We start from the raw sequence: 144179 nt of genomic DNA, 5'->3' as shown, positions 1-144179 counted from the left end.
GACCGAGGAAGATATACAGATGGTGAATAAGCATGTGAGAAGATGCTTCACATCATATGTCATGGGAGAATTGCAAAATCAAACAATGAGATACCACTATATACCTATTAAAATGGCAAAAATCCAAGACACTGACAACAACAAAAGCTGGCGAGGATGTGGAGAAACAGAACTCATGCATTGCTCATGAGAACACAATATGGTACAGCCACTCGAGAAGACAGTTTGGCACTTTCTTATAAGATTAAACATACTCTTATCACACGTTCCAACAAAAGACTCCAAAATACACTCCTTAGTATTTACGTAGAGGGCTTGAAAACTTACGTCCACACAAAAACCTGCACACGGATGTTTACAGGAGTTTTATTCATGACTGTAAAACTTGGAAGCCATCAAGATGTCCTTTGGTAGATGAGTGGTTAAATAAAGTAGCACATCCAGACAATAGAATATTGTTCAATGCTACCAAAAAAAAAAAAAAAAAAAACCTGGAGCCAAGTTATAAAAGACCAAGAGGAAACTCAAGTGCATATCACTAAGTAAAAGAAGCCAATCCGAAAAGGCTACATATGGTATGATTCCAACCATATCACATTCTGGAAAAAGCAATTCTGTGGAGACAGTGAAAAGATCAGGGGTGGCCAGGGGTTAGAAGGAGGAAGGAATGAATAGAGTGAGCACAGATGACTTTTAGGGCTGTGAAACTACTCAGTCAATTCACTGAAATGATGTGTATAAGACATTATACATTAATGGGTCTCTGTCAAGACCCATAGAACTGTGCAACAGAGAACTCTTGTGCAAACTGTGGTTGTACTGGGTAATCATGTAACAGTATTGGTTCCTTAATTATAACAAATGCACCACCTTAATGAAGATGTTAATAATAGAGGAAACTAAGAGGAGAGCGGTGGAGGTTCTATGGGATCTCTGTATTATCTGCTCAATTTTTCCTTGAATCTAAAACACTTCTAGAGGCTCCTGGGTGGCTAAGTTGGTTAAGCCTCCAACTCTTGGTCTTGGCGCAGGTCATGATCTCAGAGTCATGAGACTGAGCCCTGTGTTGGGCTCCACGATCAGCCCGTAGTCTGCTTGTCCCTCTCCCCACCCCCACCCTGCAGCACCCTCTCTCACACACACACACACACTCTCTTCCTAGAATAAATAAATTAATTAAATCCTTTAAAAAATTGAAAAACATAAATAAACAGTTCTGAAATATAAAGTCTACCAATAAAAAATATAGTTTTGCTTTAAAGTATCCTTCTGTCATGAATCTGCTGCTGTGAGCCTGCTGCCAGGGCTCTGAGCCCTTCTTTAAGAGCAGTGAAGGTTACTCCTTCTAACTTCTGAGGTTTTGTCCCAGGAGTAGGGGAGTCAGATTATCTCTATCCAAGGAGTGGTGGACAGCAGCTTTCCCTTGGGGAGATATTCCCTATCCCACCCCATGTGGCCTTGGCGGGACGACCATCCTCGGTGTCTTCTCATCCATGACCCCAGAGAGGCCAACCACTTGCCCTTCAAGAAACTAAAGAGTTCACAGGGGAAAGGGGTGGGAGTGAGTCATTCTAAGGAAGGCGCTACAGAGAGAATTATCTGTTGTTCCAGCTACCCTAGTTCTTCCCAAGATCTGACTATTGAGTTCTATGAAAAGGATATCCAATATCTTTACCAGAAAAGTCTTTTTTGTCTTGAGTCAGCCAGAGATGGTTGGGGCGATTGCAACCAGAACCTTAGCCCATACATTTGGGAAAAAGATGCTAAAACCCCAGCCTCGTTTGTGCCATAAGGAAGCCGCATACCACCAAAGCTTAAGGAGTGCCTACTATGTGCCAGGCTCTGAGCTGGGCACGAGGGCGAGACGTGAACAGGGTATGCTGTACTTCAGGGGCGCCAAGTGATAGAATATATGGTGTGTGGGCTTGGGACAGACCTGGGTCTGCCCTTACTTCCTGTGGGCCCTTCTTTAAGTCACTTAACCCCCGTGTGGCTTAGTTTCATCACCTAACAGGAACAAAATATACCTGCCTTTCATGCCTTTTGCCAACACTTAAAATTATATGTAGCCCCTACCTTTTTGCTTGACACAGAGCAGTTCTTAAATAGATGATAGCATAAGATGGATAACAAGTTTTTATTCTTTTTTTTTTAAGTTTATTTATTTAAGTAATCTGCATGCCCAATGTGGAGCTCAAACTTACGACCCTGGAATCAAGAGTCACATGGTACATGCTATACTAACTGAGCCAGCCAGGCACCCCCAATTTCTTATTCTGAAAAAAACTTTTTTTTTTTAATTTATTTGACAGACAGAGATCACAAGTAAACAGAGAGGCAGGCAGTGGTGGGGGGAAGCTGGCTCCCTGCCAAGCAGAGATCCCGATGTGGGGTTCGATCTCAGGACCCTGAGGTCATGACCTGAGCTAAAGGCAGAGGCTTTAACCCACTAACCCAATAAGTGCCCTTATTTTGAAAAAATTTTTTATAAACAATATCAAGCATACACAAAAGTGCAAATAGATAGACAGACATGTATATATACACACAAACTCTGGTGGCCGTCTGTTTTTGTATGACTCATAAGCTAATGGTTTTACATTTTTAAATGGTTGAAAAAAATCTCAAGAATATTATTTTATGATGTGTGAAAATTATATATAACTCAAATTTGAGTCCATAAATAGTTTTATTGGAACATGGCCAACGTGGCCACACTCCTTCCTTACCTATCACCTACCACCACTTTCACACAACAGCAGGAGAGTTGCGTAGTTGTAACAAGACCTACACAGCCTGCAAAACTGTTACTCTCTGGCCCCCCAAAACTGGAAAACTTTGCCAACCCCTGGCTCAAGAAAGGGAAATGTGGTCATCCTTGATCGCCTCTCCCTCCGTCCTTCCTTCCCCATGAAGAGGTCATCCTGATCCTCAATGTTATCCCATTACCTTGCTTTCCTATTCAACTTTCGGGTCTTCATTGCTTGGTCTGTCTGGTTTTGACATATCGATGAAAGAACTCATGGTGCCTCTTCTCTGTAGACTGTGGCTTTCCTTTTTTTTTTTTTTTTTTTTTTTTTTCACTCAACAATGTGTTTTCGAGACGCATCCATATTGACCTGCATAGCCGCAACACATTAATTTCATGTCACTGCTGAATAGCATTCTGGGATACGCATATACCACAACTTACGTATTTATCCATTCCCATGTTCATGGTCATTTAAATTGTTTCTAAATCTGTGTTGTGAACATTCTTCTGCATGGCTTCTGGAGCACAGGTCCAAGAATTTCTCAGGATCCCCGTACGAGGGAAATCGCTGCATGTATACACCCTCAAACGTCATGCCGACTTGCTTTCTGAAGTGACTGTACTAATCTGTACTCCCATCCATATATCGAAGTCCCCATTGTACCCAACACTGAGCATGGTCAGACTTTTAAATTTTTGCTAATTTGATTGATGTAAACAGCATCTCACCATGGTTTTAATTTCCATCTGACTGCTGTGAAAGTTAAACAGCTGTTTATATATCTCCTGGTCATTCATACTTCTCTGGGTCCCTGTCTGTGTCCTTTACCTATTTTTCTGTTAGATAATGACTTTTTCCCCTCTCTCTCTTCTTAGGCACCCTGTGTACATCCTGGATGCTAACCTTTTGTCAGTTACACATGTGTAAATACTTTCTCCCAATGTGCAACCCATCTTTTTGATCTCTTTATGAAATCCTTTGTTGAACCTAAGTTCTTAATTTCAGTGGGGTAAAACATTCTCATCTTTGGCAGTATGACATGATTTTTAAATAAAAACTCCTGGTGCATCCTTCTTAATTGGTAAATCATTTCTTTTCCTGCAGCCTACCTATCACCAAGGCTAAGCCATGAGGCAGGGAGTTCCAGGGAAGAAAAGAGCAAGTCCCACTTAGGGTGGGGAAGGAAAGCAGAAGGACATGACACAGAGAGAGTTTCCCTAGACAGAAGAATGAGGACTCTGAAACACTGCCAGGAGGGGTGATGGTGATGGAGAGAAATTTGGAGAGAAGGAGGTAAGGAGAAGTCTTAAGTCTTTCAGACTCGGACCTTACATTGGCCATAAGAATATAACATGGAGGGGCACCTGGGTGGCTCCGTGGGTTAAAGCCTCTGCCTTCGGCTCAGGTCATGATCCCAGGGTCCTGGGATCGAGCCCCGCATCGGGCTCTCTGCTCGGCAGGGAGCCTGCTTCCTCCTCTCTCTCTGCCTGCCTTTCTGCCTACTTGTGATCTCTGTCTGTCAAATAAGTAAATAAAATCTTAAAAAAAAAAAAAAAGAATATAACATGGAATAGCAGGGAAGCTCAAAATGAGGCCTGTGCTACTTCTTCAGAACTATATGGGAAAACCATTTCCCAGGGTGTCCCACCGTCAAGGTGGGGCAGAGAGAGTCCTGAGCCTCCCCTTGTCCCCTTGTGGCATGGAAGGAATTTACATGATCCATTGTGCTCTTCCATGGGTGACACAGAAGCCGGCTGATCACTGATCGCTCACAGGACTGCTACAGTCCTGGCCTGGCTGTTGTCAAAGTGACACAGAGCAGAGACCACAGAATAACACTCCAGGCAAGTCCTGGATGGAGAACGTGGAAGAGAAAGCAGAGTGTCTGCGGAACCAGCAAGGGCCAGTGTGGTGCTCAGTTAGCAAAAAGAAGGCCCACGGTTCCTGATCAGGCTGAGATAGTCCCCCACTTGTGCGGTGCCAGGCGGCCAGCACAGATGCAGAGAACAGCGTCGGACCCTCATGTGAGCTAGCCGTTCCTCCCCCATCGCCACCAGACCATACAATCCTGTGCTGTACCTGACCCAACTTTGGCCATGGAAGAGAGGAAAGCTTTGAAAGGAGACAGACCAAGCCAGCTGGACACAGTTTGAAAAGTTATGTTTTATCCCCAAGTTTAAGTAACTCCTCCCAGGTGCACACAGCCAGCGGCAGGGTGTGGCCTTGGGACTGACCTGGGAGTGGTTGGAGGAAACAACAGAAATCTACTTGCTTCTTTTCCGCACATTGAGAGATACAATGTACAATTCTACTCTGCTTTAGTTGTTACTATTATGGTTTCCATTCTATATGGGGAAGCCAGACAGCAAAAAAAGAACATAATGCAATCTAAATACAGTAATAAAGCTGTGTGCCTTATGCAAGAGGGGGATATTAGCTACATATATTAGTTTTCTATCATTGTGTGACAATGTTACCACAAACAAAGCAGTTTAAACTAATACACATTATCCCACAGTTTCTGTGGGTCAGGAGTCAGGATATGGCTTAGTTGAATCCTCTGTAAGGCTTCCATCAATGTACTGGCCGAAGAGGGGCACTTATCTGGCTCAGATGATAAAGCATGCGACTCTTGATCTCGGGGTTGTGAGTTCAAGCCCCACAGTGGGTGTAGACTTTATTAGAAATAAAGAAAAGAAAAAGGAATTGGCCAGGGCTGACTCTTCATCCAAAGGCTCAACTGGGAAAGGATCTACTTCTAACTTACATGGTTTTTGGCAACATTCAGTTCCTTCTTGAGTGTTGGACTGAGGACCTCGATGTCTTTCTGGCTATCAGCCAGAGGCCGTCTTCAGTACTTTGCCACATCTACTTCCCCAACATGGCTGCTTGCTTCCTCAAAGCCAACAAGGGAGAAAGTCCCTCAACAAGACAGGCATCCCAATCTTATGTAACATGATCAGGAAGTGACATCCCAACACCTTTGCCATATTTTATTGGTTCAGAAAGTCTCAGGCCCTTCCCACGCCCCAGGGGAGGGAATTACAGAAGGGTATGAATATGAGGAGACAGGATCAGGGGAGCTACCTTAGCGTCTGTCTACCATACTACACTGGCAGATGGGTGAGAGACAGCAGGCTGTATGTCACCTCTCAGAGGACACATAGCCGGAGTTGGCTTCTGAAGAAGGTTAAGGGCCCCCAAATTGTTTAGCAACTCCAGAACCTAGCAAAGTGCCTAGCACACCACAGGAGGCATTAGTAAATGTCAATGAATATTCCATCAGGAGAGAAGTCTGGTCACCCCAGTAAGGAAGAAGATCAGTGCTCTACATAGGACAAACACAAGGAGAAGAATCATCAACACTCCTGTCACAGCAATAAGTAACATTAAAGCCCTTCCAATGGTATTAACACAGGGGAGGCCACCACATTAATGTCTCAGCAAGCCTCACTGGGAAAGTGCAATGAATGTCAAGGGCACTAAAAGGATAGGAGATGATCTAATGCAGGAAGCTCCCTCAAATACTATATTTATACAAATGATAAATAGGTTGCAAGAAAGGAGAAACCAACTAATGTTGATGACTAGGGAAATAAATAATATTAGGACTTAACACTGCAGTCGCATCTTTCATCTGGGATCTGAAAATGCTTTAAGAATAATTAAATTTGGATGCTGCATAAAAGTAGATCCATTTTTTAAACAAAAATATGGATTTTTGTGCCCTTTAACAGAAGTAACACATAGTGCTCTCAGATACTGAAGGGTGACCTGGATGCTAATTTATTTTGAAGAAGGTTACAAAATCTAATTACTTCCAGGTTCTAAATTCACAGTTAGCTGAGTCTAAGGAAATGCAGGGTGCGGCCACATTTCCTTCTGCATATCCAAAAAGAAACAGCAGTTTGAGCCCAGGTTGGGGTGGGGGATGGAGGGAGCGGTGGGCATTATAGGTGTTTTGAAGCGATGCACGTGGAAGCCTGCCTTGTTTGACAGGAGGCGACCTGCTGGTGGAGAGGAGAGTGGATGCAGGCAGAGAAAGACTTCAGCAAAGATACGTAGAAGTAGTAGTTTCAGATTACCAAGGGGCAAACCCAGGTGGTCTGTGACTCTCCATCCAAGAAACAGAATTTGGAAGAACCCCAGTGTGACAACAACTTACTGCAGCATGACTGAGGGACAATAAAAGCAGGTGGATATTCTCATAAATACAGGAACCTTGATTTTTTTAAAAAAAAAAAGTGCAGTAGTTCGGTTGTTTGGTGATGTCTAAAGTCTTCAGGCATTCAGCAAGGTTGACTGTTTCTGTTTTCCATCAAATGGTTTATGAGGCTTCCGCAGGGATTCCAAGCACATGAAATGGGTATGGAACCACAGGTCTGGGGAGCAGCTGAGTTAGCATTATGTGGAACAGCTCGGTTTCTTTGCAAATGCCAGTCATTGAAGGGTGTCTGTCAGTAGGCAGGCAGTAGCAGTGAGCTCCTGAAAAATCACCCTTTCCACCTGCAGATGACGCTAACAATACTTGCAAAGCATCCAATATGTGTCAAACCCTTTCTTGGTTCTGAAGTATTATGATCAGAGTGCTTCTGCTCTTAAAAAGCACGCTTACCATTTCACTTCCATGTCCAAGGCTCGTCATCCACTCTCGGTTGTGTCGGAGCGAGCACCTGCTCCTGGTGGACGGTCTCACTTGCTTCAGGATCTTGCCATCTCACCACCCGATGTGAAATGTAGTTCTTTGGGGCCATGTTGAATCCTCTCAAAACCTGGGGTGTCTGCGGGAAGCCCTAGTCTCCCAGGGAAGCTGACACCTGCTGGGAGGCCGCAGCGGTTCAGACAGGAAGCTCCATCCTCGAAACCCGGGTCTCCTTTGCTCCTTTCCATTTCCTACTTTGCCTTCAGGACTGTCCCTCAGTTTGCCATTTAGGCAGAAGGACATAGAGACAGCTTCCAGTCTCCAGTATGGAGACGACAGCACAGGACCATCATGCGAACAAGGCGTGTGAAAGCATAAAGCACCCTGACCATCACTCCATCTGGACAGGACCACGCCGCCTCTGTAGAAGGGCCCGTGCCCTTGTGAACCTGAGTGATAACCGCCCTCGTATATAAGGAGGATAGACACCATTTATTCATCAGTATCTGCTAGAAGAGATAACTGTCGAATGAATGAACTAAAATAACCCAAAGAAATTACTACTGAAGGTTACACAGGGAGAGGATTATGCATGGGGGCAGAGACTGAGTGAAGTTTCAATCAAGGCCCATGTTTGTCAGGACAGAGTCCTGGCTGGGCGGCTGACGCTCAAGGACAGGGGCCTGAAGCTTCAGAAGCTGCTACTGTTCTGCCCTCTGCCGCAGGGCCATGCCTGTCTCCAAAGTATCCAAGTTTTATTTGCTCTACGAGAGCCGCCTGCCATGGACACCCTCCTCAGACATCTCACTCACGAGTAGTCCCCTTGTTCTGAATGCTTTCAACGTTTTACCCAGACACTCACCCCTGTGTCCATTCCATTTAGCAGTGCATGTACGTGTCATGTCCCCTTTCCAATTATCAGTCCCTCACGGCTTCTAGCCCTGGACCTAACACAGAGTGGGTGCTCTGTAAGAACCTTGGAATAAAAGAATTTCTGTGTAATACTTATTAAAATACAAAGGCCTTCCACCCCCACCAACTTCAGATCTAACTACTGAAGTGCTGCCTTTGTGCTCTAGAGAGCTGCCACATGGCTTCATGCTTTTGGATATAATCAATGTTCTTCCTGGAGACCAGAAAGACCTATAAACTTCCACCCCATTTCAGTTTTTAAAAATGGGGTCAAGACTACACTGTCTGGAAATAGATGGGCCTGGATCTGTCATTAGTATCAGGCTTTGTAATCATCTTAAGCCTCTTTCAAGTGTGCCTCTTTGATATGCACTGTCTGATAAGCTCTCCAAGGGCAGGAACTGTGTCTGTTCCCTCAAGGAGATTGCTGCACGCATACCCTACCCCCCAGTAAGGGTCCCACAGTGGGTGAATGTTATCAATGGACAAAATACAGCATTTTAACGTAGTTCCATATGAAGCACTGTCTTCCTAGGAAACCCTTGAAACTTCAGCTGCTGGTTTAGGTCCACAGACTCAAGACACACCTTCACCTGCTTCCTCAGCCCATCTGAGTCATAGGGTTCATTTCCTCTGGCCCTGAGTCAGTGGTTTCAATCACTTTTTTTTTTTTCCAGGAAGAAAAAGATACATATATAAATATCTGGACTGAAATTGGTTTGCAAGGAAGACATCCTGCTTGTTTAAAAAAAAAAAAAAAAGCCCTAGGAAAAAAAAATGCCCTAATAGATGGCCTTCTCCATCGAGATAAGCTCTCCATTCTCATGAGCTCTTGCTCACTCCTTCCTCTACAAGAATCCATTTACTCTGGTTCATTTACAGAAGGTTACTGTGGTTTTTCCAGGAAACTACTGCCCGACAAGAGAGGCAAATTTTCTTGGGTACAAAATTAAGGACCATTTGTACAGAACAGACATGAGTAACAGAATACTAGCCCTATTAATATCCTTATGTTACCTGGGCCCTCCCAACAACAGTTAAGTGTTGCCAAACTAGTTTTACTTTGTGTTGGCAGAGCAGACACCGTACTATATAGTTCCTTTCGTCTTGCCAGTGAGGCTGGCGCTCCTGCCAAAATTGACTGTAAAGGAAATGGGCAAGAGACAATAAGCCCATTCAAGGGCATTGGCCATGTCGCCCAGTGGGGATATTTCAACGTTCAAATTGATACAAACTTGGAAACCATCCTATTTCCAGGGGAGGGATTTATTTTTCAAATCTTCCAAATGTTATGTGTACCAACATATTTCTGACATCTGTTCCCAACAAGATATAAGACCAGAAAAATCAGAGAGGGAGGCATCTCCCTGTCAAAAGCGCATAAACACACAGTGTCATTGATTGGCTTCCTTCCGTAGTTGTTTAATCTACCGGGCTGAAGCACTTACATGAGCTCATGTTACTGCTGTGCTCTCCTCCCACTGACCCCATACATCTTGTTCATGGCAACGTGTCTTTATGAGTGAATAAAAAAGTGGAATTTCGAGCAGCAAACCTCACGCCCTCCAAAAACCCAAACCCGGGGCACCTGGGTGGCTCAGTGGGTTAAAGCCTCTGCCTTCAGCTCAGGTCATGATCCCAGGGTCCTGGGATCGAGTCCCGCATCGGGCTCTCTGCTCAGCAGGGAGTCTGCTTCCTCCTCTCTCTCTGCCTGCCTCTCTGCCTGCTTGTGATCTCTCTGTCAAATAAATAAATAAATAAAATTAAAAAAAAAAAAAAAACCAAACCCCAAAATCCTTAAAAGAACCACCTATAAAAAGCAAAATCTGTTTGTTAACACAAAGGTCAATATTAGCCTGGGTTTGAAAAAAAAAAGTCCTACTTGGAGGGAAAGAAGGAAGACGCGGGTATTTCTGGTTTCAAGAGGCGGGAGTATTTCAGGCTCAGTCCTCGGAAGGTACTGGTCCACCCTTCGGATTCCAGAGAGAGTGGAAGAGCCCCCTGCTGGCTGAAAGAGGAAGCGCCCCGGAGGGGCCCCGTGGCAGTCATTGTGAGCTGTGGCGTTTCCCTCTGTTCTTTGATTCTCCTGGCCAATATTTGTGGAGGCTTGCTGTGTGCCCTCACTGTTCTAGGCGCTTTTCTAGGCTCTGGAGGTAGCGCGTGAAAGAAGTCAGCCAAGGCCTCTGCCCTCTTGGAGCCCTTATGTTGTGGAAGGGGAGAGAGATACAAGGAAATGTGTAAAAGAATGTCGAATAGGGATCAATATGACCCGAAGACCCGTGACTCACGACAGAGCAGGGGAAGGAGTAGAGGAGGACGGGAGGCAGACGCTGCTGTAGACGGAAGACTGAACGTTGGAACGGAATGAAGGGGGGCGGCCGATCTGTGGGATCCCTGGCGGAGGGCACAGCAGGGGAGAGGGCTTTGCGTGGGGGGGGGGGGGCTGTGCACCTGCTGTCAGCACGGCAGCCAGAAAGCCAGGCGGCTGGTATGAGGGAGGCAGAGGGGATCAGGAGACGAGGCCAGGGTTAGGAGCCCAACGATACAGAGCCTGGCAATGGCAGGAACTTGGGATTCTGTAGGAATCCCCTGGAGAGTTTTGAACAGACAATTATGTAAATCTACTTTCCATTGTTAATAAGTCATTCTGGGGCCCCTGGGTGGCTCAGTGGGTTAAGCTACTGCCATCGTCTGGGGTCATGATCCCAGGGTCCTGGGTTCAAGCCCCACATCGGGCTCCCTGCTCAGCTGGAAGCCTGCTTCTCCTCTCTCTCCTGCTCCCCCTGCTTGTACTTCCAGGCTCTCTCTCTCTCTGTCAAATAAACAAATAAATAAACAAACTCTTAAATAAATAAATAAATGGTCATTCTGTGTGTGACAGGTCATTCTGTGTGGGAAATGACACCCATCAGGAGGCTGTTGACATGGTTTTCAAACAATGTAATCAATGGAGTTTACCAAATTCCTGCCTTTTGTGAAAAGGTTTGAAGATTAAGATAGGATCTCTGCCCTCAGAGAGCTATCAGTCAGCTTGGGGAGATAAGATAGACACACCTTGAATTAAACTTCTGAAAGACAGGAGGCAGTGAGTAACTGCTAAGTCGGGCAGGCAAGGATGATGCTGACAGAAGATGACAACGACGATGAAGGTGACATCGCCAGCAGCCAAGCCTCAGCTTAAGGCAATTTGGCTTAATGGTTAAGAGCACAAGCTCTAGACTCCAGGCACTTTATAAATACTACATAGACAGAAGAAATGTCTCCAAAGTCACACCGTTACTATCTTTACTACTGCAGTAGTCCAGTTGTGACGTGATAGTCATGGAAATGGAATAAAAATATTTCTGACAGATGAACTTAGAAGATTTGGTGACAAGAGGATGGTAAATGGGCTGTAGGAAGGGGTTCAAAATGAATGTGAGCTCTCAAAGCATAGGGATTAGGAAAACAGTAAAACAGGGAGGAGAAGAGAAGTCAGGAAGGGAAACTGGTTTGAGAGACAAGGCAGTTTTGACCCGGGGTGTGCTGAGTTTGAAGCAGACAGGTTAGGGATGCCAGACTTGAGCTCAGAAGAGAGATCAGAGCATCCACCTGGATTTGGAATCCCTGCTGGCAGGACCATCCTCAAAGTCATGGAGGTGACTGAGGTCATTGAGAGAGAAGTGGCTGAAGGAAGCTCTGAGGCTGGCTCTCAGGAGATGCGACCGGAATTATGGATCAGCAAAGAGGCCAATGAAAGAGGGAAGAATTAGAAGGTTGGGAAGAGAAGCAAATTATTGACAGGGATGGAGAAGCAGCTGTGAAAGGCTACTAAGAGATACAGGATGACCACGGATGCCTTTGAATGAGGTATTAGTGAAGTCATGGAAGTTCGAAACGCACAGGTTATCTTGAAGACCTCTGCTACCTGTCAGTCATGGATGCCGAGCTGTGCTACTCACATTTCCCCCTCTGGGCCCAAGGGCTTATTCCCCAAGGAGCACTGCAGGCTGACCACTCTCTGTTGACTCCGCTGAGGAAAGCCACTTTGTCCAAGGTCATGGGGAGTTTACATCAGGCTAACTGGTTGCCATGGGGGTCTCAAGATCTCATCTCACAATTTGACTTCCCAGGGAGCATGATAGCCGTGCTATCTTATGGAAGTCAATAGAAATAAAAATGATAATATCAGGGAAAAGTTTGACATAAAGAGATCAATACATAAATAGTATTTAACACATGAATAAGAATAGTCTCTTCTAAGGAGAAAATCTGAAGTGGAAAGGAGTTAAATCAGAGGAAAGTTCATTGAAAGGGGCTTTTCTCCAGAACCCCAAACCCATCAGACTTGCAAAAATGAAACGGTGCCATTTGCCTTTGGTGAGAATAGAGCGCTGGGTTTCATAACCCGATTGATGGTGCTGTCACCCTACAACCTCACAATCTCTTTTAATCTCCGCACTCTTGTCACTTTGCTGCCATCTGGGAAGAGGATTAATTTCATTTGTCCCCAAGGAGATTAATGTCTCCTATTGGATTCCAACACTCAGAGGGACACCACTCTCTAACCCATCAGCACTAATCTGGCTTCAGCAGCTGCTCTGAGACTCCCCTGCCCGCCATCCACCATCAGGAACACCGTCTCCAGGTCACCGGCATTCTCTTCACAGCTGAAGGCATGGACATGGACAGGGCACCAAAGTCCCTTCTGCTGCTCCCCAAGAAGGAAGAACTTTTGGGGATACTGGGACACCATCAGTGTGATCTCTTTAAAATACTGGGTGGTCTTACTAGAGCTGAGAGATCTCTCTGTAAACCCCGTGGGCCTTCCATAAGCTAACTGTGTGTGTTTGGAGGGGTACAGGCAAGGGCTATCTTCTTATGTAAGAGAATGTTCCATTGTACAACCAGGTCCACTCTCCCACCTCTCAGATGCTAGGAATGGCAGGAAACACATCTCCTTGCTCACACGGTACCCCCCAAGAACCCAGTGAAGTGCCTAAGCACATAGTAGGTGTTGATTTTAGAGTGAATGAAAAATGGTACAACATGGATGACTAACAAAGTAAAGAAAACAATTGGCAAAAATAGATCATAAAGATGGCTAAAGACAGTTTGACTCCATGTAATTCCTGACTAATTGGATTCCCCTTCCTGTAACCTCAGCATAGATCAGGGCCTACCTGTACCTCAGTGATTCAGGTGCCCATGCAGATACTTAATAAAAGCCCCTTGGACTAAGTTAAATTACAATAAAATCTTACTGATGGGTACTAACTGCCCAGGCTCTTCTAAAAGGGCATACTCAGACACGTCAGTACCTCAGAAGAGGATTTGTTCAGCACAGAGGCTAAGAGAGTCACAGGAAAAGAGAAGAGGACATTCTCTAATAATGAAAAGAAAAAAAAATCCAAAGGGGTAAATTTTAAGAAAAATCATCAGTGTTCCACATTCATGGAACCATTCATTTTAAAGCTTTAAGTGTTGATCTGAGGGAGCTCCATGAAATTTGCTGTCTCAATGAATCATCACGACGTAAAAATAACACATTAGAGGTTCTCAACTGTCCTAGGACCTTAAATGCATTGTCATTTCATCTCCTTGATAACCCTATGTGTTAGGTTTATGACTACTGCCATTTCCATTTTTCAGATGCAGAAGCTGAGGTCTAGAGAAGTTAAACGACTTGCCCAAGGTGACACAACTAGTAAGTGGTGCCACATCTTTAGAAAGAATGCTCTTGGACAACAACTGTATGACACATTGAGGCTCTAGGAAGAGTATTTCTAACATCATGGGCACTTAAAACAAAAGAAAAGAGAAAATAGACTGAGTCTAAGGGCAGTGGTTTTTGTCTGTTTTTTGTTCACAGCTAAACCCCAAGAGCCTGGAATAGTACCCGGCACATTATGGGCATTTGAAAATATTTGTTGAACTTGTGGTTGAACCAAAACGAGATATGCAGCATCTCCTACACAGGTACCATAGAACTTTATGGTACAATTAAGATAACCTGAAGGGCATGGTTTCTTGAAGGAATCCAAATTGCTAAGTCTCACTTCCCATTTGCTTTGTATTTTTATTTGAATCATTCTGTGAGATGGTCAAGTCGGTTTTGTAATGGTTAAGGAATGTCTCCAAAGTCACACAACTTGCTAGAGGAAGAAATAAAGAGGACTAGAACAGAGGTCTTCTTGAATGGCCTAGCAATGGTGCAGGTATAGGAGATGCTTTCTTAACACCAGGAACCCAAGTTCAAGAGTTGCTTTGTTAGTTAATCACTCAATGACTTTTTACTTGTATACTGAGGCAGGATTATCTCCTGGTTAAGAGGCACGGGCTGATGGTCTGACTTAGGCACACTTCTTAATGCCTCTGAGCCCTAGTTTCCTCATGCGGAGAGCATGAATACTGTAGTACTTACCTCTGTCAGTCAGACTCCACTCAGGACAAAAGCATCACTCAGAGACAGGGCACTTAATATGGAGAACTGGTTACCTGAGTGATGAAAGGGCTGAGAAGCCAAGTAAAGTATTGAAGAATCCAGAGGCCATCTGCACCAGGAAGCCACCACCACATCTAGATGGTGTCAGGACAGGTGTTGACACCTGCCCAGAAGCCAAGGCCACCACCTGCAGCAGAGCAAGAAAGGAGAAATACTCAGGGCACCTGGGTGGCTCAGTCAGTTCAGCATCTGCCTTCAGCTCAGGTCATGATCCTGGGGTCCTGGGATCAAGTCCCACGTCCGGCTCCCTGCTCAGTGGGGAGTCTGCTGCTCCTTTTCCCCCAGCCCCTCCTCCCCCCGCTCATGCTCTTTCTCAAATAAGTAAATAAGACCTTTTAAAAAAATAAATAAATAAGAAAAGAGAAATACCCTCACCTTTTCCGCCTTTCTGCCCACCAGCCTATACCATTGCCTCTTCTTGGTTAAACCTAACTAAAAGCCGAGGAACCCGGGAAACAGGGTACTGAGCAGAGCAGGGGAAGGACAGAAACAGATCTGGGAGCACACAGGCAAGCAACCAGCTCAGGACCTCATGAAGCTGCTGTGAGATTAAATGAGATACACATAATGGGTGTAGCATGGTGCCTGGTATGTAATAGTGCTTAATGAAAGGTATAGTTGTTATGACATTTAATAGGCATGGGTGATGAAAAAGACAAGACTCTGCTATCCATAGCAAGCAGTCTGGACCTCGTAGCCCATTTTTCGGCTATGATGCCATCTGTTGGCCTCTGGACTGAAATCTTCTAGTGGGCGTCACCCCGCCATATTGGTTCAGGTGACCAACTTGAGAGCACAAATATCTCATATCAGGCATCAGTGATTACAGAGAACAGACCAATATTGGCCTAAAAGTGTTTTCCTCTCCTAGAATAAAAGAGGTCATTAACAATGCAAAATATTTTTCTGTGAGACACAAAATGTTGTGTCATGAAAGCAGGCATCAGCTCAATCAAGCTCCCTGATAAGACAGTGACTTGCGATGCATGGTTTACACAGCTGACCACATGTCTGATTTAAAAGGACTTGATGCGCTCCTGTCACAGAGATGGCTTTACCCTTGGAAGTTCATTTTGAGAAAGAGCTTTCTCAAATGAAACACATGCACCACACTGCTGGCAGGAGCCCTTGGGTGAGGGGTTTCAGCACCCTGGTAGTGAGCAGAACCCACAGATGCTGCTCTTTGGAGGCCAGGAAATCCCGTCTTAACATCTGTCCCTCTTTATCCCAAGCCTCTGAGTTACAGATTATTAGTGCTATAGCTTGAAAAACACACTAGTGGGTTTCACCAAGATGCAGAAACCACTCCGAAAGCAGAAATGCCAAGAACTGCTGCTATTCATGGTCGGTAGAAAGATAAGATAGAGACAGAGATAGCAACTTGACTGTGGCCTTGGGGCCTGGCCACACCGGGGCAACATTAGATACTCCCTGCATTCTCGTCCTGTCTCCATCAACTCGGGGAAAATGGGCTGTGGGGGAGATTTATACTCTACTTTTGAAGTAATAATGCTACCTTAAATAACAGGCATTCTGGAACATTCTAATTAGGTGAGAAGGCACCAGAAGGTATAATCTGTATCTTCCAATGGATGACCAAATGAAGTCACTGAGAGCTTTCCACTCATCTCTAAAGAACATGAATGAAAACAATATTTTACACAGAGAAAAAAAAAAGAGGGGTAAAGATGGGGTGAGTTTCCAAAACTTATGGGTAAAATTGAATTGGATTAATAACCTCTTTCCTATACAAAATGAATCAGCTTGACAACCTAGTGACTCTGAAGTCACCCTAGGCTTAAGACAATGGAATGGGCGATTCTCCATGCTCATCCAAAACCTTTCAACATGGAGAGTTCCTGGACACGACAAATTTCATTCTGATATTGTTTCCTGGTTCTGTCTTTTGGGTCCCAGTATAAATGATATCATTGGTCCCATTAGTTTGACATGAAGTACTGCCAACTCGTAATTACAAATGCCTCCCCACCCCCACCCCCACCCAGCATTCTGTTACATGAAGCTGTCAGTGAGTCTCATCTCCAAATTGTAATGGCACTATTCACTTTATTTAGGCCTGGGTGATACAGGATGGATGCCCTTCTAGAAAAGCATGTGCATTTAAGATGGCAGAGCAAGAATGATTTATATAGGGAATAACTCCTTAGTCTGTCAAAGACCTGGCAGAATCTTTCTGGGAAAACTAATTGCAGCCAGTGCCTTCCACCACTGAAGATGAACTGTCGGCATCTCTCCCGCTATCATAAGATGCAATCTGCCAGCCATAAGAAGAGAGGAAACCAGATTCCTCATTCTCAACATCTGCACAGGTCTGATGACGCTAAGTTTCTCCGGACTCAGTTCCTGAGATTTGAACGTCCCCTTGACAAACATACGGCATCTTCCTTTGATCATTACAAAATCGCACAACCTTTGTGGGCCATTTAAGATGCATACAAAAATAATTGTTATCCTACAGCCCTGCTGACCTAGTTGCTCTGAATGTCAGGTCTGCGATGCCCCTGTGCTCTCATAAAGGGTAGAGACGCAGGCTGCTCATTTGACGAGGAAAGGCAAGGAATGAGTCTGTCCTGAACTTCGGGGTCCAGAGAATTTTCCTGTTCACTGAATGTTCTTTCTACTCTCCCTCTCGTGGTTCCTTCTCCCCGGACCCCTCTCCCTGTCCACCCTTCAGTGGGTCTGAGAAGCACATTGGACACTCTGCTCCTTCACAACAGTGGGCAGGAGGTAAGGAAGGGAGCCTGGTGTCGGCCAGTCCCCTTACAAGACACGGAGCCACCCGAACCTCCCTGGGTGCTCCCTGGGAGAGGCTCGAATTCAATCCCGTCTGATCAGCTAGACCGGTAGTTATCAACAGGGGTGACTTTCCACCAGGGGACATTTGGCAATGTCTGGAGACATGTTTGGTTGCCCCAAGTCGGGAGCAGGGGTGCACTCCTGGCATCTAGCAGGGAGAGAGGAACAGCACTTTTCAACATCCAGCTCTGCCCGGGACAGGCCCCCTTGACGAAGACTTGTCTGAACCAAAACATCACGAGTGCCAAGGTTGAGAAATCCTGATCTCTATGTTATTCAAGGCGTGTAAATCAGAGGATTTAGGCAAGCCATTCCCTCTTCCAGTTGGCACAAAGCCCCACACGGAAGCTACGCCCCGTGCCGGAACCCTGCTGAGGCCCCACAGTGGCCTGATTCAGCAGATCACACTTTCATAATGTAATGCAATTCTTCCTCATTTTTTTTAATGTTATTTGGGCCCTTTAATATAATTTGGCAAGCTATTATAGTTGTTACAGCTGCTAGTTTTGCCCTCAATACTGATTTCACTTATGACCTCAGCCAGAATAAGATTTAAAGTTTGAGATGATGTAAGTGAATAAGGATTATTAGATTTATTCGTATGGCAATTTAAATAAGAAACTGCCTGGCTTAGAATAAGTGGTAAATGAAAAATGCTAGTGATTTATAGACCTGTCCATTTTAAAGATTTATATGATGTGTGGGATGATTAAGTAAGAGACAGGCCTGATTATATGAAATATGTAATTTTTGTAAATGCAATATTGGAAGCAAGCTGCTAAACAGTGCTGGATGGCATCTCTCGGCAAAGCAATTTTTATTCCATGATTATTGTAAACCGGTATGCAGAGTCATGTGCGAATTACACACGGAGTCCTTGCTCTAATTCTTTATAGTCAGATGAGAGTGTGCTCAGAGAAAATGCATCGAGCTTCAGCATTGAAACATCAGTCCCATTGGTACCCAAAAGACAGGGCAAGCTGCTGATTTCGGCCCTGAGTCAGTGACCGCCTGCCTGAATAATTCTCTTTCGTAAATGACTCGGCCATTCTGTTCAGGTCACAGCCACCGACTTACGAAATGGACATTATCCATTTGTCACATTTTAGTGACACACTTTGGGGAAAATACTCCTGACTCTGAAGTTAACAGTGAGTCAGAAAGAGAAATTCAAGAAACTGTGATGGACTTTCCTTTCCCCACTGTGAATCCTTCTCTCTTCAAGGTAGCACCTGGAGCCTGAAAACTCCCAAGTACTTGGAAGTGATTCACTCAGCTCTCAGGAGGCCTCCCCCTCCGGCGGCGGCAAGCCTCAGAATCCCCCAGGGAGAGCTGAGGCCCAAGGCCTCCCTGAGATTTCCTACAGAGCTCCAAAGCCAGCCAGAGGATTGCCATGGAGGAAGGAGCCACAGTTGGATTCTTCTCTCTCACAAGCGAGCAAGCGGGGAAGATGTAAGAGAAATTATTAATATTTAAATTACTTAGACAGCTGGGCGCCTGGGTGGCTCCGTGGGTTAAGCCACTGCCTTCGGCTCGGGTCATGATCTCGGGGTCCTGGGATCGAGTCCCGCGTCGGGCTCTCTGCTCAGCAGGGAGCCTGTTTCCTCCTCTCTCTCTCTGCCTGCCTCTCTGCCTATTTGTGATCTCTCTGTCAAATAAATAAATAAAATCTTTAAAATTAATTAATTAATTAATTAGACAGCTGTTCAATACAAACAAAAAACAAACAAAAAACACCTATCCTCAGAGAACAGAGAGATGTGGGTGGTGGTCATATTTCTCCCACAAATTGAGTGTAAGACCTTGGATAAATTGTCCAGGACCATAAGCTCAGGGCTGTAGTTGGTACGAGGTGCTGAAGGGATCCTTGAAAGGAAAGCCCTGTATAAAGCGAGGGGCAACATCCAAATGCAAATAAAGAGGCTCAGAAGAGAAACAGAGGCCAAAACGAAAACAGGAAACACCTTTGTTCAATAAACATCCGTGAAGGCCCTTAGAGTAACCAAGAAGGGCAACTCAGGAGACCTTGGGGGAGCTCAGGGCTGAGCTGGGGATTATCTCGATGCAGCAGTGTTTAGACAACAGATTAAGTGCTGAGGGTCAGAATCGCACAGACACGGGGCTGGAGGCTGGTTTAGCAAAGTAGGAAACTTCACTGAAGAAATAACATGGAGACTTTCAGCTCCTGCAGAATGTGGAGGAATTAGACAAACAGAGAAAGGAGAGTCCTAGTCTGTCCCCATGTTTGTCCAGACTGGCCCTGAGATCACTGTCAGAAGGTGAAGGAAACCACCCACATGTGTTTGGGTTGGTATCAGGAACCAGGAACACACATACACTACTACACTTTGTAGAGGACAGGGACACAGGGTTCTGCAGATCTAGAAACTTGCAGAGCTGGCTGGGACCAGAAACTCTTCCTGAGATTCTAACTTTATCTTGAAATTTGATATCCTTTGTGAAATATGTGGAATTTCCAGGGCACTATAGCAATTATGCCCACATCATTCTTCCTCTGGTCAAACATCATTCTTTTCAACTTTTAATGGGGCCATGGATTTTTAATCACTAATTTAAGTTCTCCAGTACAGTGATTTTAATAAGATAAATATTTTTCTTTCATTTAACAGTAAATGGTTTTGTCCAGAGTCCTGATAAACTGATTATTACTTCTGAAAGGCTCATGTTGCCCATACTGACTAAATGTGATGGCACAAAGAAAGAATAGTATTTATATGGAATGATTTTTAAACATTCAAAATATATATCTAATCTTTTAGCTCTGGATTTCTTTTAATAACCTTGAAATTGATACTTACCTGGCAGGGGAGATACTGTGATCATGAAGGTGTTTTTCCCAGGGCGAGGCTTATCCACTGCACTCCAAATGCGCTAACCCCTCCAATTTTCCCAAATATGGGAAACTCGACTGCATAATTTGTGGTAGTGGGGGACTGCATTCGCGCTTAAAAATAAAAAATAAAAAATAACCTTGAAATCATATGCTCAGCTTTTCCAAGATAGAAGAAAAGAACAACAAAAGGAAACTGATCTGTCGAGTTACAGCTAGCCTCACTCAGAAAAGAGAAATATTTTTAGTTGCTAACTAGACACATTGCCACAGAACAAAAAGTATAGGTCAAGAAAGAGAAGAGCAGATTAAATAATAAGATGCATTTATTTGCTGGAATTTTATCACCACACTTTTTTAAAAGACTACTTATCCAACAGAAGTAGGTTATATTTATTTCCTAATTACTACATTAACAGATCCCTGAACATTTTCCTGATCAGTTTTATGAATTGATTAATAAGGCAATCATAGTTTGGGATAGCTTTTATATGCCACTTGATATTGATGTCATCTATTAAAAAAAAAAAAAAGCCAACTGAACACCTGATATCCAGTAAAGGCATGTTCAAAAATTGCAGTCTTAGAAAAATAATGGAATGACCATGACCTCAAGTACCTCGAGCCAAATAGCAACTGTCAACTCCTGAAAGCAGTATTTGACCTCAGAGCCAGGTGACAGAAACCAACCTGAAACAGCCATTTTCTCAAATTCAGTTAAAGATAATAAACCATGTTGGGAGAAATCATCCACCGGAGTAAGGAAGCCTCTTGTAATCAATGACCTAGAAACAGGCACCATGATTTGGGTGAAAAGGATCAGTTGCTAAGGGACTCTGGGAATTTGTTGCTTTAGATTGAATGCATGCTAGATTTTGGCAGAGTTTTTGGCTTTGATGATTGTTACTGTTTTGCTTTCTTCTGATTCATTTTTAGCTCTTCTCAAGGAGTATTTCAACATCCATGAAAGTAGAGAGGACAGTATAGTAATATCCCCATCTCGACCCATCTTGGCACTCCAGAACTACCACCTCAGGCCACTCTTGTTTCATATATACTTGGGCATCATCATTTCACCCATGAATTTTAAGTGAATATTTAAGTGCATATTTCTAAACCATTTAAGTACACACTGCTAAAAATAAACTTTAAAAAAAAGTACGATCCCAAACCATCACCACCACTAAATAATTAGCAATAATTCTTTAATCTCATCCAGCGTCCACACAGTGTTCATTTTTCCTAGTTGTCTCCTCAGTGCTTTTTTTTAGTTTTCCCAAATCATCCAAATAAGGTCCACGTGTTACAGTTGACTGTCACAGCTTTCGAGTCTTTTTTCAGTCTATTGGTGCCCCTCCTCCACTTTAATTTTCCTGGCCATTCAGTTATTGAAGACAGAGAGTCATTTGTCCTAGAATTTCCCACATTCTGGGTTTTGCCCTCTGTGTCCTATTATTTTCTGAGAGGTGATGGTTAGATGGAGCCCTGATTAGATTCAGGTTTGATTTTTTTTGACAAGACTACTTTATTAGAGGTGTCATGTGCTTCCATGAGAAGCGTTATGGTGCCTGGTTGTCTCTTTCTGGGATGTTGGTGGCCACTGTTGATCGATGGTCTCTGTTAATATAGGCTGTTTAGAGAAAATCATTGAACCACAACCCTGAGGAGGTTCTGTTTGAAGAAAAAAAAAAAATGATTACAAAGAATTTTACTCTGCTAGAGACTGTGTTCTGCCGCACACAGGCCTCATGTAATCACTCTAACGCCTCTATGAAGTGGTGCTATGGGAGAATTTGAACTTCCAGTCAGTCTTCCTCCAAAGCCCACTGTCTTAGCTACCACAGAAACAAAGCACCTTGAGAGGGCGAGGTGAAACTGTAGCCAAAAGATTTATTCTTTTACAGTAGACCAAAGTACCAAGTAGCCATTTATTAACTGGCAAACGCAATCATTGAAAGGGTCTATCCTCCAGTGGGGGATGTGACTGTAGTCGGCGCCATCTTGGAACAGGCAGGGAAAGAGGCACAGGAGGTTCAGGACAGCCTGCACCAGATAGGCCCAAGAATGTCACTAAAATGACTAGAATCTATGAAGTGCTCTTTCAAGCCGACTCCGCCCTCTGCACAAATCAGCTTAGAGTTATGTTACCCACTCTCCATGTGCAAGGGTTGCCAAAATTAGAGTCATTTCATTAATCTCCCATGCCAGGGAGAGGTGGCTATATATCACTCCAGGTTACACTGACAGCAAGACAATAACATTACATTTCCACAGTGCATCAATTAGCATTTCCCTCAATTCATTTGCCATCAGAGTCTCTACAAAAATACCTTACAGCTAAAATAGGTCTCTCTGTCTTTTAGACTTCAGCCAGACTCATTTCAAGATAAACATTTTATTTTTTGGTATAAAGGAAGAAAAGTATGGAGACTTCACTTCAAATGGCATCTCTAAGCAAATAAAAAGATTAATATGTTTTTTTTCAAATGCTTGTCTCATCCCCACCAGGGAATGGTGCCTTATGATTAGAAGCGGGAAGAGGAGGAGACCGGGTAAGAGGAAGGAAAGGAAAAGAAGAAAGGAAGGACTCAAACCTATGGTATTTAGGATGCTAGCTTTTATTAGAATATTTACGGAATTTAAATAAGTGTCAAAAACAAAACGAGGTAACCTGATACAGATGCTTTGTCATATAAATGTATCTTTAAAAACAAATGACCAAACAAACTCAAAATTCCTTCTTCTTCACATATCTTCCTCTCTCACAACTCACTTCTAATCACTTTGTTTAGGATCCTAATTCAATATTCTGCATAATTTATAAGCTCTGAAGGGGTCACCCCAACTTCCTCAACAGTGTTTATTAACAAGCAATAGTATCATGGTAGAGATTTCTAGAAACTTTTCTCTGAAATAGTATTCCTTCCCAGTTCTTTTTAAAGAGAAATTTAAAGACAGTCATGTACAATAGGAAAAGAAGAATCATTTATAGTAGAGGAAGATATTATTAAAAATAATGAGATCTCAAAGAATGCATTATAAAATAAAAACCAGAGGCAGGAGAGAGTCAAGGGATTTGTGCTATCATCATTTCACTATTGCTACAACCTCCAAGAAGTCTTTGCAGACTTGCAAAGATATGCAGATCCACATATCTGGTTCTTTCAACTCACTAGGTTTTGAAGTGTTTCTGTAACAATTTATTAAATGTTAGTCCTTGCATACAGTTTTGCTGCTCTGTTATCCAGCTTTTTTGTCTTTGCCCCATGGACCATTTCATGTCACAAGACAATGAACATAAATTTTGATAACACCAAACATCTCTTATACTGTGCTCTGAAGAAACCACTCAGGGAGTGAGTAAAGGTCTCACAAACGATGCAACAGACAGGAAAACAAAGCCGGGCTGCTTCAGACCAGGACCCGCAGAGCCCCGCTGCAGACAAAGGAGAACAGCGACTCCCGGGGCTCCGCGAGCCTCGCGCATGCGCCCTGTTAGCGAGATCAGGTGGCACCGGGTAAGGGGGTGGAAAGAGCGGGGACCCGCTGCAGTCAGCAGTCCTGAGCAAAAATGCTGCTCTGCAAGTCACTAGCTCTGTGGGTCGGGGCAAGTAGCACAGTCTCTCTTAGCCTCAGTTTCCTCATCTGCAAAATGAAGAAAATACCACCTTCCAGATCTCCACCTTGGAGATGACATGCACAGCTTCTTAGTATGTGGTAGATGCTCAATAAATGGTATTCATTATCATATACCGTTATAGCTCTGATCGTCATCCCACATGTGTAAGGGACATCACCATAGCAACATTGCTGTCCTTAGACTGATTATGTAGAAGACTAAATTGAAACAAATTTAAATAATGCCTACCCCTCTTTCAGACATTCTTTTGGAATTCTGGCTGTCTGGAAGTGATTCGTGTGAGTGGGCTGCCTGCTCACGTGCTTCCTCTTGCCTGCCTGCTCACTGCTCCCTTCCTCTGTTCAGACAAGAAGAGAAATTCCAATTTGTGGGTGTAGCAAGAATACAGTCTTGAAAAAGCTCTATGGAATGAATGGAGCCACCATTTTTCAGCAGCAAAAAGTCTATCTATAGACCTCCAAACTCAGAATCCAAAACGTCATTATTAGCCTTAACATTCTGAATTAATCAATCCATCCTAAATCCACACCTCTGAGACAGACATAAAAAGCTGAATATACTTCCTACTCACTATCTGCTTCAGAATGTTGTTGAAATATTGATAAGCTTTGAATACAGTATATTAATATAAAGATATTATAGGCCACATTTGAAAGCCAAACTTGATCCTGGAGGTAAAAGGGATCAAAGATAGATATTTACTCTACACATTTTCTTTCTGAAGCTACGTGGGAATACCAATAACATCCAGGCCAGCTATTCATTTTACTGGTTTTTTCCCTTCCCATAAAAGAAGATTTCTGGGATTATGAAGACTACATACCAACTGACCTACTCTGAGAATAACAAAACAACAACAAAAAGCACCAAAGGAAATAAAAATCAACAGTTCATTCCACTGTTTTCCCAGTTCCAAACACATACACACACCACATATATGCACATCTACACCTGGCTGAGAAGAAAAAAAAAATAGCCTTTTAACAAAAAAAGGGCATTTGCTTGGGAAAGTCTAAGTCTGTGAGAATAATGGTGAGGCATTTCTTCCTATCTTACTATTCCTTAAACATGGTCTTGCTGAATATTTCCCTTCCCCAGTTGAAATTACCACAGGAATACTATAGAAAAAGCTCTGTCCAGTCATAGGGTCTAGGCTGGATCCATCATAAAATGTATTTTCCCACCTTCCCAGGAAGACTTATGACAAAAACCTATATTTATTCTTGGGAGGTAGACAAGGGGCTAAAAGAAATGCAGACAGATCCGGTAGGCTCAGAAACATATTTGTAGGTGACATAAGATTGAATGTCAATAACTGATATTTGGGATGGGAGAGAAGTATGAACAATCCCAAGAAAGCTCAGGAAACACAAGACAGCCAGGCGAGCCTGCTTCCCTTCGAGAAGACTGGCGTTCTGCTTCTCTGCCCTGTCCCAGGGCTTCAGACAACCTCCCCCACATACAGTACTTGGAAATGGCCAGATGGAACTAAACGGACCACGAAGCTGATGCAACATCTTCCCATGGGCTGTCTGGCCACAGAGGGGGCCGTCAGGGGTGGTTGTCACCGCAGAGGAAATCTGACTAAGGAACCAAGGAAGAAAGGCAAGCCTCCTGCATCTGGCCGTCAGCAATTCAATCGTATCAGTCAGTCAGAACTGTGAGTTCTGAACCAACTCGGCCACGTCAGCCTGTTTGGTGAAGAGTCTTTGAAGCTTTTCGCAGGATGTCCTCAGTGGCCCTTCCCTATCCACATCCAAACTTATCCAGTGGTCTAGGAAGCCCTAGGACTCTCTGGCCAGGGCCGGCCTCACCTATGGCTCTGTCTAGGTGTGATTTTAAGGGTAATAAGAATCTCTTTCTTGAAACATCCTTTTTCCCATCCCCAATGCCCCTCACCCATCATCCCAGGCTGAATGCTTCAGAGAGGCCAATCTTTGAACCGCCCTGTCCAGAAAGAAACTTTCTTTAAAATGCAAATGCATTTAGGCCAATTTTTAGAAAGCAATTTAGCTGGTGTCGGGTCCCTGAGGAAATGGAAGGCAGAGGAAAGGGAGGCAAGAAAACTGCTGGGGCAGGCAGTCTATGCGGGGGTCCCCTGGGTCTCTGAGCACCCCAGGAGAGCAAGGAGGCTCTGGGTGTTGAGAGAGTGGCCTCGGGTGACAAGTGACAAAATGCACTGTGAGCATGAGAATTAAGGCAGACAGGGAGGCCACATTTCTCCCCATCTCTTCATTTGGGCCCTGGCTGAAGTCCTTAAGGATCTAGAATAGGTTAGGCAAGCCTGTTATAGACATTTTTCATTCTCCCACAATGGGTCTTGTTTTCAATGATCTAAAATAAGAGATGGTCAACTAGGGTCCTCAGGCTAAATCGGGTCCACCACCTATTCTGTACCTATGAGCTATGAATGGTTTTGACATTTTGTAATGGTGAGGGATAAAGTCAAAAGAATGACATATGAAGGGGCACCTGGGTGGCTCAGTGGGTTACAGCTTCTGCCTTCGGCTCAGGTCATGATCTCAGGGTCCTGGGATGGAGCCCCGCATCAGGCTCTCTGCTCAGCAGAGAGCCTGCTTCCTCCTCTCTCTCTCTCTGCCTGCCTCTCCGCCTACTTGTGATCTCTGTCTGTCAAATAAATAAATAAAATCTTTTTTAAAAAGTGGTATATGAAGAATGAAGAAGGAATAACATATAAAAATTGTATAAAATTCAAATTTTACTCCTCATCAGTAAAGTTTCATTGAAACACAGACACACTCATTTGTTTACATATTAACTCTGACTGCTTTCCACTCTCAAAGCCTCAAATATTTATTACATGGTCCATCATAGGAAAGGTTTTTGGATCCCTGATCTAGAAGGTGGTTAAGAGCAGGTGGCCAGTGGTCGGGGTAGATGCCCTGGGCCTTATTAACTTCTCAGGCTAGTCCCTTAATTTCCCTATCTTTAAAATGGGGACAAATCCTTGTAAACTAAGGGTAAGAACTAAACTAAGTGCCCAGCCTAGGGTCTGGCGCATTGTAAGCACTCAATAAACGATGAGCCATTATCGTGTTTTAATGTGATGAAGTACTAGCACGTAATATCAGTCTTCTACACCTCCCTGTCCTCCATTCAAGTTAAAATGCATCTTGTGCTTGAATGAAATGTCCTTGAACAAGGCTCTGGAGTGTAACCCGCTTCAATATGGCCACCACCACCAAAAGTTTTCAGGAAAAAACTTGCACAGCAGGAGTTGACAGTCATCTTGCACCAACTTCTAACCCCTTGAAATTCGACCTTTTATCTATGTCCCATGACTTCAGGTAAAGCAACTAAATCAGCTTATAACCGTCTTAACAACAACAACAACAGAAAGTTCATTAAGGCAGAGAGGTGATCTGACTCACAAACACCTCTGACAAGGTTAGGCGGACTTAGCAACAAGAGCTGAAATGAATCACTGCTTGGAGAGCTCTCTCAGCAGGGTGAAAGCAACCAGTTGAAAGTCAGGTACCTTGGAGTAGAAGCTCTTTGCTTTAATTCAAGAATTTCCAGTTTTTTAAAATGCTCATTAGTCATCTGAGGCGTGTGTGAGGGATTAAGTTAGAGAACAAACATTGGAAGGAACAAAGCTCGGAGTAGCCTGAGGGTAAAAAGGGAATGGAAGAATTCTTGAAGACGTGAAATGAAGGGTGTCGGGAGCTACTGTAGGCACTGACCTTCTAGAAACCACTGAGCACCACGACAGAGGTGGCGAAGGCCGGCCATGGCCACGATTTGCCTTGGTTCTAGCCTTTGATCTAATAGAAGAGGACAAGGGACAGATGCTAAATACTTGGGCCAGGCCGGGAATGCTAATAGCTACCGTTCTGTGAACTCTCACAATACAAGTGCGAGGCCGTCTGCTGGGTATTTCGTAGGCATTATCGTATTTAATCCGCCCAGTCCAGTCAGGTGGGCTTTCCTGGCTCCGTTTTACAGATGAGAAAACTGAGGATTCAGAAAAGCAAACAACTTTCTAAAACTTACACCGCTAGTGAACGGCAGAACTGGAATCTTTTGAATTTTTAAACGTGTGGACTTAGACGTCTATACACGCACGTGTAACTAAATTCAAAAGGCGTATAGTGAAAAATAAGCAAGTAAGTCTCCTTTCTTCTCTCCCTTCATAGAGGAAGCTGCTAGTGCTATTTCTTTTGGATTCACTCAAAAAATTTCGTGCCATTAACAAACGTGTGCGCATGTTCATTTACTCACAAGTGAAGCAGAGTAAGTGCACTGCCCTGTAGCTTGTTTCTCCCCGCCTTCAACCCTTAGTAATATTCTTTTTTCGAGAACTTTCTATGTTGGTATATGTAAAGCTGGGACTCGAACGGGACTACCCAGCCCCCAAATCTGCGCCGATGAGCACTTTGCCACATTGCCTCCGTGTACCAGTGAGGAGGGACCCAGAAGGCACGAGTGCCAACCTTAGAGTCTGGCTCGTAGGGGGAACTCCGCATTGAGCACTTGCTATTTCTAGGACACGGCAGTTAATCCAAAGAACAGCAAGACCTAGTTTTTCCCTCTCTTCATTTGGATTTAAGCTGCATATGCTTACCATCAATCATGCAAGCAGGGAGTTCCCCAGCACAGACAGAAGGTGCCAGAAGGTTTCAGGAGGAGAAATCGTGGGAGGTGAAAACCATTCAGAAAGGAAGAGAGAAAGCTCAGAAGGGAAGGGAAATGGCATGAGGAAAGGGGAGGCTGGTGGCTGGGTGGCAGGTGTGAAGAGCTCATGAGGAAGGTGTAGCCTGGTCAGACGAAGCAGCTTGTCAGCCATGGTGTGATCCCACGCGGCTGGTTGTGGTATATATTGCAAGTACTTTGCTATTAACAGGGGAAAGAGTGTCTCAACTTTGTGTCCACTTGCAAATACGAAAGTGGCTCCCAGCTATAGTGAATTTCAGAAGGTAGGCCCTGCCCTGTCTCCAGGACAGGTGGCGGGGAGGGGCAGATTATTTGAGAAGCTGTTCCACTTCTGTTCCCAAGACTTGTCACCAGATATTCTGAAGATGTGTTGAGAGGGAGCAGCATATTGTAAAAATAATTCCACATCTAAACCCCAGAATCCTATGTGAATGTTTCCCTCCCTTGCTAGCGGCGTGATGGGCTTTCTTGAATGCAAGTAAGAAACTGCATCATCTGGGCTCTGTAGAGCGTGTAAGGAGACTGTGGACTCGGAACTCATTTCAAAATGATGAAGGGTAGAACTGTAGCTTCTATCCAATTCTGGATGGAGACTCTAGACTGCCTAGATTTTGTACCTGTAGACTATCTTTTCAATGAAACTAAGTAGAAGATATCAAAAGGCATATGGATAGTTTTGTTTGTTCACTGGTCCTATTTATACGTGTGTGTGTGTGTGTGTGTGTGTGTGTGTGTGTGTGTACGGACTCAGCATAAAATGGATTTCTTACATTAAGTCATGGTTCAAAATTGTGAAATCCATATTCTTCTCTAGAATACACTACCTCCTGCAATGCAGCAACCTATTCCTAAGGAATCCAGGCGACTGGACCATGCCTAGGTGAGCAGATCTCATACCCCAAGGAACTTGAACCTCATTAGGAAAGCCACACATTACAAAGACTGAGAACAGAAGGGAAGACCCCATTGGTGATATAACCCACTGCGGGAGTGTGTGGAAACACCATGCTTCAGGACTGAGTCACAGGGAGCTGGCATCTAACAAGTCGGCATTGGTAATTGGGGCTATCCAACGAGCCAGAGCCGAATGGCATCGGTTTGGCCCTTTCAGTGAAGCTCCGGCTCTGAACCAATGGAGAACAGTGTTTGTCTAGCCCGTGTGCATTGATGTGAATGGGACACGTAGGCCAGGCTCCACACACAACTTTAGTGTGCAGGGGAATTACATGGGTGCTTGTCAAACATCCAGGTTCCCAAGCCCTACCTCCAGAAATTGTGACTCAGAAGGGGGTAGAGTTCACAGCCCACGAACATGTGGAAAACACTGGAAGAGCAAAGCATTCCATTTCCATGATGACACTTAGGTCAGTTTCTATCTATTGGCAAGCAGAATTGAGCAAGTGTACGGAGCTGGGGGGTATGAAGCACTGATAGTTTTTGAAAAATAGATCTTAGAGGGGCACCTGGGTGGCTCAGTCTTTAAGCATCTGCCTTCGGCTCAGGTCATGATCCCAGAGTCCTGGGATGGAGCCCTGTATCGGGCTCCATGCTCAGCGGGAAGCCTGCTTCTCCCTCTCTCACTCCCCCTGCTTGTGTTTCTTTTCTCGCTGTGCTCTCTCTGTCAAATAAATACAATCTTAAAAAAAAAAAAAATAGATCTTAGGGCCTTGTGCTTAGGAGTACCTTAGCGAACTGTGTGTAGAAGTGTGTGCATGTGCACTTATGTAATTTAATTCAGGAAGGGCAGAAAATAGGGGACTAGGAAGAGGAAGATCACAAATGAGTGAGGGTATGGGCTTCCTTCTTTCTCATATAACATTTGGGGGACAAGATCCAATCTCCTCCATCTGTCAATTTAAAAAGGGTAATGATATGAATGAGGTTGAGGAGTTCCTTGAGGCTTGGAGGCCTTTCTAAAGAGTAGCAGGTAGAATAACTCACAGTCCCAGAACGAGCCCCTGGAGCATCAGATCAGGACCAGGAGATGATATTGTTCACATGTAGGTCTGATGTGAACAAGAGAAGAGACAGAGGACACATACCTGACCAGTGTACAATTTAAACTATAGTTGGTTCTTTTGACAGGTAATGAATAGAGAAACAAACTTTAGAGTTATTATCCAGTAGAGGAACTAAAGGTTATTTGCTCAGAGCCATTATGGTTGAGCCAAGATAGGCATTCAAAGCTTCCTTGATGAATATATTTATACATATATATATATATATATATATATATATATATGCACACACATATATATTTAATTTATATTTAAATTTATATATATTTAGGGCGCCTGGGTGGCTCAGTGGGTTAAGCTGCTGCCTTTGGCTCAGGTCATGACCTCAGGGTCCTGGGATAGAGTCCCACATCGGGCTCTCTGCTCAGCCGGGAGCCTGCTTCCTCCTCTCTCTCTCTCTCTCTGCCTGCCTCTCTGCCTACTTGTGATCTCTCTCTGTCAAATAAATAAATAAAATATTTTTAAAAAATTATATATATTTAAATTTAATATATCTGCTTATTCTGGATGTGAATGGCTGGCTGGCCACATAGGTGAGGCCAGAATTGACAGTATAGGGTGTACCTGGTTGGCACTCAGCAAATATTTGTCAAATGAGTTAACGTCTTATTTACGAGATACACGATGTCGGGTCAGATGGCTATGAAACGCTTGAGCCTAGCCTGGTAGCTTCTCTGTGACTCCTGGGCGATGATCAAACGAGCTGTTATCGATCTCTTACTTATATGCCCAGAACGATAATAATAGCTAACACTTCTTGAACACTTTCTAGGTGCTAAGCGTTTGCTTTGTATCTATTGACTGACCTCATCTTTATCACTATCCTCTGGGGCAGGAGCTGCTACGATCAGCATTTTACAGAACGGGAAGCTGAAGGCTAGAAAGGTGGATTAACACAGACCCTCACTCTACAGAACATATAAGAAAAATGTGAGAACAAGTAAATTGTAACGAATGGTTGCTGGATGGGATTCACCCATGCAATAGGAACTTAGAATCGTTGGGGCAATAGGAGTTAGCCCTATAAGGAAAACAATTATAGCCCATAGAACTGGAGAAAAGTTCATGGAGGTAGTACGTTAGCTGCATCTTAAATTCCAGGCAAAGGACGCTTGGCTGGCTTAGTCCACTAAGTGTCTGCTTTTGGCTCAGGTCATGATCTCAGGGTCCTGGGATCAAGGCCCACATCAGGGTCCCTGCTCAGCAGGAAGCTTACTTCTCCCTCTCCCACTCCCCCTGCTTGTGTACCCTCTCTTACCTTCTCTCTCTCTCTGTCAAATAAATAAATAAAATCTAAATAAATAAATGCATAAATAAATAAAATAATCCAGGAAGTAGGGAGAGAGAGGCATAAGGAATCAAGGAGACAGGGTAAACCAGGGTCCAGAGCCCAGAATGGAGAGGGTATGCTCAGAGGGCCTTCCTGCCTGGAATGGAGACTGTATGTCACGGATTAGTAAGAAGTCAGTTTGGATAATATGGAATGAGATTATAAAGGACTTAGACCCAGGCAAAGGGGTTGGCTGCTTACGTATGAAGCTTTTCCCTATTCTTTGGTAGAAAATAGCCCCAAAAGAACTAACCATAAAGGACATTAGCTTAGCAACAGTCTGTGAGAAGAACGAGATCAGGTAGCTGCTTAAAGGTCCAGAGACCAACATGGCGGTGGCTGTGCTAAGCCAGGTCTGAAGACAATAGACAGGAAGAAGAAAAGAACCAGCTGTGAGACCCTATTATTAAAAAATAAGCAATCATCGTGAGTCCTCCTGTAGGCCTGGCCTTGGGCTATGAGCCTCTGAGCTCATCTTGATGCATTATCACAGCAATCCTAAGAGTGGTATTATTGTCTCCATTCAAAAGAAGAGAAAACTGAGGTCCTGACTCCAGAGCCCGTGGTCTTAGTGACAAGAACAGGCTCCAGCAACAAACCAGGTGTCTCAGCTTCTTATCCAGAATGGCTCCTGTGAATGGTTTCTAAGCCCCTTGAAGGCAGGGAGGCAGTTGGAGGTGATGAATTCTGTTCAGGGTTGGTTGAGTCTGAGGTGACCTTGTGTTTGTTCAGGGAGAAGAAAGTACTAGATGAAGAACAGAGCTAATCTCTAAGCTTAGAGGCTCCGGGCCAGCTTAAAGGTAGTGACTATGGCTATGAGGGTCCTAAGAGCCTTTCTCAACTGTGCCTGAACTTTGCACCCCCAAATCTCATTTAATCCATGTAACAATTCTAGAAGGGGGTAATGCTTCTGTAAGTTAAGTCATTGAGAGTCAAGAAATGAGTCAGTAGACATTGATTAGACCCTAGTCAAACACTTCCCATTCCAGAAGCTGCACAGTACGTACGTTCTGTCAGCTGGATGAGGAATGAGTGACCCCGTTCTCACAAATCTCTGCTCTTGGGCCCTTCCACTGCAGACTTTGGGCCAAAAGGAGTCAGACAGAAACATCCTTTTTCTGAAAGCATTCTGGCCTCCCAAGCCAGGTATACTCAAGAGAAAGTCTCACCAAAGCAATACAACTCAGTAAACTGTAAGTTTAATTTCCTTTTACTAAAGTCTTATTCCATGATTAACCAACAGCTCTTTTAGAAAGGAGATAGTATAAATTGTAAAAAAGTTGTCTGTCTTGCAAACATTCCCCCTTCAGGAGCCTTTGGGGCATCTGGGAAAGTCAGTCTGCCAATTCACCAGCAGATGTCTCTGTTTTTCCTAAATGAATAACACTCTCTCTGTTCTCAGTCACTACGTTTCAGATCCAATTAAAGAAAACCTTTCTCAACTTGTCCCCTGAGATCCCAAAACACATTTGTCTAAAAATCAAAGAATTCCCTTCCAACTTAATTTTTAAATGGAGAAATATAATGAGATCGTTTCTGTATCTCCTAAAAAAAACTTCAGCTTTCAAGTTTCATGTAGCCATTTCTAATAAATCTTTTTTTTTCTTTTTTTTCAAGATGTTATTTGTCCCTTTGATGGGAAGGTGGGGGGAGGTGGAGGGTGTGGAAAGCACAAGCAGAGGGAGCAGCAGGCAGAAGGAGAGGAAGAAGCAGGCTCCCTGAGGAGCAGAGAGCCTGACTATGACCTGAGCTGAAGGCACACAATTAACCAACTGAGCCACCCAACTGCGCCCCTCTAGTAAATCTCATAAAACCAAGCTTATCCTAAAGCATATGCTACCCTCAGCTTTAACCTTCACTGTAGATCCTATTCATTGACAAGTTTTGCTGCAATTGGCAGAAGTAACTTGGGAAAGTAGACACATCTCAAGGATAAAATTTTATTTTATTTGTATTATTGGTGCGGGGGAGGGGGGCGCAGAGGGAGAAGGAGAGAGAATCTTAAACAGGCTCCATGCCATCGCAGAGCCAGACATGGTGCTCAATCTCACAACCCCGAGATCATGACCTGAGCGGAAATCAGGAGTCAGGTGCTTAACTGACTGAGCCACCCACAGCTTTTCAAGGATAAAATTTTAAAATCTGCGTGCTTGAAGTAAAAGTTTCTGAGTGGATACCTTTTGTTAAAAATTAAAGCAGCCCATCTTGAGTAGACATAGAACACCTGGTTTGGAAGTCCTTATAATAGACAAGATGCTGAAAAAGAATTTAACCATATGGTGGAAGTAATTTCTCATATAAAATATTCGCACATGGGGCACCTGGGTGGCTCAGGGGGTTAAGCCTCTACCTTCAGCTCAGGTCATGATCTCTGGGTCCTGGGATCGAGCCCCGCATTGGGCTCTCTTCTCAGCGGGAAGCCTGCTTCCTCTTCTCTCTGCCTGCCTCTCTCCCTACTTGTGATCTCTGTCAAATAAATAAAATCTTAAAAAAAAAAAAAAAGACATTCGCACAGTATGGGGCATATGGGTGGCACAGTTGGTTAAGTCTCCAACTCAGGATTGTAAGTTCAAGCCCCATGTTGGGTATAGGGATTACTTAAGAATAAAATCATTTTTTAAAAAGTACTATTATTTTCTTCCTGCTACGTCTTTTCCTCTCAAGACATCTGATTTTATAATTGCATGAAAAATATAATTAGTATTTGTTGAGTTTTTTTCCCCTGAACAAATGGGGGCTCCATCTTCAATATGCCCACATAGGCCTTGAGAAGTGGCTTTCCCCGTGTCAAAGCAGGTCAGTCCTGCTGGAACACTTTTTAGTAAGCACGACCCTCATAAGGCAGGAAAACCTTCTCACCCAGAACTTCTGAAGGCCAAGTACCAAAAACACAAAGCATTGACTTGACCCTGGCAAACTGTTAGTGTCAAGATTTAGATTCAGGTTTCTATGGTGACACCTTCTTACATCCCAACCACTGAGCCAAACTAGTGGATTCCCATTTGATCACTTAACAACACACATCTACATAAAAAGGAGCACGGTAAGAATAGACTTGACCTTGCGGCACCTGGGTGGCTCAGTGGGTTAAAGCCTTTGTCTTCGGCTCAGGTCATGATCCCAGGGTCCTGGGATCAAGCCCCACATCGGGCTCTCTGCTCAGCAGGGAGCCTGCTTCCCCCTCTCTCTGCTGCCTCTGCCTACTTGTGATCTCTGTCTGTCAAATAAATAAAATCTTTAAAAAAAAAAAAAAAAAGAATAGACTTGACCTTTATAGAAGTAAGGCCTCAAGAAGGTCCAGTAACTATTCAGAAGATTTCAGAGTTCCCCATAAAATTTGAATTCAGTTAAACAACTCAGCTTATACTGAAAAACACATTTTAAAATGAAAGGCCTATGTTTTTCCAGCAGAATCTTGGCCTGAGCCTTTCATTACTTACCTATCCTATGAGTGGAAGAGAATGTCATCCTTTGACGTGGCATTGATCCAACGAGTCTATGCTAAGCATGTCTAGATTTCACTTTTTCACTGTGTATCACTGTCTTACGTATTCAAGAGATAGGCCGCATACCCCCATTCTGCTTTAGACTGTGCTAACGCGTGACCAGAATTTACTGCCATGTTGGAAGACAAGGACAGCTGTGCTTTAGATATTTCCTTGTGCTGGAAATCACAATGAGGATGTGTCAATCAGCTGGTATTATCCCACCAATGGCAAATCACTGTCACTTACCCTTTTCTATTTTTAGCTCTTAAGTGACCGGTGAATACGATCCATCTGTTTCAAATGCTGCTCCCCTTACTGAAGACTTCAGGGAAATTTAAAGCTGGAAAAAGGTGCTAGCGATAGAGAGGATTCTTGGTCACATGGTCGAGGTGGTCACAATGTTAGGACAGGCCTAAAAGGAGTGGTCACTGCAGGCCCTCTGAGGAGGAGGGGGAGGAGGTGGGAAATGGAAGGACTTCTAGTTCTGTAGCTGTTGTATAAAAGGAACAAGTTTCTCCAGAGAAACTTCCCTCACGGCCCAAGGGAAAAGGACCTGAGGCCTGGCAGGGAGGAGCCCAGGGGAAGGCTGTGAGGTCATGTCCAGGCAGGCCTGCTTAGAGCCTGCTTGTGTCACCTGTAGCCAGGAGGCCTTGCACAAGTCACAGAAGCCCTCAGACCACAGTTTCTTCTTTCATCCAATGTGAATTGCAAAATCCATCTTACAGGTATAATGGGGGATACTTTTCTGTACATAATAAACAGACACTATCTTAGCAAACATTTTGATGAAATGTATTGATAGAAAAGTTGCACAAACTATAAACTCAGTAAATTTTCACCAAGCAAACACACCCGGTTAAGAAACAATAGCCAAAAGACAGGAACAACCCAAAAGCCCATCGGTAGTTGAACAGGTGAACAAAACAGGACATATACGCGTAATGGAGAATTATTCAGCCATAACAAGGATGAAGAACCAATACATGCTAAAATGAGGATGAACCTAGAAAACATTTTGTTAAGTGGAAAAAGAAAAAAGACACAAAACATCACATACCGTATGGTTCATTTTATTTCAAGTATTCAGGGTAGGGAAGTCTAGAGAGACAGAAAGCACACATTGATGGTCGTCAGGGGCTGGAGCAGGGAAGGACTGACTGCCCCAGAGGTACACGGAGTCTCCTTTGGGATGGAGAATATGTTTTGGAACTTGATGGAGGTACTAGTTGCACAATACTGTAAGTCTACTAAATATCGCTGAATTGCACATTTTTAAGTGGCTAACTTTATGTTATGTGAATTTCACCTCAATAAAGGAAAAGAATGAGGGAAAAAAAAAAAAGCCATAATCAGCACCTCACTCCTTCCCCCAAACAGCCACTACCTTGACATCTAACACCACAGATTAGCTTGTTGTTTTTTGGTAAGATTTTATTTATGTATTTGAGAGAGAGTGTGTCCAAGCAGGGGGAGCAGCAGAGAGAGGGAGAAAGCAGGTTTCCCAGTGAGCAGGGAGCCCAACTCGGGGCTTGATCTCAGGACCCTGGGAACACGACCTGAGTCAATGGCAGATGCTTAACTGACTGAACCACCCAGATGCCCCACCATAGATGAGTTTTGACTGATTTTGAACTTTAAATGAATGGGATCACACAGGATATACTCCTTAGGTGTGGCATTTTTCGCTCAGCATGAGATTTCTCTGAGAAATACCCATCTTGTTGTGACAGGCAGGATATTGTTCCTCCTCACTGTTGTGTAATGTTCCGCTGTATGAATATATCAATAGTTTATTTTTTTATTATGTTATGTTAGTCACCATATAGCACATCATTAGTTTTTGATGTCGTGGTCCATGATTCATTGTTTAACACCCAGTGCTCTATCCAATACCGGCCCCCCTTAATACCCATCATGGGGCTAACCCATCCCCCCACCTTCCTTCCCTCTAAAACCCTGTTTGTTTTGCAGAGTTCATACTCTCTCATGGTTCATAGTCTCTCATGGTTCATCTCCCCTTTTTCATTTTTCTCTTCTTTCTCCTAATGTCCTCCATGCTATTCTTTATGTAATGCAAAAGTTGGATCCTTCCTGATGGCTGAGTAATATTCCATTGTAGATACAGACCACATCTTCTTTATCCACTCATCTGCTGAAGGGCATCTCAGTTCCTTCCATAGTTTGGCTATTGTGGACATTGCTGCTATGAACACTGGGGTGCATGTGGCCCCTCTTTTCACTACATTTGCATCTTTGGGACAAATGCCCAGACATACAAATGGCTAACAGACACATGAAAAAAATGTTTATCATCTTTAGCCATCAGGGAAATTCAAATCAAAACCACATTGAGATACCCCCTTACACCAGTTAGAATGGCCAAAATTGACAAGTCAAGAAACAACAAATGCTGGAGAGGATGTGGAGAAAGTGGAACCCTCTTACACTCTTGGTGGGAATGCAATTTGGTACAGCCCCTATAGAAAACATGTTATGTTTATGAAAAATCATTTTATGTTTATGAAATAAGACGATGTTCATGAAAGCCAGATATGGTTGAAATTCGGTTGGTTTCTAAACTCCATTAGCTCCCATTTAATATATCCCCACCAATATACCAAGTAGGATTAAAGGGAGGAAAAGAGGGAAGACAGGCAGTCAGTTCTGTCCTGACCTCCCCCACCTCTGGGCTCCACTTACAGAGAGGAGAGGGAACTTGGTGAAAGGTGAGTTGAAGAGAAGGCCAGGGTGACATGGTATCTTCCTGTCTCTCTACAGATGGAAAATCTACTCAGACTGCCATCCCAGTGCATGTGTACACATCAAAACAATATTCTGATGCAGCATGGCTAGCCTGACACAGGCTTCCCCTGTTACCCTGAAGCTTGCCACAATATCCAGAAGCTCTCAGATGTCCCCAGGGGAGGATTGCAAGATGGAGCTGTGAGTCTGGCTAAGGAGCTTGGCATAGGTGGCCACCATGGTAGGGGTGAGGAGGCTCTGTAGATAAGAGGCAGAGGGTAGACCTGAGGCTGTCCTATATGGAAATCCGAGCCAGACTTTGGGGGGATCCATAATGCTCTCAAAGAGAGGCAAAATCTGCTTAGCAAAGAGAACCACCACGTCCTAAATGAGGTGACACCTAGGCAGTGGGTATAAGCAGGATGGGAAATGGGACTGGGCCAACGGCACCTCGCTAGATATCCATCAGCGCACACCCAAGGGTCAATGCCAGACCAGCGCCTCTCTCCCGGTCCCGTACCATGAGGTTTCATAAGCCACATATCCCCCACTGAGCTAGTATCTAGGAAAGTGGTTGAGGCAAAGTGGAATTTGTCAAGTCTGATCATTTCCTCCCACAGGGACTGAGATTTATCAAAAAAAGATTGTTTCACCTTTTGAACTAGACTAACGTTGACTTAAATATCAAAGTTCTTGTATACTTGGCGGAGTGGGGATAAAGACCACATCAGCTCTAATGAAGTAAAGATACTGCATTTTCTTGCGTATACAAATGTGTAAGTGTGATTGGATTTGCAAGCCTGATATAAAGGATGTCAGGAATTAAAGTACTGACAACGACTGGCACATAGGTACTCAATAAAAAATAGATATTACTGCTAGTATCATTACTTTACCACCTTTATCACTGTTACTACCGCAAAAACTCACATAACCTAAAGCAATTCTATTCTCTTGAGCATTTTAGAAAAGCACCTCCCCGCATACTTCTTGAGAGTCTGTGCTTGCTGCCCTTCAAGGAAAAATTAACACGGTTGTGTTAACTGTACAACCTCCCCCCATACAATCTCCCCTAGACCCCACCTACCCCATTACCCTTCTGCCTCTGTCTTTCTTCACCCCACCTGTCTCACTCTCAGCCCACAGCAACCTGGCCACTTTTTTCTGGGAAACAGGGTACTCTATAGCTAGATGCTTCCTTCAGTTAAAGAAAGAAACCAGGGGGACCCAAGAAGGGGAAGCTAGATGGTGGTGGTCTTTTTAAAAGTGTGTGTGTGTGTGTGTGTGTGTGTGTGTGCGAGTGAAGAAAAAATTATAATTAAGTTACTTTTGAGCACTGATGATAGCTGAAACCCGGAAAATGTTTGATCTTCCACAGCTAAATTGAGTTTAACATACATATTTGCTTAAATAAGTCCTTGCATACATAACCTGGATGTCCAGACCTCCACCCCTCTTGAGTTATTGAGAATCATGAATTTATAATCAGACTCCTTCTCTTGCCTGAACTTTGAAGGTCACCACATTTCTATTCCCCACCCCACCTCGCCACCAACTTTTGATGGGATCCAACACTATTCACCTTGGGAGATCCAAAATCTTATCTATATTTATAACTCGCTTTAGACATTCTCTCTCCCCATGCCTCGAGCTGCCGAAGTCTGAGGATTTTCCGGTACAACCCGAATGCTGAATCTTTCTTCCACCATTCCTGTAAACTTGCTCATATTTTCACACCGTGCTGCAATTTTTGTGTCCTGAAAAGATGGTCTATGTTTCTATTCCCATTCTAAAAGAGGCCACAGCAAGTTTCCCACACCCTGCATACAAAGAAAAGGGGAATGTTTAGGGACAGATTTCCAGAACCTCATCACAATCCCCCACTACTCCTAGGACGGATGTAAAAGAGACCATTCTGTGAATCCAGCTGGTCATAAAATCCAAGTAAGAAGCCAGAGGACTGGATTTCCTGAGCTGTTACGCTGGGGTAGCATGAGCTACCTGGTGCTTCCGGGTTACCCTCAGAGCCAGACTCACTGATGGCTCCTCCGTCAGCAAGGGGATATTGCCCCATCTCACTTTACCTCTCCATCAAATGGGACCAACAAGGGTGTTATGAGATAATTGCTGTTTATAGAGAACCTCAGGATCTAAGATGAAAGGCATCAGAGCTGGGCAAAGCTTGTGCAAGACAAGCTAACGCTTTGATCAGTGGAGTCCAAGGAAGAAAAATACACCCCGTGTCATCTGAGAATTAGCCTGCCTGCCAGGAGAAGCAAGGTTTCACTTTTCAGAAGATTTAATGGGGACTTTTTGTTCTCGTTTCGGTTGTGCTTGGAATCCTTGAACTTCACGTCAGGTCTGAGATTAGAGGAAATCCTCGAACACAAAAGGAAACCCAACTTTTAGAACCACAGATTGGACATCCAAAATATTCCTTCCGCATAGCCACACATTGAGTCCGCGGCCCAATAAATTACTTTGTTTGCTCAAATCTGTCCTAATGTCCATGAAACAGGCTCCAGGAACTAGGTGAGCATAACGATTTCAAATCACCAAGAGATGAAAAGTCACATAAAATTACATGACGTAGTTATTTCGACTTACAAGAAATGTTCACACTCCATGGAGAACAATTGAGAAAGCCCCACAGCTCTTCCCTCAAGCTAAAGTCAGCATGCGAATGACCGCGAACTGAGAAATGGTTCAGAGTATTTGTACTGAGCCTAGAGAGAAAGAGAGAAAGTCTAAAATAATGTGACAGATTTTTAAACACATGAAACGTACACATGCTCCTGAGTACAAACCTGAGGTTCTCCCTCTCGTTCTACCAATGACGGCACTCCTCAAAGCATCGGAAAATTCCTCTTTAGAAATTTTATACAGAGCCTGAGGCCTCTTCTTTTTGAAATCTGTTATAACGGCAAATCTTTGTGTTTGGAGGGTAACATTTGATTCTTTTTGACAACGGGCATCAGGAACAGATGGGCGAGTAAGTGCTCCACATTATGAACCAAAGGGGGAATGGGACTATGATGTAATCCCAATTAATTTTCTCATATAGTGGCTATACTGGCCCTAAAATGCAAATCTGAAGCAGCAGTTCCAGAAGCTGTTTCCAAGGGTTGCTGTGGTAGATCTACTCACTCCCAGAGAGGGGACAAGATCACCAAGGGGAACACGTCGCCAGTGTCATTCTACTGAACACTTGGGTGTCGGGATTGTCATTTACAAGGTGTTTCAGCGTAATAGACCCACGTGTGCCCTTCACCACTGCCCCATCCCAAGTCCAAGTACAGACCCATGATGTGTATAGTCTCAAAAAAACACCTACAAAATACAACATCGAGACCGTTTTTTCATAGCATTCCACAACTAACATAATAAATCTTTAAATACTCAATAATGAAAATGTACCAGTGATCCTCAATTTTGCTAAGTCTCCCTAGCAGTCAAGTGAGTCTCCCCATATCCCCGAGGGTCTCAGAAAAAAGTACGAGATCTAGAAGCCAATGTGCCAACTCAGCCTCAGGGACAGGAAAGTGATCTTTCAGCTAGATGACCCTCGACACTTCCTCATCCCATACAAAGGCTGAACCAACACAACCAAGGGGGAAAAAACAGGAAGTGGAAAATGCACAAGAAAGATAAAATCCTAATTCCAGATTAAGTATCTTTGTTATTATCCTTATAGTCGGTATCTCTTAGTATTTCTTAGTATTTCTTACCTCCAATCCTTTTCTCCAAGACATAATTGTTGTATCAGAACAACCTGTCAGACGCTCGCAAGCAGCCAGAAGAATTTCGAGGCCACCAAATACTACCCTAGATCACTTTTGGAAAATATTGCAGGTGAGAGTTTAAGTAGTGTTTTCTGGTGGCCCCAGGTGGCGGTGTGCACATGGGTGAGTCTCTGTCATTGGGTTACTGCTGTCCTGTGGAGACAAGTCACTCCTCAGTGGTTGTTAAAATACATACTGAAAATCAAAATAATAGCTCTCTTTGTGCCCGTAGCTGTTTGCACACTCAGTTTACCCATGAGTGGTAGGATATAAATGTTTCCTAGGGTGACTAACTGTCCCAGTTGGCCTGGAACTGTCCCAGTTTTAACACCAGAAGACCCACATCCCAAGAAATCGCTCAGTTCCAGGCAAACTAGAGCAAAGCATTGACCACAGGAAAAAGGTGCCCAGCTGAGGGTCTAAGGTATATTACAGCTGCCCATGGAGAGTGGAAGTCAGCTCTCCTGCCATCTTCCATTAGGTCATTTTGTCTACTTTGGCTGGTGCTCACCTCCAAGAACTAACTTTCCCTAGCAAGGAAAGAATATGAAGGCTAGATCTGGGCCCTAACTTCAGCATGATATGTGGGCCACACCATACTACCCCCCTGGACCTCAGAGTCATCCTGTATAAGTCAGGGGCTTACACATCAGTGTTTTCAAACTCCAGACAGTAGCTTGACTTTCATGGGTCATGAAATTAATTTACTGGATTAAAAACACCATTTGTAATTAATGCGATAAAATGGAACAAAACAAGTGGAAAACACTAGAGGATATTACACATAGTAAGGAAGTAGTGTTTGTAAAGCATGTTTCAATGACATATACACATCCACACCTACTGGGTCTCAGTGTTACACTCCCTACTTAGTGCGGGTTGCAGTCAAACATTAAAAGCCAGCAGAATGGATAATCTCCAAGTTCCCTGCTGGTTCTAGAATTTTACAGTCTTACAGAAATCATTTTTATAATTTTTTCTTTTATTATTGTAAAAAATCCTAGAATAAAAGTTATTGTTGTCTCATTTACAGCACCCATCACAGAGCATTACAGTTAGTTTACTCTCAGTAAATGTTTCTTATATTCCAACACCCACAAGAGCACACTCCAACATGATCATTGGTGCCATCTTCCAGCTCCAGCAAAAGCAGAAGTCCCAGGGCTGGGTGGCTGCCCAGTCAGTGGGAAAATGGCCTCATGAATATCATTGCCTTTCAGCTTGAGAGAACTCAGAAAGCCCAGTAAACACCACAACCATGTGGGCAGCAGTATCTGCAGATACAAACTTTGACACTGAGGTGAGATGCTGGCTTTGGGAACAATCTGGTTCGACTGATGGAGAGATGAACACTCTAGCAAGGGAGATGCAGAAGAGAGAAAAAAGGAACAGACATATCCTAGGACTGACAAACAGATTCACGCCAACTACACGTCAGCAATGACTTCTAGGAGCATGAAACAGGACAGGTGCTGCTGGCAGGTTGCTAAGGAAATAACAAGATGTGTAATTTTTATGGATTGCCACTTTTCAATAGCCGGGTAAAGAAAACATGCAAGTTGGCATTTTTAACAGGAATCATAGGGAACACCTTTGTTTTTCAAAGCACCCCCTCAAATGAAGTTGTACGGGACTTTCCCTATAATCAGGTCTTCAAGTTCTGGAATTCAATAATTCCAGAATTCTGGGGCACCTGGATGACTCAGTCAGCTAAGTGACCAACTCCTGGTTCTGGCTCAGGTCATGATCTCAGGATTGCAGGATCAAGCCCTATGTTGGGGTGGAGATGGGGGGGGGGGGTCCATGCTCAGTGGGGAGTCTGCTTGAGATTCTCTCTCTTCCTCTCCCTCTGCCCCTCCCTGCCCCTGCACTCACTCTCTCTCTCTTTCTTTCTCTAAAATACATAAATAAATCTTTTTTTAAAAATTTAGCCGAAAATGAAGAAAAATGTCATTTCCTTTTTTTTAAATAGTATTTCCTTTTAAAATCACATTCGGTTACTCCAATGTTAGTTAAAAAGATGGAAATGCAGAAGGCCTAATCTTTTAAAAATTAGGAAGTGCTATTTCTGTTCCAAAATAGAAGAACAGAGCAGAAATAAAAACTTAACATTTTACACTGAAACCTAAATCCCAGGCTACCCAGGAAGCACAGTTGGTCATGGCATGGGTTCATCCCGGAATGAGGACACCTGGGACCCTGCGGCCGCATCGCCCAGGGGTGAGGGAAGCCCAGCCAAGTTAGAGAAATAATGTTTCAGGGAGTGAGCTGAGAGGGGAGATGGGCTGTTGGACCAGGTGAGGAGGAAAGTGGAGTGTAGACACAGTAGGGATAGCAGGGAGGCACACATTCCCTGCAGCTGGCCGGTGCACTGTGCTAGTCCGGACTTGCAGCCCTGGGGAAACAAGGGTCACGGGAAGGGCAGGCATGCCTCCAGTAGCAGGAGGAGAGGGTTAGCAGAGCTTTCTTTCCTGCTGCAAGTACTTTTTACTCGTTCCTTAAAAGTAGGTATATATGAAACAACTTCTAAACTACAATCCCCTCAAACTACCCAATGAGTATGGCCTCTCAGCTCTCCTCACTCCAACTCCCAAACTCCCAAGACAGGCACCTGCTCCTGACTCCCAGCAACGGCCACACGCAGGCCTGTGTCCAGAGGGCTGGACGGTTCTTCTCGGGGCCTCTCATCCCGTCAGCCGCTGCTGGAGGGGAGGAGGGAGCCCCGCGAGGCCGGCCCCCTCCTCTGACCGCCCGGCCCAGGGCAGGAACCGGCCCCAAACCCAAGGGACTCCCGCTGCCGCTGACCCTGGAGGATCAGAGAGCCGAGCCCCAGCAGGGATGCTGGCCACACAGCTACAGAGGGGGTAAAACTGGGTCACAGGAGGGAGGCTTCGTCACAGGAGGAAGACAGCTGAATGTGGGGTCGCTGAATGTGGGGCGCGCCGTGAGCAGATGGCTGGGGACGGTCGCAGAATGGCCTCTGTCGCCGAGACCCAGCCCCGCCGCCCTGCACGTGGAAGGAAATCCATAAAGACCATCTTGCTGTTTCATCAGCGAACTCGGCAGCCTCCTCAGCTACCGCGGGGTCAGCTTGGCCGTGGAGGACAAAGCGAATCCGGGTGTGAGTCCGCGCTGCGGAGGCCCACGCGGGAGCTGGCTGCAAAGGCAGATCCCAGCTCCAGAAGGGCCGCTGAAATTCCTGAGCTTCAGGGGTTGATGCCCAGGACTCTGTCCCTCTCCGCGGGCTACTCCGCGGTCCACGTGCGCCATCTCGTTCCCCTGGGGCAACCATGCTGTATCAGATTCTGTCTACCCTCAACTTCAGCTCAGGTGAATCTTTCTTCAGGGTAACAAAATGGAGCCACTGATAGTATCGATAGCAACGTAGCTGGTGTGGTTCCCTGAGATGTTCCTGGACTGCTGGATTCACTGGCACCAGCTCCAGGGCGGTGGGCCCAGTTCTGCCGCAATCCCAATGGCTGGATGTCAGCCCCACTTTCGACCCACTTGGCTGAGAATTAGGTCATCCTTTCCAGACCTGACACCTGGGGACCAACCAACCCTGCTCCTATTTGTTCCCTGAAGGTGCAAAGAGCCCAGTGCAATGGTGAGCCCTGAGGGCCCACAGATCTCCAGGGAGCAGCAGCATCCCTGCCCTGGCCCTCTCTCCCCCAAGCACCCTGACCGTGGTATTGCCTTCATGTCCCTTACTAGTTTCTTGTCTTTTGCAGAGACAAATATCTGTGGAGCACCTACTGTACCCCAGGCCCTGAGTCAACAAGATGAGATAGTCCTCAGATGCACCGAGGTCTGCCATTCTCCAAAAGAGTGTCAGTTGTGGGGGCGCCTGGGTGGCTCAGTGGGTTAAAGCCTCTGCCTTTGGCTCAGGTAATGATCCCAGGGTCCTGGGATCGAGTTCCGCATCGGGCTCTCTGCTTAGCAGGGAGACTGCTTCCTCCTCTCTCTTTCTGCCTGCCTCTCTGCCTACTTGTGATCTCTTTATCAAATAAATAAATAATATCTTTTAAAAAAAAAAAAAGAGTGTTTGTTGCTCTTGTCCCTTAATTCATCTTTTCATTTTGCTGATAATCCTTTTTAAAAATCCGGTAGTCTGCCCAGCAACCTAGAGTTTATATTTATATTTATATTTATATTTATAAATGCATTCTCACCAAGTGAGAGTCAAGTGGTATCATGTTATGAAGAACAATGAAGAGTCCAAAATCACCGGAACAGTCTAAGTAATTAGAATGCCAAGCATTCCGGGACCCAAACTCAGAACCTTGTAGTAATCAGAGCCGCATTCTCACTCTCTTCGTAAAGCCCATTTTGCACCTACCAGCTTGTAAAAGTTCACTTATGGAGAACATAGCAGTAAGGGAGCAATAAAGAGCTTTTCTGCTTGTCCTTCTAGCAATAATGCAACAAGACGCTCACTTAACTGCAGATTTCCAAAATGCGGCAATGCGAACCTTACTCTTGAATGAACCAGACAATTCCATAGAGTTATCAAGAGGCAGTGCATTAAAATCGGCACTTCAGTAATGCTTAAGGGCAGAACTTTAAATAATTATGAGGTCTGATTTTTCTGAACTAGCAAATAGGGCCAGTGTAACAGGCATTGTCTGCGTTAGCATTGAACCCAAAGCCAAAGTAAATCCAGACCGAGACCTGAGACCACCCTGTTAAACCCAACATGACCTGTTAGTTCCGGAACAGAAACCTCCTCTGGCACATTAATTGGCTTACTTGATTGAATACGATGGGTTTTGCATATGTGTTTGTGTTTCAGTCATACGTTGGCTTTGTTCTTACGATAATGTAATATACTTACTGAGAGCTTATTACATGCCAGGAACTGTACTAAGCGCTTTATATCGATTAGCTCATTAGATCGTCACAACTCTGACAAATAGGTAGTATGACCAGCACTTCGCACGAAGCGAACTGCAGCAGAGAGAGAGCTTTCCTAGCTTCCATACCACACAAGTGGCAGCTCTACGATTTGAACCCATGCAGGCTGGGCTCCAGAACCTGCGTTCCTAACCACAGCACTACTGTTCTGTACTTGTATCTTTTTATATGTATACACATATACCCCTATATATACAACGTGGGGCGGCACGGGATATATATATCCCATAGACAGATGAAGATATGGAACCATATAAATACTGTGTGCCAAAATGTATATAGCTTTGTATTTTTACATACTTAAATAGCTACAATAAAAACCATTTGATCCAATATTCAGCTTGTAAGGATTTCTTATTTTATTGAGGTATAATTGACATGTAACATGAAATTGGTTTTAGGTGTCAACATAATGATTCTGTATTTGGATATACGGTGAAATTATCACAATAGGCCTAGTTAACATAGAATTCCTTTCCTGATTAAACAGACAAAAAGGTCTGATTTCTATTCAAGAGAAAGAAATGTAGGTTTAGTGGTTTTTTTCTCAGGATATCTGGTACCCAGGCTAAATCCCCTGGGGACTTGCAGGAGGAAAGGTCTGATGCGGGGCTCAGTTCTGCAAGCCCTCCTGGTCTTCACACCTCCTTCTCATTCCCCAGCGTCCCCTCTTCACTAGGGAAGTCCTACTGTGTATAGACCCCTGAGCTCATCTCTACTCACTGAGCTCCAGAACATTCTCAGGGAAAAGGTTACCATCAAAGGTTATGCTGTGGGGTGCCTGGATGGATCAGTGTTGGTTAAGCCTCTGCCTTCAGCTCAGGTCATGATCTCAGGGTCCTGGGATCAAGCCCGTCATCGACGTCTCTGTTCAGCAGGGAGCCTGCTTCGCTGCCTGCTGCTCTGCCTACTTGTGATCTCTCTGTCAAATAAATAAAATCTTCAAAAAAAAAAGAAAGAAAGGTTCTGCTGTTAGGTTAGATCTGGTATGAACGGAAGCCTGAGTCATAGCGGACTCTGTGGTCTTTGAACCCAGTGTATTGTTCAGCCCTCCCCCTCCCACACTGCACATGCCCCAGTCTGCAGGGTGGCTAAGTCCCTGCCCCCGTCCACCTCCCATAGCTGGCACCTGACTGTGGGGGGTTCTATCAGGATCAGCTTGCTCACCCACCTCCCTGTTCAGTCTCATGGTTCTGCAGTCCAGATGCTTATCCTTGGGCTCAGTGAAGCCTCAATAACATATTTGACTGCTAAAGCCTGCAGCTCTCCAGGCCAGTATTACAAAAGTGAATTACACTACTAAAACTGCATTTCAAGGGAGCCAGGAAAATGCAAACAATAAATGCTTCTCTTCTGCTGGAAGGCCCAGGAATTACCATCCTCCCTCTTTGCAATCATGGAAGATACAAAACATAATTACAAGTTAATGAAACATTTTGCATGTGTCGTGGGAATTATGAAATTATAGGGCTGAGAGCACACTTGGAGTTAGATCGTTCAGTTACAAATCATATCACTTGTTTACTAATGCAAGCACTTTTGCCAGCAGCGATGATTTCAGCCTTAACAATTATACCTCTGTGATCTTAGTGCTCTGGGGTAAATTCCTGTCCACTGTCCAGTCCCAACTTCTTGAGTGCTGGAAGGCAGTCACAGTAGCAGCCAAGTGCCTTCATGGTCGCTGTCACAGCTGAGGCATTCTGTTCCCTTTTTTTTTTTTTTTTAAGATTTTATTTATTTAGTGGGAGCGGAGGGGAGGAGCAGAGGGAAAGGGAGAGAGGGAGACTCTCCAGCAGACTCCGAAGTGAGCATGGAGCCTGACGCTGGGCTCTATCTCATAACCCTGAGATCATGACCTTAGCGGAAATCAAGAGTTGGCAGTTTACCCAACTGAGCGGGCAGGCACCCCTGAGGCATTGTGTTCTTGAAGTCAGCTGTCCCTGTGATGATCTACTAATGGTCTGCCTTCCTGCTGTGGGCAAAAGAAGCTGCTCTCCTGGCAGACCAGTTGGGAAGTGTGTTCCAAAAGCTGCTCGTTTCTCTAGCCTTTCATTTTTATGTTCCTAATTCCATGCATCAAATTGCTTTTCTGCTTTAAATGCTCAGAGTGGTTCATGTTCTCCTGACGTGGCTTGGCCTAATATACTTGCATTGGTTCATGTAATGCCAACAACAACCCTATGTGGGAAGCACTATTACCCCCTGTTTACAGTCTGAGGAAACCAAGGCATGAGGAGGTTAATTAACTTGCTTGAGGTCCTATTCGGGAGTGGCGGAGCTGGGTTTCTAACTCAAACAGTCTGGCCCACAGCCCATACCCCAAAGTCTACACAGCTTCCTCAGTAGGCTACATTGAGTGCCGGGAAGTCATGGTGCCTCACTGGATTTAAACTATTTTTGTGACTTGATGTTATTCCCCTGGGGATTCAAATTCCCAGAAGAGCCTCATTGGCCCAGTTTGGGTCTCAGGTCTCTCTTCAACCCCTCATTGACAGTTCCATCACTTGTGCAGTGAAATATGGTGGTTCCACCGAGAGAGTCTGTTTCCCAAGGACAGGAAAAGGGATAGTGGTCAGACCAAAACAACAGATGTCCCAAACTGATGTAAATCTGACCATTGCTCAAAAGTATTGTGGGAAAAAAAGAGACAAAAAATGCACAGATGTTAGGGGGAAACTTGGCCTTTGCCCGGTCAGTAAATAGTCCTATATGGATCTTGGAGACGACTCATGAAATGTGAAGACTTTTGTAGATCACATAGGCATTGCCTCAAGGCTGCCATGGAGCAAAGTCAGATATTCTGGAAGGAAAGGTGGAAGAGAGATGACTCTGAGGGGTGTGATGACCAGGAGACTGCTGTCAGCCCACCTCACAGCCACATGCACCTCACAGAGGACTTGTGGGAAGCTCTGGTTGAAGGCATTTCACACGTTATCACGGTAACTAGCTAGACAAAGTCCTCGTGCTACAACTGGACAGGCCACAGAGAGACCCTCAAAAAGCCTAGTTGCCAGGGCACCTGGGTGGCTCAGTGTGTTAAGCCTCTGCCTTCAGCTCAGGTCATGATCTCAGGGTCCTGGGATCGAGCCCCGCATCGAGGTCTCTGCTCAGCAGAACCTGCTTCCCCCTCTCTCTGCCTGCCTCTCTGCCTACTTGTGATATCTCTCTCTCTCTCTCTCTCTCTCTCTGTCAAAATGAATGAATAAAATCTTAAAAAAAAAAAAAAAAAAGCCTCGTTGCCAAATGAGAAACCTGATGCCCAAATTCCCAACTCAGAATGAATTTCTGGGCACTTGGTGGATTCCCCCATTTCCTGGAGATTGGTCATTTGATTTCAGAGATCTGTGTCACGGTGCACCTGAGTGGTCCCAACACCTCTGATTTCATATTTTTGACTTTCTGTTTAAAGATTTTTTTCCCCCAGAACTTTAAAAATTAAAACAAAAAAAACAATTCTTTCTTCCTCTCTCTCTTTTTCTCTTTCCCTGCCTCCTTCCCTCCCTCCTCTCAAGCTCTTATGTATATAATACTATCTCGGGCAAATCCCTAACTGGATTGTTTTATAATCCCTTGTTCTTAAGACCAAAAGGAAAATTCAGATTTTTAAACCCCAGAAAGGCAGTCTTTGCTCCTTTTTGTAAAATTTCCCCTGCCCCATCACGCCCTGGGATTTCTCCACTGATAGCTTTCCACTGCTCTTCCCTGCTTTCTGCCAAACACTGATTATGTGGCTGAGAGTTGGTTACAAAAACATATCCCTGAATATCACATTTTCCCAAAGCTTTGTCCTTCTCCCAGGCTGGACTTCATATTTTCACTTTCCCCTACAATATAAACAATCTCCCAGCTACAAATTTCTAAGCGTCTGTGGTGGAGACTTCCCTCCCGCTCTGGTCATTTTCTAAACTGACCAGAGTAGGAGGGTCTCAGGCATCCTTTTATGAACACCGCCTTTCCCACTGGTCCAGACCAAAGGACACAGTATAGAAGGGGGAAGAGGATTTGCTCTAGTGGAGGTCCTCCTCTCACAGTAGTCAGCAAAGCAGCCCTTTGTCACCAGCAGAAAGGATGCTGATGCTTTCTCTTATCTGTACGGACACGGTCTTTGTACCCAGGAAAGAAGCAGAAATATATAAATCCCTGGGCATTCTTCCTTCTTTCAGAATAGGAAGGAAGAACTTTAGGAAGGTTGGGTCTTGCCTGATATGCCTGATATCCAATGAGCAGAAATCAGTGCCGTTTACCCTAACGTGTCGGGGAATGAAAGGAAGCAAACATTGTCCCTGACAGTGGTAAACAATCAGGTCACCAAGAGTCAAATGCTTCCAGGAGTCAAAGCTCTCTGGACATCCAAGGAGAATTTCCGGAAGCTTTCCCAAAGTTGCTGAACAAGCATCTTCCAGTAGCAAATACTTTACATCAACCAGGAGGACAGTAGGGACCTGCATCAAGACATGGAGAGAGAGATGACCTGCAAATGACGAACGAGCAGCAGAAGCAGTCATTCTGGTACAAACTGTGACCGTGACAGGAGCCCCTTGTTAGGGCGCTCCAAAGCCGAGCACCCCGTTACTGGGACTGCATATTCAGAGCTGCCCCAGCTTTGCTATGGCAGAAGCCCAGTTCTTTTGCTTGGAAGTGCCAATAACACGACTTCCCTCAATGGAGATGCTTGAGCCTGGGCACTTCCCTTCTCCATACCAGACATTAAAAGGAAATAAGAAAATGTATTTCCTCTTTTCATATCAGGATCCCCCCAAATTTATTTTAAAATGTATTTAAAAGTTATTTAAAAATTTATTCTAGGGACGCCTGGGTGGCTCAGTTGGTTAAGCAGCTGCCTTCGGCTCAGGTCACAATGTGGGACTCATCCTGGGATCGAGTCCCACATCGGGCTCCGTGCTGTCAGGGAGCCTGCTTCTCCCTCTGCATCTGCCTGCCATTCTGTCTGCCTGTGCTCACTTTCTCTCTCTCTCTGATAAATAAATAAAATCTTTTAAAAAAAAATTTATTCTACCACTTCTTTTTTATTTGTTAACAAAATACACTGATGTAAGGCTAACGTTAAGAAAATATTTGGAGGGGCACCTGGGTGACTCAGTGGGTTAAGCACCTGCTTTGGGCTCAGGCCCTGGGATGGAGAGCCCCACATTGGGTCCCAGCTCAGTGGGGAGTCTATTCTCCCTCTCCCTCTGCCCCTCCCCATGCTAGTGTGCTCTGTCTCTCTTTCTCAAATAAATAAATAAAATCTTTTAAAAAAAGGAGTGGAGTTTTAAACTCTATTTGGGGAATATTTACTATAAAAGCTCTTCATGACTCCCCCAGATGTAAGTGTGAGGTCAACTCAGCTGGATTAATTTCCCTCTGCAGAGGAGTATAGGGGCTTCTGGAATTTTCTGGAGCTTTATCATAGGACTGGGACTAGGATGAGAGGAGTAAGATATCTACTTCAGGTGCAAAAAGAAAACAACAAAAACCTCTGTATGAAAAACGTGGCCCATAATTAGTTATGTTTAATATTGCTTGCCTTTTGCCTTTTAGCATCTAAACCTTTAACAAGAACAAATTTTTTCTTTTAACCACTACTTGTGTGTTATTCTTTTTTTTCCCTGAAAAAGGAATAAATGTATTTGGTTTTTAAAAAATCCAAAACAGAGCAGAGTATCTTAGATCCCCAGACATCTACCTTTCATCAAGAAGTAAACATTACTAACAGTTTCTTCTGTGTCTTTGCAGAATTTTTCTTTGTATATACATGCATATTTACAGGAGCATGTCCCTTTTTATTGCTTACACAAATGAGGGCACACACTATATTGCATTTGCTAGTTTTACTTGACCTTGGATCTCAGATTGATGGATCTTGGCATACAAAATCTACTTCATTATTTTTTAAAGAGGTGAATAGCTTCCCATTATATGAAAGTGCTATAATTTATTTAACCACTTCCCTGTTGAGAAACATTTTCATAGTTTCTGGATTTTTGTTTTTGTTTCTGTTTTCTATTACAAATAATGTTGTAACCGTAATAATTTTTGATAGATTCAGGGCAACCAGAAATCTTCAATTTCCTTAGCAATCTTAATTTAATATAATAAATTATTTTCATATAAAATAACTTCCATAGAATCCAGAAAGATATTTGATAAAACTTAATGTTTTATTTCTGATTTTTTTTAATTCTCAGAAAAGAAAAAAAATATTTTTGTATTTGTTAAGGAGCTGATAGAAGCTATTTTTGTATTTAATAAGGAGATAATACAGGAGATTTAATATTATTGTTATAATATTAAATAATAATTACTATATAAAATATAAAACAATATATATAAAATAATTATATTATTATTAATAATACTGTATTTAATAAGGAGATAAAAAGGCAAAGATGCCCATCCTCCCCACTGTTATTTAGCATTACTCTAGAATTACAAGGCAATGCAAAAGGGAAATAGAATTAAAATTGGAAATGAGGTAAAATTTTCCTTATCTGCAATGATGTATTTTATAACTGGAAAAACACACAGAAAATCAACAGAAAGACTATTAGAATCAGTAAGAGCATTCAATAAGATGGCCCTCACATTCTCATGACTGATAAACTGGCTCAGTCCCTGGGGTGGGGACACAGTTCCAATGTAACTGTGGAGGGGTGGGATTTGGACCATCAATCAAAATTAAGTGTGCATATGGTCAATGAGCCTGTTAATTTCACTTCCAGAAATGTACCCTTCAAATACACTACCCCATGGATTCAGAGACTCGTGGCACAGGTATGTATGGGGACACGGACATTTCATTAGAGCATTTTTTTCTTTTTTATGATAGCAAGAAGGCCAGAAACAACTTGCTTTTCAAGAATCTGCTTGCAGGGGTGCCTGGATGGCTCAGTGGGTTAAAGCTTCTGCTTTCCGTTCAGGTAATGATCTCAGGGTCCTGGGATCAAGTCCCACAACAGGCTCTCTGCTCAGCAGGGAGCCTGCTTCCTCCTCTCTCTCTGCCTGCCTCTCTGCCTACTTGTGATCTTTCTCTGTCAAATAAATAAATAAAATCTTTAAAAAAAAAAAAAAAGAATCTGCTTGCACATGTATGAGGTGGTATGTCATACAAGCATTAAATATTTTCAAAGAAGAGCCAAGAAATCGGTCTCAGTGAATATCTCTAAGGAACAAAACCTCGAAAGGATAAGAAGGAGTTTTCTTTTTCATCATATGCCTTTTGAATGGTTGGAATTTACCCTGTGCCCCCTAAATGCAGGCCTTTAAGTGATTTACTTTTTGTACTATTTGTAAGGCTTTTCTAGTAGATACATTTATTTCCCCCAAATCCTTGATCAAACCCAGAGATGGATTCCCGGTTCAAATAGATGGATGGCCTTGGTTTGGTTAAGAAAATCTATTCATTAACATGAGGGGGAGGGAAACATACTTTAGTTTTTTTTTTTTTAGTGTTTTGTTGTCATTGTTAAGGTTGTACTTGTTACATTTTTATTTCTTTTATGGGTATATAACTGAGGGTTTTAGTCTTGATAGCCTTGAAATGTTAAGACTGTATCTCGATTCATCAAGTGACTTGACAGGTCAGTGTTCTTCAAGTCCTGTGTCCAGGTACCAATTCCCCTCAGCGAACACACTGAACTCTTCCAGCATGTAACCCAGTATGCATCTAGCTCTCCTGAAGGTCTTCAGGGACCCAACCGAATGGAGGGACATGACCCAAAGGACTTACTGCAGACCAGGCTAGCAGGAGGGAGAGAGCACAGCTCATCAGGTTGCTGCTCTGCCTGTTGTCGCTGGCTCCTGGATTGGCAGTGATGACACAGTTCCAATGTCACCTCCTTCTCTTCGTCCTCCTCCTCTGAAGAAGGGAGATGTGCTTGGGTAATTCTAGTGGGCAAGAAGAGGTAAAGATTTAAAGACATGTGGTGTTACCGACAGAAAATTACACGGTTAATGACGATAACATTAACATTACCCAGTATTGATCAGTCCCCAAACCCTAGTCCACCAAGAGAAGCTGCGTTGCCCCTAAACCACTGGGGAGCAACCATGAAATACAAAAATTCCCAGGCCACATCCCCCAGAGATTCTGCTTCAAGGGATCTGGGGTGAGACTGGGGAATCTGTATTTTTAGGACACTCCCTAGGTAATTCTGATGGGCAGCCAGGCCTGGCAAACACAGGTATAAATTATTCAGTGACCCCCAAATTACTGTGAATTGTATAACAGTCTAATAAATTTTGATGTGACCCTTTGGGGGGAAATAAGTCCCAAGACAAATTGTTTTCATGAAAGAATTACAGTAATCCTCAAGAGTGAGTAAATTAATCCCAGTAAACACATTATAGTTACTGCATTAAGTAAAAATGTTGTCTGCCTAATCAATAATGAAATAAGCAGAGAGAGGACCTTTTAAAGCCTGCAGGAGATATAATTCAAACACTAGTGTAGGTCTGATAAATATTTTATAGACAATCAATTTTATTTCATTCTGCTTGAGAAATGAGTAAGGGCCTACATTCCTATCTGGCAACGTCAGGTTTTTAAAATTGAATTGGAAGCATAGAGAGTTAGTTCAACTAATGTGAATTTCTCCCTGAAGGTGAGTATTAGCCACCTGGTAAATCAAAACACCTGGTCACTCTCTCCCTCAGGGTAGGCCACTTCACATGCTCTTTTGGCTCTGGCTCTGAACTGCGGTTCCGTGCACCATCTTTTCTGGAACAGTGGTTGAGGGAAGCGTCCCCGCTCTCCACAGAAGGCCAGCTCTGTGCGTCTCTGGTGCGGGCAGGACCCCGTCCTGGTCTTCCCTGACTTCCTCCTTCTGAGAATCTTGCCACACCTCAGGTTCTTTTCATTCCTTCACTGACTGAACCAAAACAAAATGCGTCTGCTGACGGTGAGTTTCGTGAATACACATCCCGGGGGTTGGGGTGTGAAAATGGGTCTGTTTCTCGGCTTTTCTTCCTCATCCTAAATTTCCCATCCGGGTGTTTTATAGAGGATAAAATCAAGCCCGCCCAGAAAGCCTTCAAGGTTTGACAAACATATGGAGAGATTCTCTAAATTACAAACAAGGAATAGAGACTGAAAATTAGGTGTTTTCGGGTCTCAGAAAGTTGCAGGACAGGGCAGTTCAAGTTCATGTGAAAATGTACCAGAGAAACTGGCTGTCAGAGTTACAGCTGAGATTCTTCTTCTAAGGGAAATCGTGACTTTAAAAAGATTGGTTCCGGGTGCCTGTGCTGCTCAGGGCGTTAAGCGTTTGTGATTCCAAGGTCGAGGGATCAAGCCCCACGTTGGGCTCCAGGCTCAGCAGAGAGCCTGCTTCTCCCTCTCCCTCTGCCCGCTTTTCTGCCTACTTGTGCTCTTTCTCCATATCTCTAATAAATAAATAAAATCCTTAAAACAAAACAAAAAAATAAATAAATAAATAAAAGAGCGTTTCCCCCATTTCCCGGACCCCTCTTCCCCGGGGGCTGCTTACACTTGGTGTCAAGACCAGTGAGAACGTCCGCGCGATTTAATTGGGATGCCCGCGCGGGCCTCTAGAGGTCGCACTTCATAAACGAACTCGGGCTTTGGGGGTGGGGGGAAGGAAGAGAGTAGGAAATCAAAGGTCCAGCCCAGGGGTGGGAAGAGCTTATCAGCCTCTCAGTACCAATATCTTTATTATTAGAATCTTGGCCCGCAATTGTCCCTCCTTTGAGGGTGGGGAGGTTGTGGTGTGTACTGAGGAGAAAAGGGTAGCTATAGGTTGCTGCTGCATTTCTCATATTTCTGTATTTATTCTGTATTTATACATACATTCTGTATGTATCTCATATTGCTGTATTATAATACACAGGAATACATGGCTGAATAAATTGGATAGAAAGAAAGCATGCTTCTTTGAGAATTAGATGATAATTCATGTGTGAGAATTATATGAAAACTATATGAAAATTCAGAGCCGCGTCTCTTTATTAAGCAAAAAAATACTACTTCAAGTCGGTCAGTGCAACATATATCTCCCTTTCGCGTATACAGGCTTTCCTGCAATTATTAGAAGCAAAATATTCACACTGACCTCCAAGAGTCTCGTTTTAGATGAGATGACAAAACACACCCACCTAATAATTTAAGATCAGTATGAGGCAGAATGTAATCAGAACCTAAATGGTGCAGATGTGGTTGGAAATCAGGACAGTGATCTAAAGAAGGAAAGCATCAGTGGGAGCTGAAGTTTCTGTTCCAATGAAAGGTCTTATAGAGAAGAAGTAGGACTTCAGTTGAACTCTGAAAATAATTTGGTTAAGTGTGTACAGGCATGGAAAGGAGGGAAGTTTATTGGAGAAGTAACTGCAAAAGTACAGAGGGCATGGAGGATCCTTAACAAATTAAAAATAGGGGCACCTGGGTGGCACAGTCAGTTAAGTGTACAGCTCTGGGTTTAGGCTCAGGTCGTGATGTCAGGGTTGTGAGATCGAGCTCCTTGTGGGCTCCGTGCTCCATGGGGAAACTGTGTAAGATTTGCTCGCTCCCTCTGCCCCTCCCTCCCTAAAATAAATAATTCTTAAAAAACATTAAAAATAAAACTACCATATGATCCAACAATTTCACTTCTGGGTATTTAGATGGAGAACATGAAATCACTAATTCTAAAAAGTATCTGTACTCTCATGTTCACTGCAGCATTATTTACAATAATCAAGATTTGGTATAAAAATTCATCAAAGGATGAATGGATAAAGAAAGTGTGGTATGTATATAATGGAATATTATAGAAACATAAAAAAGAGCGAAATCTTGCCATTTGCAACAACACAGACCTCAAGGGCATTGCACTAATGAAAGAAGTCAAACATTTTAGACAATTACTGAATGATCTTCCTTACATGTAGAATCTTAAAAAAAGAAAAATTGAGCTCATAGAATTGTAGTTGCTAGAAGTGGGGGGTTGTGGGTGAGACAAATGGGTGAAGGGAACCAAAATGCACAAGCTTTAATTTAATTAGTTAAAAAATAAATGTACAGCATGGTGAGTATTGTTAATACTGTATTGCATAATTGAAATTGCTTAAAGAGTAGATTGTGAAAGTTCTCATCACAAGAAAAAAAGTTCTGTAACTATATATGGTGACAAATGTTAACTAGTCTTATTATGGCAATCATTTTGCAGTATATACAAATATCAAATATAATGTTGCACATCTGAAATTAACATAATGTTGTATGTCAGTTATACCTGAATTTAAAAAGAAAGTAGGGAGGGCAGGATGAGAGGGGCTGTGTGCAGGACAGTGAGATAGATGTCTGTTGCTCTCCACCGTCTATGTCAATGGCAGGAATACCCTGCAAGTGACCCACTTGCTCTACTCAATCATGTAACTGAATCTCCCTTGCTTAATCTTTGTTTTTGTTTTTTTTTAATTTTTAAATTTAAATTCAATTTAATTAACTTATATGCATCCTTAGTTTCAGAGGTAGAATTTAGTGATTCGTCAGTTGCTTATAACATCATAACACACTCATTTGATCATGTGCCCTCCTTAATGCCCAGCACCCAGTTACCCCATGCCCCAATCCACCTCCCCTCCAGCAACCCTCAGTTTGCTTCCAGAGTTGAGAATCTCTTATGATTTGTCTCCCTCTCTGTTTTCGTCTTATTTTTCCTTCCCTTCCCCTATGTTCATCTGTTTTGTTTCTTAAATTCCACATATGAGTAAAATCATATGGTATTTGTCTTTCTCTGACTTATTTCACTTAGCATAATATCCTCTAATTCCATCTACGTTGTTATAAATGGCAAGATTTCATTCTTTTTGGCAGATGAGTATTATTCTATTCTATATATATATACCACATCTTTATCCATTTGTCTGTTGATGGATATCTGGGCTCTTTCCATGGTTTGGCTATTGTGGACATTGTTGCTATGAACATTGGGGTGCATGTACCCCTTCGAATCACTATATTTGTATCCTTTGGATAAATGTCTTGTAGTGCAGTTGCTGGGGATTTTTTTGTTTTGTTTTGTTTTTTGGGTTTTTTTTAAATATTTTAAGTTGTTTTTGTTTGTTTGTTTTTTGGACAGACAGAAATCACAAGTAGGCAGAGAGGCAGGCACAGAGAGAGGAGGAAGCAGGCTCCCCACTGAGCAGAGAGCCCAATGCAGGGCATAATCCCCGGATCCCGAGATCATGACCTGAGCCGAAGGCAGAGGCTTTAACCCATTGAGCCACCCAGGCACCCCCAGTTGCTGGGTTTTAGGGTAGCTCTATTTTTAACTTTTTGAGGAACCTCCATACTGTTTTCCAGAATGGTTTCCCCAGCTTGCATTCCCACCAACAGTGTAGGAGGATTCCCCTTTCTCCGCATCCTCATTAACATCTATTGTTTCCTGAGTTCGTTTTAGCCATTCTGACTGGTGTGAGGTGATTTCTCACTGTGGTTTTGATTTGTATTTTCCCTGATGCCAAGTGATGTGGAGCATTTTTCCATGTGTCTGTTGGCCATTTTTATCTCTCCTCTGGAAAAATGCCTGTTCAGGTCTTCCACCCATTTCTTGACTGGATTATTTGTTTTTTTGCATGTTGAGTTTGATGACTTCTTCATAGATTTTGGAGACTTGCCATTTATCTGATAAGACATTTGCAAATATCTTCTCCCATTCTGTAGGTTGTCTTTTAGTTTTGTCACCTTTTAGTTTCGTTTACTTTGCTGTGCAAAAGATTTTATCTTGATGAAGTCCCAATAGTTCATTTTTGCTTTTGTTTCCCTTGCCTATGGTGATGTGTCTAGCAAGAATTTGCTGCAGAAGTGACTGGGTGGCTCAGTGGGTTAAGCTTCTGCCTTCGGCTCAGGTCGTGATCCCAGAGTCCTGGAATCAAGCCCTGTATCGGGCTCTCTGCTCAGTGGGGAGCCTGCTTCCCCCTCTCTCTCTGCCTGCCTCTCTGCCTACTTGGGATGTGTTTCTGTCAAATAAATAAATAAAATCTTTAAAAAAAAAAAAAAAAAGAATTTGCTGTGGCCGAGGTCAAAAATTGTGTTCTCCAATAAGATTTTTCTAGATTCCTGTCTCACATTCAGGTCTTTCACCCATTTTGAGTTTATTTTTGTGTGTGGTGTAAGAAAGTGGTCCAGTTTCATTCATCTGTACATGGCTGTCCAGTTTTCCCAACGCCATTTGTTGAAGAGATTGTCTTTTTCCCATCAGATGTTCTTTCCTGCTTTGTCGAAGGTTAGGTGACCACCTCACTTAATCTTAATCCCCCAAATTGCCAGCCCCTTAATCACTTAACTTAAACTCCCAATTGCCACTTCACATCCTCAACATATCCATGCATAACCCTTTTACGTCCTCGAAAAAAAGCCCCATGAGCCAAGAATAGAAGACTTTGAGGGGATCCGTAACTCTTCCAGAGTTTTAGGACTCCAACTGATATTGGCTGAGCCCAGAGTTTATACCACTAACTTGTACACAGTTGTATACATCAGCAGTCAGGTGATGGGCGGCACCAAGCCACAAAAAGCTCTCAGATATGTGTACTTGGCCTGCACAGTGTTGAGAAAAGCATAGTGAACAGAAAGGTAAGCTGGCTGCCCAACCAGCTTAATTCCTATTCTCCTACCTTCTTTGTTTCACATACTTCTGAGACCTAGCCAGGCAACTGTGCTTGGGATCCTGGGTTGACACTGAGGCAGGAGAAGGAGAACTGGAAAAAAGCCTGTTCTCGAGACTCTTCTAAAAGAAGACTTTGCAAACAAAAAAAATAAATAAATAAAGAGCTAAGTATGACAGACAAGTCTATAAGGTTTTTCAAAGGGTTCTCCACCATCAGAAACCCCTGGAGAACTTCTTAAAAATACAGAGACCTGGACCCAGAGAGCACTTACTAAGTCTTGGAGATGGCCAAGGAGTCCAAATTTTTTTAACATATTTTATTTATTTGACACAGAGAGAGAGATGGTGAGAGAGGGCACACAAGCAAAGGGAGTGGGAGAGGGAGAAGCAGGTTTCCCACTGAGCAGGGAGCCTGATGCAGGGCTTAATTCCAGGACCCTGGGATCATGACCTGAGCCGAAGGTAGATGGTTAACAACTGAGCCCCCAAGGGAGTCTAAATTTTTAACAGGCTCCCAGGGGGATTCTGATATACACAGTAATTTGAGAACTATTAAACTATACTTGTTCGGAAAAATCCCTCAAAATCATCTATTTTTCCCTTTTTGCAAATATAACACTTTGCCATATCTACTGGAAGATATTAATCATTGTCAGCTTCACATATAACCTAGAAAAACCTTTAATCACTTAACCTTCCTTTCTCTGAGCACTTCTCTTATCTATGAGCTTTGGAGTGCCCAAATTGGAGTCAGTCCCAAGTAACAATTTTCTCACACTGACCAGAGATCAGGGTTCTGAGCCACTGACTTATTTGAGGGACACAGTAAGGCACTCGCCCTCCTTCTCCTTCTCATCCCCTGGGTAAGGTAGGCAAGAGAAACCCTTCCAAAGCCTCTGGGCAGCGAGGGGGGCCCCTTCCCTTGTTCTTGACCTTGGAAAAAACTGTATCTCCATACATTTCCTTTGAAGTTGAATATTCCTGGAATAACCTTCCCAGACCGCCACACTCCTAAACTCCTAGTTATCCTTCAAGTCCCAGCTCAGACATAGTGACTCCCAAAATAATCATCATAAATCAGATTTCCTCCTTCTATTCTGTCTTACCTTGCTGTAATTTCCCTTTAGGGCACCCGTCAAAGTCTGTAGTGATGGATTTTGTGTTTATTTTATGAGCATCTAGATCTCCTTTTTAACTGAAAGTTACGTGAGGGCAGAGACCATTTGCTTTGTCCATTCTTGTATTTATAGCCTATTACCATGCCTGGCACATAGGAGGTCCTCCATTGATATTATTGAATGAATGAATGAATGGTTTTACTTTTACTGAGTACTTTCAATGTTGCCAGGCACTGGGCTCAGTCCCTTTTAATCTTCCCAGCCACCTTCTGAGGTAGGTATTATTATCCCTTTTACATAGATGAGGAAGTTGAGGCTCAACGAGGTGTTGAGAATTTGTCAGTCACACAACGAGTAAGTGGTGATGCAGTTCTCAGCCATAATATCTCATGCTTCCTGTTTGGCACGGTCAACCTGAGCGTTCCATTGCGTTCTGATACTAATGCCGCCATGAGGGGTCTCCCCCATTGTGTTTCTCATGGTGCTTCAGCTATTCCTCAGTGAGCCCACTGGTCACATTGCCTCGTCAGGATGTATACGTGGACCTGTGAGCTCATGAGGGAGTGCATGGCCCATACTTTATTCCTCTAGCCCGCCAGTTCTAACCACCAGTCTGCACCCCTGCACCCTTACGATACTGCACCAGAAGTGCCCAATCAACCCAGCATCCCTGTCCCCTCACAGTAAAGAGAAGAGAAGCCATTAACATAGACAGATTAACCGCGTGAGCGAAGAGGGAGCTCCGAGGCAGAGCGAACATATCTGCAAACTTGCCATATGAGAGAAGGGGCAAGGAGAGACGGGAGGGGTCAGCACGGCTGGTTACCCCGTGAAGAGGAAGGAACCTCTTCACCCCATCATATACCAGGCAGAAAAGTTAATTCTTTTTTTATTTTAAGATTATTTATTTATTTATTTGATAGAGAGACAGTGAGAGAAGGAGCACAAGCAGGGGGAGTGGGAGAAGGAGAAGCAGGCCTCCTGCTGAAGAGGGAGTCCGATGTGGGGCTTGATCCCAGGACCCTGGGATGGTGACCTGAGCTGAAGGCAGACACTTAATGACTGAGCCACCCAGGCACCCCATGAAAGTTAATTCTTCATGGAGTAAAAATTTCCATGTGAAAAACAAAACTTTTAAGCCTAGAAGATGATGAATAATTGTAATGGTGATTGGGAAAATTAAGACTATGGTAGGATAATCATTTTAAAGCCTCTAAATTGTCCAAAAAAGAATCAGAAAACTCATAATACTGGTGAAGATGTGGATCACTAGGAATTCCTAATACGCTGCTGGTCAGTATATATATTAACCAGTCATTGCAGGAAAAAGGTTGGCATAGCTAATAAATTACCTTATACTTATAGTAAGCACAGTTTATGTAGGAAAAAATGAGGGATGTCTGGGTGGCTCATTCAGTTAAGCGTCTGCCTTTGCCTCAGGTCATGATCTCAGGGTCCTAGGATCAAGCCCCGCATCAGGCTCCCTGCTCAGTGGGAACTCAACTTCTCCCTCTCTCTCTGTCCCTCACTCTCGCCCATGCTCTCTCACTCATTTTGTCAAATTTATAAATAAAATCTTTTTTTAAAAAAAGATAATCATCAATCTTTTTTTAAAAAAGATTTTATTTATTTATTTGACAGACAGAGATCACAAGTAGGCAGAGAGGCAGGCAGAGAGAGGAGGAAGCAGGCTCCCTGCCGAGGAGAGAGCCCGATGTGGGGCTCGATCCCAGGACCCTGGGATCACGACCCAAGCCAAAGGCAGAGGCTTTAACCCACTGAGCCACCCAGGCGCCCCAAATAAATAAAATCTTTAAAAAAAAAATGAAGGGGCGCCTGGATGGCTCAGTGGGTTAAGCCACTGCCTTCGGCTCAGGTCATGATCTCAGGGTCCTGGGATTGAGCCCTGCATCGGGCTCTCTGCTCAGTGGGGAGCCTGCTTCCCCCCCCCCACCTCTGTCCACCTCTCTGCCTGCTTGTGATCTCTCTGTCAAATAAATAAAATCTTTTAAAAAGAAAAAATGAAGAAGCTGGCCCAGCTGCTGTGGAAAAGAGCATAACAGTTCCTCAAAACATGGAACTACCATATGGTCCAGTAACTCCAGTTTTGGATATACACCCAAAAGAAATGGAATCAGGAACTCGAAGAGATATTTGTACACCCATGTTCATGGTGGCATTATTCCCTAGAGCCAAAAGGTGGAAGCAATCCAAGCGTCTATCAATGGATGAATGGATAAACAAAATGTAGTGTGTGTGTGTATGTCTCAGTGGACACTAGTCAAGGAAGAAAATTCTAACGCATGCCACAAGGTGGATGAACTTTGAAAACATCACGCAAAATAAAATAAACCAATCACAAAAGGACAAATATTGTGATTCCACTTATAGGAGGCATCAAGAGTCAAATCCCCAGAGACAGAAAGTAGACTAGAGGTTGCAAGGGGCTGAGGGCAGAAAGGTTGGGGGAGTGACTGTTTAATAGGTACAGAGTTTCAGTGGGGAAAGATGGAAAGTTTTGGAGACGGACAGGGGGACTCTTTCACAATAGCATGAACGTGCTTAATGCAATGAAACTCAATGCTTAAGAGTCATTAAAGGGTAAATTTTACATACATTTTACTGCAATTAATAAAAGTGAATGAGCAATGTTCTCTACTCATTCTCCTGTGAGTGGATGTTTAGGATAGTTCCAGTTTTGTTTGTTCATTTGTTTTTGTTGCTACAGCTGACAAGGCAACTATGAACATTCTTTTCCGTGTCTCCACTCTTCCACCTGTGCAAGAAAATGTGTAGAGTATGGCCCTAAAGATGAAATTGCTGAGTCCATTTTACTATGTGCCATTGTTTTCCAAAGTGGTTGTACTTTTTTTTTTTTTTTTTTTTAAGATTTTATTCACTTACTGACAGACCAAGATCACAAGTAGTCATAGAGACAGTCAGTGAGGGGAAAGCAGGCTCCCAGCTGACCAGAGAGCCCGATGCAGGGCTCAATCCCAGGACCCTGGGATCATGACCTGAGCCCAAGGCAGAGGGTTTAATCTACTGAGCCACCCAGGCACCCCAAGGTTGTACTTTTTGACATAATTTACATCATAAAAATAATTTGTAAAATATGTTCAGGACATGTTAAATAACCATCAGAAGGACCCAGGCGAATCTTACCTGACTATCTAGAAGTATACTGCCCAGAAGAGGGGGCTCTGACCAGACTATCAGTGCCATCTTTTAGTTCTTTGCTGGGGATCCCGTTTAAGACCTTTGACTAATTGATGCCAGCTGGTGGTGGACCACCAGGATAGCAAGAGGTCTGGAAACTTTGAAAGGAAGGAAAGGCTGAATGAGAGCGAGTGAAAAGCACTCATGAACTTGTTGGAGAGTTTAATTCAGAAGCACAGCTACTCTCTTTGTTTGGCTCACACCCTGTTCTCTTCTCTCTGGGAAATTCATCCTCTTTGATTAAGTGAGTTACCTTAGCAGGAGCCAGATCCACAGAACCAGCCTGGAAAAGGAAAAGAGCAAGTTAGGGGACACATGAGACCCAACGTCAACTACTAGAGAACCTGTCTTAGAGACATGGATTCGCTCTGGGATGTGCCAGAGAGCAGGTCCAGTGTTTAGAGGCTCAGGGGAGCTGGGCAAGCACCACCCGATAGGCTGCCTGTGAGGTCCTGGGCATGTCCAACCATCTAGATGGTCACAGAGTCCAGAACTAATGGCTGGCGAAGCCAAAGAAAATGACAATAGGTCCTCTTCCACTCTGTGATCATGGTTCACGTATCTCCAAATGGAAGGCACCCCACCCACCGTAATCGCACTTAGCCTTGGGTCCACTCTGTCAATGCTGGAGTTGGGTTTTCTGTCCAATTATTCTATTACCCACTCTGATGTTACCAGGAGCCAGATTAGCCCTTTTAATGTAACCTGTGGTTGCTGGAGAATTAAAAACTGCTGCCCAGGCTTAGGTTTCACTATTTGTAAAGTAAATCACGTATTCCACTAATAAAAAGTGGCTTACAGCAGATGCATATAGTTGTTGTTGTTTTTTCTATATCCCAGACAGGCCATCATTTTCTACCTCTCCTATAAACAGCCTACCATCTTTTCAAGATTTTCTCCCACATGCACTTTAAAGGTTCTCCATATTCTGCACACAGAAGTGTTTTGATTACCTTTCATGGAAGTCCACTGGATACTGAACTTAAAGATTTATATAAATAGCCACAGTCCTCCTTTGATACTGTGCAATGCAGCCCTGAAGAAGGTCCCACAAATAAGTCAGAGGATTTCATGTCACTTTAAAACCACTGAATGTCGAGGAAAGGCTGCTGAAAGATCTTGATCAATACTGACTCCACCCTGTATACCATGAGAAATGTGAAGCATGAAGCCTATGTCTTTTCCCAAGTCTGGCAATTTCTTTTCTAAGCAGTCATTAAATCAGTGAAAACAATACAGATGATATGAGTTGCCCAAATTGTTTTAGCAGCAGTCCCGGAACCAAAACCCCATGGACACATTTGACAAATCTGCAATTGGCAAATGTTTAAATGTCAGGTCCATGCTAATTTCTTCTGCAAAACTACTCAGGGGAAGTCAGATATCAGCCCAAGCCTTCCCTGCTGGTCACAGAAAGATTTCCAAAAGTCCTCCCTAGCTGATGTCAGAGCCCAGTGGGCTTTCTTTGTCCCCCTCCCTGGCACCATTTGGTGTCCCTGTGAAGTTTTCTGCTCCTGCTGCGGTACAGGCATCGTGTCAAATCTGGTTCAACCCTTGTGCTGAGTCAGAGCAGGTGCAGGAATGAAGTAACTGCTTTGTAGCCATATTTGCATCTTTCAGCCCCTGAGCAAGCTGGCTCAGGTGTGCTTCCTCCTTTCATCTGCCATTGGTCTGCTCAGCCCAAGACCAGACCAGTAGTCTGCCCAGCAGGATGTGAACTGGTTGTTTCATCCTTGTCATTTGATTAATGACTGACAGCCTGTTTGAAGCTGTCCTTTCATTCTTAAGAGGCAAATTCTCTCTGTTGTGGAATCTCTTCTCCCTGCAGAGCCTAGGGTTTGGGACCCCCACCCCCTCAGACTTGGCCCTGAGCCCAGGACTGGAGGCTGTCATAACAGGGAGGTAGTTGTGGCTTTGGCCATGGGATCACCTCTCCACATTTCTCCTCACCCAGAGCAGATGCACAGGGAAGCACAGACCTCCTCCCTTAGAGACCCAGTAAGAGGAATAAGAAGCTGACTTAGAGTCCCAAAGAACTTCTCAATGAAAAGTAAGAACTTCACATCTCGTGCTTTCTAAATGGGCATTACCAAACCCTTTCCTACTTTTTAATGTTAATAGTGATTATGAATTATGGGGCTCACAGACTGACATGGGCTGCGGTGCTGCCGATCAGGGAAAATCAAAGCAGTCTACTAGAGACATCAAGGTCTCCTAGACGCCAGTGAGGTTTGCTTTTAACACACCAAACTGCTCTGTGACCTCACAGCAGGAAGGTCTGAGCCAAGGGCTGAGATCCACTGGACTGGTCTGGAGGTAGTGCTGAGAGAAGGCGGTGCCATATAATGAGAGGTGAGAGGTGAAAAAAACTAGATGTGCAATATCCAGATATCCAGAATGCTTTCATGCACAAGCACAGCACTGAGGCCGTGCCCTAGAAAGGATCTGGCAGAGGGGAGAATGACAGCCCATTCATTGGCAGAGTTAGAGGGGAAGGCAGTTGCATTGACATTCTCAAAAATAATTTTGGGGGGGATCCTGGGTGCTCTGTCATTTAAGCGTCTGAGGAGGCTGGATTTTGGTCTCAGGGTGGTGAGATTGAGCTCTGCATTAAAATTCTCTCTCCCTCTGTCCCTCCCCACCTCTCTCTCTTCTTCTCCCTCTCTCTAACTACTACTACTACTACTAATAATAACTATTATCATTATTATTATTTTAATGAAAACCAAAAATGTATTTTTGGAGCCCAAAGTGGAAAGGACTAAATTCTTCTAAAACAAAAACGGGAGTGGGTAGATGAAGGAGGCAAAAGGTTGTCAAAAGCAGTCCTGGTCTGGGGTGACCCAGTTCTCTAAGGAGATGAGATAGATCCTCAGTCATCAAGAGGGATAGAGCTGGGGCCCTGAACTGAGCAGGCTGGTGAGGACTGGTACTGAAGGGCCAATTTCCTCCCTGGGAAACTGAGGTCCGTGGCTGCAGAAAGCCCGGCAGCCAGTTGGCATGAAGGCATCTGGACATTGTGACGTGTGGACATGCAGTTCCATTTGCCTAGCAATTTCCGGCACACCCTGCAGCCCACTTTCACCAAGCTATTATCCAGGGAAAGGAGAGCTATGTTTAAAGATCCTAGAGAAGGATCCTTAAAGAAGGATCTTTTCTCTAGAATGAGCCAAATCTTCTTTTCTCCTCTAGAAAAGAAACAAAAAAACCAAGCTAAGCCATCAGAAAAAATTATAATCTGATATGAAGTTTAGTTGCAACTTTAGCTACCACTCTAAAGAGAACAGGATGAGAGACACATGGGAACTACTGGAGGAGGAGGCCACGAGGGGAAATCAGGCAACCCAGGGACGCAGACACTGAACTTGGCCACCACCCACTTTGAACCTAGAAAATAGCAGCAAACTGTGAACGAGGGCTGTCGTCATGGAAGGGGGTGCTGTAACTGTCCCTATTCCAAACCGCAGGGGTGTCTGGTGAGTTTAAGACCCATTTCTCCCCACACAGTCCTACTGACATGCGGTCTCTCTTCCCTCCCTGTTTTTCTGGCTGCCCATCTTCTCCGGGGCACCTGCCACTCCCCCACCCCCCAGCTTACCCAGCTCTGCCCTTAACTTCCAGAGCTGCTCTCTAAGCCCACGATGAAATAATTACAGGTCCTACTTGGCACTTTACCATGTGCCAGACGCTGCTCTGAGTACTTTTGCTTGTCTTAACTCCTTTAATCCTCATAACAACCCTGTGAAATAGGTACTATTTTAATCCCCATTTAACAGATAGAAAGACTGGGGCACAGAGAGGTGGAGGGACTGGCCCAAGTTCACACAGCTAGTGAGTGGCAGAGTGAGGATTTGAACCCCGGAGGTCTGGCACAGACATCTCTGCTCTCAGCCATTGCCTTACCTCTCAACAACAGCCTGTCCTAGAATGCCAGATCTTAGGCTGCTCAAGTTCATTTTGAGGCCGTATGAGTTTAGCCAGTGAGGGCTCCTACAAGCACAGTCCTGCCTCATACCTGAGCCCACCAGGACTGAGCCAAGTGATGGTTGGAATCCTGGCATCCTGCCCAGCTCTTAGCAGCCCCTTCCCTGGGGGCCTGGCACAAACTGTCTATCCCCTGCTACTGACTAGGGTCCTGCTGAGCGCAACCCCTCACCTGGGGCCCCACCACTGTACCCTGGCTGACTCCGAGTCCATCTCTGGCTGGAAGCCCCAGATACAGAGCACCTGTCACAGGGCTGGACCCTCTTAACCGAGAGGTGCCCCAGCGTCACCACTGTTCCCCACACTGAATCGCTCCCTGCTCATTCTACCAGCTGCTCCCATCCCCCACTTCTCACAGGCCCCCACTTCCGCACTGAGTCCACCTAAATTGTGAGGGGCTTCAACCTCCTGTGAGCGCAGGCACTGTCTTCTGCTTCTCACCACAGAGGTGCAAACAGTCAACAATCCAGTTAGTGGACTGGCAAGAACCTTTTTAAAAACAAATGGGGAAGTGAAACATACTCCAGAGGGACATTTCTTCCTAAAGGCCACATGGATGGAGTGTGATCAAATCTCTGACCTCCTGGGGCCATAATTGGCTCATCAGCTAAGCGTCCACCTTCAGCTCAGGTCATGATCCCGGGGTCCTGGGATCAAGCCCCACCTTGGGCTCCCTGCTCAGTGGAAAGCCTGCAGCTCCCTCTCCCACTCCCCCTGCTTGTGCTCCCTCTCTTGCTGTCTCTCTCTCTCTCTGTGTTTCAAATAAATAAATAAATAAATAAAATCTTTAAAAAAAAAATCTCTGACCTTGGAGAGTCATTCAGGAATCCTCTGGATCCTCTCTCCGTGTGACCTCCATGTTTACCGACCTCAAACCACCCTGAGGGGGTCGGTGGTGAGACAGAGTCCACAGCAGTGTGACCCAGGGAGAGACACGAGGAGGGGGGCCCTGTGTGTGGTCTGGGGCTGTGTGGAGTGCAGCAGTGAGGAGACATCCTCAGACATACACAGAGAGGAGCGGCATCCCCGAGGCCTTGCCCTAGGGCTTATTCTATCTGCAGGTAACCCAAGGCATCCGGCAAACCCCCAGGGACAGACAGGATAAGGGACATTGCTATTTCCTTGCTTGGCTTTAGCTTTCATTCCCAGGAACACAATCGTAATTTAGAGTTTCCGAGAAAGTTCTGTCAGAAATATTGCCTGTTCTGCTGTCCAGGGCTTCCCCAAGAATTCAGTCCTCTTCTGGCCCCTGAGGCAGCCTGTCATTTTGCTTCCAAACAGCAAAGGAACATGTGCCTGTCTTACTAAGTAATATGACTGTACATATCCTAGACATAAGACGAGCATTCTCCAGAACATGTCCTAGGTACGAAGAACTGGGAAGAAAAAAAAAGTGTAGGAAAGGCTACATACGATGGACCCCCTTGCTGCAGATCCCAGGGCCCCCTCACGTGGTGAGGCCGCTGGGAAATTCTGCAGCCAGGCAGGCAGTGTAGTTTCATTTAACACGGCATTTCCCTGGGCTGGGAGCCGGAGCGATTGGAGAGTGATGACTTCATGGGTCAAGGGTTTCTCTGGGGGGTGATGGAAAAGTGCTGGAATTTGTAGTGATATTTGTACAATATTGGGCGTGTGCTAGATGCCACTGAATGGAATCCTTTACTATGGCCAAAATGGTAAATTTGCTGTTATATATGTTTTACTGCAAAGACAGAAGGAGGGGGGTGTACCTCCTGATGGGGCACACGAGGAACTGGGCAGTCTTGCCACAAAGTCCAACTCGATTAGGCCTCTAGAGCCACCAGTTTGTAGGAAAAACAGGGGAAAGAGGAACATTCAACTCCCTGCAGAGGCATTCAACAAAATTAGAAAATGAGGAGCATCAAAGGAATAAATCTCTCGGTTTCTTTAACAACTAAAAGGTAAGGGGAAAAAAGAGGGAGGGTGAACAGTCACAGTTTAAAAGATGTACAGGACCTATCAGCCAAATGCAGTGTGTGAATCATGTTTGGATCCTAATTTAAACAAACCAACTAATTTTTTTTTTTAAGATTTATTCATTTTTTAAAAAGTTTATTGGGGGGCCTGGGTGGCTCGGTTGGGTGACTGTCTTCGGCTCAGGTCATGATCCTGGAGTCCTGGGATTGAGTCCCTCATCGGGCTCTCTGCTCAGCAGGGAGCCTGCTTCTCCCTCTGACCCTCCCCTTCTCGTGCTCTCTCTCTTTCGTTCTCTCTCTCTCTCAAATAAATAAATAAAATATTTTTTAAAAAAGTTTATTCATTCATTCATTCATTCATTCATTCATTCATTCATTCATGAGAGACAGAGGGAGAGGCCAAGACAGAGGGAGAAGCAGGGTCCCCAGTGAGCAGGGAGCCTGACGTGGGACTCAATCCCAAGACCCCGGGATCATGACCTGAGCCGAAGGCAGACACTTAACTGACTGAGCCAGCCAGGAGCCCTCAACAAATTTTTTTTAAAGTATTAATGTGACAACCAGGGGAGTTGGATTACTGACTGGATTTTTTATGGTATTAAGGAATTATTGTTAAATTGATAGGTGTGATAATGGCATTATGGTGATGTAATAAAGAAATGTATTTTTGGAAATACATAGTGAAGCATTCACGGATGAAAAGATATGTGTGGGATTTGTTGTAAGGTAATTCAGAATAAGGAAGGGGAGGAGAGGCGCCTGCGTGGCTCAGTCAGTTAAATGTCCGACTCTTGGTTTCAGCTCAGGTCCTGATCTCAGAATGGTGAGATCAAGCTCCACCTGGGGCTCCGTGCTCAGAGCAGAGTCTGCTTAAGATTTCTCCTCTTCCTTCTGCTCCTCCCTTCCAAGCTCTCTCTTTCTCTCAAATAAATAAATCTTAAAGGAAAAAAAAAAAAAAAGGAAGAGGAGGAAAATGGATGACAGTTTAAAAGAAACAGGACTGGCCATGAATTGATGATTGCTGGAAGTTGGGTGTTCTAATTTTGTATTAAGTTTGAAAATGTCCATATAAGTAGTATTTTAAAAATACATTGTGGACCAACAAATGAAAAGGAGGACCTAAGTCTTGGACATGGCATAGTTTTCTAATAACTAAATCTCTGGTAGATGTAGGATGTTAAAATAAGACCCAGAGATTTTAAGATCAGGATTTTTATATTTGCTTTCCATCCTTCCTGCCATATTAGGGGGAAAAAAAAATACCATGCTCATAAAGCAGGGTAGAGTCCAGGAAAGCAAAAATAAAAGCATTTCTTAAGTGTTTGCTGTGTGTATGTATTAATTTCTTGTTCACAGTCCTCTAATAGCTTCCCATCTCACTCGGAGCAAAATACAAATTCCTTACTATGGTCTGTGATGGGTCCAATATGACCTGGCACCTGAAACCCTTCTCCCTTCCTACTGCACTGGCCTCCCCACTATTTTTTGAAAACAGCTGGTGCTCTCTTGCCTCAGGGCCTTTGCACTCACTATTCTCACTGCCCAGAATACTCTCCCCCCACAGCTAGCTGTGTGATCCTCTCCCTAACCTGCTTGAAGTCGGACTTTCTCTAGGCACTTACTTATGTAACGTAGGTGTGAGCTCCCACACATGTACCATCACTCACCTTTCCTTTATCTCTTTTCCCTTGCTTTGTTTATTTTTTAGCATTTATCGCTCCCTGACAAATTATTTGTTGATTGTTTTTCTGCCTCACATGGACTGTAAACTCCAATAGACCTAGCCTCTGTTTATTCAAACAATGCCTGGTTTTTTGAGCACATAGTAGGTGCTCATTAAATAGTTATTGACTTAATTTAATGCATACCCACAAGTGTTTAGGTAAACATGCCCCACCCCCATGGGGGGCTGATGTGTATTTCCATACTGGCCAAGACCTTCCTGGATTAGCTGGAGATGCCTCAGCTGGGCCCAGAGGTTTGCAGAGCAGCCAAGAGCCTGGCAGTGAGAGAGGCCTCCTAGTCCCTTCAGCCTATGGGAGGGACAGCTGGGGAAGACCTTCTGAGCTCTGTTGGGGCTGGGAGGACTGTTTTTCCTTAAGAAGAGTGAGATTAGGGGCGCCTGGGTGGTTCAGTGGGTTAAAGTCTTTGCCTTCGGCTCGGGTCATGATCCCAGGGTTCTTGGATCGAGCCCTGCATTGGGCTCTCTGCTCGGCAGGGATCTCTGTCTGTCAAATAAATTTTAAAAAATCTTTAAAACAACAAAAAAAAAGTGAGTTTAGATGAAGGTCCCACTGAGGGGTGGCAGCATCTGCTGGAAACAAACTGGGAAGAAAGGCCACAGCTGGATAGAGTGTTTAGGGGTCACAAGAGTGCTGTGGACTCAGATGCTACAGATAGTTTGAGGTTCTTTTTCTTTTTCTTTTTTAATTTTATTTATTTGAGAGAGAGAGAGAACAGGAGCAGGGTGAGTGCCAAAGGGAGAAGCAGACACCACGCTGAGCAGGGAGCCCGGTGCCCACGTTCAGCTTGATCCTGGGACTCCAGGATCATGACCTGAGCCAAAGGTCGATGCTTAACTGACTGAGCCATGCAGGAGCCTCTGGTTTGAGGTTCTTAAAGGTATTTGTTTTCAGGGGAGAGTTGGGCAATGCACAAATGGATAAGCAATTCTGAGTGCTAAATATTCCACAGAGCAATGCTGTGTGGTCAGAGAACAGGCCCTGCTATAACTGTCCAACTTATTTTGAAGAATTACACTTCTGTGCAAGTTAACCTCCTGAACTACACTTCAAGTTGCTGTCCAAATGAATCTAGGTTTTGTTTTTTGTTTTTTGGTGTGTGTGTGTGTGTGTGTGTGTGTGTGTGTGTGTGTGGTTTTTTGTTGTTATTGTTTGTTTTTTCCCAAAGGAATCCAGGTAGCTAAAGCCCTCCTTTGGAACCCAGTTCAGAACTCACACTTGAGAAGCTGGGCCTCCCCTCCGAAACTGCCAAGGAACTGGGTTTCCACACGTGATAGAAGAGAGCAGTGAGCTTCTCTGCTGGAGACAGCATGGCTGAAATAGTGGAAATCTGGGAGGGGAACTGCATCTCATCAGCGGCTCACTTCCTAAAAAGCTGTACAGCAAAAAGACTTGTTAATGATCCAAATGTTTAACTCAACAAGGTGATCTTGCTGGTTAGAAGATTCCCATAGGAAATACTTTAGGAAAATAAATAATCCTTAATTTGCAGTTTCAAACATGAAGCACACGTCTATACTTCCAGTTTTCACATGGCAAAACATCGCTTTACATCAGCCAGTTTCTGATCTCTCAGCCACCTTGCTGAATTCCAGTGTCAGCTACACCACATAATCATCTCTTGGCTGTGAAAAGATTTCCTGGCAGGCTCTCCAAGACAAGGACAGATGGCATCCCACTGGGGGTCCTCCCAGCTCTTTGTTTTAGCAAATATTGATGCTTTTGTGGGAAACAGATCCAGATCCTGTTTTTTCCTAACTCCTCTTGTCAGTCCTGAAGGTTTGGAGACACGTAGTTTGATAGAATTGGGAAAGTACACTTGCGACTGACATACATTAAGGAGGGTAACATTCATGGTTAATTGATGTTCGTAAAAGTCGCAAAGTGGTAAGCAATATTCTGTGATCACAAATCACTTCTGAGCAGAAATGAGGGAGAGTGGTCAGGGAGAGGGGGAGACAAGCGACCAAAAAATTCAAACATTTTTTAAGATCCCCAAAACATGTATAAAAAGTTTATCACAGAGTTATAATAATGGAAGTATGACAACAACTGAAACACTCATCAGTAGCAAATTGTTTCACTAGGTCAAATACACCCACATTAGAGGATATTTTGCCACCTACAGAGATGACAATGTGTGGCAATATTTGTTTAATACGGAAGATGTAATCAATATTGGCAGTTTTTAAAAAGCAGGCACAAAAAACAATTTGTTACAAAACCAAATTATTTTTATTAAATTATTATAGAACTCCCATAAGTTATAGAAATTATTTTTATAAAAATGATGTGTGTGTGCGACCCTTCGGATAGTGAAATTCTAGGTGATTTTAAGTTCTACTTTCCTTTCTGTTATCTGTTGGTGGTGTTTTATAAGGAGCACATATTGCTTCTATCATGAGGAGGCAAACTAAAAGTTATTCCAAGTTTTAAAAATAAGTCACAGATAACTTTTTTTTTTAAAGGTTTTATTTATTTGTTTGACGGAGAGAGACACAGTGAAAGAGGAACACAAGCAGGGGGAGTGGGAGAGGAAGAAGCAGGCTTCCCGCTAAGTAGGGAGCCCGATGTGGGGCTTGATCCCAGGACCCCAGGATCATGACCTGAGAAGAAGGCAGATGCTTAATGACTGAGCCACCCTGGCGCCCACAGATAACTTTTAATCAACTTCTCCCACAAAAGCCTGATGTGGTATTTTGTTGGGGCCCTGCAGCGGGAGAGGGGGGAGGAACAAAACAAAGGTCAGGGCAGAGGGAGCCTTGAAGGTTAGACACTGGGATGAGGCAAAGGGTTCAGAGGGCTTCCAAGCCAAGCCTCCTGCCCATCTGCCCTGACCTGAACTGGCCTGAGAGCCAATGTGGAAACTCCCTCTTTCAGCAACCCTCCCTCCCATACCCTGGCTCTGAGGCTGCCAGGAACTTGGCTGCCATGAACAGAGTATCCCAATCTTGACTCAGGGGAAAAATAGTTCTTATATAATAACAAGAACCACACAAGAACTAAGGGAAATGGAAAACTTATCTGTACCCATTTTCTAGAAATGCCCCCAGCAAATTACCACTCCAAGAGCCTGGTGACTTGAAATGGCACTGTATTTCTCACTTGTGTGGGAGCTCAGGGGTCTGAAATCAAGGGGCTGGCCGGGATATGCTCCCCCTGGAGGCTCTTGCTAAGAACATCCTTGCATCTTCCCACTTCCGATGGCTCCTGGCGCTCAGAGCAACATTGCTCGCATCTCTGCCTCTGTCTTCACATGGCCTCCTTCTCTGTGTGTCTGCTTTTCTGGTTCTTATAAGCACACTCTCAGCAGACTCAGGGTCCACCCTAATCCCATATGATCTCATCTCAGTCCTCACTTTACATCCGCGGAGACCCTATTTCCAATTTAGGTCACAGTTGGAAGTTTGGGGTGGATGTGAATTTGGGCGGACACTATTTGGCCCACTATAATATTGTAGACAATATTTGTTCAGGAAGCAACAACTCTGATGAGAATTTATCTTTCTATACAGGAGGTGGAAGGCTGGCAGTGGATGGCAGGGGGCTCGGAATAGGCTCTACGGGGGGCCCAGAAAGCCTGCCTCTTTCTTGTAGTTTGGCAGTCAGCAAGCTGCCTTGGAGTTAAGATCTGACAGAGTTTCTGGAGTCCAGGATAATAAAACTAGAAATTGGATAAAAACAGCAAGGACAAAGATACAGTCAAGCAGGAATTGGTTAATGATGTGGATTAGCACAGAGAACATTACAGCTACTATCAAAAATGCAAATATGCTCGAAGGAGAAGATCAAGCAAATGAGAGAATTCAGGTGCTAAACTAACCATCAGTTCGGGAAGTAAAAAACGCATCAGCTTCACTAAATAATGATCAGAGTCGTTGGCCTCAAAACTAGCTTTTGATAGCAAAGGGGCAATTAATCAGTCCACTAGAATCTGGATTTCTATTAAGTCCTGATTAGGGATTCTTGGGGTTTCTACTTTCTGGATGACCAGTGACCTTCCTCACAACCCAACTCATGCGCGGCTTCCCTATTGTCAAATAGTGGGAAAGTACAGAGTGAAGATCAAGGTGATAAACTTTCCAGACGTCATCAGGCAGGTACCCGTACTAACCAAAAAAGTAGGGAAGTCGTATCATAAAGTCAGAGAAAGATGCTTTCGTGTTTCCCTTCCAGCTGGAGACTGAATCCAGAATAGAGTGTATCTTATTTTCCAAACTATGCGGTGGTGTTTTCAGGACTGAAAGCCTCATAGGTAGGTGAGAACATGAGTTTGATAGTAGTTTAACAGAACTCCTCATTCACGGCCAAGACTTTCAGACACATTGAAGGCCAGATGGGAACTTAGAAACCTGTCCAGTTCAAGTTCTCTCTGTGCAGGTAAGAGGTCTGAGGTCTAGATACATAGGCACCCCTTCCAAGATGACTTGCTTGGGCTAAACTAGGATTAGAACCAGGAATCCCAGGCACTGTTCATGATATGCTTTGAACATTCTCACCAGGCAGCCTTCCTTAAACACCTAGACTGTCAGAGTAAAGTGCTACTCTGCTTTGAATAAGTCACTCTGGGTTTGCATAAGTGTATCGAGTCACTGTGAGGGGCTAAAATAGTATCTTCAATCAAAAAGAGCTAGATACCAAGTAAGTGCTGAACGAGTGGTTTCTAAATGAAAAGAATTCAGAATAAGACCAAGGGACAGAGGCTGCCCAGATGTGCCCAAGACTGGTATCCATGGTTTCCTCTTGGTCTTGGGAATACCACGAGGCCCACCCTCCAGCTTTCTAGCTTTTAAGCATGGCCATGAGGCTGAGTTCTGGCCAATGGAATGTGAGTGGAGTCACGGGGGGTCACTTCCTGGCCTGGCCCACAGGTTCCTCCCATGCTTGGTCTTCACTCTCTTTCTCCATCACCAGCTGAATGAAGAAGATGCTGAGGACCTGGAAGAAGATGGAGCCACTGTAAGGATAGGGCCTGTGTCCTCAAATGACCTGGAAAAGTACAGGTACTCCTTATCCCAAACACTTTTTTGATCAGCAAAATAAGAAAGAAGTAAGCTTGCACTGGGCCAAGCCACTGAGATTTGGGGGTTATTTATTATAGTGATTAGCCGCTCCGATCAGGTTTGTGTGGGCAGTTAACCAGAACCAGGCCCAGAATAGTTTAGGAGCTAGACACTTTGGTTGTGATGGACAGGACCAAGATTGGCAATGCAAACTCCCTTTGCTCCCAACTGTGTTTGCTGCAAACCTGCAGATTTCTCCTTCCCTGCTGATCAGCCTCACTCTGTCCCCTCGACCTCCCTTCCTGATTCCCTTTCCATCCTCTGCAGGCCCCTTACACACGTGCCCATGTGCGTGCCTGCACACACACATGTGCACACAGCAACTTCAAACTCTTAAAGCTTAACCGGAATGTAAAAATTCTAATTCGCACTATAGAGGTGAGATGGGAGGCATCAAAGCTCCTTCGCTTGGGAGTTCCCTGGCATAGGCCTGGCCTCAAACAAATTGATTCACACAGGAGGAGTCTTAGGTTCCCAGATCCGTGGTGTGCACTTCATCCTGTGAGCACAGAACTCAAAACTGTGCCCTAAATCCAGGAGTGGTTATTTTTTTGCAGGAGATCAAAAAGGAAGAGCATCCTAGGAGGGACAAACCAATACGTTATTTTCCCTGAAACGTTGCCAAGAAGATTTTAGCAGGTTTGACACTTTCAAAAGCCATGGGAAGCATGTATTGACTGAAGAATGACATTTCCTCTTGCTGGAGGAGGAGGGTGAGTGATGAAGAAACCAGCCAAACAGCCCAGAGGAGGTGTGGATTGCAGTGAAAAGTGGAGAGATTGTGGGTTTGCATTCTGAGTATGGTATCGCACATGGGAAGGTCTTAGTACACAGTGGGGATCAGCACCTTGCAGCTTCTACTATGAATGCTGTGTGCGAGTGCATCGAGGTCTATCATCATCATCACAACATTCAAAACAGCTTCATAGTCAACCTTTCAGAAAATTCTGGACTAACGAGAGAAAGAAGACAAACTCTTCCTCTTGATTAGGCATCAGCTGATTCATCATCGCGAAGGTGGGTACTAGACAGCAAATGAGGCCATTTATAAATCTATTTCACAGAAGCCTGTGGCAAAATGTCTTAACAACTGCAGAGTCATTTAAATTCTAGTGATTATGCCTAGTTGGAAACTAGCTATGCTGAATTCTTCCTTCTAGATAAAATGACTTCTATCTCAATTCATATCTTGGACTTTGAATAGGCTCTTTTGCTCAATCCTGGAATTCCTACTACAGATTCAAAATTTCCTGTGGCTAACATTAGCAGAAACTTTCAAAAGAAGGATGCCAAAGTTCTAACCTGTTTTCTTCTTTGCTGGTTTTGGATCGATACTTATAAGAAATTGATGCAGAAGGTGGCACTGGTGCTCAATTCACAGCAGCTGTTGATGGCTGTGTTTTGTGGTAACTATCTTTCACGCCAAGCTACAATCTTACATTTTAAATTGGGGTAAACTAGATTATTGTGTCTCAGGACCAACATGTACTACTGCAATGTTACTTCGTAGTTATTAATTATTCATTAACTATCTCCTTTACCCACAGAATGTGTTAGTTATGGAGGCTGTGTAACAAGTTACCCCAAGACTTAGTGGCTTGAAAGAATATTTATTTTCGTTAAAGATTTTACGTATTTATTTGAGAGAGAGAGAAAACAAGAGAGATTACAGAGGGAGAGGGAGAAGCAGACTCATTGCTGCGTGGAGAGCCTGATGCAGGGCTTGATCCTAGGATCCTGAGATCATGACCGGAGCTGAAGGCAGACACTTAACCACCTGAGCCACCCAGATGCCTCTTGAAAGAACATTATATTCAAGTTCTTTTTGGGTCAGGTATCCATGTGCCATTTAATTTTGTCCTGTGGTTTGAGGGTCTGTCACAAGGTACGATGGAGGCGCCAGAGAGGGCTACAGTCATCTCAGATCTCAAGCAGGGAAAAATCTGCTTCAGAGCTGACTTGAGTGGCATTGGAAGGCCTCAGGTTCTCACTTGGCTGAAGATGCTAGTGTCTCACCACCTGAGCTTCTACTCAAGATGACATACAACATGTTCTTCTCCAAGAAGAACAGAGTAAGAGATGGAGAGAGGAGGAAAGAACTGTGGTTGGATTTTTTGTGTGCCCCCAAAATTCATGTGTTGAAATCTAACCTCCAAGATGATATTGTTAGGGCCTCTCCGGGAGGTGGTTGGGTCATGAGGGTGGAACTATCATGAATGAAATTAGTGCCCTTATAAAAGCCACTGGGCAAGCTCCCTTGTCCCTTCCACCATGTGGGGATACAACAAGAAGTGAGCAGCCTGCAACCTGGAAGAGGGTTCTCTCCAAAACCTGCCCAGGCTGGCACCTTGATCTTGAATTTCCAGCCTCCAAAACAACAGATTCCTGCTGTTTATGAGCCACCCAGTCCTATGGCATTTTGTTATAGCCACCAGAACAGACCAAGCAAGCAAGAAGCCACTGAGTCATTTTGTAACCTAACCTTGAGGATGGCATCCCATCACTTTTGCCATATTCTATTTGTTGGAAGTAAATCACTAGGTTTGGCCCACACTCAGGGGTTGGGAAGCACTGGGAGTCATCTTAGAACCTGACGATCTCACAGGAATGCTACTGAAGGCAATGCTAATTGCGGGTGAAGGACCAGCTTTCTTTTTTCTCCCAGTCTGTCGTAGGTCAGTGCTTTTGTAAAATAAAAATTCATTTCTAAAGACAAGGGCATAAAAAGGGAAACCCACTGATCATGTGTTGGATGTCACACAATGTCAAATTGCTGTAAAAATCTCTAAACTCTCCCAAGTCTATTACCAACCTCATCTGAGCCAGAAAGTCTGTGGAACGGCACCAGTCTTGGACCATCCCTTGACTAACACTGATTTAAGGACTTTAACAAACATAGTTTTACAAGATAATGGTTTGCACTTTTCATTTGGCTATTCCTGGATGGAGGGATTTTAGAAATTTTAAAAAACTGAAGTAGAAGTCATTCCTCTAATCACACTACTCTCTGCAAATCTAAAATTGGGACCTCTTGTGATTAAAGTCAAGAGTGTGTGGGATTGATTCTGAGTCTCCTGTTTAAGATTTTACTGCAGGGTCCTTTATGTGTTCCCCTTTTCACCAGTCTGTAAGCTAGAATTAAGACACTTTTGAATTAAGCAGTCTGATAAATATGATTATCTAAGCACATTTTTAAAGATGAGAGGAGAGGGGTGCCTGGGTGGCTCAGTGGGTTAAAGTCTCTGCCTTTGGCTCAGATCATGATGCCATGGACCTGGGATCGAGCCCTGCATCAGGCTCTCTGCTCAGCAGGGAGCCTGTCCCCCTCCCCCCCATGAACGTTACACAGGAAGTTTGAATGCCTTTCCCTATGCTACGCTATTATTCAGATCCCTCAAAACACTTCTCCAATCTAAATTCCTCAATTCAACTGAAAAAATATATATTTTGAGCACCAAATCTGTGTGTAAGATTCTGGAAGCTCTGACCCTGAAGAAAACACCATCCCTGTTCTCACCTTGTTTATAGCACTTCCTTTATTGTCATGTACATGTCAATATTTTGGCACATAAGTACATTCTTTCTCTAGTTTCTGATTGTTTCAAACACCTCTATCTAATCTCCATAATGAAATCATAAACCTGCTAAGAATTTCATGTTCTTCAGTCTTCAGCACAGCTGGTGGTGTAGTAGACATTCAGTTAAAAACCTGAGTTCAGTGGACATGAGCTGAATCCAGAACATGAATCCCATGTCCAGAGACCAAGTGCCGTGAACAAGGCTTCATTCCCAAACCTCACTAGCCTAGCAAGCATCTCTCCTCTAGCCTTTTTGCCACCCCCTAACCCATCCTTCAGGGCTTAAAGAGAAGCAGCTTTAAGAAGTCTGCTTCTGTCCCCCTAGCTCCCAGTGGGAAAAATGAAATCTAGTGTGAACTTTTCATACTTAGACCCAGAAGAGAGAGCCAGGTAGAGAAAGGGACCTTTAAAAACAAGTCTTTATTGGGGCACCTGGGTGGCTCAGTGGGTTAAGCCTCCGCCTTCGGCTCAGGTCATGATCTCAGGGTCCTGGAATCGAGCCCCACATTGGGCTCTCTGCTTCCCCGCGCCCCACCCCACTGCTACTTGTGATCTCTTTCTCTGTCAAATAAATAAATAAAATTTCTAAAAAATATATTAAACAAACAAACAAGTCTTTCTTGCTCAACTCCTTACACAACTGCTAACCCTCAGTTGCTCATCTCCTCTTTCTCCCTCCCCCATCTGAGGAAGGGAGTGAGGGTTAGTAAAAGCTACATTTGCAAGGCCAAGGGCTGAGTACCGTGTGGGCAAAGAAGTGAGCCGACAGGCTTGTTTTTGTTTTTGCTTTTTGTCCTCAAGAATTTACAATGGGCAAATGAAACCAATATTCAGCTACAACACAAAGTGCCATGTGTCAGGAGCAAGTGTTGTAATGTTGGCGTATGGAGAAAACACTGTGGGAGAACATATGGGGGAAGAGATTAATTCCAAATGGTGTAAACTCAGAGGATGTATCTTTGGGGCTAAGCCTTGGAGGATGGGTAACATAATAATGAGCAATATTCAAAAAGGACTTCCTATACCAAGTGCTGTGGTTGGTGGTTTAGATGCATCTCATTTAGGGTTCATTAGGCCTGCTGGGGAATGTGTGTTATAAGTCCCTCTTTACAGTGAGGAAACTGAGGCAAAAAGTAATTTATCCAAGGTCCGGGCTAGTAAGAGGGGGAGTGGAGGATTTGAACTCATACAGGCTAACTCTATGGTGCTCTTAGCCCTTAACAGGCAAAGGAGACCAGAAGGGAAGATCTAGCCGTGTGCAGGGAGGGCTCAGGGGACAGTGAGGGGTTGTGACGCTGGGGCACAGGACTTGGAGAGGTGAGGTGGGAGGTGTGGGGGTGTGGGTGAGAACTAGGGTTTAGGTGGAGTGCTGTTTGATCTCAAAGGCAGCTGTGGAATCTGTATGTCAAACTCTGGGCTTTACATAGAATATTTCATCTAACTTAACCTCATCCCTACTGGACAGGTACTATTATCCCCATTTTAAAGATAAGAGAACTGAGGTACAGAGAAGTTAAGTAACCTACTCAAGGTCACACGATTGGCTGATCGGGGCTGGGATATGAAATCAAGGGTTGGGCTCCTGAGCGTACTGCGCCAGCCCGTGTTCTCACGTGAGTGGTAGCCCTTTACATGCCACCCAGTGTCTCTACTTTTCCCCCAGTCTACACATCCTGTCCCTTCCCAACCACCTTTGCTCCTGACCCCCTATTCCACCCGGCACATTCAGCGACAGCCGCCCGGCCCGCAAGCACTGAATTTGGACCATCTCGGGGCCGAACACTCTCTTCTCCCAGAAAGCTTTGTGTTTTCCCGAATAAAGAGCTCTTTAGCTGGGGAGCCCCGCCCCCTGCGGGCCCCTCCTACAGGCGCCAGCCCGGGGCGGCTGTGGGCGTGTCCCCGGCGGCTGCGGCCCGCGGCTCGGGGCGGGGCCTAGCTGGGAGGCGGAGCTTGGTCGCGTCGCTCGGCGGCCGGGCGGCCGGGGAGGCAGAGTGTTCTTGCAGGTGTTTTCTCTCCCGCCTCTCGTGACCCCCCCCGCCCCACAGCGCCGTGCGGGCTGCCGAGGGAGCGCCTTTGTGCCCGGCCCCGAGAGCCCGCGACGGCTGCTACGCACCCGGGTCCATTGTTTCGCTTCTCTCTCTTCCGGGCAGGTGCCCGCAGCGCCCGCACGTGCCAAAGCGGCGGCAGGAGAGCAGGGACCCGCGGGCGCCGGCAGGGGCGTCCCGGGCGCGCGGCGGGAGATGAAGTACCTGAAGCCTTGGTGGTCGGACGGCGGCGGCCTCCTGCACCTCACCGTCCTGCTGAGCTTGGCGGGGCTCCGCCTGGACCTGGACTTGGACCTGGACCTCTACCTGCTGCTCCCGCCGCCCACCCTGCTCTGGGATGAGGTGCTGCTGGCCGGAGGCCGGACGAGCTCCGCCTACGCGCTCAGCCCCTTCCCAGCCTGGGGAGGGTGGGGGCGCGCGGAGCAGCTGCACCCCAAAGGCCGGGAGCCGGACCCAGCGGCGGATCCCGAGGGCCGGCTGCTTCGGGAGGTGCGCGCGCTGGGGGTCCCTTTCATCCCCCGCACCCGAGTGGATGCGTGGCTAGTGCACAGCGTAGTGGCCGGGGACGCCGACGGGGCCCACGGGCTGCTCGGCGCCCCCGCCGCCGCCTCTTCCGCGGGAGGAGTCGGCGCCAGCTTGGAAGACAGCAGCCAGGCTGCACCCGGGGATGGCGGGGACCCCCGAGCGGCTGCAAGTAGCCCCTCGGCCGCCGGGGAAGAGGAGAAGGCTCCAGCAGAATCGACGGCTCAGGTGCTGGACGCCGGCGGCCGCGCGAACCAGGTAACCGGAGAAGGGGACGCGGGCGCGGTGCTGGGGTAGCTGGCCAGGAGCCCTGCAAGCTTGTGACGGACCCACGGAGTGACCACAGCCTCTCTGCTTCCACCGTCCTCCCCTGGGTGGTTGCAGTTTGGAGACCACCCTTTCCTCCCCTTTTTGTGAATCCAAACGAAAGCTGTTAGTGCGGTCGCTACGGCTTTTAGGTGTTTGAGAAAAAGTAGGCGAGACCATCCGTTTGGTTGTAGAGGACACCTTTCCTGTGTTCGGTGGCCGTCAGGAGTAGTTCGGGGCTGCGGAGGGGAGAAGGCATGCTGGTCATTTTCTTGCTTACGGTCTTCGTTCAGTACCTCGTGTACACGGAGATGTCTTTTTCTGGAACCAGCGGATCCAAAAGGGGCCTTTGCCACCGGAAGGACGCGTTTCTCTTAAAAATCCATGCTCCCGGTCTAACGTGATGGCCCCTGCCCAGATTTTAACCCAGTTGCATTTCCTTTTCGCTATTTACCCTTGATTAAGGAACCGTGGCCAGCTGGCAGACATTGCTGCTGTGACCTAACCATCCCCGGCGCCTAACGATCCTCCTCTCTTCTGGACCATGTGTAACTTTTTTTTTTTTTGAGAGAAAAAGAGAGAGAGAGAGCACGAGCAGGAAGGAGGGGGCAGAGGGATAGGGAGAGAGACAAGCACTGCTGAGAACAGAGCCTGACCCTGGCAGGGTCCCAGGTCCCCAACACCATGACCTGAGCCGAAGTCAGTCATTTAACCAACTGAGCCATTCAGGCACCCCACGTGTAACTTCTTAGGAGCATGAAGAAAGCAGGTACCCTGACGGTCACCTAGTGGCTTAACAAGTGCCCTTTGGTTTATGGTTTCAAATCCTTCTGTTTAACATCCTTCTGAAACAAAGTTCACTACGATGGACTGATGGGAGTGTCTGTGATGCTCCCATGGGCTCTTGGAGTCTAAAGACACTTATTACCAATTACCCAGGGTGCCTTCAACGGGGCCTTTAAAAAAAAAAATTATTTATTTATTTGACAGACAGAGATCGCAAGCAGGCAGAGAGGCAGTGAGAGAGAGATGGGGAAGCAGGCTCCCTGGCGAGCAGAGAGCCCGATGCGGGGCTCGATCCCAGGCCCGGAGATCATGACCCAAGCCGAACAGAGGCTTTAACCCACTGAACCACCGAGGCGCCCCCAACAGGGCCTTTTTAATTATCTCATGGCCCAAACCTTAGTGTTAGCAGTCGGTATCGATCAACAGGTGTTCCTTGGATGTTGTTTTCGCGGAGTGCGATCTTACGCAAAGTGGGAACTAGAGCTAGACAGGTTTGTTTGCCGCTCTTCAGAATTGCCCTGTTAGTGTAGGCGGTTGCCAGACGAGCTTCTCCACCCTCTCCCGGAGGGGTCATTGTGCTGAAGTGCCTGTGATTCACTGTTATGCAGATCCGATTCCTTCCTCTTCCTGAGGCAGGAACTAATGGGGTGGGGGCTGGGGTGGGGACTGAGTCTTGGTGGGCTTCTGTCCAAAACAAAAAGTAGAAGGTTCTTCTTGCTCTCTCACCCGGTGTCGACCTTCACCTGAATCCTCTGCGTCCTAAGGAGTGGTGCGTGCTGCACTCCAGACGTTCGTGATTTTGTAACTGGTGTGTGTGTGTGCGTGAGAAACCCAGTGCCCTGTGCTATGGCAGATGCCACCCACTTTGCAAAGCATACCAAGGCCTGCAGGGAGGTGAAGCTGTTCACTCTGGGAGGACTTCCTTCCCCTTATCAGCATTACTACCTATTTGGGCTGGCAAATCTGCTTAGGGGGAAGCTCTGGGGCCAAGGACTGGCCACATCTCCATGGAGGGTTGGGCCCCACTGAAATTTATACAGGCCAATCTCCTGGCATTGCCTTCCACAGCCGGCATGCGTGGACCTGCCGGATCGTGGTAGCTGCTGGGGTGCCCTGGTTAGGTTCGTCCTGGCCATGATCCGCTGTGGAACACCTTATAGTTTTTACCTTTATTGGTTATGCTTTTTAAAAACAGAAGCAAAAAAAAAAAAAACCCAAGGCGCTTCTATCTGGTAGTAGGTCCCTATAGATTGGTAACAGAACCTGAGCTTCCTGACTCCCGTGTTAGCACATTAATTAAGCACCTGTGCTGTACCCAGGGTCTGCAAAACAACATGCAGCTGTGTGGGGTGATTCCCCCTCCCTCCCCGCCCCGGGCCTCAGCACCACTGCTCTCTGATGCTGGACTGACTTTTACAAGCCGATTGCACCATCCATCAGTTCCGAGTTTACAATCTGAAACCTTGATTGGGGGGACAACGACACCAGGGTTTGCAGTTAGCAGACCGGGGTTTAGGGCTATCACTTACTACTGTCAGGTGATGCTTATTTTAAGGTTCGTGCGAATTAAATGAGAAAAGCATACATGAAGTGCCAGCCCAGTGCCTGGAATGTGATTGTTTCGCCTCCGATCTCCCGCTGCCCTCCTTAACCTGCCCCCACTCACTCTGCATGCCTTTGTCTTGTTGATGAGGCTGCCCAGGTTTTTTGCTGGCTCAGCGGGTGTGGTGTGTTGCAGCCGGACCGCCTGGTTTTGAATTTCAGCTCTACTCCTTACTGCTGTGTGACCTTGGGCCAGTTTCCTCACCTGTCTCTGCTTCAGTTTCCTGACCGGCGCAGTGAGAATCATGAAGGTACTCGCAGCGAGGTACCTCCCACCTACCCAGGACATCGTGAGCCTTCATTCATTCCACATCAGAGGCTCAGACATTTGCAGGGTCCCATCTTAAGCACTTGATAAAAGTTAGCTACTGGTATCTTTGAAAAGAGGGAGAGCTTTGTCCTGTGGGAAAATCAGGGGTTTATGGTGTTTGTTTTTAAACAGATAATTCCAGTGGCTTATATTTGAGTTGTACGAGATTCTGGTTGTATAGGATAATTTTCCATAATTTTTGTCCATTTGCAAAAATTGGATTGGGGAGTTTTCCAGGTATCAAAAGAGGTGCCACTTTGGTTTCACTTTTTAGTGGGGGCGATCATTATCTGAAAACAGTATCCGGAATTCCCCGGGGCAGACCTGCTTCCCTTCAAAACCATTCTCTCAACCTTCTCTCAACAACTGATGTAGCACATGTTTTCAAAGTAGTGCCTGGGTTAAACTGGAACTTGAATGGTTCTTGCAGATTTGAATGTGTGAGCATATTTGAAGACAAGTGACTGCCTGGAGCCAGCCCCAGTATTTGAGAGAGCTTGTCTCCATGTTGAAAAGGAGAAGCTTGTAGTCCTCTTTTTTTTTTTTTTTTTTAAGATTTTATTTATTTGACAAAGGGAGAGCAGCAGGGAGAGGGAGAAGCAGGCTCGCTGAGCAGGGAGCCAGGTGTGGGTCTCAATCCCTGGACCCTGGAATCATGACCTGAGTCCAAGGCAGACTCTTAACCCACTGAGCCACTCAGGCATCCCACTTGCAGTCCTTTTGATAATGGTTTAAGCCCCAGAACCAGGACCGTGCATTGGGTGAGACCCCGGCAGGACCTTGTGGCCTGGACGGGGTGTCTTCAGGTCACTGGAAGAATCTGATACAACAATCAGTACTCCCTTCTAAGAGTAAAGAAGACGAGGAAGCTCCTTGATTGTTAGAGTAAAATTTGTTCTTAATTTCAAAAGCAGAGTTAATCCCTGGTGTCTTGGCAATTGGAGATAGACGAAGTTTCAAACACTTGTTTTTAACTCATAACTGTGATACAGATAGAGTCTTAGACCTTCGTACAACCCAGTATAACAAAATTTCAGAGAAGGCTCTTTGCTGAAAGACTCGGTTCGGTAAAAATTCACCTGTGGTCTTAAGGGGAAGGTTGGCATAGGTCACATATGAGTGTCCCGGGGCTGCAGTAACTGGGTGGCTTGAACAGCAGAACCTTACTGTCTCCAGTTCTGGAGGTGAAAAGTTGGAAATCAAGGTGTGGTTCCTTCTGAGGCGGTCCAGGCCTCTCTCCTAACTTCTGGTAGTTTGCTGGCAATCTTTGGCAACCCTTGGTCCCTCCTTCATTCCCTCCCCTATTTTAGTTTTAAGTAATCCCTACACCTGTGGGCCTTGAACTCACAGCCCCAAGATCAAGAGGCGACCCTTGGTTTCCACTGTGTCACCCCAGTCTCTGCCTTTTTCACAAGACATTCTCCCTATGTGCTCATCTGTATCCAGGATTAGGGCCCGCCCTACTCATCCTAATTACATCTGCAGTGACCCAATTTCCAAATAAAATCACATTCAATCAGTTCTACTGAGGGTTATGGCTTCAACATGTGAATTTTGAGGGACCCATGTCAATCCATTACACACTCATGCCCCTTTTCCTGGCAACTCTTGGGGTGTTCAGCTCACTTAGCAAGTAGGCTGCAACTGTTTCTGGAGGCAGTTGATCTTAGTGGAGGATCATTGGCCGCAGGATTTGGTGTATGCTCTTGAGCGAACCTGAGTTGGTTGGTTTGTTTTGCTGACTTCATGTGCAGCTAACCCCAAGGAACCTTACTTCAAACTTTTTCCAGTCAATCCTTCACCTCAGTTTGTGGTTTACAGAACTGTCTGCTCTTCGGTATCCCTTGTATCCTTTGGCTACTCTCCATTCTCCCTGCTTCTCAGCTCAGAAATCCAAGTATAGGGCCCAGGGCAGGCTAGGCTGGTGGGCAAGTGTGCTGGGCTCTGGGGTCAGACCAGCTGCTGCAGATCTCTGCCTCACGGCTGCCTGGCCATGTGGTCTGGGGTGCACTCCTGAACCTCTCTGTGCCTTCATTCCCTTCTCTGTGAAGTGGGATGGTAAGAGTACCTTAGGGAGTCATGGTGAGCATTAAATGAGATCATACACGTTAACGGTGTTGGTACATAGCACGCCCTCAGTAATGTCAACAACTGTTCGTTCAGCTGGGGCTGTCATGCCCCTTCTCTGATTTATTCCCATTCGTTCTCTTGCCAGGTACAGGTTTCCAGAGCTCACCTTTTCTCTTCACTGTCATCTGGGGAGCCTCCATCAGCTCACTACCTACCTGCTGATTTGATATTTTGTCATTCGAGGCTCGGCGTTTGGCTCTTGTGACCGAACTCCCAGCTCCCCTGGCCGAGCTCACCTCCCACTACCCGTGGCCTACTTTCCACCTCACACTTTCTCCCTTCCTTTTCCCCAGACAGCCCCCAGCACCTCACTCTGTTACCTTTGCCCAGAATGCATCCTTTCATTCCTTCCAAGTCTTCTATTGTTAAGATCTCAGACTCATCTCAACTATCGTCACCTCATCGACAGGCATTTCCTGTTCTTCCTCCGAGCCCTGTCGCACTGTGTACCATTTCGTCTAAGGGCCTTGGTGTGCTCTACTTGGAACCGCTGTGTCTTGAGCCTGGAAACTGGGTCTTCATTTAACCTGGAGGTAGCAGCAGAGACAGGGTGAAGAATAGACACCTGCCCTGCCAGCCTCTCCCGAGAACTGCTCATCTATCCCCCTCATGGGCCTTCCAGAACTTCAGGATCCCGTGAGTTTGAATGTGTCTTGGGTCATTCAAGGTTAGAAAGTAGGTCAGATCTGAAGTCCTGATAGGCCGTCTGACCATTTAATGCCAGTTTGAGTGGATGGGGGCCGTGGAAAGCTGACTCTCAAGCATTGTAATTAATCAGGTGGTGAAACTTAGGATTGCCTAAAGTTCTATAGCAGGTTAGTGACCTTACCCAGAAGAGAACAAGTCAGCCTTCTCACGCACTGAGTTACCCGCCTCCCACCCACGACAAAACTCCAGGCTTGTGAAGGCACACTTCCCCCTTTGTGGCAGCCTTTTGATACGAAGAAGTTATTCTTGGCATCTCGTTGTTAAGGATCTGTGTGAATATTCACATATACTTTTGGGCAGCTGAAGCCGGCCAGGGCTCCCGCGCACCCCCAGGTCGGTTCCGGTTCTGATAGTTTTGGCAGAGTGTGGACGGGGGCATGGAAGCAAGGCACAGCCTTCGAAGGTTGGAGAGAACTGGGTTCCCATCAGCATCAGGGTTCTTTGGAGAACAGTACCAGTATAATCAGTATACGTGTATGTTTCAGAGATTAATTTCAGTTGGCTGGTGCCATCATGGAGGCTGGCAGGTCCAAACTCTAGGGACCTGGAAACCCTCTGTGGGGACTTGCTTCTGCCGCAGGCGTGAGGCAGAATATCGTCCTCAGTGAAACCTCCGTTTTGCTCTTAAGATTCTTCCACTTGTTGGATGGGGCTCACTCAGATTCCTAAGATTGTCTCTTCCTGAAAGTCACTTGGTTGATGTAGCTGTTAACCACATGTCCTGAATAATAGGCTATCAGCAACGCATTGGTTAGCATTGATTGCATAACCGAGGGCAGTACTCGAGCCACTCTGACGCATGGAACCAGCCCTCACACCACCCCAGCTCCATCTCTGCTGGCCAGCCTCGGTGAGCCGTGGTTTCCAAATTGCAGAAGGGGAATATTAACCTGTTTGCGGGAGAGTTCATAGGAGGATTAATCACGCCGTATGTCACAGGGCCTGTATAGGTCCCGGCATGTGATTTAGATGTGTCACAAAATTTGCTGATTGCCCCGAGCTGGGGGTCGAATCTCCAGGAAACTGCTATCCTCTGGAGGACCATACCAGACTGCTGGGTCATGCTGGGGCCTGCTTTGGTGTGACAAGAGGAATCCTTCTCTCCGTGAGGGGGAAATCATGCCGGAAGTAGCTGAGTGGATTGGGGATGTTGCATGCTGAGATCGGACTGAGGGAGGAACACCACCAGCAACTCAAATATTTGGAGAGCTGTTATGTAAGGAAGGCCTTGGAATTGTTGAGGAGGTAGACCCTGAACCTGTAGGCTCATCTAAAGGGAAAACTTGTTTTGAAGGTAGGCTCTATGCCTAGTGTGGGGCTTGAACTCCTAACCCTGAGATTAAGAATTGCATGCTCTAAGTACCGAGCCAGCCAGATGTCCTTTTTTAGCCTTTCTTTCTTTTCTTTTCTTTCTTTTTTTTTTTTGAGATTTTATTTATTTATTTGACAGAGACCCAGTGAGAGAGGGAACACGAGAGGGGTAATGGGAGAGGGAGAAGCAGGCTTCCCGCTGAGCAGGAATCCTGATGTGGGACTCGATCCCAGGACCCCGGGATCATGACCTGAGCTAAAGGCAGATGCTCAGTGACTGAGCCACCCAGGCGCCCCTTTCTTAGCCTTTCTTAATTGCTGAGTTTTCTTGGGGCGCCTGGGTGGCTCAGCCAGCTAAGCATCTGCCTTTAGCTCAGGTCATGATCCCAGGGTCCTGGGATCGAGTTCCACATCAGGATTCCTGCTCAGCGGGAGTTGGCTTCTCCCTCTGCCTGCCACTCCCCCCTGCTTGTGTTCCCTCACTAGCTCTTTCTCAAATAAATAGTCTTCAAAATATAAAAGAGCTGAATCTCTCCGAGGGTGATCAGTTACTAAGTTGCTTGTTAAAATGCAGATATGGGGGCCCACCCTAGACAGGCTGAACTAGAGCCTCTCAGGTGGGGGACCTGGGAGTCTGCAGTTTCCCCAACTCCCAGTGATCCATCAGCCCAAGCTTGCCCTCAACCGTAGTGCTCTTCTCCCTTGGCCCCCCAGTACCCCACAACCCCTGCCTGAAAGGGGGGCCTGCGTGGTGAAAGCCTGCCCTTCCCCAAATTTAAGCCCCAGAACAGCAAAAGGCCTGGGCCACAGGGTTGGGGCTAGTAGTCAGGTTTACCAGGTGCTTTCAAGCTGAAGCCACATCTCTCTAGATCCCTGCTGGAGGATGGGGAACTCACTGCCCAAGAAGGTAATAATAATGAATGCAGAATGTCAACAATCAGGTTGGGGTCCTGACCCCACACATAGTTGAAGATCCATGGAGAATATCTGACTCCCCCCAAACTTAACTACTATTAGCATAGTGGTAACCAGAAGAGTGGATGACAGGTACTCTGTGGGCTACGTGCATTGCATTCTGTGTCCTTGCCGTAAAGAAAGCTGGAGGAAATACAGTACGGGACTGTAGGAAATCCACGTATAAGCGGCCTCCATGCAGTTCAAACCTGTGTTCTGGCATCAACAGGAGCTTGCACAGAAGGGCAGTTTAAAGCTCTTGATTAAGTTCTAACACAGGCAAAGCCAAGATAGAAACATCAGAACAGGAGAGAACTTTCTGGGCAGGTAGAAATGTTCCACGACAAGTGGAGATGTGAGCCAAGTGGGCGCCTCTGTTGATCAGAATGGTACAGCGGAGGCGTATGCATTCCTGCCTGTGTGAATCTGGCCTAAAACCCCAGATGGACTAGTTCTGCGGGGAGCCCGGGGACTGGTATTGATGCCAGAAGCATGGTGGCACGCGACAGTGGCTGACACTGGGTGATGGCTCCAGGGAGCTTTTATGTGTTTGAAATGTTCGATAATAAACATACAAAAACAGTGTGTGTTTTGAGGCCCCCTTGGCCTGCCTTGCCTCCCTGGGTTAGCCGGCACAAAATTAAAGACTCATAAATGAAATTCTCCTGCTTCCCTCCCTGCTCCCCCAGCCCCTCAGCCCGCGTGAAGGGGACACGTGGCAGGAGAAACAGCACCTGTTAAAACCAGAGCCTGTGAGCTGGTGCCTGTGCCCTTGTGGCCTAGGTGTGGGGGCTTGTGCTTAGAAACACGGCTTCTTTTTACACTTGCCTTCCAGTGGCCCGTCACATGGAATGTGTTCATTGTAGCCGCGGGGAGCATTCCTGCCAGGTGTCCCGCTGCCCCCTAGGCACCTCCAGGAGATTCAGACATGAGTTTAGCCTAGAACACGCGTTGTTAGGAAAATTCTCAAGGGTCTGTTCCAAGAGAACAGGGACTCGAGAGATGGGGCCTCCGGGCACTGTCATCTCGCAGTTCATGGCCAGTCTTGTTTTGTCCATAACAGCCCTCCCCCTACCCCCTTATTCTGAAACAAAGCCCAGACATCATCTCTTGTGATTTTTGCGCCAGTTCTTGGCAGGGACCTAGCAAAGAGAAAAGAAAAGCCCAGCTACGTCCCGTCTTGCTCTCTCCACGACCTTTACTGACTCTGACAAACTTCTGTAAAGATTTCTGTATATGGAAGAACTGTAAACATAACCAGAGGACAACCATGAATACCCCTAAGAAAGAATCAACTCTTAATTCCTTAATATCCCTACATTGCCAGTCGATATTCAGGTTTCCCCTGAACACTCCATGGCTCCTCTCTCCACGGTTGGTGTGTTGGACCCACAATGGGAACAGGATCCACACCTGCCCCACAGACCAGTGTGCATGTGGAAAAGTGATGCTCACACTGCCAGGGGGCGTCATTTCTGGCCCCCTCCCCCCCTCCGGGGTGGGGGTGGGTGCAGCCCTTCCCTGCACTGATCTCCTGCTCAGGGTGGGGTGGCCCAGTGGCCGTGTGGGTGGAGGCCTGGCAGGAAGCAGAATGTTCCCTCGCTGGCCCATGTGAAGGGACTTCATGAATGACTTGGTACAGGAGCAGCGAGGGGTGGGGTTGTTGTGCCCGAGTTTTCCTGTCTGAGAGACCACCAAGGAGCCAAGCAATGATGCAATCACATGAGGGTTTATTTGACAGGCTTAAGCTTGGGCCCAAGTATACCCGATGCAGTGGGGTAGGGACTTGGACCCCGAGCTTGGTTAAGGCAGGACTATTTATCAGCCATTTTTGGATCTGAGCCCTCCTGTTACTGAAGCAGGGTGGGGCTTCCTAAAATAGGGTGGGGGTCCTTAGAACTAAAGTAGGGTGGGGCTTCCTAAAGTAGGGTGGGGGTCCTTAGAACTAAAGTAAAATGGGGGAAAGTTCAGCCCTTGGGCACAGAGGGGTCTGAGATGGCTGTACTTATGCTAAGGCTAAACTTGAGGTGGGATGGCTTTGATTTTTCTCGGCCTCCACAGGGTGGGGGGCGAGGGGTGTCCGAGCGCCCAGAGACCAACCACGGACGGCATGGGGGGCGGTGAGGGAGGAGAGGCGTGAAAGTGTTACCAGAGCGTGGTGAGGAGGGTGCAGTCACCAGTCCCTGAAGATCAAGGGGGAGAAATGCCCTGACCTCGGCCTTGTTCACCCTTCAGTCTCCTGCCTCTGCCTCCCACTGGTGAGCCCAGCTGGAAGGCAACCTGCTCCGGAGTCCCCGAGCTTTACCAGGGACAGCTTCTGCAGGCATACCAAGATTGGCAGGGACAAGCAAGAACTAGTACAGTGGCTGAGAGGCAGCTAGGAAGTCTGCAGAGGTCTGCAGCCAAATCCTGGTTCTGTCACTTAAAAGCTGTGTGACTTAGGGCAAGTTGCTTAACCTCTCTGGGCCTCTGCTTCCTGCTCTGCCCCAGGAGGTAACAACAAGTCCCTATCTTACAGGGATGCTGAGCAGCATAAATGAGATCATGTATGGGGTGCCTGGCCCATAGCGAGTGCTCAATAAATGTGAGCTATAATTATTATAAATGGCTATTAAAAACCACCCAGGCCAAATAGGACACAGCCTCTCTTTATCTGGCTCCTTGTTTCTCTCTAGACCTGATGACTCCAGCTTGCCTCCAGCCTAGAGACAGGCCACACAATTCTTTGGCCTTTACCCCTCTCTCTCTGATGTCATGCTTCTCTGTAGGCACCACATTGTTCTTTGTCTTTGAAGGTTCATCCAGCCCTAAAGGTCAAAGCAGGTCTCGGTTGATCCTCCCCCAGAAGCATAAATGAAAGGCCCAGTTAAGCCAGCTGGAACTGTTCACAAAGACTTTTTTCAGGGTCAAACTCTGCATCACAGTATTCAGGTCCCAATACATTATAATAAGTACAGGCTTGGAAATCATGTTGCCAGTTACCAGGAACGTCAGAGAGTCCGCAGAAAGAGAAGCCCAGCGTTGCTCCTCTTGTCCCCTTCCCACCATCTCCACCGACTCAGAAAACCTGAGTGCAGGGTTCTGCCCCTTAACGTTGGGGGCAGAGGTGAACAACAGCTGAAGGACAGCTTTCGTTAGTTTCCAGCCCCTCAGGAAAGAAAAGATCCACATAATTGTCATTTTAGATGGAGTAGGATAAGTGTTGTAAGGGAAAATCCGGAAGCCATACATTGTATTTGAGAGGAGGGCTGAGTTTTAGCTGAGGCACCTAAAATGGCACGTTCTGGACCCATGCGGAGGAAGAGATGAGTCACCTCCCAGCCAAGAGGGCTGTGGTGGAGAGGACCTTTCTGGCCGGTGCCAGTTCAGCCCAAGTCACTGGATTTTTTAGCTCTGGTTATTAGGCGCCACAGCTCCCAAGTTTACGACGGCTTCCTATGGCAAGCATGGAAACTTCCTTTTTTTTTTTTTTCTGAGTCTCAACCCCACAAAAGTAAAAATCACCTACACACAAATAAAAAGTAACTTAATGATAGGTTTGAGTGACCTGTTCTTCAAGAGCATGGCCCATAAATCTCCAGTCTATACAACCATGCTTCTAAAGCACATATACTCTATATGTATCCCAGGTCCATGTCACCGAGTGGAGAAACAGGAAGAGAGCAAAGATAAGAATTACTGGTGCCAGGGCCTTTACTCCCTTCTCTTGACCTCCTGATGGAGTGGCCAGCAGTTAATTTGTTTAATTGCAACTCTTCAGAATCACAGAGTAGAAAGGAGTAGTAATTAGTATAACATCTTAAATGTATAAAGTACATTTTCTCCTCTAATTCCTTAAAATGTTAGGAAATATCCTTTCACTTCAATGGACACGGAAACAGAGAGTCAGAGTGGCCTAAGGTCATACAGCTGATAGGAGTAGGATAGGCCTTTTTACTCAGCCATTTTTGGATCTGAACCCTCCAAATAGCTTTTTTTTTTTCTTTTAAGATTTTTTTTTTTTTTTATTTTGAGTGAGCACAAGGGGAGGAAGGGGAAGAGGCAGAGGGAGTAAAAGAATCTCAAACTGACTCTATGCTGAACACCAAGCCCCACCTGACCTGATCCTGACCTGAGCCAAAATCAAGACTCAGACTCTTAATCACTGAGCCACCCAGGCACCCCTCATAGGGCTTTTGAGGCCCTTTGTACTTAGACTACAAATGCAATAAGCCTTTTTGTACTTTCTAAATAGAAATGTTATAATATTGAATCTTCTACCCCTCCCTGCCTTGAAATCTGGTCTCCTTTCTTCCTGCCAAGATAAAATTTTTAACTGTGATGTCACAGATTGGGTTCCCTGGGAGGGGGACTCTGAGATCAAGTGCCATGGGCACTACAACTAGAGAAGGGAAGATAAAAAGAAAGCAGGATTGGACAGAAGCAGAAGTTAAGCTTGATGCAGGCTAAAGAAACCAGGAGCTTGGAGGCTAACGTGGTTCATTACAGTTGTCCCACACTGGGCCAAGATGGCCCGGTCGTTGTTATACTCTCCCCGCCCAGGGGAAGGGTATGACATTAGGGGAAGTGGCTGTCAGCAGTTGAGGTGTTCTTAAAGGCACAGCTAGAGGCTCTCTGCCCACTTGTCCTTCCTTGAGGGCAATCTGAGCTACACAGCTCCATGGGTGGCACACTAACCCAAGGAAAATTCTTCTCATCTCTGTGATGAGATCTCTGTTAGCTTTATGGCAGCTGTCAGTAAATGATAGTTGACTGAATGTGTGAAGAACCAGCTAAGAAAATACTGAATACCTAAGGCTGTGCATGTTAAAGCATCTCTCTTCCCCACATCTGTGGAATTCCACCTGCCATCCAGATCCCCCCCCCCTTTTTTTTTTAAGATTTTATGTATTTATTTGACTGAGACAGAGAGCACAAACGGGGGAGCAGCAGAGGCAGAGAGAGAAGCAGGCTCCCCAGTAAGCAAGGAGCCCAGTGCGGGGCTTGCTCCCAGAACCCTGGGATCATGAGCTGAGCTTAAGGCAGACACTTAGCCAACTGCAGACCCTTAACCAACAGAGGCACCCTAACCACCAACAGCTTTCTTATTGCCAGTTCCCATGAAGATGTTTCTGTCCCTACCTTGTGCAGCCTTCAGGCAGCATTCAACACCATCAGCCACTCCATCCTTCTTGAAACACTTTCAGATTCTGAGACATTACTGTCCTCTGCCTTCCCCTATACCTCACTTCCTACCTTCCTCAGTCTTGGCTGATTCCTCTGCGTGACTGCAGAATGTTGTGGTTCCTTGGGACCGGGCGCCAAGCCTCCTTTTCCTTGCTTTGTACTCTTTTCCTAGAACCCTGTGGGGTTTTGTTGTTGCTGTTGATGGCATTCCCAGTTTATACCTCCAGTTCAGACATTCACTCTCAATTCCAGATTCCCATCTCAGCAGTGTAGTGGAACATTTCTACTTGACTTTTCACATGTCAGATTTAACATATCCAAAATGGAAGAACTCACTGTGTTTTTTTCTCGTTCTCTCTATAACTGTCTGCCAAGTTATTCAAACCAGAAATCTAGGAGTCATCCTTCATTCTTCTCTTCACTCTATCTCCTACTTCCTGTCAGCAGCCCTGTGTGTTCTTTCTCCGCAGTGCATGGGTTCTTCCACTTCTCTTTCCATTGCCACCGCCCTCTTCCAGATTCTTAACTTATGGCAGCAGCCCACTCACTGGTCTCCCCACTTCTACTCTTGAATTTGTACAAACAGAATGGGAGGAGGGGAGTAGAATTCTGTGCTATTAACAATCAATAAGAAAAGGACTGACAGCGCAATAAATAAAATGGGCAAAGGCTACAAATAGTCACAGGAAGGAAGTAGATGCTTTAAAGCTTGTGAAAAATGTTCAGCCTCACTCAATAGAAAGTAAAACTACAATGAGATATCAATTTTCATCTATCAAATTGGCACTTTTATCTACTGGGGATACTAATTTAAATTACCACAAACATTTTGAAGGGCTATTGGGTAAAATCCATCAAATAAAAAAAATGCACTCATCTTTTGACTCAACATAAAGTTTGGAAATTTATTCTACTTGCACGTGTATGCAAAGAAGGATAGATGAGACGTTTTAATATTGTTAGAAGGAAATATTGGAAACTAAGGAAGTAAGTCATGGTAACAGGCGCACCAGTTCACTGGAGGTTATCTGCGCCTTCAGTGCCTCCCTGTCTTCACATAGCTCTCTTCTGTTTCTTCAGATCTCAGCCCAAATACCACCTCTCCTCTGAGCCCTTCCCTGGCCCCATTCTTAAGAAGGTCTCCTCTTTCTTTGACTTGCCATCACTTGAGTTCATTTGCATTTCTGGCTTCCTCCCTTTAAAAGAAAACTTGGAAGTGCCAAACAATGTAGGTTTTCACTGTTGTAACCCCAGCATCTCGTGTAGTGTTTGGCATTCGGTATGTACGAATTGAATGAGTGACTAAAAAAATTGTTGAATCTCAAATAAAAGTCCATATATTGTCCTTACTGGTGAACCATTAAAAGCATTCCCACTGAAGTCAGATGCAGAGTGAGCATGTCAGGTACGATTTTCTGATTTAATGATGTATTTGGTCTTCACCCCCCTTTCTGGCCCAGAGCTCCCAAAACTGTGGGTTTCCTAAAAGTTAAGAGCAATAGGAGCATCTTTTGCTATGTACTATCTGGTCTTTTTTCTTCCATTCTTAAAGTATCTCCAGAGCCATAAAGGTGAAAGGAGTGTCTTTTTTTTTTTTTTTTTTTTTTTTTTTTTTTAAGATTTTAAAAATTTATTTGACAGACAGAGATCTCAAGTAGGTGGAGAGGCAGGCAGAGAGAGGAGAAAGCAGGCTCCCTGCCGAGCGGAGAGCCCAACGCAGGGCTGGATCCCAGGATCCTGAGCCCAAGGCAGAGGCTCCAACCCACTGAGCCACCCAGGTGCCCCGAGTGTCTTGTTTTTTGTAACAAGCCTGCTGCAAGCATTCTTGATCTATGTTAATAAGGTGACTTGGAAAGTCCCTAAAATGGGGCGTGCCAGGGCAATCAGCCAGATGATTAGAGGGTTGGAACTTTTGGCCCCTACCTCTCAGACCTCTGGGGAGGCAAGAACAACTGGGGACTGAGTTTATGATTTATTCAGTTATGCCTACATAAAGAAGCCTCTGTAAAAACCCTGAGGGATAGGGTTCAGGGGCCTTCCAAGCTGGTGAACACGTGGAGGTGCCGCCCTACATCTGGAACCTCTGTGAACTAGGTCTGTGTATCTCATTGTTCCTGAGTTACAATCTTCTATAATAAAACAGTCACCTAGTAAGTAAAATTTTCTCTTAAGATCTGTGAGCTACTCTAGCATATTAAATAAACCCAAGGGAGGGGGTTATGGGAACCTCCAATTTCTAGCCAGTGATTCTGAAGCACAGGTGGCAACCTGAACTTGCACTTGGCATCTGAAGGGAGGTGAGTGGGCAGTCTTGTGAGACTAAGCCCTTAACCCGTGGGATCTAATGCAATCTTCAGGTAGGTAGTGGCAGAATTAAGTTAGCTTACAGGATGCCCAGCTGGGTTGCAGAAATTGCGTGGTGTGTGGAAACGCACATATCTAGTGTTGAATGAAGTAGTGTTGTAGTAAGAGTATTGAGAGTAGACACACCAATAGTGTTTTCCTCGTATCAGGTATCATCACTATTATTTAAATGTTGGAAGAGGTGAAAATGATAAAGCAACTGTTAAGACTACTGTATACACTTTGGGGAGAAAATGCAGGTTAACAAGATTTAATGCAAGAATATTTGAGGCAACCTTTCCAAAGTGATTTTGCCATGTGTAGATTTTTAGGGCAACTCATTTGTGAGATGTAATTTCAAACTTTTAAAAAGTTTTTTTTATAAAAAGTATATATCCTTTACTCAGATTTACCTGTTTGCATTTTGCCCCATTTGACTTTTCTATTTTGTAATTATAGTTAGCTATCTATCTATACATAATTCTTTTTGTTGAGAAACATGTAAGAGTGAATTGAAATCATTTTGTCCCTCAATACCCAAATACTTAAATGTATATTTATCAAAATTATCAAAATCAGGAAACTAAGGCATATCTAAGACTGTTATCAAATGTGTCCATAGTCTTTTGTACCAGATATGTCCTGTATAATATATTTTTCCTCTTGGGTCAGCATCTAACCCAGGGTCACACTTTATGTGCCAAGTCTTTTAGTTACTTCTAATCTGGAAAAGTTCCTCAGCCTTGGGTTTCTTGACCTCTGGATTTTGGAAGAGCATCAGTCAGTTTTATAAAATGGCCCCAATTTTTATTTATTTTTGATGTTACCTCATGATTGAGATTATGAATTCTGGGCAGGAGTAATGGAAGTATGTTATCTCTGTGTCAAGAGGCACATAATAATGGTTTATTTCCATTCCATGATGATGGATTTTACCACTTGGCTGAGGTGGTACTTGCCAGGTTTCTCCTGTATTGTCACTATTTAAATGTTTCTCATCAAACCTTACTCCCTAGTTTGAGCATCCATTGATGATTTTCTAACCCTACCATTCTCCCTCTGTATTTATTAGTTGCATTCTACTGTAAGAGATTTTTCCCCCTCATTATGTGTATTTTATTTATAAAATATATTTTTATATTTTTGTATATTTAATATATACATTTATATTCAAATGGACTAATTGATTATTCCTTTTAGTTCCATTTAATGGTTATTCATTATTATAAGATAGGATTTTTAACCAATTTCTGCTTCTTGTAAAGTGAGTAGTGTTCATACATAATTTCTCTACATCCAGTTTGTCTCTTCTAGAGTTTTTAGGCAGGCCATTACCACTCTCAAAGTTTTCCCTACCCCCCTAAAAAAATCCTTCCCAGACTGGTTTATTTGGTTTTCTTATGGGCTTTATCCAGGCCTGTATTAGCTACCTGTTCCCTTTGTTTCACTTGTATAACGTTAGAACATCGTCTCGTGTTTGCAAGTTCACGTGTTGTAACTCACATACTACACACTACACATTAACTAGAGACCTTGCTTCACAGCTCTAAAATAGGTCTTGCAATTTAGAGTTCAGAAGCTCTTGTGCCCACTGATAGCAAATTTATAAACAAAGTTAGCTGCCTCAGGATTCCAGAATTTTGGATTTGATTAAGCAGCTTGCCTTGGCAAAAGATAGACATTGAAAGACTGATGACCAGTCAGTTACTTTTTCCTTCCTTCCCCAAATTTAAGTAGGAATCAGAATTGTAATTGCAGGAAGGAGCAAGATAATGGCAGCTCACCCATTGGAAGAGGATCCCTATCAAAGTCTGTGGATGTTATTATGTCTGGGAGTTCATCTGTTCATCAAATACCTAGTAAGGGTCTACCATGTGGCAGGTTTTTGGATAGGCAGTGGGCATACAGAAACTAAACAGCGTCTACCCTCAAGAAACTAGCTTTCTAGAAGGATAAATGACAAATAGATTCAGCTGGTGCTCAATGCTATGAAAAAAAAGTAAGGGATATAGTGATGGGAGAGATGCCTTTTTTCTTTCTTTTTTTTTTTTTTTAAATAAAAGATGGTAATATTTGAATAGAGATCTAAAGCTTCAAAGCCATGGGGCTTGGGATGGGAGAGTGAGCAGAGGGAGAGCCCCGTGAGCAGAGGGAGAGCCCCGTAAGCAGAAGGAGCAATGAACAGGAGCTGAAAGGTGGGAGAGTGCCTGGTATGTCTGAGGCTGAGCTGAAGAATCAGCCAAAGAGTAGTTGGTGAGGTAGGATAATAGGAAAGGCCCTTGGATGCCAGGTAAAAAACCTGTTTCCAGGAGGAGGGAGTAAGGAAGGGAAATGCTGCCGATGGGTCTGGTAAGGTGAAGGTGGAGAATGTCAGCTTGGAGAGTACCTGGTGAAATGTTTCAGAATGCCCACTGGAGTGGGTTCAGGAGAGAATGCAGGGAGTCCAGATGATTCTTTGGAGGATTATGCTCTAAAAGGGACCAGAAAAATGGGATTGGACCTAGAGAGTTATATGGGACACCAAGGGAGGGATTTTTAAAGAAGAGAGCTTAGCTGTTGGTTAGTGGTGAGAGTATCCAGATAAGAAACACTGGATGCAGAAGAGGCTAGAGGAGCAGCAACAGTGTCCTTGAGCACATGAGCAGGACCGTGTACAGAGACTAACTGAGGCAGGAACAAGACCAACACCGCATCAGGAGGGAGGCGGAGTGTGTCAGTTAAGGGCAGTGAATAGAGAAGCACATAAAATCAAGTGCCCTCTAGCGTGTCAGCTTCCTTTTTCTGCTCATTTTATCTCCTCGCTCCTGGCATCTGTAGATTTTACATTTCTTTGACCTGTGTGTGTGTGTGTGTGTGTGTGTGTATAATTAGCATTTCTTTGCTTTTTAGTGTGGGGGTGGTGCTGCTGTCCTTGAGTTTAGCCCAGTGTGCTATGCTGCTGAAAAATAGAAAAATTAAACATTGATCTTCTGAAAAGAGTTTGAGAGGCCTTGACGTTAGAGGGGGGAAAATTGTGCGCTTTTCCTATAATTAAAAGTATCAGTATATACAGTGTATGTTAATGGTTAACTTTTAAATCTCCAGTTAAATTAAAAAGTAGGACTCATCTGGGTAAGTAAGCATAGTCGAAAATATCTATGGAGATGCTTGTTAGTCTAAGCTTTGTTGTTAACTTTTTTTAAAAATAAAAACAGTTTTCCTGACTTTAAAAGAAACATGTTGTAAAATATTCAAATAATGTATAGTGTAGGCAGTTCTTTTCACCCACACTTCCCCAACCTTATTCCACCTTTCAGAGAGAACAATACCTTGTAATAATACTTTTCCAGACTCTTCTATATATATTTGATCACTGTTTCCAGCTTAGCTGTTTGATCTATTTTCAACAGAAAATGAAGTAAAAACTGCCTATTGGCCACGCTAATTTCTAAATCTAATCAAATTTTTAACTATTTTAAACTCCAGGCTTTATAAATGCATATAATTTAAATTATGCAGATTCAACAGCTTGTGTCTCAGTGAGTTTCTTGGGCTTTGTTTCAGAATTAAAATATTTCTTAAATACTGAAATAATGCAATACAGATCTTAGCTTTTGACTTACAGTTTCTATGATCACTGAGCAGTAAGTATAATGCAGTTTTAAAGGTTGTTTTGGCTTCTTTGGGGAAGTATGAACTTCTGTGTAGCACATTTTTGGGTACTTTTATAGGAGAATGAAGTACTGAGAGAGAGGCATGAAGCTATGTGTCACAAGTCCCAGAATGAGGAAAATGAGCAAAGAGTATCAGCCCAAGAAAAATCACTACAGCAGAAGAATGAGGATGAAAGTAAAATAGCAGATAAACCTGACTGGGAGGCAGAAAAGACCACGCAATCTAGAAATGAGGTAAGCATATCCGAGTAGCGCAGCCTTACCATTTTGGCTATAAGGTATTTTTTTTTTCCTTTTTAAGATTTTATTAGAGACAATGAGTGCACAGGAGTGGTGGGAAGGGCCACATGGAGAGAACAAGCAGACTCCCCCAGTCAGCAGGCAGTTCGATGATGATGACCTTATGGGTCCAGATCCCAGGATCCTGACCTGAGCCCAAGGCAGATGCTTAACCAACTGAGCCACCCAGGTGCCCTAGTAAGATAGATTTTATGGCTTTGACAATATGTGTTGATAATGAATTTTCCATGTAAGTGCCCTACTGTAAGCAAATCAGATATATGAAAATATGTATTTTTTAATAGTTGTGGTAGTAGTTATTTGATTTACAAAATAATCAGCCCATAGAATTAGTTATCTTTGGTTAAACTCAAGATTGTGTTTAGAGGGAGTGTATTTATATACACACACCCCACACCCCAGGAAGTTGCTTCCTGATTTTGCTATTTGCCATGGCAAGGGATAAAGAGGTAACTGCCATGCTAAACCCAGGAATCCTCAACCAGCCCTCTGTAGAGGCACCAAGCTGTCTAGGTCTGGGATAGTGAGGCAAAACAACTTGAAGGCAAAACACCCCTTAAAACCAGCTGGGTCTTGGGCTCAAATTCCTTACAGAAGTCTCCATGCTGAATTCAGGAGCCCATTTTCTACCTCTGGCCAGGCCCGGTGGACAGGCTCCTTGGCTATTCTAACCATACCCTTTGACTAGGAGATGATGTATTATAGAAAGATGAATTCCAGAGGCCAGGCTGAGAGATGGAGTCTTTCTGCAGCCTGTGCTTCCTTTCCTTCTACTCTGGTTTCTCCTCAGCCCTGCTGATACCCTAGTCCACAACCCTGGCAAATATACACTCCGGAGATAGGCCTGGAGGTTCGAGAGACCCTTAACCCATGTGGCACTTCACTTGGAAGGTGTACCCTTACAGGTCTTGCCCTGATGACTGTCAGTCAGTAACTTGCCCCAGATGGGGAACCATGTTTTTATATTTAACGTGACGTTTTAGTTAGAATAGTGAGAGACACTGACCAGGGTCACCTGGGTGTGGGCCTCTGCCTTCAGCTTGGGTTGTGATCTCGGGGTCCTGAGATTGAGCCCCGTCTTGGGTTCTCTGCTTGGCGGGGAAGCCTGCTTCCTCCTCTCTCTGCCTGCTTCTCTACTTGTGAGCTCTGTGTCAAATTTAAAAAAAAAAAAAAAAATTCTTGGCAATCCAGATTACACTTAACAGGCTGCCTGGGTGGCTCAGTTGGTTGAGTGTCTGCCTTCAGCTCAGGTTGGGATCGAGCCCCATGGGACTCTATTCAGCGGGGAGCCCGCTTTTGCCTCTGCCTGCCATTCCCCAGCTTATGCTCTGTGCCTAATAAAATCTTAAAAAAAAAAAAAATCACGTCTCCGTTAACTGAATGAACAGAATGTCTTAGTTGTCCATTTTTGTGTAAGATCTAGTGTCTCAAAATTCTTAAATTATGTAGTAGACAGAAGAACTCTGTTGCATGGATTTCAAACAGATGTAAAGGCCCTTAACTAGAAAGCATGTAACACATCTGATATTTTAAGGAGTTTTTGTTATTGAAGAAGTGAGGGCATGTTTAAGGGAAACATCATGAATAAGGAAACTCTCAAGGACCAGTAAAATTATGAAGCTATTAGCCCCATCAGGACAGAAGGGAATCTGGGAAGAGCAAGCCCTCAATTGTCTCTAAGGCACATCAGTCCCTCTTTCCATCTCAGATCTGTGTCTCGGATAGACCCAGACCAGGGCCTGGCTCAGTAGGAATTAGCCTCTCAGTTTGCCATCTCCATGGGCACTGAAGGGAACACATAAAGATTTAATGAAACATACCTGACTGGCCTGAAGGATCAGTCCATAATTCACTTAAAGCAGAATGGGCTTCATACCGTAGCTATGTTCTAAATATTAAGGCTTTCTTTTCTGCACATAGTTTTATTTACCTACAATTTTAAGATTTTCACAGGAATCCAGATTTGTGCTGATACTCTTGCTCAGACACTTCGGACCATCTGCAAATTTTGGTCAGTGGTTGGGCCAGGACTAATGACTCAAGTTTGGGATCATTAACAGAAATAGAACTCTTCTGAAATATCTTAAGAAATTAAAAACCATTTTGAATTAACAGTCAAGTTAGCAAATAAGTCTCCAGCCCACTAAGAATGCATGATTTGCTAGTAAATGAAGAAATCATATCTACCAGTTGAGCTTAGATGGTCCTGTAGCATCTACAGATACAGAAAGCCTTAGATTTATTGTATTACGTGCCTTGAAAACATGGCCTCATAGAACCCAAGGTATTTAGTGGAAAGGGAAACCAGATATTTGTATACCCTTAAAATAATTAAGTCTAACACTGGTCTGAACCCTAAAAAAGGGGGGGGGGAACCCTCAAGTACAAAGCTAAGGGAGGGGAGGGGAGTTGAGGAATGTGAACTTACTAAAAAGTAAGGATAAACCCCTATGATAGACCAGAACCAGAAATCTTGAATAAAAGTATTTTAAGTGCATAGCAGAACACAAAAGCCAGAAAGGGAACTCTGTAAATACAACAAAAAGGCGACTCAAATCCATAATTTAAAAGCTAATCAGACAACCAAAACTGAAGCAGCGCCAGTGAAAAAATGGATACAGATGTCACAACTGAGCCTGGGATTAAATGAGAAATGAAGTCTCAAGCCCATACCTGGGGATACCAAAATTCCCCACTTAAAGCTCAGAATTTGAAGAGTCTTCTGTTAGGAGATGGGACTAGGACGATCCCAGAGACATGAGCAAGGAAGTAGTCTATCCATCCTAGAAATCAGAACCCCAAATGAGCCTGGTGTTTGAAGTCTGAATCCACACTACCATTACTATCAGGAAACCTGATCCAAAAAAGCAAGGACTACAAAATGGTATCAAAACTTGTCCTTGCAGAGAAAAAAAGATTTTTATAGTTGGTGGGTAACCCTCAGTATGTGGGATTCCTACAGAAAAAGTTACCAACAAAGATGAGCTCACTCTTAAATATAAATGAGAAAATTCTGGGATGAAGATGAAGCAGTCTTCAGAGTGTTTGTGGCAAAATATCTTGAAAATTAAAGTGATTTTAGGACTCAGATTAAAGGAGTACAGAGTCCCAACAAAGTGAGTAAAATCATGAAGTCTCCAAAACATCAAACTGAAGTAAAACAGACTACAGGAGAACAAAACTTTTAAAATTACTGGAGGAAAAAAGAGATTGGCTATAAAATGAGACTGACATCAGTAGCAGGACATGCCTTAGTGCAAAACATTAAATTTGATCATCTTACCACATAAATCACTGTTTAAGCATGAAAGCAAAAATAAATCCAGGTTACAAAAACTGAGTTTACCACTGGTGGAGCCTCTCTAAAAGAGCTGTCAAGAGGAGTTATTTCAGTAAGAAACAAACCTGAAGACTGGGATAAAGCAACAATGAGCCAAGTTGCCAGAAACATTGTGGTAAACGTAAATATTTGAGTAAAAATTGCACAATCTTATAACCAATTTGGAGGGTTAGCCATGGTAAAAACAAGGCAGGATGAAGAATACCAACCAAAAGTTATATGGAAGATGAACACAGAAACAGGAATGTAAAAATTCCAAAATAGGCATTAAAAATCCAGGAGAAAACCTGGTTATCCTTTCAAGATTAAGCCTACTGCTTTTGGCTCAGGTCATGATCCCAGAATCTCAGGATCATGTCCTGCATCGCATCTGGCCCCCAGCTCCACAGGGAGTCTGCTTCTCCTTCAATTGAGCCTAAAGCCTCAATTAACCTCTTCTGTCTTTTAACTTACTGGTGAACCTTATGTTTCTTTATAGAGATCTCTGAATGTGACAGAAACGGCTTTCTCTCTGGACGACTTCTCTCAGATGCTTTTGTCACAGCCTGAAAATTCACTGGAGGTAATTAGAACCTTGGCTTTCATTCTTGTAGGAAATCACTGATCCATGAATGTCTAACCTCTTTAAATGGGATGACATAGTTTATATACTGTTAACAGTACTACATTATGTTAAGTGCACAGACTGAGGATTACTTTTTCTAGAACTACTTTTGGAGAATTAACCAAGTATGTATACTGTTCCTCCTCCTAAATGATCACAAAGATAGAATAAAATTTGGGATTCACTGAATCAAAAACAACAGTAAATACTTGACAAACTAAGGCAAGGTTATTTTTCCGGTAGCATTTATGTCCTACTCGACTATACTGCTCTGATTTACTTTAAAAAAAAAAAAAAAAAAAGACCTTGCCCAGACTACTTCAGTGTGGATTTATTGCCAACATTTAGGTTGACTCACGACCAACTTTTATATTAACTGAATCAAACTTATTTTCAGGATGTACCAAAAAAAACCCGTTCCCTACATACAGCTTCATTTGGATTTGGGGTCACAGTGCATACTGTATTTGCCTAGATTTAGTAAACTGAGAAAAGGGGAGTGCTATTACTAGTTACTGTACTGCTGCTGCTGAAATAAAATTGTGTTTAAAGTGCCTTTTTTCCTTTTCAGGGCATCTCACTTGGAGATATTTTTCCAGGTAGTATCAATGATGGCATGAATTCTTCAACATGTAACATAAACTTTAGCCAAGCTATAAGTCACGATGTTAATCTCCATGACGCCATGTTGCTGTGTCCTGACAATACATTTAGAAGAGAACCAACAGCAAGGACTTCACAACCAGAAGAACCATTTCTGCAGTCAAATTCTCATATTACCAATCCTGAACAGACCCTTCCTGGAACTCATCTGACAGGATTTCTTCCCCTTGTTGGCAATCAGACAAGGAATCTAAGTCAAGACCTTCTATATGACCTTGATATAAGCATATTTGATGAAACAAATTTAATGTCCTTGGCCACGGAAGGTTTTGATTCAATGGAAGTGTCTCAGCTTTTTGAAGAACTGGATTCGGATTCTGGGCTTTCCTTAAATTCAAGCAACAATACCTCTGTCACCAAGTATAATTCCTCTTGCTCAATGTGTGAAGGCGGCGCTACAGGTTATAGTGACCTGGAAGGAGCTGTAGGAGGCTACTACCCAGATCCCAGTAAGCTTTGTCACGTGGGTCGGAGGAATGATTCTGCCTTTCATGGGGACCTTGCCTTTCAACACATACAACATAACCACACTTACCATGTAGAGCCAGGTGCTCTAGATTCTACCCCTACATCTTTTTCACAGCATGGGAAGTCACAGAAAATAAGCAAGCACCTGAATGACACAGACAGAAACTTAAGTCGAGATGAACGACGTGCTAAGGCTCTCCATATCCCGTTTTCTGTAGATGAAATTGTCCGCATGCCTGTTGAATCTTTCAACAACATGCTAAGCAGGCACTACTTGACAGATTTACAAGTGTCACTCATGCGTGGTATTAGAAGAAGAGGGAAAAATAAAGTTGCTGCTCAGAACTGTCGTAAACGTAAATTGGATATAATTCTGAATCTCGAAGATGATTTATGTAACTTGCAAGCCAAGAAGGAAATCCTTAAGAGAGAACGAGCCCAGTATAACAAAGCTATTACCACAATGAAACATAAACTGCATCACCTGTATCACAGTATTTTTAGTAGGTTAAGAGATGATGATGGTAGGCCTGTCAATCCAAACCACTATGTTCTTGAGTGCAGCCAAGATGGAAGTGTTTTGATTGTACCTAAGGAACTAGTTACCTCAGGCCACAAAAAGGAAAACCGTAAAGGGAAAAGAAAGTGAAGAGAAGAAACTGAAGGTGGATTCCATTATGTAGAAGTTAAACTGATACATGGCCACAAACCACTGAAACTGCTTCAAAGTATTATCTTTTACTACTGCTACTTGAATCACTCAGGACATTTTGAAACTCTTATGGATTAAGTTTGTGGGAAATTTTGGGGAAGCCACAACTTTTCAATCAAGTCCAACTGTATTTATGCAGAACTCAAATATCTATGTACAAAGGGTGACATGAAAAGCAGACAATCCATTCATTTGGTTGTCATTGTTTTTTCAGTAACACAGTCACTTCAAAGAGCAAACACTGGATGTAAATTATTTTTAAACATTCTGGTTTTTTGTGACTTGAAATGCAATGTAATTTAGCTTCAATTTTTTAGCATTGTAGTTACCACTGAATATATGGAGCCTTAAAAGCTATTTTATCTTTGTATGAACACTTAAATTGCTTTCTGTGGAAATAAATTTGAATTCATAAAAATTTCTTATACAGAAATTCTAACCATTATTTACCTTGGATATTCTCCATAAAACCCACATTCAGAAATACAGGGGAGTATATAGCCAATAAGGCAGCATAGTGTGGGTTTGAGTATTTGCACAAAAACTGATCAGACTCAGGCCAAACTTGGGTGCCAAGAAAAAAACTGGACATTCACAAAGTTTATGCCTCTTAATAGACAAAACAGACCTACCCAGCAAGTTAAGCGAGCCTGTTGAAATTCCTCGAGGACATGGACCTCTCCCCCAGAAGGCCTCACGTAACAATGTGAGAACGTTACAAGCCACACAAGAACACAAACTAACAGTAAGGGGAAGTCAGTAGAGCATGGACTTCACAACCCAAAATGTGAACATCTGGTTAAGAACAGGACAAATGAAATACTAGAAACGGCATTTGAAATGAAAGCTCAACGAGCTTATGGCAACAGCAAGATGGGAGATTAATTTCAGAAAATGCCCAAGGTTTGCCAACATTTAACATGCATACTGCTAATGTTCCAAAATTAGAGTCAGTGTTGTAAAGCGTTTTTAAACTGAGCCTGAGGAAGGTTTGTTTTTTTTTTAAGATTTTTTATTTGACAGGGAGGAAGGGAAGCAGGCTGACTGCCAAGCAGAGAGCCTGATGCAGGGCTCGATCCCAGGACTCTGGGATCATGACCTGAGCCAAAGGCAGAGGCTTTCACCCACTGAGCCACCCAGATGCCCCAGGAAGGCATTTCTTAAGTCTAGATTTTGCCAACAAGATGCTTCTAAGGTTGTTACAGTCAGTTTTGCAGGGTCTATTCAGATTAAACTCTTTAAGGGAATACACCTCAGATTGTAATTTGAGCTGCAAGGAAGGCACATTTCTACAGAAAGTCCTTCACATCTACAATTTAATGTTCCATGGTACAAACTTACCTATGAGTAGCCTCATCTACCCAACTGTGTACTGAAGACTGGGCATTATCCTCAAATCCCTGAAAATGTAAGTACCACAGTGAACTATACACCAAAGGTCCAATCTGAAACCCAAACCAATGGTTTGAAATCTGCAAGGTGTATGGTGCACTGTGACCAAAGGTAAATGCACCAAACTTCCAAAGAAAAATCTGGTTTCCAAGGATGTAAAGTAGAGCTGCTTACTCTACTCTCACGATTCACGTTTCAGCAGTGGAAATCCCAGGCCAATATTTTAGTCTAAATTCCCTTGCAGATGTGGGATACCTGAAGGACTAAATTATTCCAGCTAATGTTCTTAAAGTGTAATTATCCTGGAGCTCAGGAAGATATGTGAATGGTTGAAAAGGAGAAATCAGATTTGGTTTCTGACCATGTTAAAAATCTCAAAGAAGTTCTCACTAAAGCTATATGTACTTTACCTGCCACTCCTTAAACTGCTATATCCCTCCTGTTACCCTAAGATGACAAACACAGTCAAGACTGTTCAACCGAGAAACAATTTTATCAAACTAAGGTTCTGATGGTGGGAGAGGTAGGTGACCTCATACCTCTAGTGTTTCAGGTTATCTGGTATAGGGTTTACAATTGCAAATTTCAAGGGGATCAGTAAGACAGCGGAGATCAGTAATGCTTATTACACTTAAGCAACTAGTTCATTAACCCTTAACTTTTGAAGACCTTTTCTGGTGGGTAGTACCCCTTCCCCTCCTGCACCTGCAGTGGATAGGCCCAAACTTACAACTCAGTCTGAATTGGTCCCAAAAGTTAATTAGTCTTACCTTCTTCACCTATGGGAAACAACTGTTAATGCGGAAGTCACTCCTACAATTATAAAGTTAAAAGGGAAGAAATCTCAGCTTCTCATTTGTCCGTATCCAAAAGCCTTCATATTCCAAAAGTAGCCATCAACAGACATCCATGCTGAGCCATCTTACAGGTGAAATTATATTTTCAAGTATATATTAATTTCGATGCAACATGTACTAAAAAATGTCTGAATAACTTGGATTCCTCTCAAGGCTGGCCTCAGTTCAACCAGGACCTTTAGAACATTCAGAAAATCCAATCTGCACACATTCAAGCCCCAAGAACACTCAGACTACACCGTGCACATACGAAGACTTACACGCTTTTTATATGTCTAGATCCTTAACATCCCCTTTCTTGGGTAGTCTACTCACTTCCCTAGTTACATGCATCACCCAAAAATGTTACATCTAAATGATCGGCACAGTACTAAACAGTGTCATTAAAACTGAAAGGAGTTTATCAACCACCTAGAGGCAGTCATTCCAAAGCTCCGAGATCAAATTCACATCAAATGTTGCCAAGAATGTGTATGTTTTTAGTATATTGTTAGTGTTGTCTACCTTTTTGGAAAGGAACCCACACTTGTGAACTAGTAATTGTCATTACTAAGATACAGAGATAGGATTCAAGTTTCCTTAAATTAACTCAGTACTCTCAACACTTAGTGCAAATAGTTATATAATCCCTTTTAGACCATCTTGGCTTATATTCATACACCAGTTATTGAAAACCTTACATGCAAGAGTAAGTTTCAAAACTTCCAGTTTAGATGAACACTCCTAATGTGGAAGCCAGCCCTCAATATGGCTCCCAATGATGCTAGTTTCCCAGTAGTCCAAGGAGTAAACGCCCTCCATTCACATGATATGACCATTAGGATACAAGGTACTGCCAAACATTCTGTTGAGGGTTTTTTGACTGCTCCAATAGCTAAGTATAGGGAAAGGAAATAGCCACCCCAACTTGCCAGCCTTGTCAGTATGCCCTAGTGAAGCTTTTCCTAAAGGCAACCTTGAAATTCAGCAAAATTCACACAGCTAAGCAGTTTGTTTTCAAGTTATTGACCTGAAAATACTGTAGAAAGTAACAAATTCAGTGTTGCTCCAAACTGCCTAATATTGAACTTCAGGATTAAGTCTTGTATAGAATTTATGCAGCAACATATGCAAAAAAAAATGTTCTCGTGTGGAATACTTATCAACTACCTTAAATCTTTAGTTTTAAGGGAAATTAGCAGCCCAATATACTTACACAAGGGAGTGACCATGTGAATCATTCAACATTACCTGCTTAACTGCAATAAGCCAGTTCTTTTCAGGCTATTTTGTGCTGTATTTTCAAAAAAGTTTGTCCTGATTAAGGGTTCAGTACTTCAGGTTGTGCTGTTATACCAACTTAATTTACCTCCTTCAAAACCTTCAAATTATGTACCTGATTTTGAAGTACTCTGAAGTTTAGTTGATGGACACATCTACTGTACTTTAAACAATAACAATGTAGCTTATCTTCTGTTAGTCATCAGTCTGACTTACCTGTGAGATACACCTCATCATCAAAACCAACCCCTCCCCCCCAAAACCAAAAAGCCAAACCGGTCTTATCAACCTATGTATCTTTCCTGTTATCTTTCATTGTTTTAGGTAATATATACAAGAAAGCTACTGCGTGTTAAATTCTGTACACCATGTTTAAACCTTTAAAAATTTAGACCACTGAAACTCAGTTAAAATGCATATAAGTCATCAACATTTGAGTAGGTACTATGACAGACTGTCTCAGCGCTTTGCAGTCACTTAACTGGGACAACTCTAGCGGTTTAAAAATATTTTTAACAACGCCACCAGCAATGTTTTACATACAAGGTAAAGCCAGAAAACTAGAGCAGTATTCAAACGCTGAATGTACAGTATGTAAAGAATGGCATTTTATTAGGGACAGCCAATAATGTCCACAAATCCTTTTCTCATTGGACTATCAATACTGAGATAAAAATGGCAATATGCATAGTTTTTTCAAACTGTTTTGAAAAATCTAGGGGATGGCAATCTTTTAGACAACTGAATGTTTATAGAACAAGATTCACACATTTTATGTGTAAACATTACACCAAGTATTTTAATACAAAAGTGTTTATTTTATAAACTTTATATTTAAAATAGAATTTTTATCTGTCTACTCACAAAACCTAGTTTAAAACATGATACATTTCTCTCTCTTGCTTATCTGATGTTACTCTTTTACAAACAACACTCATTTTGTAATTGTTTTATATTAAGAACCTGTACTAAATGAAGTTTATATTTTATCAGAAAACATTTCCCTTTAAACTTAAAGTGCTTTTTTTTTTTTAAATGAAGGCACCAACAAGAACTACTTTCAGATGGTACAGAATTTCTTATTTCTTGAAGACTCTGTGGTTGACCACTTCTTCATTAGTTACCTGCAGCAAGACACCTTCCTGCCAAAGGAAAAAAAAAGTATCTGAAGAAGTTTATCATGTTTGTCCAAAGAACCTAAATAACTTCAGTGGTGGTCTTAGGATCAAAGAAGACTCACTGGTGCATATAGTAGAATATGCCCTGATTATCACATTCCTGAAAAGGCAATAAAGCCAGGCAAATCAAACTCTGATGACATTTAAGAATTTCAGCAGCCAACTTACATCTCTCCTATAAGGTACGGGGTTGGGAAAAAATTATCACATTTAAACCCAAATATTTAGTACTGGATACATACAGGATTTATAATGTAGACACTTTATTTGTTAAGAATAAACTATCATTTGGAAATAGTTTCAACCATTTTACCCTACCTTCTCCTGAACCTGATCCTGATAAGCATGTAAAACTAGAACAACCATATAACAGAAGAACAAAATATCTTTATTTTTAATAAAAACCACTAGAGTTCACTCAAAATGCTTGATCCAAGAAACGTGAATACACAAGGGTGTAATGATGGGTAATTTCATGATTTATTGAACTTGCAGCCTAACTTTTACCTACCATTTTACTACCAACACCACTGAAGGAACCAAGAAAAGCTTTATTAATGATCACTTGGCTTGCGCCTCAGCTGTTGAAATGAAGCACTTTACAGTCTTTGTGGCAGCAGAATATACTTGTCCATGGTTCATATCAATGCTAAAATTCCAGCAGGGAAAAAAATGATATGTTAAGCACCTGAATCTTCATAGAGGGAGAGGGGGTGGGAAAGAAGGAAAAAAAGGGGGGAAAAAACAACCAAAATAATTTAAGTAAATGACAGATTGGAAAACAGGGTTTATAAGATTATTCTCTTGAGTTTATAAATTGTTAAACTCAAATTTATAGCTATGTTAAACTACATAAGAACCACTATACTGAAAGACCATTGAAGAGTAGTATTAGTTTATCTTTTGGGGAGGAAAATTAAGAAAGAAAAAGTAAATTAAGATCTTACCTAAAGAAGTTTAACTGAAGCTTAGAACTATTTTGCTCTACACCCTCAGCTTTCGTTGTCATCCTTATAAACTACTGTAGTTTAAAGCTTTGCAGAAACAGCACAGTTTTTTAAGACTGGCTGAACTTAGTAGCCGTCAAGAGTTCTCTTGTACTAGACCTGTATCCCTGAAGAGTACCTCGCTGGGGTTATTTCCTTTCCTTGCATTGAAGAAGCAGCATCTAAAAGATCTAAAAAGGTGTTTCTCTTTGCAGAGATATCCCTTAAGTTATCTAGATAATTTAATCCTGATGAATTGCAGACAACACACTTATAACTGACCAGCATTTATCTTACACAAATATAACAACAGCTTTGCAATGGACCTTAATTATACTACCCACTCCTTAACTTATTTAAAATAAAAAGTCTATAATTACACAATTTCCTTTAGAATTATTTTATTAAATCATAAATGTACAACAGCTTCTTAACTCTACACACGCACTTAAATTTTTTTAAAGGAAAAACGTTATGTCTTATTACACCATGATCCTGGCTAATAGCTTTTCAAAACTTTGAGAAAAATCTTAAAAAAGGTTTCACATGTCACCTGAAACTTACAAATTTAACATTATCAAAGAAGGAATGCTTCTACACTCTTACAAAGACCACTAGAAAGAAACAACAATTAAAAAGCTAAGAAACTGTCTCAAAGGCATTTTTTTTTTTTTTACAATCCTTCCTCCACAGTAAGGTAATGTTATTAAATAATCCAATCCATTCACAAAATGGCTCTCTGCATCTGCTCTGGTGTCTTCTGCCATATCACTGCATATTTATGCATGACTGAGATAAGAGTTTCCTTAACATTGTTATTTCGATAACCTGAAGCTGTTCTGTTACCTCTGGGCTCTCATCCTCTCCTATTTATACAGTGAAGCCTGTTTCAACAGAAGTAAAGAGTAAAAAAAAAATAGGTTATGAAATTATCCATCTAACCAGATTTTAAGGAAAGATAACATGATCCTAAAAAGCTTTTACTCCTGGCAGCTAGATCTCCCAAGACAATAATAATGTAAAACTCAAAAGCTACTTACCCATGGCAAATAGGAAGAAGCTCAGTATCGGCTTCTTCCTCCATAACCCCCACTTCCTCCACTGCCTCCAGGACCATAGTTTCCTAGAATTATTGAAACAGCAAGAGAAAGCAAACATATTTCCAATTTCCATAATAAGCCTGATGCTATCTATAGCTAGACATAACCCTCCTTGAAACACAGCTCATAACTTATTATTTGCTTATGGTTAACCTACAACCTGGGCGATGAATTACCCCAGACTCACAAAGTTTAATTTTGCCCTTTCCACTTGAACATCTTACCGCTATTCCTTTATAGAGTTGTCAGTATAGGGTTAAAAAAAGGTATTCTAAACATAAGAGGCATAAAAACATTGGTTTAGTACTACAACTGTCACCAAACCTTAAATAAGGCTTTTAATAAGTAATCTCAAATTTTTATTCAATTAATTTTCAAAGAGATAATGCCTAGAACTTTATAGAACTTGTAATGTGCTCAATCTTCTTTGGCTTTTTCATAGGAAATAATTAGCCCCCCCCCAAAAAAATCCCCACCTGATATGCCCAAACCACTTTCCCAAGTCCAAAATATTTATACCACTAATATCCCACCATTTTATACTGAATTACAATGTAGTATTACTCTAACAATCAGATGTCTTCATACTTAAAGTCATCAAAGTATCCTGTAATCACAAAATGTAAACAATCTAACAAATTACCTCCACCATATGGTCCCCCCATGTTCCTGCTACCACCAAAGTTTCCACTCTTCATTGGACCATAGTTAGAGGGTTGCTGGTTATAATTTCCAAAATCATTGTAATTTCCACTTCCATAATTTCCTGTGAAAAAATTTGAATAGGTTTTGCACAATGACCTTCAAAATAACATATTCAAGCATTAAACCAATGAAACATGGTAAGCATATTAAGAACAAATCTCCCAGAAAAACAATCATCAGAATAAATGCAAGACCCCTATCTACAACTCTACAGTTTTTTAAGACAACTAGTGACAACATTGTAATGCAAAATCTCATGTGTTAAAAGTCATTAATTCCAATCCAAATTCCCACATAAAGGTTGCAGGTGAATTTATTACCTCCTCCATAGTTGTCATAACCACCTCCGTAGCCCCCACCCTGGTTGCCATATCCAGGTCCTCCACCACCATATCCTCCTCTTCCTCCTCCATAACCAGGGCTACCTCCAAAATTGCCACCTATTATAAAATAAGCCTTTAAGTAATTACTTAATATTTTCAATGGCATTTGAACTGTCTTATCACACCCATTTCCAGCTTTCCAAAACACATTCTTATAAACAAAGTACTTATTTTATGAAATCTCTTCCTTAACAGCCCCAAGGGCAGAACAGAGTACCTATCCCTGGTGAACATTTAGGAGCAGGGAGCACTTGTTCACAAACTGGATAAAACCTATACAGAGACAAATTCTTGCAATGCCACAGCTCTCCCCTGACAGCAAAAACATTAAGATTCTCTATGAAGATATCCTGAAACACTTGTGTTTTGCCTAAGGACTGTGGGAGCAGACAAGAGGCACAGGGTAGCAGGACCAAAAAAAACCCCACATACCCCTAACTGGTCCAAAAGATTAAGTTCTAAGAAGTTGTTTCCCCATAAATTCCCATGTCTCTTAAATAATATGCCCACTACACCCGTTTTCTGAGTAGAAATGGGGGGAGGACCAGAAATTAGCAAACTTGTATGTAATTCAGAACTTAAAATGGCAGTCTCCAATTACTGAAATACAAGAACTCATCTTTCTCATAATACCAAATTAGTATTTGGATTTCAAAGCAAAACTGATGTAGTTAGGATATAGGATTAACTTAACCGTACTCAAGGAGTGGCAGAACCAGCAATCAGGTCTATTACTAGCTCACCATTTTTAATATCCCATTCTTAATAGGACATTTATCAGTAAGCATGTTAAACTTTCCTGTACTCCCAACAGAACATACATCTAATACCATCACTTGTTATGGAACAGTGGCTCACAACTTGAGCTGGTCCCAAGAACACAACTGTATAATTGTGTATTTTAGGAAGTTTTCAGTTACTTTTGAAAATAAATTCCATGGGGATTTATCCTGGTAAGGGACTAATTTTAAGATAAACAACTAATCTTTCATACCCCTCCTCTTACATGTTGACCACGATTATTACATCTAGTGGTCTGTTTTTCAGGAAAACAGCACACAGAATACATCTAGATCTGATTCTTTGCATAAAAAACAATGGGATAGCATGACAGCAAAATCTTAAAAGCTCTACTAAAATCTTCCTAAATGATTTTGCAAATGGTATTTAACACATATAAGCAAATAATACTTTCCATAAGGTATACAACTAAAATGCAAATTATAAAGGAAGAGCCAAATAAATGAACCACTACCACCTAAGCCCTTTACAAAGGTAAAATGCAGAACATTAAAAACGAATGTGTAACATACAACCATACAAATACATATTGCTTAAATTTTTAAATCACAAACTAAAATACAACAGAAACTGACCTCCAGGTCCTCCTCCATACCCATTATAGCCATCCCCAAATCCACGACCACTTCCATATCCATCTGTTAGAGACAGAAAGAAAGTTATACTCTGTTCACCCTCGTTTTAATTTCTTACCCTTTCCTCTGCATTAATACTTCTGAATGAAAATAATTAAGAACACCCTCTGTGCCAGAAAGGTACTGTTACTCATTTCTTTAAAGACAAAGACGTACACGGACAAATCTCCCAAGGCAATTGTCTAATTTGTAGGCTTAGACCTGGCAAGACTTAATTTTTAAGAGATTCCATTTATTTATGCATAAGATCACTTCTTGGCTTTTTGGCTAAGATCAAGTTATTTGTAATTTATGCACAAGAATGAGATTCTTGATTATCAGTAATTCAAATATAACTGAAGTTGAAAAGAAAAAAAAATATTAACTGATACAGACCTTTTAAAGCCTACAGACAAACAAACTCTCTACAGGTCTTTACTTCCCACTCAGGAGCACACCCGTTTTTTTAAAGCTAGTTTCAAATCACAAAACCTTTTTTTTTTTAATAAAGTGTACTATCCTAAAAAGGATCTCTGCAACTGATTGTCTTGCATTACATTTTTAAGATTACGTTTTTAACTATAACCTCCTACCTGGCAAATTAAAAATATTCCACCAGTCTTAAAAAAAAAAACTTTAAAAAATTATACTGCATTTCCTCTAATTCAAACTGAATGAATTTTTAATTTAGCATATATACCTTTATATAACATTTAGAACTCAAACTTACCAGATCCTCCTCTAAAGTTACTTCCTGGTCCTGGTCCAAAATTTCCACCACCACCACGAGAATCTCCAAAACCAAAATTACCTGTAGTAAGTGGCCAGGTTAGTAACAAGCATTCATTCAAGTAAGTTTTAAAAAGAAAAATAAACACGAGTTAAAAGTTACCTCCTCTTCCACTTCTAGAACTTTGGACTTCCTGCATTTCTTGTCTAGACAGAGCCTTTCTTACTTCTGCATTATGACCATTGATGGTATGATATTTCTGCACTGCAATGAAGAATTCACACTCCCATTATATAAAAATTCTTTTATCAGTACACAACCTGTACAATCTACCCTTTAATAAAGTTAGCAAACCCAAAACCTTGTATGTAAAGAGCAACACAACCTACTGCTTATAGACACTTACACACAATCTTATCCACAGGATCATGATCATCAAAAGTAACAAATCCAAAGCCTCTTTTCTTTCCAGACTGTCTATCAGTAATTATCTCAATGGTATCAATCTTCCCATATTCCTCAAAATAATCTCTAAGATGATGTTCCTCAGTATCTTCTTTAATCCCACCAACAAACAGCTTCTTCACAGTTACATGAGCCCCCGGTTTTCCAGATTCCTGAAATTATGGGAGAAAGAAAATCTTAACAGAAGAAACCAAAACACATTTTAAAGCACACTATCTGGGAACCAAAGACAGCCTTTATTCTACAATAATACACCAGATAAAGCAATATCTTACAACTAAGAACCCAGGTTTTTTTGGGGGGAGAAAATAAATGTAAATCTAATAAAAGCAAAGAGTAGAAAACTAACAGAGCATGTGAAGATCCAAAACTTAATTCTTTCAAAAGTTAGTGTAATCTTCAGTAGGACAGAATATTCTTTGTATTAACGGTACAGTTATATTTTGCTTACCTCTCTTGCAACAGCACGTTTTGGCTCAACCACTCTACCATCAATTGAATGAGGTCTTGCAGCCATGGCAGCATCAACCTCAGCCATGGATGAAAAAGTTACAAAGCCAAATCCTCTTGATCTTTTGCTTGCAGGATCCCTCATAACCTTAAAACCAAAGGGGAAACTTTAGCTCATTTCATTACTTACGTTATGAACTAACAATTTAAAAGACTAGTAGTTTTCACAATGAACAGAAATCAAAATAATTTTCTCTGCATTTTACTCAACATCTTCAACACCTAACAGTTTAAAGACTAGTATCTGCAGGCGCTTTTCTATAACGTACCACACAGTCTGTAAGTTTCCCCCATTGCTCGTAGTAATTCCTCAAACTTTCTTCTGTGGTTTCAAAGCTCAAGCCACCAATAAAGAGTTTACGGAACTGTTCCTTTTCTCTCTGCAAAGGAGAACACCATTTCAATTTTTATTTACATTTCCTCTTTGTATGCAGGAAATTAAATTCTTAAATATGAGGTGACCTGCTGGCAGAGTACCTTTTTCCTCTCCAAAGGAACAGTTTCTAAAGTTTTCTGGGGGGGAAAAAAAAAACTTACATCAAATTTAAACCATATGTTAAACTGCATATTAGTTGTGTTACACCAAAAAACTTTCCCCAGCTGATCTACACAAGTCTCAAAGTCATTAACGCTTGATCTAAATTTAAATGACATTAAATTATTTTGAATAAATTTAACATCCCTTTATCTTAAAACTTTCTGAAAAGAGGAATAGACCTATTCTCTGATCATTGAAGGTTTAAAGGACTTTTATCAAAATTTGCATTCAATCCTATTGCCCAAAACAAAGAAACTGGCTTTTAAATATGCATTGTAAATATACCACTTCTTAATACAAAAACTGTTGTTTACTTATAACCCAGAATTTACCATTTCAGGATTCAATGTCTAACAGTCACATTTCATTTCTCTTTTCTGCTCCCTCTGGTGGTGATTCCAATGCATTGCAATTAGAGAAAAAAAAAAACCCCACCAAGAAAAATCTTTCCCCATATACCAACTCTCCATGAAGGACTGGGGGGGGGGGGGGGAGATATGGATGACAAAAAACTTAAAACATTCGATGTTATGTACCCAAAGAGCCTTATAAAATCTGCCCCCCCCACCTTTGACCAAGGCACAGATAACATGACCAATGCTGGGTATTCAGAGCTTCAATACTTTTTAACCTACCTGGGGTTTTTGTGGGCATACTTGTATTTGGTATTGACAGGACACAGAACAATCTGAATTATTACTGAACCATTAGTGCAGTAAACTGCTGTAATCTAACCTTTCAAAAACCATACAACTTTAAACGATCACTGTTAACTACTCAGTAGTTTTGTACTGCTACGCTTTACACTTCAGGGAAAGGAGGGGACAAAACCAACAACCACCCACAAAAATTCAGGTGTACTGGCCTTACTGGCCATCTGGCAAAATACACTACACAAATGTCTCTAATTTTACAAGTGTGTTGGGGGGAGGGGGGGAAGGGAACAGGGGACATGAGTCAAAAAAATTCTAAGCCCTCTAAGCCACCAAAGCAAATATGTTGCATTAACAGCGCTGTATTTTTGCCTGTCAGTGAAGGAAAAAAAGTTATACTGTTTGCAGAAAAGTAGGTTAAAAAATTAAAATATTCAAAAACCAGAATAGGTCATAATATCCTATTATTAGTGTATAATACAAATCAAAGGTCAAATATAACTTCCCATATAAAAGCTTATTATCAAATAATATTACAGCTCTCTCAGTTCTATGGAGGTATCTCCCTCCACGCATGAATTTCCAAACAGCTCAAAAAAATGATAAGCATTTAATGAAGATTTTTTCCCTGCAGTTCTCAGAATTGTGAAAAAATTTGAAAGGGGACAAAAACTATGAAGCTCCCAAAATACTCAAATAACTCGTTAAGCGATTATCTGACATACTGGTATTTAAATTAAGCTGATTTATCTAATTAGCGTTAAGTCGGTCTTTTACAATCCACATTTACGCAGTTAAAAAAAAAAAGCATTTACAATAATTCTTACACATCACTAACAAAAGGCAAAAACTCATTACTTACCTCAATTTTTTCCAAACTTACCCGATGTCCACTATCGATTACAAACAAAGTTATTTTATAAGTGTGCTTAAGGTCAAAGAAAATACCCAATCAGGCCCCCTTCGCTTGAGACCTTATTCTTACAATGATCAACCATCATAGCAAACATAGATGAAAAAAGCAAATGACAAAGTTCAAATACATAATAGCCCAGCCGTTAACTCGTAACGAAGGATTGAACCACGTTTTAACCAAAGAACCGAAGATAAAAATTTTCACTTTCCTCTTAATTCCTACCGTATCTCAAGAACCTCTGCTATTACCCAATAAAGACTGTTTCCCAGCAAAAATATTAAACACGAGTAATTCTACAGTTCAAAAGAAATCTTTCAGGAAAATAATTGTGAAACCGACAGCCCCCCCCCCCCGCCACCTTCCCCACTGCCACCCAGTCGATACTAACTTAATGGCTCCCAATTTTTATTTCTAAAGTTTTCTGCGATTCGACTAGCTTTTTAATCACGGCAAACCCAGATAATACCGATACTCCAAAAAAAAAAAAAAAAAAAGAAAGAAAAAGAAAAAAAAAGTAAAGAAAGAAAATAAAAGGAAAAAAGGGGGGAACCCCCCACGACAGTTGAAAAGCAAAATGTTCTTTGTAGTACGGCTCGACTTAAAACTGGGCCCAATATCCTGGGTGGTAGTTTTACCTCCTCGTCTTAAACCGTGTGAACCAGCCCCGGGGAACCGACTCCCCCACCCGCCCGCTCTTCGGTGTGGCTTCTGAACGCAATGGCGCCATTTCATCGAGGGAAAGGGAAAGAGACTCTAACGAGGTGCGCAGGACTTTTAAAGATCCAAGCTCACAAAACACTCGGAATCCACCTCGAAACGGCATGAAAACAGCCCGAAAAGAAAGAAAAATAGTTAACCACTTCTGTTCTTCGTTAAAGGAATCAAATTAGCAGGATCCAGAGATTGAAAAGAAAAACGCCGCGAGGAAGGAAAGGAATGAAAATGGCGGCCGCCAAATCCGGTTCCCGGGAGAGGGGAGGGGGAGGGGAAGCTCCGCAGCCTCGCTCAGGAGGATCCTTAGCCCGCCGAAAAGCTCAGATGCGGGGACGCCGGGCCCCCCAAATAAGCGTGCTTTGAAAAGGGAGTAAGAATTCCCGCCTCCGCGCCCCACTTTTCGCCGAAGGAGGGCTGTGTCCGCCATGTGGAAATTCCCCATCCCCCACCCCCAGCAAAGGGAAATGGCGCCGGCAGGCTGAGGGTGGGGAAGGTACTGTTCAATCAGGCCTCCACTAACGAACCCTCTTCAAAAATATCCTGAAGCCAATCGCTTTTGAAGCGGCCCTATTTCACCGCGGCTCTCAGACGGAGGCGGGTGGCCGACTTCTACCGAGGCGCCAACGGCCTCGCCATGCCCTTTTCAATAACTCATTGATTTCAAACCCGTTACCTCCATCGCGGACTCAGTCGCTTCAGCCCGATTTCCCGCAGCCGAGCGAGATGAGAGAGATCTCCGCGGACGAACACGAACCGGACTCGTCCTGGCGCTGTAGTGAGAACTGCCGCTGCTCGAGAAACAACACCGCTAAGAGCACCTCCACACAGGACTCCGCGCTGCTGCTACTGCCGCTAGAGCCGCTGCCGCCGCTTTTCTAGAACCTTCCCCCCGACTAACGCGTCTTCCCCTACGTCAGGCCGTTGCGTAAACGCCCTAACCGCCGCCAATGGCGGGAACGCTGTACGCCCTCCTTACGCCAGATACGTACTCCTCCCCCCCTTACAGCCAGTAGTAGTGCTTGACGTCACTTGCGTAAATGGTCTCAGTGAATTGCGGAAGGCTCGAGTCCTGCGTATTTCTCTCTCAGGGAATTGGGTCCAGCCCCCGCCTTAGCGCAGGGCAGGTGAAAAACGGTCGCGCAGTTTGAAATTAACGCTGTCGGGAGGAGCTTAAAGCACAGTCCTAAAGTCCAGCCCCCTCAACCCGGGAGGTGGTCCCCGTCGCAAAGCCTCTGATAATCCGTGCCTCCCGCGCCCCGCCCCTGATCTCCCGCCAGAATAATCGTAGCAGCCTCGCCCCTGCGATTTCCCTCCCTTCACTCTCCACCCGCGCTGAGGACTGACTCGGCCCCTTCCGGAAACACCCGAAGCGACTCCTAGTCAACACGTTACACTTCCCGCTCCACCAACCTACTTCTGACCGTTTTGGGGAGTCCACCCCTCGGGTTCAAGAGAGGTCTTTGGAAAGAGTGGTCTGCGAGGGGCACTCCTTCTTAGCTCCCAATTCTCCCCAACCAAGTTTCTCTTCACTCCCTCACCCCTGGCGTTTGGAGGCACCCACTTCTAGGGGCGAGAAGTGGGCGGAGCCCGGTTTTGGCGCTAGGCGCTGCTGCTGCGAAGCAGAAACGCCTCCGTCTAGAAGATCAGTTTCTGTCCTCGCCTCTACTTCCCTTTCCCTCCCCTCCGGGGACCACCAGGCGCCACGCCGCGAACGGTAAGTGCCGCGCCGCCGCAGCCTTCCACCTGCCCCGGGCTCGGGTTCTTGGCGGGCGCGGCGCTCGGCCCCTCCCCCCGCCGGGCGCGCGCACCCGCCCGCCCCGCCCCTCGCGGCCGCCCGGCGTGGGCGGTGCCACCACCATCCCCCCCCCCCCCCACTTCCAGCGGCTGCCCAGCGCGCAGCTCCCCAGCCCCCTCCCCCTCGGATGTGGCTGGAGCTTGAGGCGCGCAGGGCCGGAGACGCCGCAGACCCGGGACCCGGAGCAGCTCGGAGGCGGTGAAGTCGGTGTCTTTCTTTCTTTCTCTCTCTCTACTCGGTTGTGGTGCCTAAAATACCGCCTGCGCCCCCAGGGATCCCCGCCACCCAGCTCCCCGCTTTCCGCCCTTCCCCACCCGACCCCGAGTGGGGAGCTGGCGGGAAGCAGCGGTGAGTCGAGCGGAGACCCCGCGGCGGGCCTGGGGCTGGGCCGGCGCCTGGAGTTAGTGGTGGGGGAGGGGGAGAGGGAGACTATCCTAGAGAGGGTAGAGAGCCGTGGCGACAGCCGCCTTATTTCTAGACAAAGCGCATTTCCTTTTCCCCTCCCCCATCCGCGATCAAGATGCCTCCCCCTTACGGCCTGGGTCGGCGACTGGGGCCTCTTAATGAGGGCGGTGCGTTCTCCCGCATCAGCGCGGCCCGCTGTTCCGAGGCTGCGGCGGGCGCTCCGTTACGTGGCTACCGCCGGGTGGGGGAGAACGCGGGCCCGGTGGTGCAGTGCCCTTGAGCCCCCGGGCCGCGGCCTTTGTTTCTCCCCGCGGATGGGCTGACCACGAGGCCCGCGCTCCTGGGTGGGGGGCAGGGGCCGGGTGTTTAGGCCTCGCTAAGCAGGGTGGGGCTTATGGGGAACGGATAGAAGAGGTGGTTTGTTTTTTGAAAGTGGCACGTAATGGGACTGAAGCATCTCGATATGGTGTTTTTCCTTTTTCAGTTTTTAAACTAGTGATTATAAAGGGGCAGGGTTTCTAAGAAACCAAGTTGGGGTTTATAGGCGCCTCTTTGGACTGTTAAAAGGTCTAAAGGGAAAATTCACAATAATTTATCATTGTAATTGGGTGGTCACGTCGAATTTGAACCAAATTATTTGGCCATTTTCTTAAAAAGGCTGGGTATGACATAAATTGGATTTAAATTGGAAAAAAAAATGTGCTCTTTTTTTCCTTTGTAGAACTATCTCAGATATTAGCGTACTCACTATAAGGTTTTCTAGACCCACCTGGTTAGAGCACTGATGTACTCAGCAGGCATAGATCCCTAATAACGCAGGATCTCAAACCTGCATCTCTGGATTTGAGTACAAGTTTTACAGTATACGATACATAGGTGGGGGTTGGAATCCAAACAAAACTTGTGTTTAGCTACCTTTTTTCTGTCATGCAAACTTCTTAACTGTCATGCATTTTTCTAGTAATAGCTCTTCAAGTCTGCAATAAAAAATGGCCTCCAATAAAACTACATTGGTAAGTTAATGAAAACCTAAAATATGTAAGGATCTAACTCAAATTTTTTTCCCAAAAATTATAACTTAGCATCTCTGTAGTTGAGATATTTACAGCCACCCGTATTTCCCAGTCCCCTCTCCCCCATGTAATGGGGAGAGTTAGAGGCGAAAACGAAATCATTACATTGAGATACTTACTGACTTGGCTTAATAGTGTCTTAATCCAATTAGAGAAACCTAATCTTGGGAGGATAGCACAATGAGTTATTTAAATACTCTTAAAAGTATTTTTATCTTGAAATAAAAATAAACTTTTGCAACATGGAAGGAGCATTAACAGACAATGCTGTAAAGCCCTTGCTGTTGGGCATAACAGTTCCTAACTCACCCTATGATAAATTCTAGAGAAACCAGGTATTTTCAGTATTGCTTAAAGAACAGGAACCTTATACACCTAGATTGGAACAAAGGTCATTCAATTACTTTGCTCATGTTGTCCTGTTTCAGACTTATTCTAAAATACATAAACCCCTTAAATTCAAATCATTGCCATTTTTCTAAAAAAAAAACAAAATAAAATCAAATCTGTGTCCAGGAAGACTAGATCTGGATCTTTTGAGCAATTAAATTGTTTCTCCACTTTCTTAAACCCTAAGTTTGCATTCTTAACACTTTATGAAAAGTTCTGTGAATATGTAAAGACTTAATGTATGTTCAGGCATATCAAGTTAGATTTTTTGAAAACACTGAAATACATAAAAATTGTGAAATTCAAAATTAATGTTCTCACAGTAATTCTAACACATTTCACCAATAATTGCAATCATATTAAAGGCCAGTATTAACATCTAAATAAAGCAAAAGATTTGGGTTTGGGTTTGTATATTCTTCCCTTGGGTTTCACATTAAAGACCAATTTGGTTTTCAGTTTTTGCCATCATAATGTTGCACATTTTACTCAAATATCCTGAGAAACATTTACGTAAGAAACAAAGTCTGTGGCACAGAGGATTCCCAGTAAAGCCATCAGTGGAAAATGCACAAAGCATGTTCTGTGCTCCCTCAAGATTGAACTGTACTTCAAATTTCATAAGCAGTAAACCAAAGTAGATGATTGAATTGACTATATGGTTACCTGTGACCTTCAGGTATTGGAAGAAGGAACTAGCTGTCCCTGCGGCTTTGAGGATGAATAGAGATAAAGCAAACCTAGATGCTTAGGTTGCTTTGGCAGACAGTTTTGATAGTCTTCAGTGTCTGAGTGACACTTAAATATCTGATCCTTTGTTAAAGGATCATAAATTGACAGCTTTGAAAGTTTTTCTTAATCTACCTTTGAATTTTGAGAGGTGAGGTGTGTTAGTTTAGGTGGGAATGTGGGTGAGTTTTCTTTTGAAAAGAAAAAGGTGAACACTGGTAACTGCTCACTGCTTGTGAGTACCGTGGTAAATATTTCATATTTTTGTGCTAAGGTTTTTTAATCTTCGTGTTTATTCTTTTCACTTTGTTTATTTTTGTTATTCTCTTTATTAATCTCTTACTTTCATGAACATAGTTAATTTGTTTATCACTTAGGATCAGCATCGAGTAGGCTTTTATCTACAACAGTTTTTCTTTTCTCTTGCTACCATTCTTTGTACTGTACAGAATCAAAGAGCTCTCTGACTGGTTGCAATACCCAAGTGTCTTGACTAATGAAAATTATAAGAAGAAAATTGTAAAGCCTAACTTGGAGATGATATCCAACAAAATCAGATGTTTGCTGCGTTATTTTAAATTCTAGAGAATTTTTACTTTTTATAAGTGTGTACACCTCTCAATAATTACATAATTTTAATGTCCTTTTGCAATATTGAGTCACTGCTGTTGTTACTTTTCTGCTTGTATGATTTTAATGACTAGGCAATTGAGATTTTTTTTTAATAACGCCATTGAAATTATTTTAAAATTAACAGAGATATCCCCCCTTAGTCTCGTATCCCCCCTTAGTCTCGTCTAATTAACCATTTCACGTTTTTGTTTTATCTGCTTTCAATTCATAACATGAGTTGCTGGGAAATACTGATTTTAGCTTGGTCTTTTGGCTTTTCTCATACTCTTAATACAAAAAAGAAAAAACTAATCTAAAAATTTGTTTATAAAGTGGATTTCCTGGGCTACCTTTTAACACCTGAGAAACCAAGAAAGAAGGATTTTACATTAGAGAATTAAAATCCAGTATTGTGGCCTCTTCAAGTGACATTATAATTTTGTTCCATGTGATCTATAATAATATATACAGACATTATGGAACAATGATAGTGTCCTTTTTAACCTATTAGTGGTCTTAGTTTACTCTACAATTGATGTCAGGATTCTGCACTTACCTCTTTCTGTATAATTGAGACTTTTGACATTGGTATTGAGTATTGAGAAATTAGTATTGGTATTGAGAAATAGGATTGTTAGTGTTTGGAGGCTATAGTTTTTTAATGGGACTATGGTTCACTTAATAAGATCTCTTATTAGTATTTATTCTCTTTGTACCATTGTCTAATACTTTCTAGTTGTTTGTTGCTATGTTGTAGTTAAAATGAGTACAAACTCTAATAAATAAATTTGGTCTTGTAGACTAGGTAAGGCATTAGATTTGGAAAAGATAAACAGTATTTTCCACATAGTGTTTTTGATTATTTTTATTATTTCAGCCATGAGGATGGGTGATAGGTTTGAGCTAAAATGGGATTAAGTATTCTTTTTGATTATCTGTTGACTTTTATCTTTTCAGAATGTGTCTGCTTTGGGTTATAGAAGTAAAAATATAGATGTCAGATGCAATGATAATGTAAATAATTTAGTCTTTAAAATATACCAAAAAATGAAAAAAGATGTTTCTTAGGTCTTTTTCGTTTTATTTTAGCAAAAAATGGGAAAGAAACAGAATGGAAAGAGTAAAAAAGTAGAAGAGGCAGAGCCTGAAGAATTTGTGGTGGAAAAAGTACTGGACCGACGTGTAGTGAATGGGAAGGTGGAGTATTTCCTGAAGTGGAAGGGTTTTACAGAGTAAGAAACCTGGTGCTTTTATTATATGTTTAACTGCATCAAAGTGACATTTAAAATTTGCTTTTAGTCTGGGTTTTTAAAATCCATTTTCTCATAGATTTCTTTATACATAAAGACACCTTTGATCCAAGGTACTTTGAGATCTGTTTTAAAAAGTCACATCTTGTACCCCTGGGACAAATAATACATTACATGTTAATTCTAAAAATTTTTTAAAATAATGAAAAGTCATGCTTTTAGGGGCGCCTGGGTGGCTCAGTGGGTTAAGCCTCTGCCTTCAGCTCAGGTCATGATCCCAGGGTCCTGGGATCGAGCCCCACATCGGGCTCTCTGCTTGGCAGGGAGCCTGCTTCCTCCTCTCTCTCTGCCTGCCTCTCTGCCTACTTGTGATCTCTCTCCCTCTGTCAAATAAATAAATAAAATCTTTAAAAAAAAAAAGTCATGCTTTTAGCCTACAGTCATAACCAATCAGATTTGAAGAATCAAATTTATAGGAGTGCAGTTTATTATATAGTGCATTTTAGTGTAGTTAGATACTGTACTGATTAGAATATCTAATGGACATTGTATTCTTACAAAGGACACTAAAAATATTGAAGCTATATATAAAGTAGACTGGTGGGTGTTGAACAGAAGAGCTTATCATCCATGACTTAGACCACAGGCAGTAGGTTGACTGTATCCTAATCTCCTAAGAAGTGGTGTGGGCATTTTTTAAGCTCCTTAGTTCTTTATGTTCCTTGTTACTAATTGCTCTTACAATTATTATAAGGTTAGCTGTATTGTGAATAACTCATGCAAAAATTCCAGTCTTATACTTAACATTTATCGTGTGCTAAATCTACTTTGATTTTTCTGCCTTATACCACAAAAACAGCAAGGCTCTGTGGTCAGTGACTATTGAAAATGGATAGGTAGAGATAGACAACAGTTTTCTGAGCATGGCAGAGATGGGAGAGTGTGCTAGTCAAATATTTAGACTTTGAATATCTGTTACCTACTACATGCCCCACCATTTACATTTAAAGATGTCTCCATAGCAATTTGGGGATTACAAGTTGAGGGGAAGTTTAAGATTCTTTATTTTATCCTTCTAATATCCTTAGTTGAGCTCTTAAATACAGTGTAAGTTCATAATTTACCACTAGAAAAATTTCCTACAGATAGCAGAACAAAGCAAAGTCCTGAACTATTCTAAAATTAGATTTAGCTAGTATGCCAAAAAATTGATTACCATCATATGATAGGTTTTTTGTTGTTTGTTTTGGAATCTCATGAGACATTAAATGCTATTTGTCTCTGTCTAGCCCATAAAATGTTGAGAAACTTAACTCCTTGTCTCCCTCTTTTTCTCAAACTTAAGGCCATTGGCTTTAAGTATGGCTAAGAACCTACTATCTGCAGTACAATGTATTAGGTAATATAGAAGTCTGTAATGAAAGTAACACTACAAAATGGAGGCTCTGCTTCAGCTCTTTTGTCCTCTATCCTCTGATTCAGGTTTGCCAGTTTTAGCATCTTAGCATATCAGAAGACACAAGCTGTAACCAGAAGTTTAACTACCTTTCTTTTCCATCGTCTCTAAAATAATTAATTTCATTCTATCTTGTTCTGTAAAGGCTTTCTGGATCACAGTACACAAAGTTAGCAAGCCTACAGGGCACCTGGCTGGCTCAGTTAAGTAAAGCATGTAGTTCTTGATCTTGGGAGTAGTGAGTTCGAACTCCACATTGGTCAATAGAGTCTTTAAGTGAACAAGCATATCACTAGTGTAGGATTATCTGACATTCACGTTTGGTGATTGATACTCATTTTCTTTGCAGTCCCTCTGAAAAACACATGAAAATAGTCATCTCAGCATTATATCAGAGGTTGCCAAACTTTTTCCTTAAAGAATCATGTAGTAAATACTTAATGTTTTGTGGGCTGTAGACCTCTTATAATTACTCATCCTTGCAAATATAGTACAAAAGCAGCAGTAGACCATTCGTTAAACAAACGAGGACAGCTTTTTCTAATGAATGGGCCCTGATTTCCTATAATTGTCATTTTTGAAATTTTTTCCCAATTAAAAATGTGGAAAACATTTTTAGTTGCCCAACATACAAAAGCTGCATTTGACTTTTGGGTTGCCAACACCTGCTTTTTATCATTGCCAAATTTGAGTACGCAGCAGAAGTTGAAAATACTGCCTATATAGAATGCCTTAGAATTTTTGTGTTTTTAAACATGGTGTTGAAGTTCCCAACCGGAGGCATAATCTAACTGATCTGATAAAGTAATTTGGGGTGGGAATAGGGAATCAACATTTTACAAAAGCCTTTGTAGAGAAATTCTGAAGTGGGTTGTCTATGTAACTTGGGAAAATACTAGTTCCATTTATTCTGCTAGAGCAGGTATAGTCAACTTGGAGGTAATACAGCAGACTGCCCACTTACTAGAGGCTAAGAAAGTAGACCCAGGAAGTATAAGCAGATTTTCTCAAAAGAATGTGGGGATAGGGAGAAAATGGTAAGCATCTGCAGGATAGCAGACTTTTTTTTTTTCCCCAGATATATGTTAAATGAACATGGATAATGGTGATGAATCATATTTAATTGATTTTTTTTTTTTTTTAACCAAACCCAGTGCTGACAATACTTGGGAGCCTGAAGAAAATCTAGATTGTCCAGAGTTAATTGAAGCATTTCTTAACTCTCAAAAAGCTGGTAAAGAAAAAGATGGTACAAAAAGAAAATCTTTATCTGACAGTGAATCTGATGATAGCAAATCAAAGAAGAAAAGAGATGCTGTAAGTATAAGATATTGTCTAGCACACTAAGTGAAAGGTTGATGGCTTGATTTTTAGAATGCATTTGATACTTTTAAAATTTCAAATATTTTAAATGCTTAATATTTAAGACGAAAAGGATAGGCATGATCTAGCCTCCATCGTATAAATGTTCAGTAATAAGTGCGTATACCACTTACATTGTTGTGCTAGTGTTATTTTGAGTAGATTCATGGATTTGATCCCTGATAAATCATTTCCTGTGATCCAGGACTGGCAGTCTTAAATACGATGAACACAGAGATTATATCATTGTAGTCCCTTAGAATATAGTAAAAACAATCCACATGGCACATCCTGATAGACCTTATAGAACCTTATAGACCACAGTGGCATTGACCACCAGAACCTGCTTTCACATGTGACCTTTGTTTTTTCAGAATATTGCCAAACAACATTTTGATTTTGAAGTATATAAATCTTTAGTACTAGAAATTTTTAAAATGTGTTTTGGTGTGAATTGAGACAGCTGGTTCATTAACTGCATGAGTATTTTGATCCAGTCTTTGCTTCACTAATGTGTGTGTGTGGTTTTGGGCAAAACACCTAACGACTTGTTTAAACCCTCAATTCCAAAACATTGTATTTCCCATGCCTGCTAGCAATTTGGGAAATGGTCTTGATTCTGAATTAGTATTTAGGCTTGGGAACTAAACATAAAATAAAGATTTATTGATAAGGTGTTTGGGTTTAAAATTGGATCATTTGAATTAGATGCCAAGTAGTTTACAGATAACCTGTTAAATCTTCATGGCAGATCTGCTAAGATTATAGGTATTATCCCCATTTTCCAGATGAGAAGCAGAGGTTCACTACAAATTTGGTTCTGGATGCTTTAGCAGCCAAAGCAAAAAGGTAACAGTGTTAAGAATCCATAAAGGTAAATTGAAAGTCAACCATATATTCAGCAGAAGCACTGTTTAGTAACAGTAGTTTTCCTACACTGAGCTCTTACAGTGTGCCCAGCAGTGTTCTACATAACTTAATTTGCATTTTTTATACTACAAAATGTCTGAGACCGATAGTATTGTTCCTGTTTTTTAGGTAATAAACCTGAACCACAGAGAGATTAACTTGCCCAAAGCTACACAGTTAGTACAGTTTAGAGTCATCATTCTAACTAAGTCAGGTAATCTGGCTCCAGAACCTGGGATATTGATAGAAAATTCTGGTAGGGAGAAGGGATTTCTTAATCTAAGCAGTTCTCAAACTTTTTTGGTCTCAGAACTCCTTTAATACTCTAGAATTTTGAGAATGCCAGAGAACTTTTATTTGCATGTGTTATGACCATCAATCCTGTTAGAAATTAAAACAAAGTTCTGAAACATTTGTATATTCAGTTAAGAAGGACAGAACCTATTGTATGTTCATAAGTTATCATGAAAAATAACTTTAAATGAGAAGAGTGGCATTTTACAGTTTTGCCCATCTTTTCAGTGTCTAGCTTAAGACAGTTCTGCATTTGATTTGCTGTCTTAATGTTGTTTAGTGGAGGCATATGAAGGTACTCCAAACTCAAAGATAAATGAAAGGGGGGGGACCTTGCAGATAACCAGACTAAAGGTCTCAGGGATCTCTAGGGGTCAAAACCATGTTTTATGCTAGATATTTCTTAATACTATAATGGAGATTGATGACAATACTGATCAGTCTGACTTGAAGTTTTTACTATTTTGCTATTTGTATTTTGTGTGTGTTTTAAAAATATGTGGATAATTTAAACAAATTCCTAAAAGTGATTTGAAATCCTAACTAGAAAAAATTCATAATTATTGATGAGCTAGCAGAAATAAAGGGATTAAATTTGTGTGCCTACACAGTTCTGTTTTTTTGATGTATTATAATAAAGAAGGGCATTTGTTTTCTTGCCTCGAGATTCAGAATACTTTTAGATACCTGGATTTGTGTTTTAGTAGTAAATAAGGGTTCTTTCTCTTGTCATTTCTTTTCCACTTTCACTTGAAAGCTGTATTTCATGAAAACAAATGGGAAATTAATATTATTAGTTTGTAATATGGAAAGTGGGTGAAGCATTTATGTACATAGTCATTTAACATCTTTTAATCAGGCTGATAAACCAAGAGGCTTTGCCAGAGGTCTTGATCCTGAACGAATAATTGGTGCCACAGACAGCAGTGGAGAGTTAATGTTTCTCATGAAATGGTAAGTGTGTAGGTGGTTGCTATTATATTTTAAAGTGAGAGTAGATTATTTATTTTAATTTGTGAAGCCTTATCTAGAAAAGGTTCTATAGTTTTCCTCATTAGATAGTATCTGCTGAAAAGATGATTCTAGGATTTTTGTTTTTTGGAGGGTGGTGGGGGAGTGGTTGGCTTTGTTTGCTAATGGTGTTTTAAAGCAAAGATCGGCCTGTTTTGAAAAATGTAGTTTTACTGGAACACAGCCACGAATATCACATCCTTCTGAAGCACTTAAATACCTTTTGATTGAATTACGATTTAAATGAAAGATTCTCAGTTGGCAAAAACAGTTGAGACTTCTGACTGAGCATTTTTTTTCCCTCACGACAGGAAAGATTCAGATGAGGCAGACTTGGTGCTGGCAAAAGAGGCAAACATGAAGTGTCCTCAAATTGTAATTGCTTTTTATGAAGAGAGACTAACTTGGCATTCTTGTCCAGAAGATGAAGCTCAATAATTGTTTGCATTGCTTTTTATATATATTTATATATATATATAAAATCTGGGTCTTTGTTTTTTGATTTATTAGTGTGAAGAAATAACATTCTAATGAAAATCAAGTTTGATATGTTTGTTTTGAAGTAGTATTGGGGGAGTTGTTGGGGTTTTTGCATCTATAGCACTGGTTACTTTAAACAAATAAAAGCTTTCTGTAGTTGCTTCCTTTATCGGAAAAGAATATTTGAGACCATGATATATTATCCCCCTGCATTAGAGAACCTTTTCTAAATGTTGGAGGAAATCTTCATAGTCTTTACTCAGTCAGAATTTGTGTTTAACTCCTATATGCCTAAGGACCATTCTGGGTTTTTTGTTTATTTGGGGTTTTTTTTGTGTGTATACTTAAAATACGTAAGTGGTTTTTGTTTTTAACATTCACCAAAACAAAAACAGCATTTTATAACCATGCATAAGCCCATGTTTCTGGGATGCTATCATTTTCAGCATTTTAAGAAATAAATCACTTAAACTGAAGTTTTTCCTGAGGCCTTAACCTTCAAATTTTGTAATTAATTGGACAATTTAAATATAATGTAAACAATTTAAATTGGACAATTTAAAAGCAGCCATATCAGAATCCATATCCTTCTCTACAGCCATATAAACGCAAGTATATTTGCAAGATCCCTGAAAGGAAAATTTTATCACTACCAACAACCTCCCCACCCAAATGACAAAACTAGACAAGTCCTTGTGTGTTTTACTTAGGTAAGCAATACTTTAGTTAAATGGACATGTAAAGGTTCCTTCTAGTGAACCATTCCTTTTTAAGAAGTTGAAATTCTCTGTGCTGTATTGACTAAAAGGTCACGATTCATGGACTGTCTACAACTTCCTTCATGGAAGCTAATCATAATCAGATGGTTAGAGATGTTGGCAGTTTAGCACCTGCTGGAGTAAATGGGTGGACAGGCTTGTATAATCCAAATTCTTCACCTGCATGTTTTTTCTTTACCCCAGTTCATTCCTGACATGTAGGCTCAGTCTTTTCAGTATTTGAGTTACTGGTTCAGCAGAAACCAGGAAAAACAGTAACTTTGTAGTCAATGTTATCCAACTGTATATTGTTTACTTTATTGTAAATACTGGTAAACAGTGGTCAATAAATAGTTTTATATTCCTTTATGTGATTAGACTTTTTATTAATCTGATTTTCTAATGGGAGTAGAGACATACCTTAGAATCCTGTTCATGTTTATAAATAACACTAAAGCATTAGAGTATATGTCTTAGATCTTTTGAGCTGAGGAGTTTCAAACTTACTAGTATATGTATTTCCACAAAAATGAAAATTGGTTTCTTGGGGTGCCTAAGAGGAATCTGTTTCATTAAAATGAAATTTTGAAAAAAAAAATGAAATTTTGATACTTAGAATCTAGTTTGTTGAAACCGCTGTTTGAAAAACAGTTATGATAGGATAGATCCTGTTGTGAGAGACCCATTTCTACTAATCTCCAAAATTCATACAGAGAAAAGGAAATCATTTTGCCGTATATCTAAATATTTAATTATGTTGTGTATCTGAAACTGATAGGTTATATGTCAAGTTATACCTCAATTAAAAAACAATTTTTTAAATCCTATCTATACTAGGCTATTTATTACTTGTCTCTTTATGTACCTAGCACTGCTCTCAACAGTGGGTTCCTAGGCGGTACCAAATTCCCTGTTGATATTCCCCATATTAAACTTCAGTAAGGGAATTTCTGGAGACCGTATTGTCCACATACTTCTTTTATTACCCCTTATTATGTGTATGTTTCTTTTTGGTGCTGTAAAAAATTGCTTCAGGTTTAATGGCTTAAAACAGCATAAATTTACTATCAGCTCTGGAGGTCAGAACTCTGATTTGTCTCATTGACCTGAAAAGTTATACGCAGGGCCACTGGTTCCTTCTCGGGGCTCTAATGGTAAAATCTGTTTCCTTGTCTTATTTTCAGTAGCATAGCCATCTGCTATATAATAGTTCCCAACTTAACCAACCGCTGTAGGTAGGTTAGGTTGTCATTTTTTTTGCTGTCAGTGTAGTGAATGTTCTTACATATAATGTGTAGTTAGACTTAAGTAGATAGAGGTTACCATGTATTACTGAAGTCAAGCTTGCAGTGATTTTCTCTCCCCATTGGTCACCATTATCCTATATCCCCACTTGTACTGTAAATTAATAATATTGACCTTACTTTTTTTTAGCCAATCTGATGGTTTTAATTTGGCATGTCTATGATCTTTTCTGAGCATTCTTTTAATGCTTAACGGCTATTTGCATTTCCTCATCTATAAACTGCCAATTTTATAAAAATTTTTAATTGGCACTTATTTTTGTAGTGAGAATATTAACACTAAATTTTTTGTATTGCAAATATTTTTTCCCAGTGTCTATATTTTGACATTTGTGGTATCTTTTGATTGTACCTTTTTAAAAATTTTTATATGGTCAACTCTTGTCAGTTTTGACATCTTCTGGATTTCCTGTCATGTTGAAAAATGTTTCTCCTGTCCTGAAGTTGTATGGATAGTCCTAAATTTTCCTAATTTTCCCTGTCATTTTTATAGTAAAGTCTTTAATCAGATTTTGTTAGATACTGTGATGAAGCCTTCTGATTTTATTTTATTTATTTATTTATTTATTTATTTGCCCCCCAAGATGGACATCAATACCACTGAAGAAGTGAGAGGTATGGGTAACAAAGTTTGCCTAATCCTTTGGATCAAAGAAAACCATATACCACTATAAAAATGTTGGTCAGCGTTTAAAACTGAAGTTTTTCTTTCTCATAAAGGGCCTGAAATCTGTTCAAATACCTGGACAGGTATTGGTGTGGCAAGATTCCTAGGTTTAATACCATTGAGAACAGAAGGGAACACTGACCTGCAGTTTATTACCATTATCAATAAGGTACTTCTAAAACCTCTGAAGTTTTAATAATGTGATTCCTCACTACTCTTTCCCTTCCCTGTGCTTTACCTTTGTGTTTGAAAACAAATTATATATCTCTCATTTATAAGCCTAAAATCTGGTTCTTGGTTCTAACAGGACCTGATAACTTGATACTGCTCAGGTATTAATGTAGTAAACAACATGGATGCAAGGTAAGAAAATTAGTAAGGGGAAGTAGTCTTTTAGGGTAACTATTAATATACTACCTTACTCTTCTTTTAAGTTTGAACCTTAATTAACTAGGCAATAAAGATAAATGTTGGAAAGAAAAATGTAGAATTAGGAGTCTGGGCTTGATTATTACATTTTTCTTTTCTATCTAACAAAGAACCCCTCAGGTTTCTTTTGTCTTAAATACCCAACCCATAAGCTTACGTTGGCTACATTCCCTAGAAGCCTAATGAAGAGAAGTGTTTAATACTACTTTGATATTCCTGTGTGTGTGTGTGTGTGTGTGTGTGTGTGTGTGTGTGTATTTTAATAGATAGCACTGAGTGGCTGTCTTAAATTATAATTGATCCTTACAATATGCATTATTTTTATGTTTTATTAAACCAACATGAAAGTTGGGTATCAAGCAAAAGAATCTAATATGAAATGGAATATGAATAATATGTATATTTGTATGTAACCTATAAGATACATTAACTCTTTCATGTTCTGATGAATAAATGAGTTTGTACCTTTGAATATTCACTGAACAAGAGCTATTTTAACATCTTAAAGTTCTAGTAGTGGATTTGACATAACAAGGAGTTGATTTTAAATGTTAGTGTAATGTGCTATACTTTTCAGATAACATGGCAATCTGTAACATATCTGCTAATAGGGAATAAGGAGGGGGGATTGAAGGTTGTTGGGTTTGTGGGGATGAGGTTGTGTGTGTGTGTATGTGCTAAGAATTTATATTATGTTGAAAAGTCACCTGGAGAAGTGCAAAAATATGAAGTTGTATTCATCTGAAGACTTCCATTTCAGTTCATGTTTTTGCTATAAAAGTATTGCAAATCTCCATGAGCACATACAAGAGTTTAGTGCCTAAAAGAAATACCTAACAGTTGTTGAATACTGTGCTAAGTGTTTTCCATACTCTTTCTTCCTCAAATGCCCTATGCAGGGTAGGTATGATTGACCCCATTTTACAGGTGAAGATACTAGGGCACAAAAAGGTTAAATAAGGTTGAGGGCATTTGTATGACTTCGGGCATTAGTTGTGGGAATAAAGAGAAGGGAACTGATTTAAAGATGTGGTTTTGTCCATTTTAACTGCTATATGTGTGATTGTAGAATAAAGTGGTTTGGGATATAAAATGAGGTGATGTGGAAGTTGGGAAGAAGGGGATCCAGAGTGACTCCCAAGATTTCATTTCATCTTGTATGGATGAAAATGTCATTTAGTGAGAAAGGGAAGGGAAACAAGTTCAAGGAGGAAGATAAAGTGGCTTTGGACATAACTTTCAGGTATTTTTCCTTACTTTGATTAGTGTATTACTTAGTATACCTACAATGCATACATCTTACATAATTTGGCTGAAAGTACAAGATAGCAAACTCAAAACTTGTTTGATAAGGGAAATTGCTCACTGGCTTAGAGACAAAATAATAATGTAGTTCAGAGCACTGGCTCTGGAGTTTGACAGCAAGGGTTTGAATCCCAGCTCAGCTACTGCAGTTACTTAAGTTCCCTATGCCTCAGAATTCTCTATAAAGCTGGGAGGACCTAATGGTATTTATCTCATGGGATTTTCAGGATTAACTGAGAAACCTGAAAAATACCTAGAGCTGAATGCCTTGTACTTAAGAAGGATCAGTTAAGTCATTGCCAGTCTCCACTGTAAGCCTCAAGATGACTGGGACCGGGAGCCTGCTTCCTCCCCTCTCTCTGCCTGCCTCTTTGCCTACTTGTGATCTCTGCCTGTCAAATAAATAAATCTCTCTCTTTAAAAAAAAAAAAAAGATGACTGGGACCCTGGAGTGGTACAATCCCAAGACTCACCTTCTCTGGTGGCTGGCTCTCTGGAACTAATCTCCACAAATCCAAAACAGGTGCTGGCAGCACCCAAGTCCCCAATTCTGCCTCTACAGTGGCACTGAGGTTTTTCTCTCTGCTGTCCAAGAGTCCACAAATGCCCTCTCTGGAACTATCAACTAGAACCAGTTGTGTGGGGAAATAGGATTGGATCAATTGCAGAAGAGTCATTTTCAGAAAAAAGATGGGAGCTTAATATAAACAAAATGTATAATTAAAGCAAAGAATTTCAGCCTATTTGAAAGCACCTTTTTAAAATACCCTTTGTCCTTGCTTTTTAGAAAACTTCTAATGTGAATATTGTCGTGTCCTGAAGCATCATAGAACTTCCTATCAACTCTTACCCTTTTTTCAAATGAAGATTGAAATCTGCCCTTTTCCTTAAATTTGAGTGTTGGGGGGAAAAATCGACTTAGGAGAGCAGAACCAGAACATTGATATTTAAAGCTGCTCTTGTAGATCCGTGAATGTACAGAGAATTTTTACTTTTTAAAAATGAAGCCTATCCTTATTCAAAAATTCTGCATATTAGCTTCCTAAAGGAGAAAAATAAGGACACTGAAATTAATACTAAGTGACTTTTCACTGCAGCCTTTTCCCTTACATATCCCCCCCGCCCCAGCACTTTTTTTGGGCACTGACAACACCCTAACTTAATATCCTGAAGTGGTTGTTCTGGCATAATCTGGTATTTTTAGAACTCCAGAGCCACTTTTTGGTGTCTCAAAGCTCTAAGCCATTTTGATAAGCAGTAGGGGAAAAGTGGGAAGAGAAAGGGGAGATATGAAGAAGGAAAGTCTAGACAGAAATGGGCATTGGGGGATGTGAGAATGAGATTGGTAAACCAAAGAAGATGCATACTGCATTTGGGATCCATGCCAGCACTCAGCAAGGCATGTTGGTAGCTCAGGAACTGAAACCTTTAGATCCCAGGATGGACTCCCTTTAAAGTGAATTCCTTTCTAGCATAGTGTCACAATGAGGTTCCTGTTAGACTTTCTCATCCTCGGGTCTCTTTCACGCTCCTGGATATCTGATACCTCTGCACTAGGAAAATTTTGAGTGTGGTAATAAAAACTTACCTGATGTGCTGAAAGGGATAAGAACTTGGACATTTTGCAGTGGGAATGCTTGAGCTTTCTTGCAGTTTCAGAGTGGCAACAAGGGGTAACTAACTCTGTTTTACCCCAGAATCCCACTTTTTCTCCCCAGAAAGTCAGGCTCAGCAAGTTTCTAGCACAAGAATTGGAGAGCATTCTTAAATTACAGTGCACTCTTATTTTATCACAAATAGGGTATTTGGCTCTCTATAGATGTTTGTTATGCAAATAAGGGCAGACTAGGCCTCAAACTTTGTTTTCTCCCCCTTCTGAAACGTAGGGGTCACTGGGGGGAAGTATTTGTCTTTTTCCCTGGCACCTAGAAGAGGTCAATGGAGGAAGGGAAGGCCCTGGATATGAATTTAGACTTTAATAGTAGTGTTTCTACCACTTAAAAACTACAATAGGATCTGCCTAAAGAAAATCAAACCCCTAAGGGCATATGGGTGGCTCAGTTGGTTAAGCATCTGTCCGCATTCAGCTCAGATCATGATCCCAGGGTCCTGAGATTGAGTCCCACAGGGGCTCTCTGCTCAGCGGGGGATGGGGGTGGGGGGGTGTGTCTACCTCCCCCTCTCTGCCTGTTGCTCTGCCTACTTGTGCCCTCTCTCCCTCTGTCTCTCAAATAAATAAAATCTTAAAAAAATATATCAGGGGCGCCTGGGTGGCTCAGTGGGTTAAGCCTCTGCCTTCCACTCAGGTCATGATCTTAGGGTCCTGGGATGGAGTCCGAATCTGGCTTCCTGCTTAGCAGGGAGCCTGCTTCCCCTTCTCTCTCTGCCTGCTTCTGCCTACATGTGATCGAGCTCGCTCTCTCTCTCTCTCTCTCAAATAAAATCTTTTTTTAAAAAAATCAAACCCCTAAAATAGAGTAAGTTCAGTTATGGATCATATATTAAGGCTGGAGGAATAAAGTATATTTTTTTAATTTAAAGGATTGTCGTTTGGGGAGTCAAGTGCCTAAATTAATAAAATAGATCTGGAAAGGTACACTTCCCCCCCCCAAATATGAACCGTACTTTAATTTACTGCATACAATTTATAATAACCCTCCTGCTTATCATTGTATTCTATATATATATATATATATATATATATATACACACACATATATATAATTCCAAGAAAATGTATATATATATATGTATATATATTTCAAGAAAATGTATGTGTATATATATGTATATGTGTATATATGTATTCCAAGAAAAGTATACTAGAATGGTCCTGTTTTCCTATTTTGACCTGAAAGAAATGGAAGGGAGGAGCGGTGAGAAGAGCCCAGAGATTGTGAACATACGTTCATTTTCAAGGAGAAACTAAATCCGTGATGGTTCCTTTTAACAAACAGGTTCAAATTAAAAATGGTACAATTATCATGAAATAGTGTTGGCTATTTGCTCTGTTCTTGCTCAGTACTGCCCTAAATGTTGGACCCAGGTCTATTTTAGACAGATACCTCTGACTGGTGACATTTACATCTTAAGATGGGCACTGGTAAGAACACTCAGTTGACCTGAAAATAAAGGACTGAAGAAAACACACGGAATTGTGACCTCTTGTTCAGCCAGCCCGAAAGACTATGCCACATTTAAGAGCCATACCTCTGGTCACATAAACCTGCGAATATATTTGAAGCCATTGAATTGTACACATCAAATGGGTAAATTGTACGGTGTGTAAATTGTACCTCAATAAAGCTGTCTTTAAGAAAAAGGTAGGGGGGAGCTGAGGCATAAGAAGGCTCTTAGTTAAAAAAAAAATACTTTAAGAGGAAAATCATACCTCTTATTTTTCTTCGGAAGTTCTTCAATTTGACCATGCCATCATTTTCGGCCTTCGAAATGTTCTGTTCTACTCTTGCCACCATGTCTTCCCTTCCACATGCTTGTATGATGTCACATCTGTAAAACAGGATATTATCCATCTCACAGAGTTAACAGAATTATAATGAAAGTGTTTGGCACACAGTGACCTGAATTGAGTAAACACTTGAGTCTTGGAAAGCCCTCAGCTCCACAAAGCTTAGCTGGGGGTAACAAATTCTTTCAGGCAGATTTCCGACTCAGTTATTAGGGAGATGAAGAGATACAGTCTAGTATCTTAGGCCACAGAGAACCCAGATGCTATGTATGATGTTGCCAGCAAGGGGGCCCAAGTTTGCTTTCCATTCACAGCCTCACTCTTGGTTATAGACTGGAATTCAGTACTATTCTGGCTTGGTCTTTTGGGGCCCCCATTAGATTGTTCTGACCCTCCTGGGGCTCCAGTGATTTCCTGCAGACTGGAAACCCAAGTATCAGTTAAGAGAAAGAAATCGGAATGAAATGCATCTTCCAAAGATTCCCAGACTACCAGATTTTGCAGGTTTCCATCAGAAAATTTTAAAATAACCCATTATTCACTATTTGTTCATGGGTTGATTTTTACTGTTTTCTCCTTGCCCTCCAGAAAACAAATCCCAAAATCAAAATGCAGAGCAATATCTAAGGTAGCTCAAAGAAGACCCTGAAATAAATAGCTAAAACAACCTGGTGAATTTCAAGAATCCTTTCTCCTAAAATGTCAAATTAACTATTATTACCAACTTTTACTTATGCAGCAACAAATAAAGACTAGTTAGAAGACTGTAAGCCATAAGTCCTTAGACTTTGACAAAATTTGAAAGTCCTCATATTTCATGCTTATTGAAAGGACCCTTGTACTAAAGTGACTGACTAAATTTAGAAGGAAAATAAACACTGTGATTGCTGCAGTACCCCCATCTGTAGCATAGAAGATGCTCAAGATGCTACAACAAGCCCACTGAAGTCTGATAGAATGGCTGCCCTGCCATTCAGTTCCCCTCCCTTCTTTAACTTAACCTCCCCCACTTCTTACCTACTTCTTTCTGCCAGCAGTTACTGTCTATAATTTGCATTTTCCCCGTAAAAATACATTTCTGAGTTCAGACTTCCTACCGTGAGCTTTCTGCCCACCCCAAAAATCCCCTTACCTCTCACAGTATTATAACTGTCCTCCTATCTTCTGTCTTATGACAAGACCTCCACGGAGGCAGGAACTGTCTCTTGCTCTCTGAGTCTCTGTTCCTAGCCCACACCCAACCTGTTCTGATTAACCATTTGTCAAAGATAGGAATAAAATCTCAACTAGTTACCTACCTGTTCAAGCACCACATGCAGCCATGTGCTCCCAGAGCCTGAAGACCATTTCCATCTAACTTTATAGGTTCAAGCTTTGCAATGTCCTTACCAACCGTTAGCTAAAAATTCAACTCACTTCACAAAACAAACACATTTAGCCCTAGACAGATGCAGTTCATGT

General features: G+C 43.0%; 3 protein-coding genes and 1 long non-coding RNA gene across 28 annotated transcripts; 3 read left to right on the top strand and 1 right to left on the bottom strand.

Moving 5' to 3' along the window:
• The first annotated feature begins 83209 nt into the window (after nucleotides 1-83209).
• On the top strand, nucleotides 83210-109636 carry NFE2L3 (NFE2 like bZIP transcription factor 3). Its single transcript, XM_082693216.1, has 4 exons — nucleotides 83210-84120; nucleotides 103189-103365; nucleotides 107250-107333; nucleotides 107947-109636. Exons 1-4 carry the CDS (start codon nucleotides 83536-83538, stop codon nucleotides 109153-109155), a joined length of 2055 nt encoding a protein of 684 aa, XP_082549342.1. The 5' UTR covers nucleotides 83210-83535; the 3' UTR covers nucleotides 109156-109636.
• A 3677-nt stretch (nucleotides 109637-113313) lies between these two features.
• On the bottom strand, nucleotides 113314-124303 carry HNRNPA2B1 (heterogeneous nuclear ribonucleoprotein A2/B1). Of its 16 annotated transcripts, XR_014301246.1 has the most exons (14): nucleotides 123694-123952; nucleotides 120677-120712; nucleotides 120469-120579; nucleotides 120141-120287; nucleotides 119631-119841; nucleotides 119387-119488; nucleotides 119225-119305; nucleotides 118456-118518; nucleotides 117017-117136; nucleotides 116635-116757; nucleotides 115932-116014; nucleotides 114853-115082; nucleotides 114417-114554; nucleotides 113314-113869 (listed from the first exon to the last, which is right to left on the bottom strand). XR_014301246.1 is itself a non-coding variant. In XM_082693223.1 (12 exons), exons 1-11 carry the CDS (start codon nucleotides 123697-123699, stop codon nucleotides 115953-115955), a joined length of 1062 nt encoding a protein of 353 aa, XP_082549349.1. In that variant the 5' UTR covers nucleotides 123700-123952; the 3' UTR covers nucleotides 113314-113869; nucleotides 115932-115952. The 16 variants fall into 16 exon arrangements, 9 of the variants coding, with proteins under 9 accessions (XP_082549349.1, XP_082549344.1, XP_082549346.1 ...); XR_014301243.1 differs by lacking the exon at nucleotides 120677-120712 and having other exon boundaries at nucleotides 123694-123969; XR_014301247.1 differs by lacking the exon at nucleotides 114853-115082.
• A 292-nt stretch (nucleotides 124304-124595) lies between these two features.
• Nucleotides 124596-136371, top strand: CBX3 (chromobox 3). 10 transcript variants are annotated; one of them, XM_082693227.1, is made up of 7 exons: nucleotides 124889-125163; nucleotides 126182-126233; nucleotides 129114-129256; nucleotides 130876-130932; nucleotides 131885-132047; nucleotides 134155-134249; nucleotides 134618-136371. In XM_082693227.1, the coding sequence occupies exons 2-7, from the start codon at nucleotides 126210-126212 to the stop codon at nucleotides 134742-134744; spliced, it is 609 nt and encodes a 202-aa protein (XP_082549353.1). In that variant the 5' UTR covers nucleotides 124889-125163; nucleotides 126182-126209; the 3' UTR covers nucleotides 134745-136371. The 10 variants fall into 10 exon arrangements, with proteins under 10 accessions (XP_082549359.1, XP_082549355.1, XP_082549362.1 ...); XM_082693233.1 differs by lacking the exons at nucleotides 124889-125163; nucleotides 130876-130932 and adding an exon at nucleotides 124596-124734; XM_082693229.1 differs by lacking the exons at nucleotides 124889-125163; nucleotides 126182-126233 and adding an exon at nucleotides 124599-124734.
• Nucleotides 136372-137822: 1451 nt separating this feature from the next.
• Nucleotides 137823-140323, top strand: LOC309845368. The gene is made up of 2 exons (XR_014301249.1): nucleotides 137823-137878; nucleotides 140037-140323. It is a non-coding gene; the product is annotated as an uncharacterized lncRNA (long non-coding RNA).
• The last annotated feature ends 3856 nt before the right edge of the window (nucleotides 140324-144179 follow it).

Source organism: Mustela nivalis, assembly GCF_964662115.1.
Source record: "Mustela nivalis genome assembly, chromosome: 12".
In the NCBI taxonomy this organism is placed as follows: domain Eukaryota; kingdom Metazoa; phylum Chordata; class Mammalia; order Carnivora; family Mustelidae; genus Mustela; species Mustela nivalis.
The sequence above is the reverse complement of the archived record's forward strand: the minus strand, read 5'-3'. Positions and strand labels throughout refer to the sequence as shown.

Bases quoted from the DNA above. Each gene is read 5' to 3' on its own strand.
- CBX3 (XM_082693227.1), top strand. From the start codon at position 126,210: ATGGCCTCCAATAAAACTACATTG. The intron at 130,933-131,884 runs GTTAAGTAAAGC...AACCAAACCCAG, and splicing joins CAGGGCACCTGGCTGGCTCA to TGCTGACAATACTTGGGAGC. The intron at 132,048-134,154 runs GTAAGTATAAGA...TCTTTTAATCAG, and splicing joins CAAAGAAGAAAAGAGATGCT to GCTGATAAACCAAGAGGCTT.
- HNRNPA2B1 (XM_082693223.1), bottom strand. The intron at 116,758-117,016 runs GTAATAAATTCA...ATTTTTTCACAG, and splicing joins TTATGACAACTATGGAGGAG to GAAATTATGGAAGTGGAAAT. The intron at 116,015-116,634 runs GTAATTTGTTAG...CAATAATTCTAG, and splicing joins GGGGGGACCATATGGTGGAG to GAAACTATGGTCCTGGAGGC.
- NFE2L3 (XM_082693216.1), top strand. From the start codon at position 83,536: ATGAAGTACCTGAAGCCTTGGTGGTCGGACGGCGGCGGCCTCCTGCAC. The intron at 103,366-107,249 runs GTAAGCATATCC...GTTTCTTTATAG, and splicing joins CCACGCAATCTAGAAATGAG to AGATCTCTGAATGTGACAGA. The intron at 107,334-107,946 runs GTAATTAGAACC...TTTCCTTTTCAG, and splicing joins AGCCTGAAAATTCACTGGAG to GGCATCTCACTTGGAGATAT.